General features: G+C 31.5%; 7 protein-coding genes, 2 long non-coding RNA genes and 2 other non-coding genes across 14 annotated transcripts; 6 read left to right on the forward strand and 5 right to left on the reverse strand.

Annotated features, from left to right (window-relative positions):
- Window positions 1–28,112: 28,112 nt before the first annotated feature.
- On the forward strand, window positions 28,113–32,089 carry LOC110644664 (receptor-like protein kinase). Of its 2 annotated transcripts, XM_058147895.1 has the most exons (3): window positions 28,114–28,617; window positions 28,890–31,487; window positions 31,576–32,089. In XM_058147895.1, exons 1-3 carry the CDS (start codon window positions 28,605–28,607, stop codon window positions 31,929–31,931), a joined length of 2,967 nt encoding a protein of 988 aa, XP_058003878.1. In that variant the 5' UTR covers window positions 28,114–28,604; the 3' UTR covers window positions 31,932–32,089. The 2 variants fall into 2 exon arrangements, with proteins under 2 accessions (XP_021653247.2, XP_058003878.1); XM_021797555.2 differs by having other exon boundaries at window positions 28,113–31,487.
- A 17,331-nt stretch (window positions 32,090–49,420) lies between these two features.
- LOC110649105 (wall-associated receptor kinase-like 8) lies at window positions 49,421–53,423 on the forward strand. Its single transcript, XM_021803521.2, has 3 exons — window positions 49,421–50,172; window positions 50,708–50,818; window positions 52,231–53,423. Exons 1-3 carry the CDS (start codon window positions 49,425–49,427, stop codon window positions 53,421–53,423), a joined length of 2,052 nt encoding a protein of 683 aa, XP_021659213.2. The 5' UTR covers window positions 49,421–49,424.
- Window positions 53,424–58,807: 5,384 nt separating this feature from the next.
- Window positions 58,808–61,468, forward strand: LOC110649106 (wall-associated receptor kinase-like 1). The gene is made up of 4 exons (XM_058154189.1): window positions 58,808–59,480; window positions 59,572–59,616; window positions 59,711–59,821; window positions 60,264–61,468. Exons 1-4 carry the CDS (start codon window positions 58,808–58,810, stop codon window positions 61,466–61,468), a joined length of 2,034 nt encoding a protein of 677 aa, XP_058010172.1.
- A 3,349-nt stretch (window positions 61,469–64,817) lies between these two features.
- LOC110649103 (uncharacterized) lies at window positions 64,818–67,798 on the forward strand. The gene is made up of 3 exons (XM_021803519.2): window positions 64,818–65,202; window positions 66,511–66,534; window positions 67,055–67,798. Exons 1-3 carry the CDS (start codon window positions 65,010–65,012, stop codon window positions 67,399–67,401), a joined length of 564 nt encoding a protein of 187 aa, XP_021659211.2. The 5' UTR covers window positions 64,818–65,009; the 3' UTR covers window positions 67,402–67,798.
- Window positions 67,799–68,750: 952 nt separating this feature from the next.
- LOC110649102 (condensin complex subunit 2) lies at window positions 68,751–75,068 on the reverse strand. Of its 2 annotated transcripts, none has more exons than XM_021803516.2 (13): window positions 74,754–75,068; window positions 74,477–74,578; window positions 73,402–73,519; window positions 72,940–73,010; window positions 72,808–72,868; window positions 72,511–72,711; window positions 72,103–72,398; window positions 71,874–72,018; window positions 71,541–71,791; window positions 71,421–71,451; window positions 70,165–70,304; window positions 69,649–69,759; window positions 68,751–69,108 (listed from the first exon to the last, which is right to left on the reverse strand). In XM_021803516.2, exons 1-13 carry the CDS (start codon window positions 75,012–75,014, stop codon window positions 68,890–68,892), a joined length of 2,007 nt encoding a protein of 668 aa, XP_021659208.2. In that variant the 5' UTR covers window positions 75,015–75,068; the 3' UTR covers window positions 68,751–68,889. The 2 variants fall into 2 exon arrangements, with proteins under 2 accessions (XP_021659208.2, XP_021659207.2); XM_021803515.2 differs by having other exon boundaries at window positions 71,541–71,797.
- Window positions 75,069–76,116: 1,048 nt separating this feature from the next.
- Window positions 76,117–81,478, reverse strand: LOC110649107 (uncharacterized). 2 transcript variants are annotated; one of them, XM_021803524.2, is made up of 6 exons: window positions 81,189–81,478; window positions 79,874–80,030; window positions 77,375–77,531; window positions 76,828–76,878; window positions 76,594–76,686; window positions 76,117–76,414 (listed from the first exon to the last, which is right to left on the reverse strand). In XM_021803524.2, exons 2-6 carry the CDS (start codon window positions 80,026–80,028, stop codon window positions 76,355–76,357), a joined length of 516 nt encoding a protein of 171 aa, XP_021659216.2. In that variant the 5' UTR covers window positions 80,029–80,030; window positions 81,189–81,478; the 3' UTR covers window positions 76,117–76,354. The 2 variants fall into 2 exon arrangements, with proteins under 2 accessions (XP_021659216.2, XP_021659217.1); XM_021803525.2 differs by lacking the exon at window positions 81,189–81,478 and having other exon boundaries at window positions 77,375–77,539; window positions 79,874–80,014.
- Window positions 81,479–85,705: 4,227 nt separating this feature from the next.
- On the reverse strand, window positions 85,706–85,788 carry LOC131170057 (small nucleolar RNA R16). Its single transcript, XR_009141005.1, has one exon. It is a non-coding gene; the product is annotated as a small nucleolar RNA R16 (small nucleolar RNA).
- Window positions 85,789–85,960: 172 nt separating this feature from the next.
- On the reverse strand, window positions 85,961–86,043 carry LOC131170046 (small nucleolar RNA R16). Its single transcript, XR_009140994.1, has one exon. It is a non-coding gene; the product is annotated as a small nucleolar RNA R16 (small nucleolar RNA).
- Window positions 86,044–94,373: 8,330 nt separating this feature from the next.
- On the forward strand, window positions 94,374–96,402 carry LOC131180227 (uncharacterized). Its single transcript, XR_009149046.1, has 3 exons — window positions 94,374–94,862; window positions 95,595–95,651; window positions 96,226–96,402. It is a non-coding gene; the product is annotated as an uncharacterized LOC131180227 (long non-coding RNA).
- A 2,779-nt stretch (window positions 96,403–99,181) lies between these two features.
- LOC110652431 (wall-associated receptor kinase-like 22) lies at window positions 99,182–103,781 on the reverse strand. Its single transcript, XM_058147896.1, has 3 exons — window positions 102,721–103,781; window positions 101,002–101,111; window positions 99,182–100,579 (listed from the first exon to the last, which is right to left on the reverse strand). Exons 1-3 carry the CDS (start codon window positions 103,619–103,621, stop codon window positions 99,362–99,364), a joined length of 2,229 nt encoding a protein of 742 aa, XP_058003879.1. The 5' UTR covers window positions 103,622–103,781; the 3' UTR covers window positions 99,182–99,361.
- Window positions 103,782–127,767: 23,986 nt separating this feature from the next.
- Window positions 127,768–131,582, forward strand: LOC131180259 (uncharacterized). The gene is made up of 2 exons (XR_009149061.1): window positions 127,768–128,683; window positions 131,350–131,582. It is a non-coding gene; the product is annotated as an uncharacterized LOC131180259 (long non-coding RNA).
- The last annotated feature ends 12,597 nt before the right edge of the window (window positions 131,583–144,179 follow it).

A 144,179-nucleotide genomic window follows, 5' to 3' on the forward strand; every position in this document is an offset into this window, starting at 1 on the left:
TCAATATATACTCAATTTCTCTATATTATTAGTCTCTAATATTTTCAAACTTAATGTATCTCAATACGATATCCAGTTTCTCGAGAAATCTCATTAGATTTTCAATATCTCAATATTCACAAGTATAATCTCATTATAACTCAAATTCAATTCACATACTAAAATACTTACTTTGAATAGCTTCCATAATTCATAGGTTAATTACATGAGTTTATTTTGTACAAGATATACAAATAATTTACAATGTGCTAGGAATGAACAATATACATAACATGTATAAAATGAGCCCTATCTACATGCATTCTTGAGGAGGTGACAATCTTGAACTCTTCGACACTTCGCAGATCCGGACTCCAAAAATCTCGGTTGTGATCTCTGGTTTTACCTTGATTACTGAGGAAGCAATTCCATCGCGCTAAGCATTCTGCTTAGTGGTGCAATAATATAACCAGAAATAATATATACAAGTAAAGAAAGAAATAAATGAGAATTCAGATACTCAAGAATCAATTTAATTTGGTATGGTATTTCCAGTATCAACGATCTTATATACTAGTTTGTTCCTCTTTGGAAGTGCTTAGTTTATAACTTTTGATAATACTAGCGGTATATAATTTATTCTATCCGTATTGTATTTCAAGTGCATGCATCCTGCAATTTATATTTTTATTATGTTTCTTTTGCTAATCTCTTTTGCTTATTCATTCAATACTTAATTTAATTGTACTGGATTTTCATTATACTTAACTTAACTTAGCTGTCTGATTGAATAATACTTTAATTGATTTGCCAAGTAACCTATACTAGACCGACTGGACTGTATAACGGGTCGTTGGCACTGGACACCGCGGTGCCTCGGGCCGTCATACCATGGGACCTTGAACGTCTACCATGTATCACGATCGGTATGGCTAAAAGCCATGATATCACATAATCGGGCATAAAAGCCATGAATACGGGCATAAAAGCCATGAATACGGGCATAAAGCCATGAATACAGGCATAAAGCCTTTCGCAGTACTGCTAACACAATACCCTATTGGCATGCCAAACTATCCAAACCAATCTTGTTAGGTATACTAGGGCATTTGATACTTTAAAATATTAATATATTGTGCTTTATGACTTCATTATTTCATGATAAATTTCAATCATAATTCATACATTCATTTGATCATTTATATGATCACAATTCACATCAATTATCCTTTTATACCATTGTACTCAAAATACTTCTCCTCTTTACAATAATGAGAACTAATGTCTCATTCATACATTAATATGGTTTATTTATCCATTCATTATGTTATTCATATTGATCCCAATTCTAAACAATGGTTCACATGTACCATTGTATTCAAAACATTTTTCCTTTCTCATTTATACATTCAAGAGTCTACTTATGTAATTACAAATTTTATATTTCAAGTTGAGTTACTAATATTTTATGAATTCCATTTGTGATGGGCATATATGCCCTAACTATCTATTCACATCAATTAGGTGACTTATTTTTCATGTTTCAAGTAATCCATGAATATTTCATGGATTTCAAATTTATGGCCTAAATTTCTTTTTAACAATTTTGACTAGGATGCATAGTCCATATTTGTCATACAATTCTAAGCATTTAAGCTTAGAATTGGTTCTAGGTCTTCATCTTAATTCACTAATCATTTTGATTACTATTCACCATACTAGTCAACCAAAATGTTGACCTTTTTATACTTAATGGATATATTAATTCTAATTACACCAAGATCCCACATTTTGAGTTTTACATTTACTAGTATTAATTGCCAATTGCAATTTAAAGTCCCCTAGATGCATTTCTAATTTCAAATTTTGAATTTCAAGTTTTGGTGTCACTATTCACCTCATTGGTCAACAAAAATGTTGACTTTTGCATAGACAATAGGTACATTGGTTTTAACACTCCCGATGTACCACATTTTGCATTTAAAACTTGTTGGAATCAATTACCAAATCCATTTCCAAGCTTATTTCAAGTTTTCATGTCACTATTCACTTCATTAGTCAACTAAAATGTTGACTTTTGCATAGAAAATATGTACATTGACTTTGGCACTTCAAACATACTACATTTTTCATTTAAAACTTGTTGGTTTTGGTCACTTTCTCAAAGCTTACGTCATTTTGGCAAAATTGCCAATTTTCGGTTTTGGTGCTTTGAAGTTGCACTGTTTCATTGGTCGATTTACTGTTGGAATTTGACAAAACTTCCTTCATAGAAAATGTTCCTTATTCTGTCTAGTTGAATTTTCTTTTTTGAATCACTCCATTTGGAGTTTTGTAGCTCAAGTTATGGCCAAAATAAGTTTACTGTTCACATGCACTGTTCATGCTGAGATTTTGGGTTTTGGCAGATTTTGGTCCAACTTTGGTTAGTAATTTGATCAAGTTAAGTTCATAATTTGGCCTAACTTTCTTCATATGAAATGTTCTACTCTGTCTTGGGTTTTCATCGGTTCAAGAATCGCCTAAATCCGAGTTTTCTAGAGAGAGTTATAGCCATCCAAACATTACTGCTCAAATGAAAATCTGCAGAGTTGCAGGTTTGAACAGTAACTGTGACTGCCATTTGGGTTAGGTTCTGGTCATAATTTGGGGTATGTTTCTTCATGAAAGTTGTTTGTCTATGTCTTAACTTGTTGCTGTAAAAATTTCAGGTCAATTAACCAAATCTACAGTGAGTTATGGCCAAATGAACAGTTACTGTTCATTTGGTCATTTCTGCAGGCGCTGTTGCAGGGGATCCGGATTGGGGCCAAGTTTTGGTCCTCTTGCTTTGGTCTTTTGGGCATGGTTTCTTCAGCAAAAATGTGTCATTATAAGCCTAGTTTCATGTCCAATTGGCCAAACACCAATTGGACCAACACAGCCCAAGTTATGGCAGTGCAAGTGGACTGAATTTTCAGTCCCTCTGCTACTGTCCTAGGGCAGCCTACAACTTCACTTTGCAATCCTATTTTTCAGTCCATAATATGGTCAACTTACCTAAAATGGTCACTAATTGACCATTAAAATGTGCTCTAACAATTTCATAAGCCAAATCAATTTTCACTCCCAAAACCCTAGCTTAAATTCAAAATTTACACAATTTACCTTAATTAACCAACTACTTCATTATCCTTATGTTTATACACTTTAAACATAATCTCTAGTGCACTCCAAGTCCATCAAAACACTCAATATTGTTCCTTCCTTAGGGCAGCTGAAATTTATGGGCTACATACACTTAACTTTTATTCATTTGGTTCACAAATTCATACTTATTTTGAGTCATTAACATGGAATAATAGAGATATAAGTGGAATTAGGCACTAACCTCTTGTAGGGCAGAATTTTCCAACTTTAATCTTCACTTTCTTTCCTTTTCTAGGCTGCCAAACACTTCCCAAGAGGTAGAGACAAGTTTTTAGTGAAGGGACTTAGGGGTTTTAGGGTGAGGAAGCATGGAAATTTGAAGCTTTAGAAAGTTTGTTAATGGAGGAGTGAGGGAGGAGAGCTTCACGTTTTGAGGAAGAAGAAGAAGAAGATGACCAGAATTTTTGGTCCATTTTGTATGTTTTAAGTGATTTAAGAAAGCTTGTTAACTTGTGATTGGTTGGGAGTAAGTGAGTGACATCATGTGATGTCAAAAGTCCCATTTTTTTCATTTTTCTTTTCTTTTCTTTTCTTTTCTACTTAATTTCAATTCAATTTTTAGCAATATTTATTCACATTTTAGATCATAATAATTATTTACTCAACTGGACAAGTCGGCCAAAAATCACCTCTGAAGGCGAAATGACCAAAATGCCCTCCGTTTGGCTTAACGGGTCAAAATTGTCTGTACCGATTGAAAAATTTTTCTAGGTATTTTCTTGGCATTCTAATGCCATAGGAACCTCAATGACCCTTCTCTGGAGTCCCAAAAATTATTTTATGAATTTTTCCCCGGGTCTAGGGCTCCTCGTTGCGAGAACCGCAACTTCCCTCTGGTTACCCATCGCTTGGGCACCGGCTCGTTTAACTTGGTTGTATTTTATTTTTAAAATTTTTTCTAAATTTTTCTTATTAATATTTGAGTTAATTATGGTTCCTTGCTTTAGTTTAAATATTTTTCCGGACGTTCTAGCTGTCCGGACCGACACCGGTCACCCAGAGCGATGGTATGCGGAGTTGCTACGGTGAGGGTGTTACAATTCTTCCCCTCTAATTTAAATTTCGTCCTCGAAATTTATCCGGTGTAAATAGTCGAGGAGCTATTACCTCCTTATTCTTCATCTTTCCGTGTTATCATACTTCACTTTCTCCTAGTCTCAATCCTATCCTTAAACAGTTATGTACTCATCCTTTTTCATCTTAAATACAGTCTCTTTCTCATCTCTATTCGCTATCTCATTGTCTCTTTACTTTCTTATTCCATACCTTAACCTAAAATAAACGGGAAATACAGATCTGTAATAGTGTCACCTCGACTCTTATGAATGCAATGCATGATATGCAGTCTATCTAGGTCCAGAAACGCCTAAACCGCGCTCTGATACCACTAAATGTGACACCCCTTACCCGACTACAGTGTAGCCGAGTAAGTTATGCCACTCGATGTCTGAGCACTCTATTTTATCGATTTCATTACGCTTCTTGATTTATTTATTCAAAAACTTTATTGAAGATTTAGGCTATTTTTACTTTTATCAAAATCTAACTAAATTGGAAATTTCAAAAATTTTAACGATAATCGACAAAGTGTCACTGTAATTTGGACTAATGATTCTTGAACTGCCAAAGACAATTTCAATATATACTCAATTTCTCAAACTTAATAGTCTCAAAAATTTTCAAACATAATGTATCTCAATACGATCCAGTTTCTCGAAATCTCATTAGATTTTCAATAACTCAATATTCACAAGTATAATCTCATTATAACTCAAATTCAATTCACATACTAAAATACTTACTTTGAATAGCTTCCATAATTCATAGGTTAATTACATGAGTTTATTTTGTACAAGATATACAAATAATTTACAATGTGCTAGGAATGAACAATATACATAACATGTATAAAATGAGCCCTATCTACATGCATTCTTTGAGGAGGTGACAATCTTGAACTCTTACGACACTTCGCAGATCCGACTCCAAAAATCTCGATTGTGATCTCTGGTTTTACCTTGATACTGCATGAGGAAGCAATTCCATCGCGCTAAGCATTTCTCGCTTAGTGGTGCAATAATATAACCAGAAATAATATATACAAGTAAAGAAAGAAATAAATGATAATTCGGATACTCAAGAATCAATTTAATTTGGTATGGTATTTCTAGTATCAACGATCTTATATACTAGTTTGTTCCTCTTTGGAAGTGCTTAGTTTATAACTTTTGATAATACTAGCGGTATATAATTTATTCTATCTGTATTGTATTTCAAGTCATGCAGTCCTGCAATTTATATTTTTGTTATGTTTCTTTTGCTAATCTCTTTTGCTTATTCATTCAATACTTAATTTAATTGTATCGATTTTCATTATACTTAACTTAACTTAGCTGCTGAATTGAATAATACTTTAATTGATCGCCCAAGTAACCTATACTAGACGATCGATGGATAACGTCGTTGGCCTTTGGACACCGCGATTGCCTCGGGCCGTCATACCATGGGACGCAGCGTCTACCATGTATGCGATCGGTATGGCTAAAAAGCCATGATATCACATAATCGGGCATAAAAGCCATGAATACGGACATAAAAGCCATGAATACGGGCATAAAGCCATGAATACAGGCATAAAGCCTCTCACAGTACTGCTAACACAATACCCTATTGGCATGCCAAACTATCCAAACCAATCTTGTTAGGTATACTAGGGCATTTGATACTTTAAAATATTAATATATTGTGCTTTATGACTTCATTATTTCATGATAAATTTCAATCATAATTCATACATTCATTTGATCATTTATATGATCACAATTCACATCAATTATCCTTTTATACCATTGTACTCAAAATACTTCTCCTCTTTACAATAATGAGAACTAATGTCTCATTCATACATTAATATGGTTTATTTATCCATTCATTATGTTATTCATATTGATCCCAATTCTAAACAATGGTTCACATGTACCATTGTATTCAAAACATTTTTCCTTTCTCATTTATACATTCAAGAGTCTACTTATGTAATTACAAATTTTATATTTCAAGTTGAGTTACTAATATTTTATGAATTCCATTTGTGATGGGCATATATGCCCTAACTATCTATTCACATCAATTAGGTGACTTATTTTTCATGTTTCAAGTAATCCATGAATATTTAACAATTTTGACTAGGATGCATAGTCCATATTTGTCATACAATTCTAAGCATTTAAGCTTAGAATTGGTTCTAAGTCTTCATCTTAATTCACTAATCATTTTGATTACTATTCATCATACTAGTCAACCAAAATGTTGACCTTTTTATACTTAATGGATATATTAATTCTAATTACACCAAGATCCCACATTTTGAGTTTTACATTTACTAGTATTAATTGCCAATTGCAATTTAAAGTCCCCTAGATGCATTTCTAATTTCAAATTTTGAATTTCAAGTTTTGGTGTCACTATTCACCTCATTGGTCAACAAAAATGTTGACTTTTGCATAGACAATAGGTACATTGGTTTTAACACTCCCGATGTACCACATTTTGCATTTAAAACTTGTTGGAATCAATTACCAAATTCATTTCCAAGCTTATTTCAAGTTTTCATGTCACTATTCACTTCATTAGTCAACTAAAATGTTGACTTTTGCATAGAAAATATGTAAATAGAATTTGGAACTTAAAACATACTACATTTTTCATTTAAAACTTGTTGGTTTTGGTCACTTTCTCAAAGCTTAGGTCATTTTGGCAAAATTGCCAATTTTCGGTTTTGGTGCTCCGAAGTTGCACTGTTTCATTGGTCGATTTACTGTTGGAATTTGACAAAACTTCCTTCATAGAAAATGTTCCTTATTCTGTCTAGTTGAATTTCCTTTTTTGAATCACTCCATTTGGAGTTTTGTAGCTCAAGTTATGGCCAAAATAAGTTTACTGTTCACGTGCACTGTTCATGCTGAGATTTTGGGTTTTGGCAGATTTTGGTCCAACTTTGGTTAGTAATTTGATCAAGTTAAGTTCATAATTTGGCCTAACTTTCTTCATATGAAATGTTCTACTATGCCTTGGGTTTTCATCGGTTCAAGAATCGCCTAAATCCGAGTTTTCTAGAGAGAGTTATAGCCATCCAAACATTACTGCTCAAATGAAAATCTGCAGAGTTGCAGGTTTGAACAGTAACTGTGACTGCCATTTGGGTTAGGTTCTGGTCATAATTTGGGGTAGGTTTCTTCATGAAAGTTGTTTTTCTATGTCTTAACTTGTTCCTGTAAAAATTTCAGGTCAATTGACCAAATCTACAGTGAGTTATGGCCAAATGAACAGTTACTGTTCATTTGGTCATTTCTGCAGGTGCTGTTGCAGGGGATCCGGATTGGGGCCAAGTTTTGGTCCTCTTGCTTTGGTCTTTTGGGCATGGTTTCTTCAGCAAAAATGTGTCATTATAAGCCTAGTTTCATGTCCAATTGGCCAAACACCAATTGGACCAACACAGCCCATGTTATGGCAGTGCAAGTGGACTGAATTTTCAGTCCCTCTACTGCTGTCCTAGGGCAGCCTACAACTTCACTTTGCAATCCTATTTTTCAGTCCATAATATGGTCAACTTACCTAAAATGGTCACTAATTGACCATTAAAATGTGCTCTAACAATTTCATAAGCCAAATCAATTTTCACTCCCAAAACCCTAGCTTAAATTCAAAATTTACACAATTTACCTTAATTAACCAACTACTTCATTATCCTTATGTTTATACACTTTAAACATAATCTCTAGTGCACTCCAAGTCCATCAAAACACTCAATCTTGTTCCTTCCTTAGGGCAGCTGAAATTTATGGGCTACATACACTTAACTTTTATTCATTTGGTTCACAAATTCATACTTATTTTGAGTCATTAACATGGAATAATAGAGATATAAGTGGAATTAGGCACTAACCTCTTGTAGGGCAGAATTTTCCAACTTTAATCTTCACTTTCTTTCCTTTTCTAGGCTGCCAAACACTTCCCAAGAGGTAGAGATAAGTTTTTAGTGAAGGGACTTAGGGGTTTTAGGGTGAGGAAGCATGGAAATTTGAAGCTTTAGAAAGTTTGTTAATGGAGGAGTGAGGGAGGAGAGCTTCACGTTTTGAGGAAGAAGAAGAAGAAGATGACCAGAATTTTTGGTCCATTTTGTATGTTTTAAGTGATTTAAGAAAGCTTGTTAACTTGTGATTGGTTGGGAGTAAGTGAGTGACATCATGTGATGTCAAAAGTCCCATTTTTTTCATTTTTCTTTTCTTTTCTTTTCTACTTAATTTTAATTCAATTTTTAGCAATATTTATTCACATTTTAGATCATAATAATTATTTACTCAACTGGACAAGTCGGCCAAAAATCACCTCTGAAGGCGAAATGACCAAAATGCCCTCCGTTTGGCTTAACGGGTCAAAATTGTCTGTACCGATTGAAAACTTTTTCTAGGTATTTTCTTGGCATTCTAATGCCATAGGAACCTCAATGACCCTTCTCTGGAGTCCCAAAAATTATTTTATGAATTTTTCCCCGGGTCTAGGGCTCCTCGTTGCGAGAACCGCAACTTCCCTCTGGTTACCCATCGCTTGGGCACCGGCTCGTTTAACTTGGTTGTATTTTATTTCTAAAATTTTTTCTAAATTTTTCTTATTAATATTTGAGTTAATTATGATTCCTTGCTTTAGTTTAAATATTTTTCCGGACGTTCTAGCTGTCCGGACCGACACCGGTCACCGGAACAGTAGACTGTACGGAGTTGCTACGGTGAGGGTGTTACAAAAATAAGCTATCGCTGAGTATAAAAATACTCAGTGGTGCACAATAAAAATTTAAAATACAATAAATAAATCATTCATTGCCAAACACAATTTAAATATTTCTTAATCACATTTCACAAATATCAAAGTTCATAATGATACCATTTTGTCAAATAATCCATTAAACACAGTTTAGTCAAACAATTTCATAAACACAGTGTTGCCAGAGTCATACACAACTTAAGTCATGACACAAAATTTCCGATCAATGCCGTGTTGTACACCACGACAAAGCAATCTACAACCCCATTAATCGAAATCAATGAGGGAGGTGGCTAGCTAGCTAATGAGTACTCATCCATCTACAACCTCAACTGGCAAGCCAGAGAGGGAGGAAAATAAACGATCTCAACCCCATAAATGGAGGAGGAAACGTGACACTGTCATGCTAAGTGTGAATCCAAAATCAATTTAAAACAATTATTTTCAATAATTTATGAGAGATCCCAAACAATTTTCAAAGTCATTTTTGTAGTCACAAAGTGGCAACACAATTCATAAATAACACAGCGACTTCATAAAGTATAGCAATTTAAATTTTCAATTGGAAAACAATTACATAAATTTATTGTGCACAAACCTGACTGGAGTCGCCTCTAGGCCTTGACTCAGTCTTTGAGGGCTTCCAAGTCTTTTTCAGCTAAAACACACAATTTCACAGTGTTTCAGTACCATAACTTAGCATAAATCCAAAAATAAATTTCACTTCATTTTAACTAGCTCTATTGCGTTAAATTCGACGTTCTCGAAGTTTTTGTGTTTCGGGTTACTATTCACTATACTATTCAAGTCAAATTGTTGACTTTTTAATGCTTAATAGGTATGGAAACTCCAACTTCACCCACATACCACATTTTGGTCATTAAACTTGTTGGTTTTAGTCATTTTCTCAAAGCTTAGGTCATTTTGGCAAAATTGCCAATTTTCGGTTTTAGTGCTCCGAAGTTGCACTGTTCCATTGGTCAATCTACTGTTGGAATTTGGCAAAACTTCCTTCATAGAAAATTTTCCTTATTGTCTTAAGTGTATTCTCATTTTTGGATCACCCCAATCAGAGTTTTGTAGCTCAAGTTATAGCCAAAATACAATTACTGTTCACGTGCACTGTTCATACTGGTATTTTGGTTCTGGCAGATTTTTTATCCAACTTTGTTCAGTAATTTGATCAAATTAAGTTCATAATTTGGTCTAACTTTCTTCATATGAAATGTTCTACTATGTCTTAGGTTTCCATCGGTTCAAGAATCACCTAAATCAGAGTTTTCTAGAGAGAGTTATAGCCATTCAAACATTACTGCTTAAATGGCAATTTTGCAGTTTTGCAGGTACAGTAACTCAACTTTGCTCAATAATTTGAATGGGTTAATGGCATAATTTCGGTTTGTGTTCTTCATGAAAGTTTTAGGTCTATATCTCATCTAATCACTGGTAAAATTTCAGGTCAATTTGACCTGTCTAGCTCGAGTTATGACTAAATGAACAAATACTGTTCATTTGGTCAGTTTATGCAGTGGCAGCCAGCTCTCATTTCACTTTGGTCAATTGATTCACTAAGTTTTGGTCAGTTTTTGGGCATGGTTCCTTAATGAAAATTGTGGCATTTTATGTCTATTTTCATCTCCAATTGATGGAATATCAATTGGACTTGTAAAATTTCTGTTTTGGTCCTTCAAAGTTGGTTTGGCAGCATGACCATTCAACCTACGAATTTGTCTTCCATTCTAATAATTCCTACACATCTCCTTTGGTCATTATTGACCATTTTTCACCTCTCAACAGGTCAAACATGCCATTTACTCATTTCTCCAAATTTTGGTTCACAAACCCTAAGTGCCATAAACCCTAATTTCTAATTTATTAAAATTCATCAAATCAAAGTGTGCCAATCACATCTACTTGCTCAATTAGGCTTGTATACACATTTACTTGAACTAAAACATATCAACACTTCACAATCCCATGGCTGGCTGAAATTTACATCTTTGTTCTCATACATAATTTTCTCAATTTTTCATGTTATTCTATCCATTTCTACTCTAATTCAAACATTTTTACTAAAAAAAAAAAAGGTTGGATCAACTTACTTCAATTGAAGTTTTTCCAAAAGCTCCAATTCTTCTAATTTCCTCTTTCTTTTTGTTCTCAATAAGCTTGTCAAGATCCAACAATAAGATTTACATAAGAAATTTGTGGGATTTATGGGGTTGATTCAAGCTTTAAAAGCTTGATTTTTCATGGCTATGGAGGAACAAAGGAGAAAAGAGAGAGAGAGTGTGGACGGGAAAGTGGGAAGATGACCATTTTTTTTTCTTTTCTTTTATTTTATAAACTTGGCTTATGGAAGACCACAAATCAATTTAATAAATAATTTAATTAATTCTTTTATGACATCATTCATGATGTCATCACCTTTGACTTTTCCATCTTCTTCTTTTCTTTTTTTTTCTATTTATTTTTTTTATTAGTTCTTTAATTTAATTCTCGATCCCAAAGTTTTCTTTTCTCTGATTTTATTTGACAGTTAGGTCAGGAGTCAGCTCTCGGGGTCAATTGACCAAATTGCCCCCCGCCGGTTCATCCCGGTTTGTAAATAACTCCATATTTCTTCCGGCTTCCTGACCTAATTATTTGACTGACTTAACAGTTCTTTTTCGTGATTTTCTCTTTTCCACTGTGTTCATAAGGGTCCTAAGGACCGCAGCGTCACTTTTTACGGTTCGAAATTTGAGTTTAAAACGACTTCAGATTGTTCCCGAGAGGTCACTCATCGTGTGACTCTCTACTGCTTAACCTCTTATGTTCTGTTTTTCTTATTTATAGTTAACTAATTAAACATTACTAATTATTTGTGTTTATGGCTTTTCAAATTGTCTTAAGTGTGGCCCTAATCCCATTAATTGTCCGGATCGACACCGGTCACCGGAACAGTGAAATATATCAGGCTATACCAATAGGGGTGTTACAGTAAAAATTGTAATGATATTATTTTTTGTTTTCTTTATTGTAAATTAAGAGTTTAGTATGTAAATTAAATTAAATGAAATATAATTGATGTTTATTTCAAATGTGTTGAATTAAGAATTGCTGGATATGGAAAATGTATTGAGTTTGTGTTTATGGAAATGAATTTGTGTTGAAATTATATTGAGTTGAGAAATGTTGGAATTGAAAATGAGAAAAATATATTGAAATTGCTTTCTTTTTAAATCTTTGAAGAACTGTTTTCTTAAATTATAGTCGGCACTCTGCCGAAATTTCTATAAAATTTGAGAAAAATAAAATTGACCAAATTTCTCACTTATAATTTAAACTCCAATTAAAGGGTTTTAAATAATGCTTTAACATTATTTTACCATTTAAAATGAATAGAAATAGTTTAAAATCCCTTGTAGTGTATTTAATGAATTATCGGTAGACGAAGTTCGATAATTCATTGGATATACTACGGGATTATGTTATGTCTTACGGAGGGGTTAGGTGTAGCATGTTTTAGTGGTATCAGAGCTATATTTTGAATGAGTTTTGAACTATGTATTTGAATTATTTTCTTCATTAGTACAACTGCTAAATGTCATTTATTGATACATATGATGCATTTACATCATGAATATGAACTAATGAAGATAATCCTCCTTGTGTTTGTTATCAGGGGATAGATAATCTCTTTGAATTGAAATGGAAGAAGGGGATCATTCGGTTGAACAGTCTGTTGAGGCTGAGGCACAGGAAGAAGCCCCAACTCTCCAGAATGTGAGTGGGTTAGCCACTCCAACTCCTCCAATGCCGTAGTTTCCTGCTCAGTTTGCTCAGCAGATGGCTGCACTGTTTCAGCAAATGACTGGAGGTATACCCACCCAAGCCCCAATTCAAACCCCAACAGTACAACCACAGCCTCCAGCTAAGCAGTACGACAAACTAATGAAGTTTGGGGCTACTGAATTCAAAGGGACTGTGGATCCAATGGAAGTCGAGCAGATTGAAAGGATGGAGAGAGTATTCAAGAAGCTGCATTGTACTGAAGAACTGAAATTTGGGTACTCTGTTTCCTTATTGCAAGGAGATGCTTATGAATGGTGGAAAACCATCCCTCACAGCTTAGTTGAGCCTCCAGTCCTCACATGGTCAGATTTTCTGAGGGAGTTTCGGCAAAAATGGGTCCCCGATGTCACGACCCAACCTATGGGCCGGACCGGCACTAGGACCTGGGCCAGCCTAAAGCCCCCGAGGCCCGTGGTAAGCCTAACTATTCCTTAACCCAACTCTAAGCCCCATTTGAGCCCAATTTCAAGAATTCAACCAGACAGAATCCGGCCATAAAATGGACCTTTCAACGGGAAGTTTTTGACTCACCCGACCTGTAAACACAATATATAATCATTTGGAGAGCTCAGCTCACCCTCCACATACTCATAACAACATAAAATAAATGGAAGCTCTACTCCCTCATCCAGTCCATCAACATGCATAAAATAATAAGTTTACAGGTCCAAAATAACAATTTATATTACAGACCCAAATCAATTAAATATTTCTAACACATGCGAAAATTCTAAGAGTTAACAGGTTTATACAAACATTAATAAACGACCTGCGAGGAAGAAAAGCAAGTTAACCTCAAAAATATCCTCCTATGGCCTGGAAAAATATTGAACAGAAATGAGCATTCAACTCAGAGAGTAAAATATCAATTTTAACCATAATCTCTATAACTATCTAAAACTAATGCACCCTGTAGAGTGAAATGTAACAACAGCAATAATTTCACATCATAACATCAAAAAGGTAATTTGAAGCACTCACACACCCAGTAATATCAATCATAATATATGGGAGTTGATCCCCTATACAGCTCTCTTAGATCCAACCTGTGCCAGCGAAAAACTCAATCTGGACTTTTGCTTAATAAACCAAATCGGGGTCCCAACGAAGAACTCAAGCCGTGTCTACCCCGAAGGACCGGGTCCCAGCGAAGATCTCAAGCCGTGTCTACCCGTCCTATCCATAGTCCACACCACATCACACGCACGCCAACGCATGCACACTGCTCCAAATTACCATAACAACATCCATGGCACTTTAACAGTTGTGAATGCAACATAAAACGTGCCTAGAGTTTAACTACATAGATATATACATATAAGTGATGCATGGGCATGCTTGAACATATAATAATATCGAAATTACAATTAAAATTAATATTTTACTCACAGACTTGACAGCAATCACTGTGGCGGCTGGGCGGAGGAAGAAGACTGTCCCGGCTCACCTGATAATTTTATTACAATCATTTAATACAATAGACTCAATATAAATCAAGAAAAGACCAAATACGTCCTAAGTCGTGCCGAAAATCCGGCAGAGTCTCCCCTATACCTAGGACCTACCCAACCTGCAAAAGGGCTCAAAACACACTTCTATATTCACAACCCATATATCCACAACTCAATCACATCACACAGCCCCTCCTGGGCCCATCAAATTAGTCATCCATCACAATATGTAAAATTTTAATTTAGTCCTTATAATTAATCATTCTTGCAAAAACTGCCCAAATAAGCTCTAAAAATTCTAAAACTTTGCCCCACGATCCTTAGCAATATTACTAGCCTATTGCAAAAAGAATCATAATTTTTTGAGCTACCACGAATATTTTATGAATTTTTTTATCCCATTTAAGCACTAAAAAATTACGAAAAAGCAAGGTTCGGGCTTACCTTTGCCGATCCCGACTCCAAGGACGCGCTCGAGATGTCTGACAATGGTGGGGTAGCCAAAACCTCGATCCAATTCGGAGACTTTTTCGGTAACTGGTCTGTCTGGCCGAAAATTCACAAACCCGGACAACTGTCGAATTTCCGCGAATTGAAGATACCTACATGAAGCCCGCAACACTGGGGTTAGTACATAAATTTTACGGAATTTTCTAAGCTCATTTAATGCTCGGAAAAACACTGCGAAGTTTCATGGGACCCACCGAAAAACGGTGTCGGAAAATTTTGAAATTTATATTCCCGCGAAGCTCTCGACGAGTGGAGCGGTCTGGTACTCTCGGTTTTCTCGTGGGGTTCACGGTTTGCGAGAAATCTAATCCAAAAGTCGATATGGGCTAAAACTTCCCGGGCAAAAATTGGACAAACCGCTAGACGGATTTCGGTGTTCTTGGTGTCTATGAAAAGCTCTCGACGAGTAGATGGATTTAGACACAAGACCCGGTCCGATTGGTGGCTAGATCGGCCGGATTTTAGCCGGAAAGACGAAGCGGCGTGCTTGCACGTCGCGTCGCTTCGGGAGGCGCGCTGGTGGGCTGGGGTGGCAGGGGAGGCGGCAGCGCGGTAAGGGGAGGAGGGAGGAGGGAGGAGAGAGAAAAAGGGAGAGAAAGAGAGAGGGGTCGGGAAACGTGCGAGGAGGAAGAAAATGGAAGAAGCCAGTCCGATTCGACCTGTCCGATCCGGTCCAGTTTGATTTGGCCGGTTCGATTCAGAATACAAAATTTTGAATTTTTACTCTGCCTTGGGATCGAAAATGAGGTCCAAAAATTCTGAAAAAATTTCAGAAAACTCAGAAAAATTAGTAGACACCGAATACATTTTTAGTTTTGCCACGTGGTCTTTAAATTAATTTTTAAAAATCATCAAAGTTTTATATTTTCGGGAAACCAAACCCAATTTCGAAAATCCAAAAAATTTCAAATAATTTCTTAAAATTTAAATAAAATTAAAACATCCATATTTGCCCAAAAATAATTAATTTAAAAATTAGGGGTGTTACACCCGACACTTATGTGGACATGAAACTGCAGGAGTTTTTGGGGTTGAAACAAGGAGATAGATCTATGGCCGAGTATGAAAGAGATTTCTCCAGACTAAGCCACTATGCCAGAAGCCTGCTTACCACTACCAGAAATCGGTGTAAATGTTTTGAGGCAGGGTTAAGGCCTAATTTGAGAATGCAAGTAGTGGGGTTCCGACACCAGAATTTCTCAGAGCTAATCTCACAAGCCCTAGAATTATAGAGGATTGAAAAGGAAGGAACAGTTAAAAAGGGTACCGAAGAGAAAGAGAAAAGTGGAAAGGCTACTGGTCAAACTCCTGATAGTGGACCAGGAAAGAGGAAGTACTTTGGGGGATCCAGTTCATGCAAGTCGGGTAGAGGCAGATCTTCTGCACAGAGACCACCCCGATCCGGTCAGCAGACTCAGCAGACATCCAGAGGTGCACTATTGGTCCGTCTATGTGAGACATGTGGCAGAACACACAGTGGAGTATGCTATAGAGCCATAGGAGCATGTTTTAACTGTGGAGGGACCGATCATTTTGCTAAGGATTGTACAAGTGCACGCCATTCTGGACCATCTGCTACATTCGAGGGATCAGCCCAAGTTTCTACCCCGAGGAGTTCACTATCAGTTAGTAGAGGCAGAGGCAAAGGTAAGGGTAGTACACCTGGAAGTTAGAGTACTGTGAATCAACCAGAATAAGGTGGTACTTCAGCCAGAGTGCACACAATGAAATAGAGAGAAGAGGCTGAGACTTCTGACATTGTTGCTAGTACTTTCTCAATCTTCAATCAAGATGTATATATCTTGTTTGACCCGGGGTCTACACATTCATATGTTAGTACCAGCATTGCTTGTCTTACTGCTGTTCCGTGCATGAAAATGGATTTTGAGGTGCTAGTAACTAGTTCGTTAGGACAAGAGGTTAGGGTTAACAGAATGTACAAGGATTGTCCTTTGGTGATCCAAGGATATACTTTTCTATCTGATTTGATAGAAATGCCCTTCAGAGATTATGATATTATCTTGGGCATGGATTGGTTAGCCAGGCATCATGCAATGATTGATCGTAGACTGAAGACAGTCACTTTTGGTCTCTCACAGTATGGTGATATAGTAATACAGGGGGAGAGACAGCTACTGCCATCAAACCTTATTTCTGCTGCACTAGCCAGAAAAATGATCCGAAAAGAGTGTGAAGCTTACTTGGCCCATGTAATAGACACTCAAGTAGGGAGTCAAGCATTGAGGGACATTCCTACAGTATGTGACTTTCCGGATGTGTTTCCTGAAGAATTACCAGGATTACCTCTAGAAAGAAAGGTACAGTTTGAAATAGAAGTTATGCCTGGTGTGGACCCAATCTCCATTACTCCATACAGAATGGCACTTACTGAACTAAAGGAGTTGAAAGTACAGTTGCAAGAGTTGCTTGATAAGGGCTGCATGAGATTTGCATAAATTGAAATATGAAAGATTAGGGTTCATGGGAAATTGGAGCTTTGGTGCTATAGAGTGAAATTGGTGTGTGTAGTATTAGATTATGGTCATTTGAGGTTCCTTTAGTTTGAATTGACATTGGGTTTATGAATGGAAGTAATGGAATGGCATGGATTAGGGAAAATTGCAAACTTGGGTGTTGAAAAGTGGGGGGATTTTGTGCTATGAGTGCTATGGATGTGTCAGTGCTAAATTATAGTCATAAGGAGTGAATTAAATGTAAATTGAGGTTGGTTAGTGGAAGTAATTGAAGAAATGAAAATTTGAACCTAGGGCAGAGTTTTGCACACTGAGTTCAGTGTGTTTGACATCCCATAAATTGAGCTACACAACTCCAATTGGTGTGAAACTAACTGGAAATGAAACTTAAGACATAGGGCTAGAATTTTCATGAAGAGACCCAACCCAGAAATTGCCTAAAACTTGGCTTGAACTTGGAGATAAAATTCTGAAACCTGCAAAATTAGGCACATAAATAGTAAACTTTGTATGACCATAACTCTCTCTAGAAAACTCTTATTTAGGTGATTCTTAAACCAATGGAAATCTAAAACATAGTAAAACATTTCATATGAAGAACTTAAGGCCAAATTATGGACTTAACCCAATCATTGATAAGCAAAGTTGAGTCACCAAATCTGCAGAAAATCTAGAAATCTGTAAATTGACCATATAAATAGTAAACTTTGCAAGGCTATAACTCTCTCTAGAAAACTCTGATTTAGGTGATTCTTAAACCGATAGAAACTTAAAACATAGTAGAACATTTCTTATGAAGAACTTGAAGCCTAATTATGAACTTAATCCAACTCAATTGCTGAGTAAAGTTGAGTTGATAAATCTGCCAGAGTAGTAAATAGTAACATAAACCGTAAATTTTAAACAGCCAAAACTCTTTATAGAAAGCTCTGATTTAGGTGATACTTGAACCAATGGAAACTTAAAACATAGTAGAACATTTCATATGAAGAACTCAGAGCCAAATTATGAACTTAACCCAATCAAATTGTTAGCCAAAGTTAAGTCACCAAAGTTGCCACAATCAGCCCCACGTAAATAGTAAAATTCATTTGACTATAACTTTGGCTACACAACTCCAAATGAGGTGATTCAAAAAGGGAAATAAATATGAGACCTAGAGGGACAATTTTCGTGAAGAATACCTCATCAAATTATGATTGAAACTAGGTAAAAAATTGGGTTCAAAGTCCAATGTACCAAGCTATCCAAAGTCAAAACTCTTTAAAAATTTACAAAGCTAACTTGGGATGCATTAGACATCCATGTAATGAGTACTTGGCAGCAATTGGGATGAGTATTGAGGTATTCTATTTATGTATTTTTAGTAGAGAAAGAGGTTGGGATCTACAGGGAGAAGTAAGTAAAGATAAAGGAGTTCTTTGAATGTTTGTGCACAATTAACCTTTTTCTTTGTTTTTAAACTTACAAATTATTTGGAATGTGTCTATTTGAATGAGTTTACTTTGAACAAGTTTACTTTGACTGAAATATGATTTTTCTCTTGCATTTGAGAAATTTGGGTGTTGCCACCTCTATATGGATATTATGTTGATTTGAATGTGTTTATTGGTTTATAAACGTGATTGTTGAGTGGAAAACTTTTGAAAACTATTTTGAAATCATAGTTAGCATGACAGTCCCTTTCGGAACTCCCCAGTAGTAACGGCTACTTGGGGTTGATAATTGATATTGATTATGACTCTCATTAATAACGGTTAGTGGGGTAAGACTACATGAGTACTAATTAGCTGGCTAGCCTTTCCCTCATTATAACGGTTAGTGAGGTTGAGATTGCTTTATCGTAGTGTACAACACAGCACTGATCATGAAATTTTGTGTCATATCCTGAACTGTGTGTTGATGTTGGCAACACTAATGCTTTGTGAATTGTGATTTATGAAGTGTGATTTCTCATTTGAAATGTTATTCCAATAAATGGCCCTTATGGACTTAGAACTATTGTGAAGTTTTCATGCTTAAGAAAAATGTGATTTATTATGCTTTGACAAGTTGTGTTTTACCTTAAGTTTTAAAGTTATTAGTTGTGCACCACTGAGTGATATACTCAGCGATAGCTTCTTTATGCTGTCACAGGTAAGGGAAAGGAGAAGGCTGCCGAGTGAAAGACTTGGCAGCAGCATTTTGGTATTGATTGTGGGTATTTACATTAGGTATACCCTTGTGATTCCTTTGGATGTATTTTGTACCTATATGTATGGATGTACGGATATTGAGCAATTTGTATTAAAAAGCACTGCATTACTAAAGTATTTCGAGTTTGTAACTATTTGTATTTTATTTTGAAGCTTATGGAAATGTAACTTTTGTAATATTTAGTCTATTATTATTTCCAATGAATGTTTACATTGAATTTTAACTATTCCCATGCAGTTTTCTGCAAAAAAATTGATAAGATCAAAAGTTATAATTTGTTTAAAATCCCTTGTAGCATAATTAATGGATTATCGGTAGGTGTAGTTCGATAATTCATTAGGTATGCTACGGGAACATGTCATGCCTTACAAGGGATTAGGTGTGACATTTTGACCAATTGGTCAAATGAATAGTAACTATCAACATACCACATACATAGAGCTCAAAACTTAGGGGAAAATTATAAGAGAAATTTAGTATGCATATAATTAGTATTGAATTAATTGTGGGAAATGGTTTAGATGAGTATTGAGACATTTTTAAATTTGTGTTTCAGTAGAAGAAAAGACCAGAAAGGATAAGAAAAAAGTGAGTCAAGGCCTAGAGGCGACTCATACAAGGTTTGTGCATTATAAATTTTGATTTATTATTTTTTACTTGAAAACTTGTTTGGATGTGCATTGTGAACTATTTGTATTAATTATGGTTTCGAGAAATGTTGTGCTGCCTAATTGTGAATTGAAATTCGAAATGAAAATTTGCTTAGTGTTTGGATGAAATGTTTAAATAACTTGATTTTGAATTCACACTTAGCATGACAATATTACTGTATTCCTCCATTTATGGGGTTGAGATAGACTATTTTCCTCTCTCTCTGGCTTGCCAGTTGAGGTTAAGATCGGATGAGTACTCATATAGCTAGCTAGCCACCTCCCTCATTGATTTCGATTAGTGGGGTTAAGATTGCTTTGTCGTAGTGTACAACACGGCATTGATCGGAAATCTTATATCATGACCTAAGCTGTGTACGGATTGGCAACACTGTAATTTATAAATTAATTTGACAAAATAGTATTATAAAAGTTGACTTCAATCTCATGAATTATGATTGTGAAATGGTTTAAATATGTGCTTATTGATGTATGTTTTGATATTCAATATCTTTAAATTTTTATTGTGCACCACTGAGTAAAAGTTACTCAGCGATGACTTTTATTTGCTATCGCAGATAGAGAAAAGGATAAAGCAGTAGAGTGAACTGCTAAGGTGACAGGGGAGCTTAGTTGAGGATTTTGTATGGGCATATTATTTATACCCTTATAATTTAGTTTGATGTAAATATTTTGGTTCATATGTATCTATTACACTGGTTGAGCAGTTGTACAGTAAAAATTGTAATGATATTATTTTTTATTTTTCTTACTGTAAATTAAGACTTTAGTATGTAAATTAAATTAAATGAAATATAATTGATGTTTATTTCAAATGTGTTGAATTAAGAATTGATGGATATGGAAAATGTATTGAGTTCGTGTTGATGGAAATGAACTTGTGTTGAAATTATATTGAGTTGAGAAATGTTGGAGTTGAAAATGAGAAAAATTTATTGAAATTGCTTTCTTTTCAGGTCTTTGAAGAATTGTTTTCTTAAAATACAGCCAGTACTATGTTGAAATTTTTATAAAATTTACGGAAAATAAAATTGACCAAATTTCTCACTTATAATTTAAACTCCAATTAAAGGCTTTTAAATAATGTTTTAACATTATTTTACCATTTAAAATGAATTGAAATGGTTTAAAATCTCTTGTAGTGTACTTAATGAATTATCGGTAGACGAAGTTCTGTAATTCATTGGGTAAACTACGGGATCATGTTCTGCCTTACGGAGGAATAAGATGTGACATATTAAGTTACTTTAATAGGTGATTTTCATAGCTCTTTGGACAAGGCACCCCTAAAATTGCATTATATTTTAAAAATTTGCTTGAGGACAAGCAAATATTTGAGTTTAGGGGTATTTGATACATGCATTTTGCATAGTCATTTATGTTAAATTTCATGGCTATTTCATTTATTTGTTAGTTACTTTTAGCTAATTTTATTAGTTATTTAAATAGTTTTCCATAATTGTCAATTTTTGGGTTAATTTATAATTTTACTTTATTTTGTAGGTAAAATGGTGTTTTTGAGGGACTAAAAAGAAATTATGCCAATGAGGATTGATTCCTATAGCCAAATATATCAAAAACAAAGCTTGAAAGTTGAAGAATGCAAAATGGCCGAAATGTGCATAACCTGCTGTACAAGTTGTGCAGTTCTGCATAGGAAGAAGAAGCAAATTCCCAAACCTGTCAAAATCTGCTTGACTTATGCAAGTTCACGCCCTGCTTATGCAAGTTCACGCCCTGCTTATGCAACTTAACAGAAAACTGCATAACTTATACAGTCTCACACTCTGCTTATGCAACTTCATGGAGGAGACAATCACCTACCGAAACTTGCATAAGCTACTGCATAACTTATGCAGATCCATTCCTTGCTTATGCAGTTTCACGGAGAGAGCCCCTAAACCTGCCAAAAACTGCATAAGCTACTGCATAACTTATACAGTCCACTTATGCAGTTTCATATAAGACTCCAAAACTTGAAAAAAAACTGCACAACCAACCTGCATAGCTTATACAACATCACGGGAAGCACCTAGAGCCACCAATTTTGCATGGAAACTGCATAAGAAAATTGCACAACTTGTGCAACTCTTCATAATGAGCTGGCAGAAAGATTCTCTCATGTGAACTTCACCTCAAACACACTATTTTAGGGCTACTTGTCAGAAAGATATAAATATGTTCTTATCTCATTTCAAAAAGGCAAAAAAAGAAAGAAAGGGCAGCAGTAGAGGAGGAGTCAGAAAAACAGAGCATAGGCGTCACTTCTCCATTTTTGAACCAGATTTGGAGCTTTCTTCTTTTCTTCCCTATTTTCTACCTTTCTTGAATTGGGATTCTTAGTTCTTAGCATAGATTTAAGTTTTATTTCCATATTTACTCAGAATTTCTTGTAAATATTATGGATAGTGAGTAGTTTTCATAGATTCTGGAGTTGGGATGTAATATTTGAGATATTTTGTGGATTTTGATTGGGTAATCCATATTTTGTGGTTTTAATAAGGTTTTATCCATTTCTTGTGTGCTTAATGACATGCTTAGTGTAGGATCCCATTAAGTATTATTCTTAATCCATGGTTGAAACACCGAAAGGAGAAAACCCTGCGATAGACAATCAAGAAATTGGATTTAATTAACTTAGATCTAGAAATAGACTAAGGATTAAGAGGATTTATAGATTAATTAAGGAACCTAATGGGTCTCGATTAATTTTAACTCCACAAAAGTATAATTAGGTTAAGTAAGATACTCTTTGTCTCACTCAAAAGAGTATTCAAAGGATTTGAGAATTAATCTCCTTAAAACCTATAATTTCCATAAGATTGGATAACCAATTTAAAAATCCCAAAATAGCTTGAATATGAATTCTCAAACTCCGGAATCACCCTTTTATCATTGTTAATTTCTAATCAAATTTAATTGCTTGCCATTTTAAATATTGCCATATTTCAATTTGTTATTTTTAATTTATTGCAAACTTAGTTGAATCTTCACATTGGTAATTAGATTATTAATTTGCATATATAGATTTTACACTTCAATTTCTATCAATCTATTGCTTGAATTTCAAAATTAGTTCAAATTAGTCAATTTTTATATCAAAAATTCAATCATTAACACAACTCTTCGTGGGAACGATATCTTTTCTATATTACTTGTACAACCCGTGCACTTGCTATTGGGTCACATCATGCCTGCAAAAAATTAGTAAAGGGGAAGTATTTTCATTTAAAGACTTGAGATAAAAGGGAATTAGGATTGTTCATTAGCCTTCATCCTTGTTTTGCCAAGAGATAAAAGGGAATTAGGATATTAAAACCTTCAAGGTCCTTAAAATCCAATCCGCCTTTTGGCTTTGGCTCACACATTTTAGACCAAGCTACCCAATGCAACTTCCTTTTATTCCTCTATTGCCCCCACTAGAAATTAGAAAGCATGGAATTCATAGCTTTACAAAAATAGGATGGTAGTCAAAATGCAGACATGGCACACACTGGTATTGCCGTTGCCACAGCTTTAATAAGAACCTCTTTCCCTCCCTTAAATAATAAATTTCTTTTCTAGCCAGCAGTCTTACTTGCTACACAATCTAGAATTTCTGAAAAGGATAGCTTCTTGGATCGTGGGATCTCAGAAGGGAGTCCAAGAAACTTTGAAGGAGCATCAAAATTCTGAATAAGAAGGACTTCGGTAATTCTTCTACGAATATCAGTAGGGGTGTTGGACTAAAAATCAAAATGGATTTGCTACAATTAATTGATTGTCCACTAACAGAAGCATATTCTTGAAGGATTTTTTAAATTATCTCCTCATCCCTCATAGAAGCCCTCGAGTAGATGATAGAATCATCTGCAAAGAAAAGATGGGTGAGGGCAAGGCCATGTCTTACTATTTTCAGACTCTGCAGAGCAGAGGATTTCAACTTGTGGGAGAGACCTTCAACACATATTAGAAAGAGATACAGGGACAATGGATCCCCTTGTCTCAAACCCCATGTTGGGGTGATAAAACTCTTTCGATGTCCATTTACTTGGATTGAATAGGTCACTGTAGTCAAACAAGCCATAATCCATTGAACCCATTTTGGATGAAAACCAAACCATAGCATCATGTGTTCTAGGTAAGCCCACTCCACACAATCGTAGGCTTTACTAATGCCTAATTTAAGAGCCATCCCATAACCTTTCCCTTTATGCCACATCTTTAGAGAGTGCATAACTTCATGATTAATAAGGATGTTATCCGCAATGAGCCTATGCTTGATAAAAGCATTTTGTTCACACCCAATGATGTTGTCCATAATCGGTTGCAATCTATAAGTCAATAACTTGGAAACCACTTTATATATAACATTACATAGCCCAATGGGTCTCACATCCCTCATAGACAGCACTTGTTTAACCTTTGGTATAAGGGTAAGCAATGTGTGATTCTAGCTCCTAGGCATTCTACCTGTATTAAAGAAAATTTGCACTGCTTTACAAATATCCTCCTTTATAATATGCCAATACTGTTGAAAATAATGCAGTGAAACCATCTTCTCCCCTTGCTTTTATAGGATTTATGGCAAAAACAGCATGACGAATTTCCCCTCTAGTAATAGGCTAAAGTAACTGATTGTTCATTTCCTCTGAAATTCTAGATTGAAAACCATTTGTGAAGGATTCTAGATTTGCTGGGTTGCTTGATGAATAAATTTGACAAAAATAATCACAAACTATCCTTTGTAGCTCATGGAGGGAGGTTTTCCAGATTCCATGTTGATCCATTAACCCCTAGATAAAATTTCTTTTTCCCCTCTGGATCACTTTTGTAATGATCGAGCTCCAACCACTAGAGGAATTGTCCGCTTTGGCCATAAGCCTCACGGTTTTGTCCCATAGGTGGAATGGAGAACTTCCCAGGAGGTCACCCATCCTAAGATTTCTCTCAAGCGAGCACGCTTAACCCTGGAGTTCTTCCCGACAGAGTACCAGCTAAAAATAGAGAAAACAGTTCTTCGGAACCTCAAATAAATTTATAATTTTAATAAATGACTTAAATGAATTAAATTTCACAAATTGCAATTCATAACCATAAAGAAATAAATTAAGAAAGGATAAAAACATTTGAGATAAAATATAGTGTTCCGGTACACTGTGTGGCATATCTTACTCGGCTACATTGTAGCCGAGTAAGGGGTGTCACAACTTTGGCATGAAAGTAGCTTGTATTTCTATCCCCCAACTTTAGCCAACTTACACGAGTTTTTTGAGCCCAATAAGACTCCTCATGCTTTATTTCAGTCAACAATTCTTTTTCAAGCTCTTGGATTCTTGTGGCATTCCAGTTACTCTGATAGTTTTGTTCCGTTGCCAATTGACCTTTTAAAGTAGTAATGCGTTGGTTTGAATTGTGAGAATTGGCTCTGCCCCAATAGAATAAAGCATGACGGCAAGCTTTCAATTTGCAAGCAGTTTGAGACATACCAACACCATTAGAGACAGAGTTCCATGCAGAAGAGATAATTGATTCCACCATTTGATTTGAGACCCATCTACTATCAAAGTGAAATAACTTCTTCGCTTTTGGGGCTGCCGAATTAATACATAGCATAATAGGTCGATGATCAGATCCCAAATCCTGTAAGTGATGGACTTGTGCCGAGGAATATAACAGTAACCACTTGTGGGAGGAAGACACCTATCAATCCTTTCCTGAATGTTATGAGGATTATCCCTACGATTATTCATGTCATAGGTGGTCCACAGTAAAGTAAATCAACCAACCTCATTTGATTCACAAAAGAGCGAAAGATGGTCATTTTTGCTTTTGCTCTAAAATTACCACCCCATTTCTCATGGAGCTTTAGAATGGCATTGAAATCACCTATGAACAAACTTTCATCTCGGAAGTTAGAAGAGTAAGACAGAAAAAAATTGAATTGCTCCTTCATAATTTCTTCTTCACTGTTAATGTGCACAAACATTACATCCCATTGAGCTCTATTCTTGGCATCCATAGCAAAAGCATGAATAAAGAAATTTGCAAATTTCATTACATTCACAGTACAATCAGAGTTCCATGCTAAACAAAAGTCACCCGTTGTGCCAATCGGGTCTACAATCAGCATATCAAAAAAGCCACAACTATTCAGCCTCCTACGCATCATTCTTTACTTATTCTTTGTCTCCATTATGAAGGCAATATTCGGGGAATGGAAGCGACAGATCCCTTTGAGATTGTCAAACGTCGAGGGATTTCCCACACCCTAACAGTTTCAGTTGAGAAGTTTCACTGGAGATTTTGGGGCCATTTGAGGCTGGCCTCACCAACCTTAACAGAAGTTTCTGACTCAGCAGTTCCCTGGGCGGTCCAATTATTTTCGTCAATCTTGGACACTGCAGCACATGTTGTCCGAGGCCAACTATATTTAAGGAATCAAAATAATAATAATTTTTTATATTTACAAATGTATACTATCTTTTTCAGGAATGTTTCTGCCATTAATTTATATAATTTTATATTTAATATACATCAACCCATCACAAGTGTTAATATTTCTATTCTTTTGTATTTATATTATAATAATTATCAGAAATACGGACATCATGTTTATTCCCCCAAGTTGTTAAAATTGAAAAAAAAAATGTTGTCAAATGTTCTAATCCACAAATACATTGTTAGATTTGCATGAATACATGTCGATATGCTATTTTGAAGAGGGAGTTTCAATTATTCACTTGCTATGAGAGACAAAATACATTGATTGCTATTGTTTAAAATTTTAATGTTCAACTTTTTTTTGTCAAGATTATTGTACAGCGAGTAAATTTTGACTATCGATTATAATGAAAGAATCGCTAAAATTAAAGTTTTACATAATTTAATAATTATTTAAAATTTTTTTTATACGTAAGATTTTTATTAATTAAAAAAAATTGAACATAAAAAAAAATTAGTAGGTGTAGAACTCAAAATCGACAGATCCAACCTAGTACACTCATTTACACAACTAGTACAACCTATCGATGGAAAATCCCCACCAAAAAACAAGGAAGAACAAAAGCAAAATAGTCTTAATATGGATCATTTAGGAAGAAGCAAACATGCTATTATTATATTATTAACTTAATAAACATTATCTTTGATTTTTATTTTTGGTCTATCGTATAGATTTAATAGTTTGAATCTTCAACTTTATTTGGAAAAACATATTAATTTTTTTTTATTTGGATTTATTAAAACATGAAAAACAAAACATATTTTCTCAATCTTTTAAAGTGGAATAGGTAGAAATTATTTTTAAAATAATAAATTAAAAGATTTTTTTTAACACATAAAAACAAATGGAGAAAACTTCTTTTGAATGTAATATAGGATAAGAGTAATTAAGTTTTTCTTTTTATTTGTGTTGCATGTTTAATGTGTAATTAGTTTTTTCATTATTTTAATTAAACATGTAAAAATTTTGATTTTTCTTATTTTAAAAGAAGGTAAAATTTTATTAAAAAAAAGGCGTAAAATTTTTATATAAACACTAACAATATAATGATTAAATAAATTTAAATAAAAATATGAGAGTCTAATAAAATTTTCAAGTAAAATTCAAATTTCCTATAATTATAATAAAAGAAATCTCTAATATTTTAAAATTTTCAAAACATAAAAATGTGGTAGATTTTGTTTTCAATTTTTTTTTATTTCAAATATATATATTGATGTTAATGGTCCAATACTTCTAGATTTATCCATTAACAAATCCATTTTTGCAGTCCACCGAAAAAAAAAATCGATTTTTGCACGTTGTGAAAAGTTATTGACTAATAATAATTTTTTTTATTCTTTTTCTTAGTTCCAATAAAAGGAATTATTTTATTTTTGCAATGGACATGGCCACATGGGTTAATTCAAAATTACTCGTGGATGAGAACTTGGGAAAAAGCCGAAAGTGGAGGTCCAAGAACAACTGCTAACGTGCTAGAAGTCGTATGCGGTCCAACACCACCAGCTCCAGCCTCTTAAAGGAATCAGCAACACCAACTTTAGTAACCTTGTCTCTTCTTCTTTATTTACTTTCTTTATAAATAGATCACATCAGATGGTAGGATTCATCCCTCTATCCCTCCTCTAAGCTTCCTCGCCCATTTTTCTCTCTCGTGGATGAGAACTTGGGAAAAAGCCGAAAGTGGAGGTCCAAGAACAACTGCTAACGTGCTAGAAGTCATATGCGGTCCAACACCACCAGCTCCAGCCTCTTAAAGGAATCAGCAACACCAACTTTAGTAACCTTGTCTCTTCTTCTTTATTTACTTTCTTTATAAATAGATCACATCAGATGGTAGGATTCATCCCTCTATCCCTCCTCTAAGCTTCTTCGCCCATTTCTCTCTCTCGTTCACTGATATCCAATCCTGTTTTCCTTTCATTCTCCAAGACAGTTGCCAGATACTTCAACACAGAAAACGTGACTCCCTAAAACTACTAAGTTTACTCGCATGCTTGCAGCAGGTAAGTGGCAACTCCTCTTCCTCCTTGATCCCTTTCTAGTATACATAGCATGAAGCTTGTTTTGGTTCTCTTTTTGCTGCTGCATGTGTGGATACTTGTTGTTTCTGCTTTGAACTCAGATGGGTTAACTTTATTGTCACTCAGGAGGCGCTGGACATCTGTGCCTCCTTCCATAGCCTTGGGATGGAATGATTCTGATTCTAACCCTTGTTCATGGAAAGGCATACAATGTAACAATAGAACCCATAATGTCATATCTTTAAATCTTTCAGGTTATGCTATTTCTGGTCAACTGGGACCAGAGATCGCCCATTTGGCCCACTTGCAGACCCTTAATTTGTCCAAGAACAATTTCTCAGGTGTGATTCCATTAGAACTGAGCAATTGTACTCTACTGGAAAGCTTAGATCTTTCTGATAATGATTTTACTAGAGAAATTCCACGTAGCTTAAAAAATCTGCAAAATTTGAAGGTGTTGAGATTTGACAGCAATTCGCTGAGTGGAGAAATACCTGATGGGTTGTTTGAAATTCCACATTTGGAGACAATATACCTGAACCATAACAATTTCAATGGTTCAATTCCTAGTAACATTGGGAACTTGACTAATGTTTCTAAGTTATGGCTAAACAACAATCTATTATCAGGAACAATTCCTCATTCTATAACAAATTGCCAGAAGTTAGGAAGTCTAGATTTGTCATACAACGCCTTTAGTGGGGGTCTTCCACCGGGTGTGGGCAACTGTAGTAGCTTATACGAGTTGGCCATTGTGCATAGCAACTTAACAGGCAATATCCCTTCTTCCTTTGGCTTGTTAGATAAGCTTTCACATCTTGACCTTTCTGAAAATCGTTTGTCTGGGAGAATTCCACCTGAACTTGGGAATTGCAAGTCGCTGACTGAATTAATGTTGTACACAAACCAACTTGAGGGGGAAATTCCAATTGAATTGGGAATGCTGAGTGAACTGCAGAACCTACAATTGTTTGAGAACCGCTTGACTGGTGAGATTCCAATTAGCATCTGGAAAATTCAAAGTCTTCGATACGTTCATTTGTATAATAACAGTCTTTCAGGCAAATTGCCTCTGGAGTTGACGCATCTCAAGCATCTGAAAATGATCTCACTGTTTACCAACAAATTCTTTGGAGTCATACCTCAAAGTTTAGGAGTTAACAGCAGCTTAGAGCTTCTGGACTTGATGTATAATCAGTTCACTAGTCAAATTCCGCCAAATCTATGCTTTAGGAAGCGTTTAAGAGTTCTGAATTTAGGTAATAACCACTTTCACGGTAGAATACCATCTGACGTAGGGAAATGTCCAACACTCCAGAGAATGAGACTTGAACATAATAATCTCTTAGGGGTTTTGCCGGAATTTCTGGACAATCCAAACCTTGCATATATAAACATGACTGGAAACAACATTAGTGGAAAAATTCCTTCAAGCTTGGGGAACTGCACCAATCTCACTTCCATTGACTTGTCCATGAATAAGCTTGGCGGTTCCATTCCTCCGGAGCTTGGTAACCTTGTAAATCTTACACGATTGTCCCTAGCACATAATCATTTGCAAGGTTGTTTGCCTCCTCATCTATCAACCTGGAAGAAATTAGACACATTTGATGTTGGGTTCAATTCGTTGAACTGTTCAATTCCATCGAGCTTGGGGAACTTGACAAGTTTATCCACTTTAGTTTTAGAAGAAAATCGTTTTACTGGGGGCATTCCACCATTTTTGTCAAAACTTGACAGGCTTAGTCTTCTAAGAATGGGTGGAAACTTGCTAGCAGGGGAGATTCCCTCTTCTATAGGAACACTGAAGAATCTTCGATACGGTTTGGATCTTAGAAGTAATGGATTAATTGGTCATATTCCTCGGGAGCTGGGATATTTGAGCAGCCTACAAAGTCTGGATATCTCTAGCAACAGTCTTACAGGAAGTTTGGATGTTCTTAATGGCATGCAGGCACTGCTGGAAGTTAACATTTCATACAACGGCTTCACTGGCTCAATACCAGAAAAACTGATGGTATTGGCGAAGCGTTATCCATCATCATTCTTGGGCAATCCTGGCCTCTGTGTCAATTGTCCTCTGTCAGATGGCTTGAATTGTGTTGGAAACAGCAATTTCAGACCCTGTGCCGGTAGTTCCAGCGGTGGAAAAAAGCTCAACAAAAGTGAAATTGCAATGATGGCCCTTGGATTGTCATTAGGTGTCTTTCTGCTTCTGGGATTTGCTTGTGTGTTTCTGCTTTGCAGAAGAAAGCAGCATGAAGTGTTGGGAAGGGAGCCCATGGACGATGACGAACCCCTACTCAACCAAATAATGGAGGCTACTGAAAATCTGAATGACAGGTATATTGTTGGGAAGGGGGCCCATGGAGCTGTTTTTAAAGCTGAATTAGGTCCCACAAATGTTTTTGCAGTGAAGAAGCTTCAATTTTCGGATCACGAAGATGGAAGTCGAAGCATGATCAGAGAAATTCAAATCATTGAGAATGCAAGGCATCGGAATCTGGTGAAAGTGGAAGATTATTGGTTTAGAAAGGATTACGGATTGATCTTATACAGGTACATGGAAAATGGGAATCTTCATGATGTTTTATATGCAACTAATCAACAACGAAAGCTGGAATGGAGTGTTCGCTATAAAATATCAGTTGGAACTGCTCATGGATTGGCATATCTCCACCATGATTGTGATCCCCCCATATTGCACAGAGACATCAAACCACAGAATATACTCCTGGACTCTGAAATGGAGCCTCGCATCTCTGACTTCGGCATTGCCAAGCTTCTTGATCAATCATCTGCTTCAGGAACATCCATCTCGGTTTCTGGTACACTTGGATACATTGCACCAGGTGATTAATCTTTCCTCATTTCTTGCTAGTTCGTTCTTTCTTTAATATGTTTGCAGCTTGGTGAGATGGTTTATTTTGGCTTTGACAGAAAATGCATATATGACAGTAAGGGGTAAGGAATCTGATGTATATAGTTATGGGGTCGTTTTGCTTGAATTAATGACGAAAAGGAAGCCATCAGATTCATCATTTATGGAGGAAGTAGATATTGTTGGATGGGTTAGGTCCATCTGGAGTGAGACACAAGATATCAGTGCAATTGTTGATTCAAGCCTGATGGAGGAAACTGTGGATTCAAATATTGCAGAACAGATAATTGGTGTGCTTTTAATTGCATTGAGATGTACTGAGAAGGAACCAAGCAGCAGACCCACGATGAGAGATGTTGTCAAGCAATTGCAAGATGTGAATCCTCCACAGAATAGCAGATATAGCAAGGTTTAACTTTTAATTGCACTGGTGGATCAAATTGTCAATCCTCTTCTTTTTGTTCTGTCTGTTCAGCATCTTTGAGATAATATCTTATTCGGAAAATTATTATTATATCCGGTCTATCATATATATAAAATACAAATTACAACGAATTAAATTGATTTGATTAATTGAGTAAACGTTCTGTCTCTAATGACTATTGCTATTAAAAAAAAACAAAAATAAAAAATAAAGCACTATTTAAAATCACCATAAATATTCTTAAAAAATAATCAAGAAAAGAAATTTTACAAGTTTATCTTACAGAAGACAACAATGTATTATCAGTAAAATTAATTTTTGGACAAACTGTCTAGCTTAAAATGTTATCAATAATAATTAGAGCAGCTTAGTTGATTTGAATATTAAAAAGTGTATCATATTCATTAAAGTGGTGGAGAAAAAAGGATTTATAGCATGAAATTAATTAACTAGAGGGACAGAAGAACAGAGGATCAAAAATCATGATTTCAAAAGTGTCATCAATATTAATGTAACGGTGCAGCTATTGCCACAGTTATTTTGACTGACATAGTTATTAAATCTTTCCCTGAGTTTCATCCTAGTTGAAGAATCGGATTAATGAGTCATTCATTTAACCAGTGAGTCAACGATTCAAATAACAAATTATTAAAAAATTAATAAATTAATATATATATATATATATATATATATATATATATATATATATATATATATTAATAATACTATTAAATTTTATATGAAAATATTAAATATATTTAAATTTTAAATTTCTTTTATTCTCAAAATTTATAATTAACATAAAATAAAAATAATTTTATAATTAAATAACAATCTTCTAATATTTATGAAATATTAACTATATATTAAAAATAAAAAATAAATATATCATTTTATAAATTTTTATTATTATAAATAAAAGATAATAATTAAATAACATTTTATCCACAAATTAAATATAAATATAAATTTTAAAATATTAATAATTTTTTAAAATTTTCAATTTAGGCCCGTTATTAGGTTAACGAGCCATAGATTCAATCCCCGGGTCATTCAGTTTTTTCTATATCAACTCTATGTTTTGGTTTAATGAGAGAATTGGCTCAACTTTATATTCGAGTTACTGAGTTTTTGTGTTAATTTGTTGAATTAATTCGAATTTATAATTATGAAGTAGGGCATCATGTAAATCACTTTATCTAAATTTAAATTTAATTATTATTTTTAATATCTAAATTTGATTATAATTTATTCTAAATTATTTAAATCCATTCTAAACTTGATACTATTACTCAAATTATAATATCCGAACTATTGAAATTTAAATACATAAAAAAAAAATTATTAATAATTTATGTTTTAAACATTTAACAATTCTATAAAATATTTAAATTATATTTTTTTAAAATATAATATATAAAAAATTATAAATATTATTATAAAAAATATATTTTATATTATTTATATAAATAAATATCCAAATATATAAAATTTAAATTTAACATAAGTAGTATTCTTTAAATTTGAATTCCCCCCAATTTTAATTATAACTACTTAAATCCATGTCAATAAGATTCACCCTGAAAATACTCTGCATTGCTATCCCTAGTACAATCCTCAGAGCAAGCGTGGAAGACTACACCTTAGGAGTAATGACAAGTCAATAATAGTACAATCTCAGCTTGACAGAGGTTTCAGTTGACGACAATTCTCTCTGAAAACATTCCTTTATCCAAGGTTACATTGTATATTGACACGTACTATCCACTTCTGTAGTTTCGATGTTACCTTTGGGTTGCTACATGATTCTGCCCTTATGCTTGCTGATTGGGTGATTGAAGCATCTTTTTCGCTCTCCTTCAGTTGCTCCTTGGGTTTTTTGGGTTTCTTGGTTGCTTGCTGCTAGTGTGTTGTTCTTCTGCCTTTTTGGTCCAGTTCTCCTTGTTGCTGGGTTCGTTTGAGTAGTCTTGTGGACGCTAGCATCTCTTTTGTGTTGTGGTTTAGCATCTCTTTTTTGGCCTGCTTTGTTTTGGCCTCTGCTGGCCTGAATATGAAAAAACTGCGCACTTCAAAAAAAATAAAATAAAAAGCTCACAGAACGGAGCTTTGCAATAAAAAAACTTAATTGACCAAAATAAGATAAAAATTTTCTTATTTATTAAAAGTAAATAAATAAATAGCATGATTCGTTAACATGACTTTAATAAAACTCAAATGACTGTTACTACAAATTTTTTCTTGAAAAAGTATGAATTTTTAATTTTTTTAATGCATATTAAATAATAAAAATATATATATATAAAATAATACAACAATCATCTTAAATAAAAGCGACATTTAAATTGAGAGAGAAAAAAATAAAATAATCTTTAGACATCCATGTAATGTTATAATTAAAAATTAAATACATCTATTTACAACAATTTTAAATTTAATAAAATGTATTTTAATTATTAAAAATATAGCGCATCGCATTTGCTATTGGTAAATAGGGCCAAGGCGGGAACGTGCCCTGAGATTTTAAATTTTTTTTTTTAAATGTTGTGATAATTTTTTAAAATATTAGTATTTTTTTTTATTGTCTATCATATTTTGATGGACAATGGGTTCCTGTAAATTTTAAATTTTTTTCAAGATATTATAGTAATTTTTTAAAAAAATTAATATTTTTTTATTATTATCTACTACATTTTGATGAGACACCGGAACTAGTTTTTTAAAAAATTTTAATAGAATTTATTAATAATCTTATAAAAAAAAAAACAAAAGACTTTCAAATTTTGTATGGTCCTATTAAAAGAATAATATCAATAGAGAAACACAAATCTTTTGGAAAAAAAAAATCTTAAATAATCACTTGATCTTTTCTTCTCAATTACTATATTTTGCTATTTTACTCTTCCAATAAATCTACAAATATTAATTTCTATTGTTTAAAATTTAAATTATTGGACAAAATTATCAAAGAAAAATTTAGCACAATTCTCTCATTATTTTTTCGTCAATTTGAAATTCTTATTTTTTTTTCTCATAACTTTATTGCTATTGTTGAAATCTAATTATACTCATATTATAAAAAAAAAAGTTTTTTTCTTTTATAAATTAGATTCATGTCATTTATTTTATTTAATCTATAATTTTAATTTAAATTTGTTTTTCATAATTATTATAAAAAAATTAGATATGAGATAAATTAGATAATTTTTAAAAAAAAAAAAAATTAAGGCCATCTATATATTTTAAATTAAGAAATTCATAATATTAAACCTTCTCTACAAGTTTTAAGTAGTAACAATTCCATTTAATTTTTAACAAGTTAATTTTATTTTTTTTTTAAATCTCTTTTCGACTTTTATTTATTTCATGTATTTTATTTATATAAATCACATATTTTAATTGGTCTGATTACATATGCCCTACACCACATAGATCAGAAACTAACCAAGGAAAACCTGCAGGAGAATCATCTAAACTGTGACTTCCAAGGGACAATAAAGATCAAAAATAGACAAATTAAATTGAATTCTTATAAAATTTTAGAAATATAAAATTTACCCTGATACCATATTAGAAAATAAATCAAACCTTAATCTCTAACATATTATTATACGTAGGATTTTAATCTCTGACAGTTACTTTATCCAAGATGTCTTCAGATGTTTCTTCATTAGTATATTGTTGAACATTCATGATGATCAGATCCCTTCCAACGCCATAACAACTTCTTTCATCGGCCGTTTCCTTCCATTAAAATTCAAAAATCTTTTTGCAAGATTAACAACTGTCAGTAATTTCTTCAACACAGCAATGATCTTATATAGGAGCATCGACAATGTCAGTGTTATCTTTCATCAAAAGAATAAATTCTGTGGCTAAGCTCTTGCATTCTTCTAAGCTTTCCCAGTATAATGGTTATCGCCTGCTTAAGAGCTTGTCAAGAACTACTCCAAAGCTATAAACACTACTCTCTTCTGTAAATTGATTGGATCAAATTGTCAGTCTTTTTTTTCTACTTGCCATTTTTGAGATGATATCCTCTAATTTTTCTTTGCATAAATAGCCATGTAATTGTGTGATGCAGTTTTGTGATGCATTGCGGGTTGCGGCTATATTATTTTCTTTGCAGTGTATAGTAGGGTGGGCCTAGCTGGAGTTGAGTGAGATTATTGCCCAAGGTCTCAGGTTCAGCCTGGAGTTGGGATGAAGGTAATGAGTTCCCAAGCCCATCCCATAAATTTATTACTCTCTTACACATTCAAATACTCAAAGGACTTGTTTCGTTCAAGAAAAGAAATAGCTATTCATAGTAATAAAATAACTAATCTTCACTTATATTTTAAATTTATATCACATTAATTTTAAAAATATTGAGTCCATAAGTTGGTTTCATATTTAATCATCTTGAGTTTGTGGATTGATTCAGATTATTCATCTATGCAAAAAGGATTTTCAATTACTTTGCAAGTTGAGAATCAATTCAAGCAAAAATATTTATTATTATTATTTTCTTAAATATAATTTTATTTATTTATTTTTTTAATTCAGAATTTAAATTGATCAAGTCAATCTAAATAAATCAGCATCCGGCATATATGGTGACACATGTCCAACCCACCTCTATCATTCACAAGTTAATTTAATTTCTTCAACATTCAAAAATAATCTGGCCCTAAAATTATATATTATGATATGAAATCAGAATTCTTCAGATTGCAAATTAAAGGCAAGAAAGTTAATTAATTAAATATAAATTGACACAGACTGCATTTTTGCGGCTGCCGACGGAATTATAAGTCACCTTCACACATGCAAGCTCAGAAGCTCTTCTGTAAACACTGTAGAACATAAATTTGATTGTTCTACTGTGGAAAATTTTTTAAGACTCAATGACTTTTAATAAAAAAAAAAAAAAAAAGTTAGTGTGAGCTCTTAAAATGCATTCAAATATTTTGTTGCTATGTTTTCAATAAAAAAAAACCCACGAGTTTTCAGTTTTGATGATTTTCTTAGTTTGAACTGTATCTGTTCAGACCACTGAACAGGAGGAACGCTGTACTATAATCTTCGGACGTATTAGGGTTCGGATTGTGCTCCCAAATGTTCCTATTTTCTATTACCAGCTCATTCAATGTTTCCTAGTATTCAATTAGGAATAAAGTCTGATCCTATGTTTAATTAATTATTGCATGTCAACGTGATAAAATTAATTATTTGACTTTTTTAACTTTTCCAGTAAAAAAATTAAAAACATAGGGATTTAAATTTAGCATTTGTTAGTAAATTATATGTTTTTAATTACGTTAAGTTATGTAAAAATAGAATGTAAATTAAATTTAATATATTTTATTTATAATTATTTTAAAATAATAATTAATTTTTAAAACTTTTTTATACTATTTAGAGCAATTATTTTCCCAGAATAGGATTTGACGCATGGTTTCAAACATAAGTCTATGGTCGGAAAGCTTTTGTGCCAAATAAGCTCTACAAGATAAAATAAAAATTATAGTTTAATTAGAAAGTGTGCAGCATTCTTTCATAAATTGCGGCTACAGATATGAACAGTCAGGCTGCGCGCGGTCGTTAAAACAGTAATCGGTTGACGAATGTTTGTCGTTAAGATTTTAATACTAGAATTAAGAAAAGTATTTAATAGTTTAAATTTATAAAAATATTTAATTAAAATATTTTTTAAAAAAGATAATATTTATTTATTAATTTATTAACTTTTTTTCTCATATAATATTAAACTCTCTTTGAGAATTATAAAAGTAATTTGTTGAAATAAGGGTAGAGTTGACATAAAAGTTAAATTATTATCTTATTTTCCTAAAACGTTACTTATTTGTGAATGGAAGGTGTATTAAATTATATATATATATATATATATATATATATATATATATATATATATATATATATAATAGGTTTTGAGATGTGATAAATCACTATTTTTAAGGTATTAATTGCCCCCACTAGATTGTTATAAAGTTATGGTAATATACCTCCATGATACAACAAAGTCTGAAATCTGCAAACAACAACTCCTGAAGATTTCCCTTAAGAACCATTTATACGAACTGAATTTAGAGAGACTAGAAGAAAAGAAGAAGAAGTAGAAGTAGTATTTTTCTGGATTGAAAAACTCATCCATATTTATAAAAAATGAAAAGTCATGGCACATTTTCTAGATAGACACATCTATTTATCTCTAATAGATACAACTGTTTGTGTAATAGATATATCTGTTTCTTAACAGACACCTATATAAATAGTTATGACTTTTTGTATGGAATAGACATGTCTGTTTATTAACAAACACCTATACAAACAATTGTGACTGTTTGTATAAAATTGATATGTCTGTTTATTAACAGATACATCTACTTGTTAATAAACACATCTGTTCGTAATTTATTTACAAAAATTACAATATGATAATTATTTTATTTCACACATATACGTGCCAAGTGCTATAATAGAATAATATATATTGAATTATATATATATATATAATTCTATACATATTTTACTCTTGTTATTCCTTCATTTTCTTATATTTTAATAATATATGAATTCTTTCTCTTTATACTGTCTAACATACAAGCTATTTATAACAATATATATATATATATATATATATATATATATATAAAACTCCGCTTAAGTAGTTTGTGCTTAGCCAATCCCAAGTCAGGATAAAGGATGAGGGTTGCGGTAGGTGACAACCAGCGTAAAAATTTCATCACACCTCATGATATGGATTCTTACGATATAAACGTTAGGGCGTCCTCTACTTATGACGAGCTACATCGGAGTCCGGGTGTAGTGAGAAATATGCAAGGATGTAGGGCATTCACTGAAAGCTACATGCCATGCCGGCACCCTGGTGTGATGTTAAATGAGCAAGGGTTCCCACATCATGGACAGGTATGGGTAAAAAAGTTAGTCCATAAAACATATAGTGAAACAGAATACAAGATAGACATAGAGAATAATAGAATATATCATAGAAGGAGATCAATGAGGAAGAAACAGGATAGGAGGAGAATCATGATTGGTACTTGAAATGTTGGATCACTTATAGGAAAATTAATGGTGCCTGTGGATACTTTGGAAAGGAGAAGGGTGAATATTGTTTGCATTTATGAGACTAAAGGGATAGGAGAGAAAAGTAAGGAAGTGGGTAATTAATGATACAAACTGTAGTTTACCAGAAAGAAGAGGAACAAGAATGGAGTAGGCATGATCATAAACAAGATATTAAAAGATGCCGTAATAACTGTGAAAAGAGTAGGAGATAAAATTATACTAGTAAAGCTAGTACTAGAATGAGAAATAATAAATATAGTTAGTGCTTATGCCCCACAAATAGGACTAGATAGTGAGAGTAAATAAAGATTTTGGAAAGATATGAATGATCTAATGCAAAGCATACCGAATGAAGAGAGTGTTCTCGTCGGTGGAGATTTGAATGGAAAAGTAGGGAATGATAGGCAAGGTTATGAGAATGTTAATTGAGGTTTTGATTTTGGTAGCCAAAATGAGGAAGGAAAAAGTATCATGGATTTTGCCAAGGCGTACGATCTAATACTAGCAACTACCTACTTTATAAAAAGGAAGTCGCATTTAGTGACTTTCAAAAGTGGACAATATAGAAGCCAAATTGACTTCCTCTTAACCAGGAAGACAAATAGAGCTCTATGCAAGGATTGCAAGGTTATTCCGAGAGAGGTTTTAACAAGTCAACATCGGTTAGTGGTCTTGGATGTCAAGTTTAGGAACAATTCAAGTAAGGCTAGAAGAAACTTTATAGCTCGAACAAAGTGGTGGGAGTTCAAAGGAGTAAAGCAAGTGAAGTTAAAAAATAAGCTTCTTGAGTTCGAAGCATGGAAGCTGGATGTGGAGGCCAATGGTGTATGGATACAGATGGTATCAAAGATTAGAGAAGTAGCTAGAAAAGTACTTGGAGAGTCTAAAGGACATGGACCACCCTCAAAAGAGAGATAGTGGTGAAATGAGGAAGTACAAAAGGCAGTGAAGAGAAAGAGAAAATGGTATAAGAAATTACCTAAGTGTGATAATAATGAGGCTTATGAACAATACAAGATAGCAAAGAAAGAGGCAAAAAAAGTAGTTAGTCAAGTAAGAGCGCATGCCTTTGAAAAGTTATATGAGAAACTTGAAATTAAAGAAAGGGAAAAAGATATTTATAAATTAGCAAGGAGGAGAGAAAAAAAATTTCAAGATCTCAATTAAGTTAGGTGCATTAAGGATAAGAAGGAAAAGTGTTGGCGAAAGATAAGAACATTAAAGAAAGATAAATTATTTTGATGATTTCTTTAATAATAGTCAAAGTGGTAATAGCGTGAATATAGACTATAGAGCAATACAAAAGAATATGAATTACACTAGAAGGATTAGATCTTCAGAAGTAAAGAAAGCACTTAAGAGAATAAAAGTGGGTAAAGCCTATGAATCCGATAGAATACCAATTGAAGTGTAGAAGTATTTCAGAGATATGGGAGTGGCATGGTTAACTAAATTATTTAATAAGATTCTAAACTCAAAGAAAATGCCTAATAAATGGAGGAGGAGTATTTTAATACCTATTTTAAAAAAAGGAAGACATACAGAGTTGCTCAAACTATAGGAGAATTAAACTCATGAGCCATACTATAACTTTGTGGGAGAGAGTTGTGGAACATCGACTACATCATGACTCTTCTATCTCTTCCAGTCAATTTGGCTTCATGCCCGATCGTTCAATTATGGAAGCTATTTTTCTCATTAGAAGCTTGATAGAGAAATATAGAAATGTGAAGAAAAATCTACATATGGTTTTTATCGATTTGGAGAAGGTTTATGATAGTGTTTTAAGAAATCTCTTATGGAGATCGTTAGAACAAAAGAGGGTATCTATTAGGTATATACAAGTATTGAAAAATATGTATGAATGAGCAACTACTATTGTGCACACAGTAAGAGGGGACACAAGAGATTTTTCTATCTCAGTTGGATTATACCAAGGTTCAGCTGTGATTTCTTACCTTTTTACATTAGTTCTAGATGAATTAACGAAACATTTACAAGAGAGTATCCCGTGATGCATGATGTTTGCAAATGATATAGTTTTGATAGATGAGACGCGAGAATGAGTTAATAGAAAGCTAAATTTTGAAGAAGTACTCTAGAGTCAAAGGACTTTAAGTTTAGTAGAACAAAGATATAATACATGCATTGCAAGTTCAGTGAAGGCTGAACTGGAGATAGGGAATGAGTTAGTTTGGATAGAGTAGTATTGCACCAAAGTAATCACTTTAAATATCTCGGCTCATTCCTTCAAGTAGATGGAAGATGTGAGTAGGATGTTAATCATAGGATTAAAGCCAGATGGCTGAAGTGGAGACATGCCAAGAAAGTTTTATGTGATCGCAAGATTCCCAACAAGTTGAAATAAAAATTATACCATACAGCTATACGATCGGCCATGTTATATGATAGTGAGTGTTGGGCAATGAAGGAGTCGTATGTGTCTAAGATGAGAATTGCAGATATGAGAATGTTAATGTGGATGAGTGGCCATATTAGACTAGATAAAGTCGACAACAAAAGTATTAGAGAAAAAATAGAAGTGGTGCTAATTAAGGATAAGTTGAGAAAAGGAAGATTGAGATGGTTTGGTCATGTGAAGTGTAGACATACGGATGCTCTAGTTAGATAGGCAGAGCACATTGGGTTAGAGGATAGAAAGAAAAGAAAGAGTAAACCTGAACTAACTTGGAGAAGAGTAGTACAATATGACCTAAAAGCATTACACATTTTCGATGATTTAATCCAAAATCGTTTAGAGTGAAGAAAGACAATCTATATAAATGATCCAAATAAATTTTTGAGATAAAAACTTAATTGAGTTGAATTGAATGTGTGTGTATATATATATACACACACGCGCGCGATATGCTCTTTTACTTTTATTAATAATTTTAGATATATATTAAATTATCTTATAAATTTTAATTATAAATATATTTATATATTATATATGATATATTTAATTTTTAATTTACATTATCTTATAGTTAAAAATTATATAATTAAAAATGTATTATATAATATATTATATACTAACAACTAACTTTAACTTTAAAAGTTAAATAATATTTTATATATGACTTTCCATTCGTTAATCACATAAAATTATTTGAGAAATTAAAATTAAAATTGAAACTGAAACCCAGGAACTGAACTAACATTAAAATATCAAAGAACTAAACCAAAATTATATCAAAAGTTTAGTTTCATTCTGATTTTTGAATAAACTCCAAATCAATATTCGAGCCGCGCACCCCTAATAAGCAGGGCAGAGCTTCATTGCCACTAACCCTTAAGATCATAATAATAATAATAATAATAATAATAATAATAATAATAATAATAATAATAATAATAATAATTAATTTTGTATATATTGCAAAATTTTTGTTAAAAAAATATGTGAAATATTTTACAAAAAGTATTTTCAAATAAAAGTAATATTTATAAAGGATATGTAATTATTTAGATTAGATAAATTAAATAAATTTATCTTTTACTTATTTTTGAGTTAAAATTAGATTTATCTTTATAATTATTACTTTAGTTTTAACAGTTAATTTGGTGATGTCTATATATAATATAAATAGGTTGTATATACACTAATACTTATTTAGAACACATAACATAAAATATATACAAAATATTATATTCTTTTTAGATATATCATGAATATATCTAAAAAAAGAACTTATATTGGGTTTTTTTTTTTTCCTCATTTCTTTTACCCATCACACTGTTGTTGTTAAACTCAATACTCCAAATTATTTGACTTGGAAACTTCAAAGTTTTTTTGCTCTTATCTTATTGATTTCATAGACGAATTTAGTTTTTTCTAAAAAAGAAAAAAGAAACCTTAACGGCTTTTTAATCTATTAGAAATTATTCTTAATATAAAATAGAGATGACAATGAGTTAGATGTTTATCGATGCGTGACTCGACTGAACTCTAGTAAAATGGATTTAGTTAGTGTATAATCGAGTTTAAATTTGTGAATTAATACTCATATTGAGTTCGAATTTTATATATTAACTATCTATTATTCAAATTCATTTATATAAATAATTAATTAAATATGTAATTTTTTATAATAAGATTTATAAATTTTTATATATTATATTTTAAACGGTGGAGTTTTAATATTTTATAAAATTAAAATATAAAATATTAATAAAAATATTTTTTATGTAAATTTGTAATTAAAATTATAATATTTTTGAATAATAATAATTAAATTTGAGATGAATAATAATGCTTGTGTTTCAGCAACCCACGAGTTTCCAGTTTTGATGATTTTCTTTGTTAGAATTATACCTGCTCAGATCACTGATCAGAAGGAACCCTGTACTATAGCCTTCGGACATATTAGGGTTCGGATTGTTCTCCCAAATGTTGCTATTTTCTATTACCGGCTTATTCAATGTTTCCTAGTATTCAATTAGGAATGAAGTCTGGTCCGATGTTTAATTAATTATTGCATGGTCAACGTAATAAAATTAATTATTTGACTTGTTTAGCTTTTTCCTAGTAAAAAATTAAAAACATAGGGATTCAAATTTAGCACTTATTATTAAATTATATGCTTTTAATTACGTTAAGTTATGTAAAAATAATAATTAATTTTTTAAATTTTTTTTATACTATATAAAGTAATTATTTTCCAAGAATAGGATTTGACCCAACAAAAGTCTATGGTCGGAAAGCTTTTTGGGCAAACAAGCTCTACATGATAAAATAAAAATTATAGTTTAATTAAACCTTTCTTATACGGGAAAGTGTGCAGCATGCTTTCATAAATTGCGGCTTGAAATATAAGCAGTCGGGCTGTGCGCGGTCATTAAAACAGTAATCGATTGACAAATAAGCGTCGTTAAGGTTTTAACACTAAAATTAAGAAAAGTATTTAATAATTTAAATTTATAAAAATATTTTTTCAAAAAAGATAATATTTATTTATTTATTAATCCATTAATTTTTTGTCACATAATAAAAATTAAATTATTATCTTATTTTTCTAAAATGTCATTTTATTTATGAATGGAGGGTGTATCAAATTAAATTTATTTTATTATATATATATATACCTCTTTACTTTTTTTAATAATTTTAGTGATATATTAAATTATTTTATAATTTTTAATTCTAAATATATTTATATATTATATATAATATATTTAATCTTTAATTTACATTATCTTATAATTAAAAATTATATAATTAAAAAATAATTAAAAATATATTATATAATATATTAGATATTAACAACTAACTTTAACTTTAAAATTTAAATGATATTTTATATATGACTTTCCATGCGTTAATCACATAAAATTATTTGAGAAATTAAAATTTAAATTGAAACTGAAATATCAGAATCGAACTAACATTAAAATATGAAAGGACTAAACCAAAATCATTGCAAAAGCTTAGTTCCATTCTGATTTTTGAATAAATTCCAAATTGAAATTAAAGCATCACGCCCCTAAGAAGCAAGGCTGAGCTTCATTGCCACTAACCCCTAAGATCATATAATAATAATAATAATAATAATAATAATAATAATAATAATAATAATAATAATAATAATAATAATAATAATAATAATAATGTGTGAAATGTATAGATTAAAATTACAAAAATTTTGTTAAAAAAAATATGTGAAATATAATATTTTACAAAAAGTGTTTCAAATAAAATAATATTTATTAAGGATATGTAATTATTTAGATTAGATAAATTAAATAAATTTCTCTATTACTTATTTTTTGAGTTAAAATTAGATTTATCCTTATATTTATTACTTTAGTTTTAACAGTTAATTTGCCGATGAATATATATAATGTAAATAGGTTGTATATACACTAATACTTGTTTAGAACACATATATAACATAAAATATATAGAAAATATTATATTATTTTTAGATATATTCAACTCAACTCGACTAAATTTTTATCTAAAAAATTTAGGATTTATTATATGAATTCTCTTTCTCCACTCTAAATGAATATTTTTTTTATAAATATATCTAAAAACCAAAAATTATTGTGGTCTTCTTTTTTCCTCATTTCTTTTACCCATCACACTGTTGTTAAACTCAATACTCCAAATTATTTTGACTTGGAAACTTCAAATTTTTTTGCTCTTATCTAATTGATTTCATAGACGGATTTAGTTTTTTCTAAATAAGAAAAGAAAAACCTTACCGGGTTCTAATCTACTGGAAATTATTCCTAATATTATTCCTAATATATAGTAGGGATGGAATGGGATAGATGTTTGCTAATATTGACTTAATCGAATTCTAATAAAATAAATTTGAGTAGTATGTAATCGGGTTTGAGTTTGTATAATGATATTTGTGTTAGGTTCGAATTTTACCTATTATGTATTTATTATTCAAATCCATTTATATAAATAATTAATTAAATATATAATTTTTTTATAATAATATTTATAAATTTTTTACATGTTATATTTTAAACAATAAAATTTTAATATTTTACAGAATTAAAATATAAATTATTAATAAAAATATTTTTAATCAAAATTTTAATATTTTTAAATAATTATAATTAAATTTGAGATGAATTCGAGTAATAGAAAAATACAGATTCAGATATTAAGATTATTGATAAGATTTGTATTTGGCTCGATAGGATAATTTCCACAGATATCTTAGCGATCGTGATTTTTGTATATAGCGCATCAAATTTGATTTCAACTAAATTAGATGCTTCTTTTGTGATTGATGTATGATGGATTCATCTCTGTGATCGTTCTTCTAATCTGAATCGTTTGTTGATGTATACAACATAAATATGTTGTATATCAAGGCCTCGTTCCTCTAATATGGGATAAAAGCTATCTTAGGTCTTAATTTCGTTAAAATATCATAATATGTCATAAGACTGTATTACACAACTTGATAAGAATACTTAAAAATTAACATGTGATATATCCTAATATTTTTTAAAAATTTTGAAATCCTTAAGTTTAAAATTATCATATTGTATATCTATAAAAATGATATTTTTTTTTAATTAAAATTTTGGTTAGATTAAAAATGGTAAATTATTTTTTAATATATATACATTTATATTTTTAATAAAAATTATTCATAAAATTTAAAAAATAATTTTAAATCAATTTTTATTTAAAATCAAAAAATTTTAATAATAATATTTCCAAAATTATCACAACATGAATTTTTTTTATTTTTTTTATCGTTTTATTAATTAAATAATTATGTCAATTAATTTTAAAAATAATAATTTATTTATTTATTTATTAATATTTAAAAAAAATATAATTAATTAAAAATTTTAATAAAATAATAAATAATTTGTGCTATTAAAATGACTAGTTGGTAATTATTCCCGGTGAAGGAAAAGAAAATTGAAAAGAGACTCCACAGCCGAAATGTTTCTGCCCCGTACGACACTCTAGCCAACCATGCCGGACATATTGTATATTCTCCACTCTTCATGCCCGACGCACCCCAGAAAACCCTAACAAAAACTGACTTTTTCTTTCAAATTTTATTTAAATGCTGTCTAGATTAGTTATTTTACACTCCTTGATTAATTTATTTTGAAAAATAAATTTAAGAGTGTAATTTTCAGACTCAACTACCTTTTATTTTTTTTTAATTTCTAACTTTTAAATGTTGATTATATTAATAAAATACAGAATAATTTTTTTAGTAGGAAATTAAAAAAATAAAGATTCAAATTTAACTTTATTAAATGAATAATATATTTTTAATAATTAGATAAGTTAAGTTAAGCCCTACAATAATATATTAGAAAGCTGATATTATTTTAAATTTTGAATAAAAGAAATTAAAAATTTTAAATTATAATTTTGCATATTATATTATCCAATATTTAAAATTTTACTTTTAAATTTATAATTTCACCAAACACCATGTATAACTAGCCCTCTTAATTAGTATATATGAAATTGGCTTCGTTCTACTTAATTATGCAATAAGAAATTGACGTTAGTATGAAATAAAAATTGGTCAATTGAAAGGATGGGAATTAAAGGAAAAAAATAAATAAATGCAAGATGGCGACAATGGTTTTATATAAGAGCATTTTGCGGCTAAATGACTCTTACGCGTTGCAGTTGCGGCTGCCAAAAGCCGACCGACTTCTGATGACCTGTATAATTAATTCTATTTTCGTCACCTTCACACACGTAAGCTGTCTAGGAACATTGGATTGCATTACTTGCAAATTTTCTCATTAAGCTTAAAGATATAAGCATTAAAAAATAGGTGAGTGAATCGCTCCGATTCCTGGTATGAGGATTCTATACTGGAGCGCGAAGTTTAATACGTTTTTGTTTTGCAGATAATAATGTATATATAAAAAAATATTTTTTATAAAAATTATTTTTTAAAAAAATATTTTTTATTGTTTAATGATAATATTAAATTAATAATATAATATTTTAAAAATAATAATAAAATAAAATATTTATAAAAGTCACTCTTTTTAAATCTAAACTCTATTAATATTTTTAATACCTAAACTTGATTATTATTATTTAAAAAATATTCATATTCATTTAATTTTATAAATTTTAATTAATAATTTACATTAAAGATATTTTTTAATAATAATTTATATTTAAAATTTAATAAATTTATAAAATATTTAAATTTTATTTATTTAAAATATATTATAAAAAATTTATAAATATTTTTAAAAAATATATTTTTTATTTAATTAATTATTAATATAAACGAATTCAATAAACAAATATCTAACATATAAAACCTCACCCTGTTAGGGTATTATTTTTCAAATTCTAACGTTCCAAATTCGATTATATACTATCCAAATCTAGCCTATTAGACTCGATCATATCAGATACCCGCACATATCTAATTTATTATCATCCCCAATGGCATATGTTTATATAATATATGTATAAATAATTTTATATTTTAATAAAATTATCAAAATTTAAAAAATAACTCTTTCAAAAATTATAATATTTAATTTTTCTTTGATTAAAAAAAAATTTCTATTAATATATTTTTTGAAGATTTCAAACATTAAAAAATATGAAAAAATTTTCACAAAATAATCAGAACTTAATTTTAGTCTGATTTTAATTCGATTTGAGTTAATTTAATAAAGAAAAAAAAATTGATTTAAATTGATCAAGATTATTATTATTTTTTTTTTTTTAAAATTATTATAAATTTTTTAAACGCCTCGCATTATTAAATTTATAAGTCTGGTCCTGCGTTTAATTAATTAATCACTTAACTGCATGCGCCAAAAGCTAAAGCCATTCATATATGGAGTTGTAACTAATTAAATTTGACTCTTTTAAAATAACATGAACTCCATTAAAATATTAGAATTTCTTTGGCTGTATATCTCTTGTCTTATGTAAAATAGAATAAAATAAAGACTCAAATGGAAGTTAAATAATTTCTTTTTCACATGTTTCATAGTATTATTAGTTCTTTTAAACATGTGGACTTCCTTCATCTCATAAATATAAATTTATTTAATTTTTTATAAATTAAAAAAATATAATTAATATAATTATGTTAATAATAAAAAGTAAATATCTTAAATTTGACCCTCTCAACGAATCACTTAATTAAAATGTTGGCTCAAATTTTTCTATCGACTTCTTTTAGAATAAATGATTTTTTCAAGTTAAAATCTTACACAATCGTATTTTATTTATTTATTTATTTATTTAAAATAATTTATTTAAATTATAAAAAATTAAATTTTTTATTTTAAATATAAAAATGATAAAAAAAAAAAAGAAATTAATTGAATAAAATTCTTATAAAGTTCCGGTTTCCAAATAAATAGATTAAGGTTAATGTACATAACGGGTAATATGACTTTATTTTAAATAATAATAATAATAATAATAATAATAATAATAAGTCTTGATTGATTAATAATTTGTTTTAAATTTTGAATTTTATGTATTTTTTTATACATAATTTTATGTACCTTTAGTTGCAAATATGTTTTGAAATACTTATTGAAAATTATTTGTTAAATGAAAACTATAGAGAAAAATAGCATTGTTCAAAGGTTTCATGACGTCATGTTATATACTCTAATATTATTTAGAGGATTAATTAATGTGGAATTCTATGTCTATTGACATTAATAGAATAGAATATATTTTTCATAAATTTGTGTGTGATTTTATATATTTATTAATTTTATGACGAAATGTGTATGTATATATATGGAAGCTACGAAGAAACATCCCTTCCCTCCTTTCCAAAAAAAAAAAAAAAAAAACCTCTTCCCTCCTTTTCCTCCCTATAAAAAGAACAACATTGGAGCTTAACTGATTCCAATCTCTCTACCCAAACTCAGGATCCTTCCATGGTTTCTGCGCCTATTAGCTTTTTGGATCTAATGGTTTCCTCGTCTCAACTCATTTTCCTAGCATTGCTAATAGTTGAAATAGCAGCAGCAACGCCAACTATAGCAAAGCCCGGCTGTCGATCCCGATGCGGGAATGTGGATATTTCATACCCTTTTGGTATGGGAGCCAAATCTTGTTATTTAGATGAATGGTTCAAGATTGACTGCAACACTACTAGAGCTTTCCTCAGCAAAATCAGCATGGAAGTGCTGAATCTTTACTATGAAAACTCCACTTTACGTGTTAACAGTCCCATCATTTCCTCCAATTGCCCTGGTCGGAAAACCGGCCGAGCTGTGAATTTGACCCGAAGTCCTTTCAGCTTCGCTGATGAGAAGAATTCATTCTTCGCGTTAGCCTGCAACAGCCTTGGCAAGGACTGCTGCCAGGTCACAATAAGAGGGCCACTTCAGGAATTTAATGTAATTTTTGCAGATGATAATCACCCTGATGAAAAAGGCAGGGAGAGATGCAAGCGATCTTTTGTGGTTGAAGACGAATGGATTTGGTCCAAGGTAGAAGATCCCTATGAAAAGGTACAAGACAGGGATCATGTTCCTGTTATTCTGAAGTGGAGTGTAAAAATGAACTTGTTAGGCACAGACGAAAGGACCAAGTTGATAATTGATGATAGTGGGACTTCGTTTCACCGTGTGTGCAAGGAAGGCTACTCGGGAAATCCTTATCTCCAGGATGGATGCCAAGGTAAAGTATCAAGAGAAATTATTAGATGCAAAATAAATCTCATCATTAATTATAATGAATTTTATGTTAATCAATTATTGTAATACAACCATTTTACGGCAACTGTATTCTGAAATTTCTCATCAAAGTCTCCATTTTATTAGAGACGCAACTCTTTTATTATTATTTTTTTGTTAGAGACGGCAACTTTACTATGCTCTGATGGGAAATTCACGGCCCACCCTCAATTTGGATAAATTATTTCATATGTGTGTGGGGTTTCAGTTATCTTTACACATCATTCATATTATATTACGTGATAATTATTTATTAATTGAATATAAAATATTTAAAATATAATACTCTTAATGCAGGGATGATGTGGTTCCTCATATATATATATATATATATATATATATATATATATCCACGTTAATTTGTTATTGAAGCTATATATGTTTGGTCAATATTACATATATATATATACACTATATTTTTATTGAATTAAAGGTTGATGTAATGATTATTTATGCATTCATTTTGATTTATTATTTAGATATTGATGAATGCCAAGACCCACAAGTAAAGAAACGTTGCCGTGGTACATGCCTGAATACGCCGGGCTCCCACAAATGTCGTGACCCTAAGCGTTGGATTATCATTTTAGGTAAGCAGAAGCTCACATATATGAACTGAGAGCCTGATTTTAAGATAATTCGTTTTTAATTAACTGTATTTCACTTTTTAGACAATATTTTTTCTTTTTATAAAAAAGGATAGATATTACATTTTAATAATATACTTAATATTTAATTAACATTTATTAGAGTTAGAAGTGTGCATTATTTAGTTATATTCAAATAATCACACAGATAAAATTTAATTATTTTAGTAAAAGTAAGTTCAGTTTAATTTATTTTTAGTTAATAATAATAAAAATTTTAATTTTTATTATCGATTCGATTATCTTTAGTGTCTTAGCTAAAATAACTGAATTTTTATTAATTAATATATTAATTATAATTTTAATAATATTATATTATTTACAATAATTATTTTTATAATTATATAATAATATTTAACTTATAATTATTCTATTATTAATATTAAATTATATTTATTATTTTTTATAAATAAAAAATATTATGAATATATTTTTATTAATAATTAATTAATATAAAATATATTTTTTATTTTTTGGTTAATTCAGTTTTATGGAATTAATTAATATATATTAATACACACATAAATAAATGATAATATATAATTAAAATTTATATTTAAACGCTTATTTAATAATAATAATAATAATAATAATAATAATAATAATAATAATAATAATAAATTTGTAATTGATAATAACATATTGTAAATTTATATTATTAAATAATATGTTGACAAATTTATAATAATAATAATAATAATAATAATAATAATAATAATAATAATAATAATAATAATAATAAATTTGTAATTGATAATAACATATTGTAAATTTATATTATTAAATAATATGTTGACAAATTTATAATAATAATAATAATAATAATAATAATAATAATAATAATAATAATAATAATAATAATAGTAATAATAATATGTAAACTAAAATTTCAATATATATATATATAAAAGAATTGCACAAAGCTTATCCTAAGTTAATTTACAATTCCATGAAATTGGACTTGTAATTACAATTTCAATTTCATTATGTGCTCCAATTTCTATTGTATGGATTAGGGTTCAAATTTCAAAATAATATCATAAGAGAAGTTTTTTTTTTTTTATTGGATTTTGATTTGAACCATTTTTTTTTATTGGATTTTGATTTGGGGTTCAAATATCAATTTCCAATCTTAGAAACCACTACAATATTATTAAATCAAAATTTATTAGTACAAAGGTTGTTTTTTGAATGTTGCTTGAGTCAAAAATTAAGAATATCTTTGACTGCAAAATCTCCTCCACGCAATAGTAAAATTCCCATGGCTTGTAACAAAAAAAAAAAAAAATGGCGCTTTCATTGCTTTATTTGCTAGGATCCCACCATTGATATAAATGTTTTATTGAGGTGTGCAGTTATCAGCGTCGTCTTTGGAATATTGCTTCTGGTTACTGGGATATGGTGGTTAAATAAATGTATGAAAAGAAGAAACAACATTAAGCTTAAAGAGAAGTTCTTCGAAAGGAATGGAGGGTTACTGTTACATCAAGAACTTTGTTCAAGTCAAGGCAATATTAAGAAGGCAGAAATATTCAGTTTGAAGGAGTTGGAGAAGGCAACAAATCAGTTTAATGTAAACAGAATTTTAGGTCAAGGTGGTCAAGGTACTGTTTATAAAGGAATGCTTGTGGATGGAAGAATAGTTGCAGTTAAAAAATCCAAGATGATAGATGAATCACAACTTGAAGGATTCATTAATGAAGTTGCAATTCTTTCTCAGATTAATCACAGGAATGTGGTAAAACTTCTTGGATGTTGTTTGGAGACTGAGATTCCTTTGCTTGTCTATGAATTCATCCCTCATGGAACTCTACATCACTACCTCCATGAACAAAATGTAGAGTTTCAATTGTCATGGAAGATGCGTCTACGCATTGCCATAGAAGTTTCAGGGGCCCTTTCTTACTTGCACTCAGCAGCATCTATACCCATTTATCATCGAGATATCAAGTCAACAAACATTCTCTTGGATCAAAAGTACAGAGCCAAAGTATCAGATTTCGGAACATCAAGGTCTATTGCTAATGATCAAACTCATGTCACCACTAATGTACATGGAACTTTTGGGTACTTAGATCCAGAATACTTCCAATCAAGCCAATTTACAGAAAAGAGTGATGTTTATAGTTTTGGAGTAGTTCTAGTTGAGCTATTGACAGGTCAAAAACCAATTTTTGAGACCAAGTCACGAGAAGGAATTGGTTTAGCCGCACATTTCATTGTTTCCATGGAGAAAGACCAATTATTTTCCATAATTGATCCTCGAATTATGAGAGTTGATGATTTTGTTAAAGAAGAAATTCTGATAGTTGCTAAACTTGCAAAAAGATGCTTGAACTTAAATGGAAAGAATCGGCCTACAATGAAAGAAGTGACAATAGAGTTGGAGGGGATTCAAATTTCTCAAAACAATTTGAATGTTCAACAAAATAGTGAATCCATTATCTATGATGCTTCTTCTGCTTCAAGTAGCTCGAGTTTTAGTGAGGTTGAGGCTTTTTCCATAGACATGGAAACTGAGTCGTTGATTTATAACCAAACTTGGTGATTAGGAATGGATCGCAGCATGTGCATATTTGATTTTGCAACTTGGTGAGGGAATGTTATTTTGGACTATGTAAAGGAAGGCTGCTTTGTATTGGTTTTGCCATCAAGAAGACAGAGAAATTCTATAGTTAATTGATTTCATACAAAATATAGTTATTTTGGTATGGAAAATAAGATAGTTTCACATAAATCTATGGTTATTCTGGTATGGAAAATAAGATAGTTTCACATAAATTTACCACTCATTTTATTAAATTTTTGTAAAATAATTTTTTTTCATAAATTATTTAATTACAAAAATTGTATTCACTTAACAAAAAAAAAATCCTTAGATAAAAAACCACACATAATATTTTTTAAAAAAATAAAAGAGTTGAATTATGTATGGTAAATTTTGTTAAAAAATTATAGGAACAAGTTTAGGTTTATTAAATATTATTTCTTAGATTTTTAAAAAATATTATATGTATTTTTTACATGAAAAAGCTTCTTTTTTTTTTCCGTTAAGTTAATAAAATTTTCATAATGAACTATTTTACGGAAAGATAATCATTTTACAAAAATCTCATAATATAAGTTGTAAATTTGTGTGAAATTATCTTATTTTTCATAATAAAGTAATTATATTTTATATGGAACCAAATAACCATAGAAGGCACCATTTGCATGATGGGACTTTCATGTAAATTATAAGACCCATATATTTTAAGTCTTGGATCCATGATTGCTTTTTCTTGTTTTAAATTCACTTTTTCTTGTTTCATATTCACTTAGGCTATATTTAGTACAACGTAATATAATGATATGTAATTAACCATATAAAGAATCAAAATTGTAATCTAATGCAATATATTAAGCATTACATGACTTTTTTTGTAAGAATAAAAATCTAGTATATTTACTATTATAATCTCATATTTATTTACATGGATGTTGATGAAATGTAGTCAAGTTAGCAATGGAAATTTAACATATACTATTATTTTACTAAATATCATTTTAATTTGAAACTATCATATTTTCACTACTACCATCACCACCACCACTAAGTAGATGTAGTGGTAGCTTAGTGGTGGTGGCGATGTGGACCAAGTGGTAGTTGTGGCGGCGGTGGTAGCGCCATGCAACAGCAGCGACCTAGTGGTAGCTAGATAGTGATGATAGTGATGGTGGTGGTGGCAATGGTGAAGTGGTAGTGGTGGCAATGGTAGTGACAAATTGGTGGTGGTGATAATGGCGGTGGCTAAGTGGTAGTGATAGTGGCAACTAGTAGTTAGTAGGCGATGATAGCTCGATGGGAGGTGGGAGTGGTGGTGGTGGTGATTAATAATACCAGATTGATGTGTGTGTGTGTGTGTATATATATATATATATATATATATATATATATATATAATGACTTGATTGATTAATAATTTGTATTAAGTTTTATGCATCTTTAGTTGCAAATATGTTATATATATTGAACATTATTTACTAAAAGAAAACTATATAAGAAAAATAATAATACATTTTAGAATAGTGTTTTATTTCTTTTAATAAATTTGTAAGTGATTTTATATATTTGTTAAATTTGTGAGGAAATACTTTCAAACTCAAATTATCAAATTTCAGTTTCACACACTTAAAGGTAGCAGTTTTTAAATTCATCGGATTCAAAATCCTTCCAATCAGAAATACTTTATAAATTATTTTAAATTAATTTATAAAATTAAATATTAATCTAACAATCCATATAATCTCATTCAAAATTAATCTGGTTGAATTTACTAGATTAATTTAAATTTAATTTTGGTCTAAAAATTAAAATTTTTAAAAAATTAAATCTAGTCTGAAAGGATTTTGATAAAAAAAATTTTAAAATTTTAATTAAAATTTGTAATCTAAAATATTATGATTTAGTGAATAATTTAAATTAATCTACAATTTAAAATCACTCAACTTCATAGAGAGTCCACGTAATAATATTATTATTAAACCTGCTACTAAAAAAAATATTTCCTCAAAATTAATTATTAAAAATGTTTTAATTTAATATTTTTATCATAAAAATTTTAAAATAATAAAAAAAATTTAAAATTATTTTGTAATAATATTTAAAAATAAATTTAAAAAATAATCAATTTTTTAACCTCATAATCCACGATACCAATGGAGCGTTAAGATATTTGTAATATCAGAAGACTGCTACCAAACGCGTGTCGTTGAGGTTCTTGGAGCGCGTTTTGGATCTTTGGGTTTGTGGTCGGAGTGCCCAACGACAAAAATGTCAACAAAATACATGAAAGAAGTCAACGCAGTAAAGAAGGAAAGTTGAATGTTATGTGACTGGAGGCATGTTATTATTTTAATAATTGGACTCTCTTTTCTAAAAAACGCTCCCCACGCCGCCTTAAATTAAGACCCCGTTTGTGGTTAATGGTGAAAAAATGGTCGAGTAGGCTCAAATTTGCCTCTTCTCCTTTTTTATAAGATTAATAATAAAATTATTATGTAATATTATTAAAGAAAGAAAACTTGTAAAGGATAATTATATTTTTTTTTAATTTTCATAAATACAAAAACTATTAGAAATATTTAATATTAATTAATTACTTTATTAAAAATTTTTTACATTATAAGTACTTTTATTTTTATGATAAAGTAATAAAAGTTTCCCCAGAATTAAAATCCTGCCATAATAGAATTGTTGTCCCAAAGAAAGTGATCAAGAGATGGGTGAATTAGACACTTTAGGTAATTTTTCAATTCTTGCTCAAGACTTAATAAAAAATTATGGTTTTGCACTTCTATGTATGTATATAACTCTGTTTTTAGGATGTAATATAAGTGATCAAACAAGTTATACACAAATAACAGCTCATACACAAAGTAATCACTTAATATCAAGTGTATCTTTTCACATATAAATCAGAAATTGCAAATTTAATCATTCAAACTCAATATTAACTCAATAGAACAAATTCTAAACACATTTAATATATAATCAGAGAAATAAAGTACTGAAAATTAAAGAGTTAAGGGAAGAAGAGAATCAAACACAATGTTTATAGTGGTTCGACTCTCTTAGCCTATATCCACTCTTCCCAAAGTCCCACTTTGAGAGTCACTCCACTATTTGATTTTTTCAATAAGCAAGATTCAAAGCCTTTACAATCTCAGTAAGCTTCCCAGGTGCTTGAAAACCTTTATAACGTTTTTGTTTCTCACAAAATACCACAAGCTTCACAAGGTGTTTGAAAACCTCTCACAAGCTTCACAATGTGCTTGAAAACCTCCCACAAGTGAACCTTAAATAGGTTTTGGTGTAGAAGAAATTACTCTCAATAACTCTCAAATACAGAATTTAATGCTAAAAGATTGAGAGAGAAGATTTATCACTCAAGCTTAAGAGTATTTAAATGAAAGTTTTAAAAATATTACAATAAATTCACAATGAATAAGAGCATTTTCATTAGTTAGAAATGTAGTAAATGATGCCTTTTATAGGTGCTTTTCATTGCCAAAAACGTCTGCTGGAGAGTGTGTCTAACGGCTCTTTAATTTTCAAAAAACTAGCCGTTATTACTTTGAAAGTGGTGCAGCAGAGTTGTGTCAGGTCAGATCATGAAAATAATTAACTAAAATTTTCACTGGTTAACTAGTTTTGTAAGACAGAGAATTTTAGACATCAAAACTAGTTAACTAATTTTTGTAATGGGTTAACTAATTTCGCTATTGTCTGACTTAAATTTTGAAATTTTGAGTTTTTAAAGGAATATTGTAAAAATTATTTTAACCATTCAAAAACTTTAGAAATGATATAAAAACACTTTCTAAATTCTTGAATCTAAAAACAAAATTGATTTTAGGTCTTAAATGGCATAAACTCTTCAATCTTGTACAATGGACCTAAAACCTCAATTTTTATCCTATTTCTTCATGGACTTTGATTCGTCTTGTGTTATACAAGATAATAATCTCTTTTTATATCAGCCATTTCAATAAAATAATCCTTCCATCAATATCTTTGCATATCATGACGTATAGAATCACTTCAAATACTTATATACAAAGGGTTAATGTATATTTTATTAAGTTTTGTTATCATCAAAATCAAGCATAGCTTACAGGACCTACAAGAATCGTGAATAACTCAATACACTCACTCCAGTACATCCGTAGCTTAATATGGAGCTACTGCTAGTTGCAGAGATCAAATTAACGTATTGTTTAAACATTCTCACTTCCAAGGCCATTTGTCAACTAGTACAACTGGAGCTTAACATACCCCAACAGACTAAAAACTCCTCTAACAGCTTTTTCTTCGTTGTCACCTTTCCAGATTTTTTTTTTTATTTATATTGTTTTTCTCCTTTAGCTGTTAATGGCTTTATCACTTGTTCGGATAGATCCTGAGAATTACCATCTACTAGATTTTCACTTGGAACGGAAGACTTTCTTCATCAGGGAAGTTGCTGGGCAAATGTCTACCTGTCTTGTTTCTAAAGATGCATGGAAATATTGAGGATTGTGTCAATAATATTGGCAGGCCTGCCGCCATGAAATTTCTGTATATTGTGTTATTATTATTTTATATGTTTGTGGGTTCGAATACTTCAATGGGTATGATTTACGCATAGTCCTTACCTAAATCTATTGTATTTTAATCATTCTTTCAACTCCTTTTTTGGGTGCATTAAGGTGGTATTCATCGTTCCCTCTTTTACTATTAACAAGACTAATCCTGTCATATGCTGCTGGACGTGCAAAATGGGCGCTCTCTTTAATTATACTTTTATTAACTCTTTTGACTTAAATAATTATAAATAAAGAGATTTAAATTGAAAATCAACTCTTACACTTGAATCTTCATTCTTCAACGAAAATTACCAAAGAAGAGCATTACTCCAAACTAATGTGCAAGTAGCATGTACCATAAATGCTTTACACAAGGTCAGTAAGTAATAGTCATGTGCTATGAATGTTATACACTCATATATTAATTTAATGTAATATTTTCGATATAAGTCATAGTTTTCCCTTAAGAATTAAGTAAGTAAAAACGTAAGAATATAGACTATTTAAGCCCGTAATATAAGTTGGGAGAAGATTTGTTGATTTATTGAATTGTTAGATTGCTTTTCCAAACTTCTTTTTGACATAGAACGCCATGGAATTTCGTTATATTGGTTTTCCAATTCTATCTGAAGATGCGTGGTAAAAGTGAGGATTATATCAATAACGTTGGCTGTCCGCCGTGGAATTTCTTTATATTGAATCAATAACATTTAAAATAACCTACTTATAAAAAGGACAACTTTGGAGGTTAACTGATTGCAATACCTATCTACCCAAACCCAGGATTCTTCGATGGTTTCTGCGCTTATAAGCCTTTTTGAGCTAATGGTTTCCTCGTTGCACTGGTCTCAATTCATTTTCCTAGCATTGCTAATGGGAGAAATAGCAGCAGCAACAACACCTGCGGCAAAGCCTGGCTGTCCATCCCGATGTGGGAATGTGGACATTCCATACCCTTTTGGTATGGGAGCCAATAAATCTTGTTATTTTGATGAATGGTTTAAGATTGACTGCAACACAACTAGCAACTCTACTAGAGCTTTCCTCGGCAAAATCAACCTGGAGGTACTGAATTTTTACTATGAAAACTTCACTGTACGTGTTAACAGTCCCATAATTTCCTCCAAATATTGCACTGGTGGGAAAACAGGCCGAGCCGTGAATTTGATTGGAAGTCCTTTCAGCTACGCTGATGAGAAGAATTCATTCTTCGCATTAGGCTGCACCAACCCTTTTTTACTGACCTTTACTAAGACAGACCTTGTAGGCCTCTACAAGAATCCTTGCCTTGGCAGGGACTGCTATCAGGTCACAATACGATCGCCACTTCAGGAATTTAATTTAAGTTTTGTAGATGATAATGAAAAAGGCAGAGAGAGATGCAGGAGAGCTTTTATGGTTGAAAATGAATGGATTTTGTCCAAGGTCGAAGATCCTTATGAAAAAGTACGAGACAGATATTATGTTCCTGTTATTCTGGAGTGGAGTATGAGCCCTGGTAAAATACCTATCTATCCATCATCCAAGTCCCCATATATATATATATTAATCAAATATAAAATATTTAAAATATAATACTCTTAATGCAGGGATGTGGTTCCATATATCCCCCATTGTTCTTGATGCCATGTTTGGTTAATATTTACCTAGTATATATGCACTATATTTTTATTGAATTAAAGGTAGATTTTATGAATATTACGTATTCATTTCCATTTTTTTTTTCAGACATTGATGAATGCCAATACCCAGAAGTAAAGAAACGTTGCCGTGGGACATGTTGGAATACGCGGGGATCACACAAATGTCATCACCATAAACACTGGATTACGATTTTAGGTAAGCAGTAGCACATGTATATGTTATGAGAGCGTATTTAATATTAAGATAATTAGTTTCTAATTATTAGACAGCATTTCAAAATTGAACTTTAGTATTAGAATTGTCATTTTATTTTCCATTATTATTATTATTATTATTATTATTATGTACAGTATAATATAATTACATTTTAGTAATAACATGATAAGAGAATTTCTTTTTTTTTTTAATTAGATTTTTATTGAGGTTGAAATCATTTTCCAATCTTAGAAACCACCACAATACTATTAAATCAAAATTTATCAGCACAAGGATTGTATTTTTGAATGTTGCTTGGTTCGAATATATTTAAATGCACAATCTCTTCTCCACGCAATAGTAAAATTCCCATGGCTCATACTTCCATTGCTTTATTACAAGGATCCCACTATATATATAAATTTTTTATTGAGGTGTGCAGTTATCAGTGTCGTCTTTGGAGTATTGCTTCTGGTTACTGGGATATGGTGGTTTAAAAAATGTATGAAAAGAAGAAACAACATTAAGCGCAAAGAGAAATTCTTCAAAAGGAATGGAGGGTTACTGTTACATCACCAACTTTGTTCAAGTCATGGCAATGTTGAGAAGGCAGAAATATTCAGTTTAAAAGAGTTGGAGAAGGCAACAGATCAGTTTAATGTAAACAGAATTTTAGGTCAAGGCGGTCAAGGAACTGTTTATAAAGGAATGCTTGTGGACGGAAGAATTGTTGCAGTTAAAAAATCAAAGATGATAGATGAAGCACAACTTGAAGAATTCATTAATGAAGTTATAATTCTTTCTCAGATTAATCACAAGAATGTGGTAAAGCTCCTTGGTTGTTGCTTGGAGACGGAGGTTCCTCTGCTTGTCTATGAATTCATCCCCCATGGAACTTTACATCACTACCTCCATGAACAAAATATGGAGTTTCAATTGTCATGGAAGATGCGTCTACGCATTGCCATAGAAGTTTCAGGGGCCCTTTCCTACTTACACTCAGCAGCATCTATACCCATTTATCATCGAGATATCAAGTCAACAAACATTCTCTTGGATCAAAAGTACAGAGCTAAAGTATCAGATTTCGGAACATCAAGATGTATTGCTAATGATCAAACTCATGTCACCACTGATGTACATGGAACCTTTGGATACTTAGATCCTGAATACTTCCAATCAAGCCAATTTACAGAAAAGAGTGATGTTTATAGTTTTGGGGTAGTTCTAGTCGAGTTGTTGACTGGACAAAAACCTGTTTCTGAGACCAAGTCACGAGAAGGAATTGGTTTAGCTGCACATTTCATTGTTTCCATGGAGAAAGACCAAGTGTTTTCTATAATTGATCCTCGAATTATGATAGTTGATGATTGTGTTAAAGAGGAAATTCTGATAGTTGCTAACCTTGCAAAAAGATGCTTGAAATTAAATGGAAAGAAACGACCTACAATGAAAGAAGTAACATTAGAGTTGGAGGGGATTCGAATTTCTCAAAAGAATTTGAATGTTCAACAAAATAATAAAGAAGGAATTGAATCCATTATCTATGATGCTTCTTCTGTTTCAAGTAGCTCGAGTTTTGGTGGGGTTAAAGCTTTTTCCATAGACATTGAAACAGAGTCGTTGGCTTGTAACCAAACTTGGTGATTAAGAATGAATCACAACATGTGCAGTATTTCATGTTGCAACTTGGTGAGGGAATGTTATTTCGACTATGTAAAGGAAGGCTGCTTTTGCATCTTCATCCATGGATATTTTGTATTAGTTTTCTCATCGTCCATGTATGATGAAACTTATATGCATACTTGTATTTTGAATCTAGATTAGGTTTAAATAGACTTCTCCTGTGTCATGAAGAAATAACATATCAAGTTGAAGTGATAGCTTAAAATGCTTTTTTTAACGTTGCAATAACATAAACTCTCTCTTTCTCTATCTCTATATTATATAATCTCTCGACAACATGGTAAATTTTAATTGTTTTATGTTTTTATTTTAGTTTATGTTATGGACCAATTGTTGGCTTAAGTTTTCAATTGAAAGACAATAGCACTTATTTTGCTTATCTGCTACCATAAACATTACAACATAATATTAATTTACCGACCGAGCCTTCTTTGGTCTCAATCATGATTTCAAATAATGGTTGTTACATTATTCATAGAATTTGAAAGGATCCGTTGCGTGATATATCATTATTTATAGGTAAATATAGAGTTGCAGTAACAACGGCTGTTACGACCGTTACGTAACAGTAATGGCCGTTACTTTAATTATTTCTTTGATACAATCACATGGAAATAATGTTACTTTGCTTCTCTTTTCTTTGTCTGCATATTCTCTCTTTCATATTTGCTATATCTCTCATATTCTCTCAAATTTTCATTCAAATTTCTCCTTTCTTCTACAAAATCTCTCTCTTATTGTTTGCTAAATTAAGATCATCATTAAATATCTTTATTTTAGCTAAAATTGTTTAATGATAATGATGTATGAGGAGGATATATTTAATGTTTTTATTTGATATATTTGTGGTTATTATATAGTTGTATATCTTAGTTTTACTTGTATCTATCGATATATAATCGTTTTATGAATTTTGTAAATTTTTTAAAAAAATTTAAGCAGTGTTAGGCCGTTATTAGGGGTGAGCATTATTCGGTTCAAACCGAATAAACCGAACAGAACCTCCTTAATTCGGTAATTCGGTTTGATTTTTAAAATAATTTGGTTCCGTTTTATATTATAAAATTTTCAATTATTTATGTTCGGTTCAGTTTTGAAGAGAAAAAAAATCGATTAAATCGAACAAAATAGTAATTTTATATATTCAAATCGAACCAAATTAATTTTTGAATTGATTTATTTTTATGGAAAATTTATGAATTATATGTAATTTTTTATATATAAATTGTTTAATTTCATTGATTAATGGATATTAGGTTCAAACCAAAGTCAAAATTAGACCAAATAACTTGAAAATCAAGTCTAAATTAAAAAATAATCAAAAATCAAACCAATCAGTTTGATCCAAATAGAAACGAAATAGAGCAGTTCGGCTCGATTCTATTTTTCATCCATTTTGATTCTGTTCGATTTCTAAAATATGTAATTTGATTTTCATTATTTAATTCGGTTAAGTTTAGTTCAGTTTGATTTGAACTGAATACTCATCCCTAACCGTTATTGTTATATTACGGCCATTACAGGTTTGTTTTCATTGAAACCATGGTCCCAATTCACATGTGAAATCGCAACTCAAAAGAGAAGTAAAATACCCAGCTACAATTTCTTCTTCCTAGACATTGATACAATAAGCAATTGCTGCTACGTTTGTGCTTGCGGTTGTGGTGACATAGAATATTAACTATTGCGTTGCAATAGTTCCTCTTTTTTCTACTTCCCCACCTCCATTATATTTTACGACCGCATCATTTACAAATTTGTATTTGGACCACTATCTTTGAAAATATTTCTGTACTCTTTACCATTGTTATCTTTGGATTCTCTATTTTATTTCTTTTATTGGTCTTCTATTTTTTATTCTTATTATCTTTTTTTTATATATATAATAAGCTCTTACTAAAATTTAAACTCTAATGTTTCAAAATAAATAAATAAAATCAAGATCTCACTATTGTGATGACAACTCCAATATTACTAAATGGTTTTAGGGTAAATTATTATCAAGTTCTTGTAGTTTGTTAGAATTATGGTTAATTGTAAAAAACCATGAAGTTTGTTAATTTTTGCAAGTAGACCATAAAATTTACATAATTATCAATTAAACATTAACATATTATTGATATCTCAAATTAACTTTGTCGTAAATAAACTGTTATATGTAATGCTTGAGAGGTAATTATAATGACTTTTATTTTGACTATTTTGATTAGAAGCTACACTTTATAAGTTTGTTAATGTCTGATATTAATGCACAATTGATTTAGGAAATAACTATTCATCCTTCTGGTGGTTTGATTTACCTTGTAATGATAGGGGGAATGAGCTATAGACACATTTGCTTTAGCAAAGAAATGCTCATAAGGAAAAAGTTACAGAGTTGAAGGTTATTAACAACAAAATCACCGAGAAATGGATATAATTCAGTGAAAAATATGATCAAAATGAAACATTGATTAATGATTTGCAGAGCAGAATTGAAATATTAAAAAGTTGTAAAAATATTTAAAAGATAAAATAGTTTATTTGAAAAAAGAGTTAGCTGTGCAAATGAGAAAGAATTTGATTTTATTTATTTGCTATGTTTCTAGGGTTGTATTACATTTTTTATTTTGAATTTAAACAAGTTTTGTTAATGTTGCTTGAATGTGTATGTTGATTAGAATTGGATAGAACAATTGTATCTATAGAATAAAAGAATTTGATTTCTAATTTCTAGTTTATTGAAATATACTTATGGTTTGTTGACGGTTTAATTAATTTGAAATATGAGTTTAATCGAAAATTATACCAATTTTAGAGTTTAATTATAAAAATTATCAAACTTTATAATTTTTTTTTGACAATTTTTGCAATTAACCCTTAAAATTAACTACTCAATCTCTTTTTTTTTTTAAACCAATTTAAAACGTCATTTTATTTTGAAAAAACAAACTTTTAATTCTCTTATTAGATCTATGTAATAAAAAAATATTAGTCAACTTGTTTCAACCTTCATCAAAGATATTAAACAGTATAAATAGTTAAATTTTCTTTTTTTAAAGGCTATAAATAATTAAAATTAAAATTACAAAAATTAAATAATATAGATATTAAGACTACAATAAATTAACTTTAACTAATAGTATTAATTTTTCAGGGAAAAAAAAGGAAAAAAGAATTGCCTAACAGAAGGGTATTAAATTATATATATATATATATATATATTTTTTTTTTTTCAGCTATTTGAACGTCAATTGGTATTTAGCTACGGAAGCTGAATCAAACAGCCGCTAAGCAAGCCGAGTAACTTTGCCGACTAGCACAGCCCATTTTGTTTAGTTTATTTTTATTTTTAAAATGGCTGTCGTACTGATAATCGCACGGCTGTGATCCATCTCTCCCGTTGTCATCACTCAGCAGCACCGTCATCTTCTGCCTTTGTTCTCCTGTGTAGGCCAAAACCCCATTACACTCCTCATTACAGATTTCATAAGGAAAAAAGAAAACTAAACCATCATCATTTATGGCCATGAATCAAGCGGCGGTGGTGAAGGTGGTTCTGGGGTTCATGGGTCTCTGCTTGGCTGGTTACATACTGGGACCCCCTCTTTACTGGCACTTCAAGGAGGGTTTAGCTGCCGTCAGCCACTCTTCCTCCACTTGCTCTCCTTGTGTTTGTGATTGTTCTTCTCAGCCTCTTCTCTCCATCCCTCAAGGTCGTTCCTTTTTAAACATGTTTTTTAATCGTTTTGTTTCTTTCCATTTAGATCTACCTCGATCCCATCTTTTTTTCTTCTTTGATTTTTATTACCATATAAAATTTCGCAATTCCTTGTATGGTTGTCCTGATTTCCCCTTAGAAATGTTGGGGTCGTTCTTTACTTATCATTCCAAAAAGGCAAAAGGAAATTCTGGATTTAGAGAAATCTATGATAGATATGGTTCTGTGGAGAATTGTTGATAATTTTTGGTACATTGGCACCAATTCTTGGTTAAATTCAAGATCCTTCCTACATATGTTAAATACATGCTCTATTGGTGTTGTATGATGGCTTTATTGGTAGATCAAAGTATTAGAAGCTCAACAATATAGGATGTGGTTTGGCAATTGTTATCAGTCGAGATCAGAGTTAGATTTCTTGCAGGACATTGTATTAGATGATACAAGTTCTTGTGGCACTAGTGAAGTGTGGCTCTTAGATAATTGTCTATTGAGAAACACTAGTAACCTTCTTCATTCAATTATTTTTGCATAACATAAATTATTTCCATAGTTTCTCTTGGTGCAAGTTTCCTTGTTGTGTGGGTACGTGAAGTTCCTATGAACGGTTTGAGACCACTCGCTGTTACAATTGTTTATTTGTGTAAAAGTGGATCAAATGGTTGATTTGTCCATGGTAGATGCCTTTTTTGATTCCTTCCTTGACAGTTATCAGTATGATATATGCCCTTTAACCTTAGTGTTCTGCAAACTTTAATAAAAGTCCTTTTTTGCTCTTGTTATAAAGAGGGTTGCCAGTGTAGCAATTTCTTGAAGCAATTGAGGCATTCATGCCTCAGGCATTGATACGATAATTCAGATCTATATGTGTTTTACTGTCTTTTTAAATATTTTGTCTGCATAAAGCTGTAATTTCCTGGTAAAGCAGATGAATACCATGATGCTTCATTATTTGGTGATAATATGTGAAATCATCCATGTTGAAGTGCTTGGTTTTTGGTCATAACAAGTCGAAATGTCTTTGAGATTGATGCTGATCTTGTTATGCTGCTCATAAAGGTTCCTGTTTGTGTATATATATGTGCATGTGTGCTTGTTTTGACTAAGGCTCTCAATGTAAAATCATAATATGGGACTACATCTCTGTGAGCTGTCCGCTAAATGTCCTAGACACTTAATTGTTTAACTGTGCTTGTTAGTTTTTTTTACGAGTTTATTTGCTTTTTAAGCTTGCCTTACGTGTTCAATTTGTTTGATAGTCAATCATGCCTATGCTTAAAGTTCTTGCTTTGTTTTGATGCAGGACTGAGCAATGCTTCCTTTGCAGGTTAGTTTTCTTGTCATGAATTAACTTCAAATAGAATGAAAGTTCATTTGCTTGGCAAAAACTGAATAAACTAAGCATTATTTTATTTGAGGAAAATTACATTTAGTCTCCTTCAAACTGAGGCACAAATTTGTAGAGCATCTTCATATATTTTGAAATTACAGCTAGAACCCCTTATTATAGCTGTTGGCTACATGGTGCCATGGTGGTAGCAAAGGATAAATTCTGCGTATTCCCCTCACTAATCGGGGATGTGGACATGTGAACACTGCAGATTAAACTTAGATGTGTTGAACTAAGATTTAGGCCTACCTAATGATTTTTTTTTTGTAATTAAACAATTCATTTTTAATATATTTAATATTTCAAATAGTAATGCAAATTGACATGATGCTTTCCAAATTACTCTTTCAAAACTTCATAATCTGCTTATCTCAAGATTTGATATTAAGGATAAACAGAGTTGCAGTCTGGAATCAAGATTCGAGATTTCTTATTTCTGTTGGCATACATTGTGCAGATTGTGCAAAGCGTGATCCAGAGGTGAGTGAAGATACAGAAAAGAACTTTGCAGAGCTACTGACTGAAGAACTGAAGCTGCGGGAGGCTGAAGCTTTAGAGAATCAGCAGCGTGCTGACATGGCTCTGCTTGAGGCTAAGAAGATGACATCCCAGTATCAAAAGGAAGCAGACAAATGCAATTCAGGGATGGAAACCTGTGAAGAAGCTAGGGAGAAAGCTGAAGCTGCATTAGCAGAGCAAAAGAAATTGACAGCAATGTGGGAGTCAAGAGCTCGTCAGAGAGGATGGAAAGAAGGGATTACCAGGTCGCGTACCCAGTCTCAGGGAAATGTCGAGTCCATGTAGTATACTCATGGCTTCAGACAAAAAGTTATTATGGATACCTATGGTTCTCTGCAACGCAAAGTTATAATGCAAATTCACAGTTCTCATAGCGAAGTTGGCATCTTATAAATCAGATTTGCCTCTCAATTTAGCATTCAAGCATAGACAACTTTGCTGTTAGGGTGCCTTTTGAAGCAAATGTGTTAAAAGGCCAAATTTTCTGTGTTTTGCTACAAATTTTAAGTGATGTTCGTCATGTAAAACTCTGAGAGTAGAAAGTGATTTATTTTAGTCAGAGAACAGACGAGATATGTTGGCGAGCCAAGAATACCCTTCAGAACAGACGAGTATTGCAAAGAACAAGAAAAAAACATATATATTTATATTAAAAATAAAAATGAATTGCTTGTTATAATTATTTCTTTTACTATCTCATATAAAGTGAAATTCATGTTTCTTAATTTCTTAATTATGTCCTCGCTGCTTGGTTGAAGGCCCCATCCATGAGGGATTTGGATTCCTCCTTTAGGTGTGAGGCTGAATGTTTTCAAACAGAGAAAAAACAATGAGTGGGTGGTTTAATATGCTGCTGTTGCTGTTCAAAGCATCTGACGTTGAGCTTTTTGAATCATGATTCTGTGTAGAGAATGTTATTCATGACTTGCCTCGGTTTTTTAGCTGCTTCTGTAGGCAAAGGGAATTGAGCAAAGAATGGGAGGTGGATTTTGCTAATTCCATCAATGGCTGTGGTTTTGCATAAAATAAAATCTCAAAGATTTAATTATTTTAAATTAAAAATTAAAGATAATTTAGTTATTTGACATATAATTAACATTAAGTTGAATTAAATATGTACGGAAGAAATAATTTATTCATAAAATAAAAATTAAAAAAGTAAATTATTTTAACTTGAAAATAGAGCGATCTGAAAAAGTAAATTGTTTTAAATTAAAATAAAGCCGATATTAATTTTGACAGACATCAGTGTAGGTCATATAGCTGGAGCAACTTTCCCTTTTCAACTTCCTAGCTATTGTTTTATAAGGCTCATAAAAAAATGCTTTATTTTTAAAGTTCTTTTTAATATTGCATTATAATCAATATTATTAGTTTTGATGAGAATCATGGTTTTTAGTTTAAATATTTAATTATAATGAAAGAAAAAAATTTTGAAAAATTGGATGTTAAAATTATGTTTTGAATTGTGGTGATGATGTGATATTATAAATTTAATTTTGTATACAATATTAAACTAATATCTCAAATTGATCAAAGACAAATTATTCAATTTTTTTTTTAAATAATAATAATAATAATAGTAACACGTGTGAGACATTATTGTCTCTTTTTTTTTTTTGGGTATTCATGTATTTACCAACACATAAAAGATCGAACTAGAAAATCAATGTTTTACACTATCATTTAAATCGAAAAGATTTAAAATGAAATTAGGACTTCTTACATATTGTAAACCGAGTTACTGGGTTATGATTGTGCAGTGTCCTTGAATTAGACCACTTCATCAACATATGAATCATTGCTCGGTAGATGTATCTTGAGATCATCCAAGCTGCCACACCCACGGATGCTCAACCCATGCTCATTAGCCAAATGTAATAGGCATATGAAGCAAAGATGAGGAGATATTTCATTGATACTTGCTGCTGCTCTGCAGTCACTTGGAAACCCAGACAAGAGTTTCCTGAAAGATACTGCCTCTTCTTGATGCTTCTCATAAAAGGAAAACATCGAGTCCAGTTATTTTCTCCACAATGGCAAATATGAAAAAATATTAAATTACCAGGTACATGCACCGACATGGCAATAAATCTGATCATCTAAGTTTATGGCATTTTTCCCTCATACAATATATATATATATATATATTTTAAGTGAGGGGAGTGAGGGATTGGGAATTAAACCTGAGTATGCTATGCCAGTGAAATGCCTTCAGCCATTGTATCACCATATCAACCCAATGTGATAAAAATAATCAATCATTGAGTTCATATCATTATCATATAGGTCAATAGGTGTTGAGTTCATAGCGTTTGGTTAAATGCATTATCATGTGAACCCGAACCGTGCGTTCATGTATTAGAATCATTGAATATTTTGTTTTCAGGTTTTTGCAGTATTAGTTTCATTTTACTGTATTCCTATAACAGATTAAACCCGTGTCGCTAACCTTAATTGTCATCCCTACAAAAGATGAGCTTTAAGCAAATAGTAAAAGACATAAGCAAAAAACAAACATGATTAACATACCTGATTAGACTTTTGACGAGATTCTTGCATATGGTGCCAAAGAGTTTCCTTCAGTGTCTGGACATCGACTTGCTTAGAAGTCTTGTCATACTGGACTTCAATTTTGTTTACCTGAATTTTTTAATTGAGGAAAGCATAGCATAAATGCAAGATGTCATATATATATATATATATATATATATATATATATATATATATATATATATATTTGTGGTTTGGTTATAACACTGAAGATCAATTACAAATTGGTTTAATTTTCCCTTTGAATAGGAAATTGCTACTATAGATTAATATTCCTGTGCATTCCAAAAATTAGAAAATACAGAAATGGTTCTCCAGGTATATATTTTCGGCAAAACAAATGGTACCTATACATATCCCTGTTTTTTCAATTTGAAGTCACAGAATCCAAGGTAACATTTATGAATTCTGATTACTACGCATCTAAAATCTCTTCGAAATCAGTGGATGCAAATACAGAATTGGAGACATAACAGAATTAAATAATAAACCAACCTGGCGAGGCTGAGAAACAAGTGTGTTGGGATCTTCCACATCACTATAAGCATTTCCATCATCAAATTCACCACCAAAAACATTTCCGTCATCCCAGGATGGCACTTCTCCATAGTCATCTGACTGCTGCCTAAATTCATCTGAAAATTAAGTAGGCTGATTATGCACACTGCTAATGTGGTGCAATAAAAACAAATTGCTAAATAATTTTTTAGATTGTTACATGAACATTTTAATAGTTAATTGGAAGTGAAAAACTTGGGAATAGAGAAGAAGAAGAAGAAGAAGAAGAAGAAGAAGAAGAAGAAGAAGAAGGGATTTTGGTGAAATATTCGCATGATTATTCCCTCAAGCACTTGGGGATTAAATAGATTTTACAAAAGCTAAAGTAGGACATTACACATAATTACAGAACTAAAAAACTCCTAATTAGTATTTGTAATTGCTTGCTAATCTATTGCATAATTACAGAGATTCCTAATCTATTTACCGATTCTTAACACTCCCCCTCAAGCTAGAGTGTACATATTGTATGCTCCAAGCTTGTTACAGATGTAAATAATCCTAGGCCCTCAAAGAGATTTTGTAAGGATACAATTTAAAGTTTTTCCTTTGCACGACAGTCAAAACTCTAGCATCTATAATGAGACAGTATTTGGTTACATTTGGTATGAAAGTTTTCCAAAATCCAATAATCTAATTAAAACTAGAGAAAGAAAAAAACCAAAAGTAAAATCCATGGAAGTGAAAAAATCTATTATTTGGTATGTAATCCAAATTTAGAAACAGTTTTCAAATAAAAAAAATGTAAAATTCCCCAAGTTATTGAATCATAGATAAAATCCCATCCATCAAGTCACTCATTTTTACAATATTTCAGTAAATGATGTCTCTGTCAAAATTCATGAATGCTCTCTTCACTTGGAATTTGGAATTAACCAAATGTCTATGCACGTGAATATGACTCAATTCAAAAAGATAAAATCGTATGAATGTTCCAAATTATGATTCAAAAATAATATAAGTTGAATTAAGGTAGAAACTTTGGCATTCATGACATCTGATTATAGCAATAAGTTACTGAGAAACTCAAACGGTGAAAAATAGCTGTAAGCCAACACCAGCTATGCACATGATTGTTAAGCTTGTTCTAGCGACATGGGAGTAAATAGAAATGAAGTTCTAGTACTTCTGGGGTATTCAAGAAAAAACCTGTCTTTCAGGTAAACAATAAAATGAATAAATAAACAACTTACCTGAGCACCTATTCCCTCTCTTCCCAATGCACTACAACCAGAACAATTCTTTTGTCAATGATAAAGAAAATAAATACATGTCAATGGAAAACATGCCCATAATTATGTAGCTAGAATTACCATTATATTAGGTAGAAGAAATAATTTAACAAGTTCCTCTGGTTGATAGTGGCAATCTTCAGGCAGTGTTGTGTTGCAAGGTGCTCTAGTTGCAGGCAAAAGTAATGACTTGGGATTTTTTGGAGGGGCAAACAAATCGGGCATCTTTTCATCCAGGGCTTTTGTGAAATCAATATCAAGTTCCACTTGCCTCTTAGTCTTGGTTCTCTTAGTACTCACTGGTGATTCTTTTTCAGTAGTTGAATGATCCTCTGAACCTATAGAACAGCTTCAAAATACCTTGCAAATGGTCTACTGATTAAAAAAAAATGAGCATATTATCCTAAACCTTACCTTTAGATTTTCGATACTTCCAATGATCAGGACCTGCCCAAGCATTTTGTTTAGAGGTGAATCCCAAACTAAAAAACAAGTACCCATCAACATTCTCAATTCTGTCATCTGTATCAGAGTTGTGGAAAGAAAATAGTTCATTTTCCTGCAAGATTTAACCAAAACTTGTCAACAGCAACTTCATTAAGTTATGCATGAAAAATATAGAAGTATAGGCTATGGCATAAACCTCATGAAAACTTGGTAAAGATGTATCTGCACCAATAGGATCATCATCGACAACACTTGCTTGCTCATCATGTTCAAAAGTCCATTTATCACAACACCCAAATGCATTACCATCAAAATCAACTTCTTCATTATGAGTTTCATCATCTTTATCAACTTGCTGACAAGATTTATGGAGAGAAGGAAAAGTGTCTAATGGCCTTTTATTATCTTCATCAAATTGGCTGACTATGCTTTGCAGAGTTGGAGAAATTTCATCCTTTCTTTGCATGTTCAGTACCATCTGTTCAATGAAATCTGGAAATAAAACAAGAAGCTTAGTTAATGAAGACTTAACAATTTAATTTTGAACACAGGACAATGAAACAGCAGCAGAAATTCTATCTATTACAAAGCAAATATCCCACACCTCTAGCAAAGGAAAGATCAATTGTTTCTTGTCTTTCATGTTGATTTTCACGTGGTGTGAACTTCCCTGGTACCTCCTGTGAGTCAAAGAGCACTTGACACCCACCATAGACTCCAAGATTGTTCAATAAAAGACCCTTAGCTCCACCTTCATCAAATTGTGCAGATGTTTGATGATACAATGGATCCACAGCAAATGCAACTGAACAGCAAATCAAACTTCATAAATCAAAATTCATTATTAACTGCATTTTAAATTTCATGCTAGAATCAGATATGGCTTATGATGTGCAATCACCATCAAACTTCTTCACATTAAGAGCCTCAAAAGATGATTCCAGTGTTGACAAAGGTGAAATCTGCGTGCATGACTTCTGTTAGTTTGTATTTTTAATAGAAACCATAGTTGATAATTCAGAAAACAGTTGACCTTTCTTTCTATCTCTTTTTTGGAATGGCCTTCTTGTGCATTGTCAAAGTTGCTACCCTCCGGAATAGCATCTGACATAGCAACACAACATTGAGAAATAAAATATAGAAGGAGCATGAAAAAATAATATAATTTGATGCCATAATTTTGCAGCTTAGAATATAGCTTACAACCTTCTGTAAGTACACTTACAAACCCACAAACTGATGTTTGGCATTAATAATTTCAACAAATCCTCCTATTTCATGCAACCCCCTAATATGAATATCTAAAATGCCATTTTCCTAAAGCCGTCAATTCTGTAAAGCTAATGAGTTCCTCTCAAAAGTTAACTTCCAGTGAAAAAGGGAGAAACTGCTACATCCACCCAAAAAGGGGAAAAAACAGATAGAAAGAGAGAGAGAGAGAGAGAGAGAGAGAGAGAGAACAAAAGCAAGTTTTTTACAGGCTAATAAACATAACCTTGTTCATTTTCTTGACCAGCTCTATTAATCCCACCAAGGACCTTGTATGCTTCTGAATGCACTGAATCCACCCTTAACGAGTAAATTTTAACTCCAGCTTCTAGAGTGCAACTGGCCTGTAGAAATTCAAAGGCAATGAATATTCATACATATATGTGGTAAAACAAAAAACAGGTTGAAAATCAAATTACAAGTTTGACAAGCCCAACTTTTCATCATGGCTCTTGGTTCATGTCTTTAGTGTTTATTGATTGACAAAATATATTAACATGCAACTTGCACTTGGAATGAATTTAAAGCATGCTCCACCATTAACTTCCAGATATGCCAATAACGAGACCTCATTTCTCTGACTAAAGGGTGTAGCCACTTAAGCATCCAGAAGGTTTATCCATGAGAAAGTTATAATGAAAATTTGTGCTTGGCAGGGGGGAAATGGACTGTTCACGAGAGGGAAAGAAAGGGATAACATTGTTTTTGAGGTTGTCTACGCCATTAAATTTGTCAGGTTAAAAACCATTCCTAGCCATCACCAAACCTTTGAAGCTTTCAGACTTTTTCTTTTTAGACAAATGAAAAATAATTGCAATTACTCATGGATGAACTCATCAGCATCAACAAAAGGCATCAGCCAATTGGAGACAAGAATTATTGAAGCCATACAACATCAGCTGAAACTTTTAGTCTGAGGGATTCTTCATTATGGTGTAGAGTTTCAAGCTTCTTTAATAATAGGCAGTGTTTTCAACACTTCAGGAGATTAATAATTTAACATCGTATTATATTCAATCACTTGACAACTTACAGAATGTCAAAAGCCCATATATAGTTATTTACCTGACCAAATCAAAACAATTATCAGAAATCCACTCTCCAAACTCCTAATCTAAATGTCATTCAACTTTCCTAAATATACATGCATATCATAGACACAAAAGACAAAACGATTTCATTCAAAATTTGTAACAATTAAAGTTCAAGTTCAATCCAAATCTGTAATTCTCATCCCAAATAAATTAGTACACATAGCTATGCAAAATAAAACAAAATGAATAATGAAAAAAAAAAAATACCTTTTGAAAATTGGTCTCTACATCCTCCTCTTCTTCGACCTTGATAATCTCGCAAAGATGGTCTATCAAACTCAGTTCCCATGTGTTCTTCTGATTTATTTTCTGCACAGTTAACAAAATAACACAAATTCAAAAACAAATTACAAATAAAAAAACCTATGAGACTATAGGGACTCAAATTAACTTGTTAATCACTAAGAAGGCATGTATAAGATATTATTAGAAACAGAAGATAGAAGAAGAGGTGAAGGGGGACAAAGACAGAAGCAAAACGGACATTTTCGCTGGCAAGCTTTATACAATTCTGGAAGAGGTCGAGGATCTGCTGCTTGTCGAGGCAGGGATCGGAATTTTGGCCAGGAGGCGGCGAAGCAAGGGTGGAGATGGGCTTGCGGCGGATAGCGGCAGCGCGGGCGGCCCTGGCCTGAGCCCGTTCGAGCTTATCGTCGTTGGAACCCAAGATGAAGGGACTAGTTGGGGATTGAATCCTGGGAAGCCTCTGCTTGAGAGATGGGTTAGGGCTTAGGATTTGCGCCATTTTCCAGTGGAATAGATAGATGGAGAGAGAGAGAGAGAGAAGGTTTTCTTTTGGGAATTAAGAGGACGGAAGGCGTCCTTCCAGTTTTCTTTTGGCTTTTTTCCCTCCACTCAGTGTTTTGAATTTTGGCGACATAACATTATCAAACATAGCGAGTCTTTTGGCCCAGAAACTGATTTAAATTGAAAAAATCGATTTATTTCGATTTTTTTTTAATTTGGTTTAGTTTAATTTTTGTTTTTGTGATTTTTATTTACACAATTTGATTTAATTTTCAAAGTAAAAAAAAGTAAAAAAATAAAACTCAAATGAAATCCTAAAAAAAGATGGTTCGGTTCAAATGAATTTGTTAAAATTTTATTAAAATTAATTGATTTTCGTATATGTAAATTCTTTTTACAATGAAAATTTTAAAAATTAAATTTCATTAAATTGATTACAATTAAAAAAAGGCTTTAAAAGAAGACTAAAATTAAAAAAAATAATAGTTGAAGATACAATCTTCTATTAATAATATTATTTATTCTATTAATTATTACTTATTTTTTTTGTTGGTGATGAATAATTTATATAATAATTTAAAATAAAAATATTTTATAAAAATAATAATATAATTTTATTGACTTTAATCAAAATACTTTTATAATTTTTTATAAATTAATTTTTAAATTTTTAAATATTAATATAAATATTATGCTACTAAATAATATAAATAAAAATTATAATATTTTATCTAAAGTTAAAACAATAAACACTTGGATATTTTAGTGTTTGTAAGTAAACGAACACAGGGTGACATAAGGCAAATCTCAAATTATTCCTACACTTTAAAGCGACACTACTAATTCTACTTTTGTATTTACCAACTATTCATTAAAAGTTCAATATTAGCAAATCCAAATAACTAATTGTAACTCACCCAAATATGAAATTAAAAAAAAAAATTAAGCCAATTAGCAACTTGTTATAAGGGTAAGAATTTAACCCTATGGCCTTCATTATCCAAGTCATGAGCATTTCCAAAGGGTAAAAACCATGCCAAAATTCATTAATCGCAAGTAAACAATCAATACAACAAAAGAAAATCACGAGTAGGAAGACATGTTGGAAATATCTTTAATTCATCTGCATAATCATCATCAAACAATTAGGAGAAGTGTCCATGCTGGACATCTAGTTTGATTCATTTGTTCTACTAAATTCGATCAGGAAGAATTGTTCATTCAGTGGAAATTAAGTATTCTGGAAACCCATGATGTAGTCCACCAAGTCCATGAAGTCCAGGCAGGCATAGCTTCCAGTCACCTACTAGTGATCAAATAATATCATGACACAAAACACTAGTCTGTGTTTCTCATCAGGTAAGCTACAATGAATCCCAACAAAGCTCCAACAACCACCTGTGCCAAACAGAAAATTTTATTTATATTTTATGCCCACTGGTCAAAAACTTTAAAAATTTGTCTTTAGGAATACTGATGCTAGCTGATACCCTTTCCCTTTTGTGAACCTCCAATGAAACATGAAAAATGCAGCAGAGTGATCTATACTTTAAGCAAAATTTTCAATTGCAACGAACCTGAAGCGGAGTGTGGCCAAGTAATTCACGCAAAGGTCTAACACTGGATAATGGATGTTCTGGAGGAAACTCGCACACAATTTGATTTAGCAACTGCATTAGGAAGGGGGGGAAAATGAAATAAACATGAAGGGCAGCATAGAGGATATCCATGATTGTGCCAGAGCATTCTTTCAATATACAAACAACAATAAAATTGAAACCATTTTGCAAGAATATGCCAAGATAACTTACTTCAGCTTGCCGACCAGCATGAAGTCTGACCCCTGAGGCATCATACATCACCTACAAATTATAAAATCGATCATGAAACCTTGGACAGAACTTACATTTTACACAGGTACTGTCACAAGTAAATTCTTTTGCAAAATACACAATGAAAATTATCCATAACCAAAGCTCAAAAATACTTCCAATGAAGAAATAGTTGTTTTTCATCACTCTTATGTATTTCAAACACCAGGAGTAAAATTATATTTATAATTGCCCAAAAAGTAATAATTTCATAAGCCCACCTAAATCAATGCTGATATTTTATCAAAGTTCCAATTTTAAACATCTCAACTAGAGAAATTTCTAATTCAAATTAGATAGATAGATAGATAGATAGATAGATAGAGGAGAATCATTAGGAATCAGAGATTAGTTAGAAGACAAAATCAGTTAAAATAGAAAACTCTAATTATTATAAAACTTGCAAAAAAAGTCGAGTCACAGCACATATGAATGAATAATATATGCATTCTAACACTTAAAAAAGGGAAATTATGAAAGCACATACAACACAGGCCAATACAACTGCAATTGCAAATGCTGGTGATCCTGTTCCTTCTTGTAGACCTATAGCCATTGCTAGAGCTGTCACAGTGGCAGAATGTGAAGATGGCATTCCACCAGAATCAAGCATCCTTTTAGAATCCCATCTCTTTTCTTTAAACCTGAGCATCTAGGAGAAATATATTGCAACACTAAGGCACATGATAGCATAACCTTAAGCATCTGAAAAATAAAGCAATGAATTGAGTAATATTTGCCCAAAAACTATAGGACCAAATGATTTGATGAAGTCACAGAATCAAATAAAGCACAGCGATACAAACTCTCACCCTGCACAAAGGGACTTCTAATCAATCCACTTTATAGGTAGAGAAGGAAGCTACCATTTTGGAGCAGGTAAAATGTACATCAATAGTAGAAACATAATTGTCAAATCGAGAATCAAAATCTACATTTTGTGAATCAAGAATCGAATCAAATCATAAAATTCAATAAAAATTCTCAAAATCAATAAAAAATGATATATGTTCTAATATATATATATATATATATATATATCACAATGACATATTTTCATAAATATAGAATTATCATTTTCACTAATGAAAATGATGCTTTATAACAGGACAAAACAATCTTATTATGTTATGTGGTTTTATGTTATAAATTATGAACTCTAGAATTGTAGACAATGATTATTATTGTGCATGTGCTAAAACTCCCATTTAAATTTGAGCAAATAATTATATAATAAAAAAGGATAGTCGGTGGTCAAAATATATTAATATAAAATGTCATAATTTACCAACTACAGTTAGAGAACTATATATATATATATATATATATATTAGAGGGAGAGGGAAATTAATGGTTAGTGGAAGAAAAATAGCTAAGGAAAGGTTTTATGTGCACTTTTTATAGTAAAAAAAAATGAAGTAAAATATTAAAATTTGAAACTATAGGATCTAACAGCCCTTTAGAAAAAGAATCAACCAAATCAATAAATTCATATCAATTCACAGATTCATTATGGAATCATAAGATTCAGTCAAGATTTAGGTACATTTGAGATTCACCCTATAGATTCGATTTTGAGATTCACCCTATAGATTCGATTTTGAGATTCACCCTATAGATTCGAATCGCTAGGATGGGAAATCGAATCGAATCGTAAGATTCTAAAAATAGTGAGTAGAAACTAAAGACTTTGTGTGTTCATTTTTCTTCATCAATACAAGTTTCAATAATATGCTGACAAATGAGAAGGAACTTACATAGAAAGAGAACCTTTTATTTCACTATTTAATAACGATGCTACATCTCTTCCTTGCATATCAAAATCATTAACACTCCACTCAAACTGAAACAATCACCTGATAAGGCCTCCGTCCCTTAAAATGCTACTAATGCTTCCCTATGAATCATTTCAATCTACCTACAACCCCAAATAGAAGTACCTCACATCCTCCAGGATGAAAATAAAATAATAATGAAATGAGGACAAAATCACATCTGTCTGCTTTTAATTTGCCAATTCCTTTGTCTAAATAGTGAGGGTGTATTTGGATAGGAATGATTTGAAATGAAAATATTTGGATTTAATATTTTAGCATAAATCATAATACATGTTTTCTTTGGTAAATTGCATTTCTCAATGGATAACATATTCATACAAATGAATACAATTTGTTTGATGATAATTTGAAATAATTACGACAAATAATTTCTTTTACTCATTTACTATTTGAACAAAAGCTCATATTCAAACCCTTGAATTTCAAATTTGATATCCAAAAGCAACTAGCTGTACTTCTCCAACAAGGAGAGGGACCCTGTTAGGCACAAAAAAGTGCTTTTCAGAAAAAAAAAAAAAAAAAAAAAAAAACCAATTTTAGATGTTAAAAAAAAACAGTTTTGAAAAAGCTATCTTATTATTTTAGTTTACCTATAGCTAAAACATATCAAATTTAATTATTAATTAATTTTTAATGCTTGCTAACTAATATATTTAGAAAGCGCATTTCTCAATAGCAGTTTTAATAGCAATGCTAAACAGACTCTAAAAATCCTTGACACTAGCTTCCTCAAGCATTCCAAACCAATACACTTCAATATCCCTCAATATTATAAGCAATAGAGTTATAAACTCATCAAATAATCCAGTTATAGTAAAATAGAGTCATGTTCCAGCCTTTCCAACTGTAGTGACAAAAATTCACCCTATTGCTGCCAAGGACATAAAATTCCATTCCTTTTTATGATAACAAACAAACTCTTATATATTTCACCTAAAGTGCAGCAAATTCAGATAAAGGTTTCAAGATCTTAACTCTGCTCAATGAACAGAAAACTCAACACAAACTTATAAAAAGATAGCAATATATATATATATACATATATATATATATATATATATATATATATATGAACTGGAATTGAATTAGAATATTTAGAGAATCTGATTAATGAAATTAAAAATATAACTTGATTGAATTTAACATACCAGTTTGTGAAGAGCTTAAGGAACTGAGCAAGAGCACAGGCAAGGAAGGCAGAGAAAAGAGGGAGGTTGGTTGGTAACAATGATGATGATGAAGATGAAGGGGAAGAAGATGAAAACGATGACGTTGTTTGAACCATGCTTCTTGATGACACCATATCTGTTACAGTCATCACCTCATCAATATTGATCCGTTAAAAAATTAAAAAAATAATTAAAAAGAAAACACTAAACTCCCCATAAGACAATATCTCTTAGCATCATCTATCTGACTCACACTTTTTCTCTCTCCTCAACTTCCTCATTGCAAGAAAGAAAGCAAAAGTTTAAATGAAAAGGAAAGAAGCAGTCATGTTGAAAATAAGAAAGTCTATTTATCCATAGGAGAGGTGTTCGGCAACTCATAACATACATTTTAAAATTGATTACCCAAAAGTCTTTTAGTTTGGCAAAAATAAAAATGTTAATAAAGTTGATGCATATAATTTATTTTCCTTTCAATAAAAATTTAAATGCCATTTTTATTAGAAATTTATTTTTGAAAAAAAAAATTCATTTTTTTTAAATTATATAAATGTCCCATTTTAACTTAAGAACTTGAATATTGGTATGGATATGCACGCATGAATTACAAAGCTATTAAGCTATTGCTTTAAAGCTTATATAAAGGAGGAGAAGCACATGTTTAAATAAGTCTTAATGTCAAATCTTTTATTTTTATTTCCTCATCAGAATGATCTTATGAAATATACCATGATATTAAATAACCATAACAGAAGAAGTGGAAACATAGCAAAATGACTTCTGTAAACATGGGATTACATTACAGAAATAAACAGGAAAAGACAATTCTGACCAATTTTCTACAATTTGCACAATTATCTAAAATCAGACATACAGATCTATTAAAAAAAAAAAAAAAACTGTAGTAATACCCAAATGTGCTCAAAACACAAACATAACCATCCAGTAAAGCAATCAAGCTTAGAAATTATTTTGCACCCTATTGATCATATCAACAACTTAACATATAGCTAAAATTTAAGCTTATAAGTTCTTTCTACATACAGTATGGCTGTATACATAACCAAATTGAAAAAACAAAACTAGGATATGTCTTTCAGGGTACTCAACTTAAGCATTTACTTTAATCTAATGAACAATATAATTCTAAAGCAGCAGACCAGCCATTGGGCTAGTCGCCCAACCAAATCAACATAATTTTTAAATTAGATTTTTCATGGAAAGTGTGTGCAGAGAAGAAATCACAATCGAAAATAAAAACGCGAATAGAAGGTTCAAAACGAAGGGGACTCACCTACTGAAAACGTAATTCTCAGATACCTAGCCGGAAGGGAAGAAAACCGGGGAGCAGGATATCAATGCAATTGTCGGGAACGCAACGCCGCTGGTGCCGCTGACAATGAGAACTGAGAATTGCTGGAAATTCTAGAGGCTGAGGGAAGTGCTCCGTGGCAGATCACGGCTCTTGAAGCCCCGTCATTTGAGCATTAAATTAAGGGAAGGTGCTCTGGAGATGAAGCTACGTCAACCAAAAGACTTCGGGTTCTGTCTGTGATCTAACAATTGGATAAAAGAACAACAATTAACATGAACGGTCAAGACGGAAACTAGCAGTAATTAACAGGATAACTACAATTTAGTCGCTGCCATTTAAAATTTTAATTAAATTATTATTAATTTGAATAAAAATATTAAAATATATTTAACTCTATTTTAAAAACTGCTTTAGGCTTTAAAATTTAATTAAAATTATAAATTTTTTTTATAATTTTAAAATTAAATAATTTAATTTTTAATATTTTAATAAATTTATAAATTTATAAATTTATTCGTATCATTAGAATTTTAATTAATTTTTTATTAAATTTAATAAAAATATCAAAATATTTTTAATTTTATTTTTAATCTTAAAATAATTTAATCCTTGATATTTTATTTTAATTACAATTTATTTCATATTCATATTTTTTTTTATATATAATAATATAATATAATTTATGAAAATATTATAAATTAATATGTATATATAGCATAAATAAAATTTTATTAAATTATAAGGATTTATTTATAAATAGTTATAATATTTAATAATCAATTTATAAAATATATGAATGATTTTATAATTAGAAAATATTTTAAAGATTTTAAAATAATTAATTTATATTTTAATATTTAAAATTTTTAATTTAACGAGATCCGTTTTAAAAATATAAAAATTAAATTATTAATAAAATAAAAATTTAAAAATAAAATTATTAAGAAAATAAAATTTTAGTGACTAAATTATTTTTATATTAAAAATAAAAATAAAAATATTATGATATATTTACTGAAATTAATAATAACTTAATAGAATTTTATCAATAGAAACTAAACTGTAAGTTTTATCAAATCTCAAAAATTAAATTATTTGATTTTAAAAATATAAAAATTAAGTTGTAAGTTTTGTCAAATTTCAAAAATTAAATTATAATTTAGTGTAATTAATAAAAGATGTAACGGCTTGTTTTGGATAATTTTTATATTTTATCTTGAACTTTATTTTATATTTTACTTTTATTTTTTAATTTTAATTTATTATTAAAAAATTTTAAACTCTAATTTTAATTTTTAAAAAAATCTATTTGACCCGCAAGGTTTCTAAATAAAAAATTTTTTTAAATTATTATATGATATTTATAAATACATTTTTAACACTTTTTAAATGGTCAAAGCAATTAATGTTTTTTATGTGTAGAAAAAGAGATAAAAGATTTTTTTTTTTTTTAATTTGAAAATCAGTTATAACAGATTAATAAAATTTTTATGAAATAAAATTTAAATTAAAATTTTTTTCTAATAATAAATTAAATTTAAAAATACATAGCAAAATTTGAGTTGTAAAAGTTACCTATTGATTTGGTAATAAAATTTTTAATTACAACAAAACTAAAACTTAATACGAAGGGCAACCCTATAGATATGCGGACGGGATTTTGGATCGTTAGATGATAGTATCCTAAAGATTTAGCCATTAATAATTATTCAACAGTTTTAATTATCCATTAAAAATTATAAAAAATATTTTATTTTAAAAATTTTGATGAGTTTTTATATTTATTTTCTGTTAATTGTTATGACAATATTAATATTTCAATTTTTTTATAAATTTACTATTATTTTTTATCTCTAAAATTAATTATAATGTGCTCTTTTTATTCTAAATTTTTTTTAAATGCATGTTAAAAAATATTTTACACTCAATAATTTTTTTATATTTAATCAATTTATAAACAATTTTTACACATAGTTATTATTTTATTTTAAACTTTTTCATATTTATTTTTATTAATTTCATAAAAGAAAATAAATATAAAAGCTCATTCCATTAAATAACTTGAAGAAGAATAAGAAAACTATTTTTGTTAAAATAAAGTTTTTTTTATCTGATAATTAAAACGGTTGAATAATTGGTAATGGTTCAAATCTTTGGGATACCATCATCCAAGGATCAAGAATGTAAAGATGGACACACATTTAAGTAATCATATAATTAATGAAATTTTATAAATTATAATTTTTATTAAATAATAATTAATATTTATTTTTTAATAAATTATTTATTTTATTAATTTTAAGTAAATAGAAAAAAAAAATCGTACTACGCTCAATTAACAGACTCATTCTACACACCCAACATGGTACATAAAATTTTAAGCAAACAAACATGATGTAAAGATATCAATATACAAAAACAAGACATAAAAAAAAGTTTTTATTGTTCTTATTAATGTGTGAATTTCCTTTGTATTTAAATTTTAACTAAGAATATAAATAATTTTATCATATGATTTTTTAAACTTATTGTTTAATTCTTGCGATTAAGAGTCAACAACAACATAAAAAATGTCAATTTGTGTCATATAAAAACTAAATAGTCTAAATTTAGTTTTCAAAGTGTTTAAATATGTGTAACGATATTTCTAAATTAAATAATATTTTAAAATAATAATTTATTATTACTCTAAGAAATGATAATTAAAAATTTTGATTTTATAGGGATAAAATGAATAAAAAAATAAATTATACCCAAAAAATAAAAATTGACTTCAATATTTAATATTTTTTTCATAATCAGTGGTAAAACTAATTATAAATGTTAAATTTAATAAAATTATTATCGATCACAAAAAATTTTAGATTTCTAATTCAAATAACTATGTTTTTATAAAACTCTTCGTTCTTTTAGATAATTAACTTAACACTTTAGTTGGTTAGTAAACAGCTGTGGATTAAAAAACTAAAATATTCAATTTTTAAAAAGTTAATTAATTAATAATAAACCAACTCTAGCTATTTCAACTTCTAGTACAAAACCCTGCAAGAGTATTCGCACCGCCAAGCCCACACCATGAAATGCTCAAAACAGAGACCTGAAGTGGATGTTTTGGTCGTTTGCTACACAAGCCTTTGAAAGGAAGATGTTTCCAAGCGCTTCTGATTATGCCTCCAAACCACCTCTAAGCCAGAAAACAGATGGAAGATTGCAGTACAAGAAAGATTGCAAAAAAAGCCGAGATTGGGAGCAACATAGAGAAAAAAAATCACCTAAAACAAGCATAATTTGATATTTTATTTCCATTACTGGGTAACAGAAACTCTAACACAGGGATGTTACTGCACAAAATGGCTTGAGCAGATGATTAGTACTTGTGTGGTTGCTATAAAGGAAAACAACAAAAATGCCAAGACAATATTTAGAAAGTTAGACCAAATTGTATGTAAAATTGCCTTTAAGAAACTCTCCTAATCTCCCACAGTCTAAGTCCCAAAACAGCACAGACCTTCTTGTTTTTTTTCCCTTTCCACCCTCAAATCTTTGAGGACGAGGACCCATCAATTCCCTCTGCTACATCAAGGCGAGTCTGTAACACCTGCATTGTTAGAATTCATGTCCCTAGTGCCATCTGCTTGTTCCGACTCTGAAAGGCAATCAAGTATGTCTACTTGCAACAACTCTTCATCGATTTAGAGGAATCTGCCAATGAACTCATGATTGGGATCAATCAAATGATCAAAGATTCTCTATCAGAAGCACTTCAACAACTAATCTGGACTGCTTCAAGCAGAACTCCTAGAAACTCCCATCAAGTATGGAAAAAAAATATATCACAATTGCACAACATAAATATACCTCTAGAGTTTAAACGCCAGCAATTTTCACACAAACCACATTTGTATTTTTAATCAGTAGTGCTCTCAACAGTAATTTTATTTCCCTGATTCACATGGAATTCATATCTTATGCTTAGAAACACCATACTTATGTAGTCTTTCCTGTTTTTGTGTAGGTTAGAAGGAAAAATTAATAAGAACTTATCAATAATACCAATTTTAGTTAGGGTAGGGGAATGCCTACAAATAGGCATATGCAAATGCCAATCCAGAAAATTTACTAGCCACATCATCCTTAGGCCAAAATAAAAAAAATGATAATCATGCACATATAGTTCTGCTCAGAAGATGCATAAAAATCATTAAGTTTCATATGTCCAGACATATTTCAGCAACTTCATCATTGCAGGCGCATGGGGAAAACCAAAGGCATGTCCATGAAATCAATTAAGTAATGGATGTAAAATAATGGTATTAAGAAAAAGAAAGCAAATTGCAAATGAAATCTCAGAGATATTCCATGAGTGGATAATGCAGACAATCAACACGGCATCAGTTTCTGACCGCCCGTCTGCTTTTTCTCATCATTGTGAACATATCAAGTTAAAATTTCTCTAAACAACAAAAGAAAAGCACAAAAATTTTATTGGAGATAGAGAAGGCATCAGATAATAAGCGGAGATTTAAGGTCCACAGTTAATTCAGTGTGTAGGATAAGAACTTATTCATCATCTACCTTCAACTTTAGGATCATCCAACCATTTTCTCACAAATCCATTATTAAAGAACAAAAAAGCAAGAAATTCTAAAGGGTATCAAAAATCCCAACTTTCTTCTGTGTTCTTTCAATAAACAGAAACAAGAAGGATAACTAACAAACAAACAAACAATCAAAACAAAAACACAAGACTAAAGGGCATCAGATAATAAGCGGAGTTTTTTATCAACACAGCAATTCAGTGTGTAGGATAAGAACTTATTCATCACTTGCCATTTCAAAATCTATGCAAACGTGTATGTTTGGAGGGAAAAAAAAAATATAAATAAATGAAGAGAATTTCGGTAAGTCCATTTGACACCAAGGCCATATCAAAGATGCAGCAATGGGCTGGTAAGCTCACCTTTTCGCTCTCTGCATCCGTTATACCTCCTCTAGCATTGAAATTTGCCAAATCAGGAGTGGGTAAACAGATGCAAGTTTCAATTCACTGATTTCTCCCTCGAAAAAACATAGTAAATTTCAAGCGATGAATCCCAGATTCTAAGAAACGAATAGAACATTTGGAAAACTATTGCAATTGTCATGGAAATAAGAAATCAATATATTGATCTCTATTCAAAGTGAAATCGATTGCCAATGGTCGCTACATAATCTATGAGGTAACAACGGCAAGATGAAGAACAGAGCAGTCAGGGGTAGCATTATATAGGGTTTTACATAAATTAGGGTTAACGGGCACTAGGGCAATATTTTCTCCATAAAGTTCATTTTGGTCCCTAAATTTAGTAGTCTGTGTGCAATTTGGTCCAATTTTAACTATATATATATATTAAATTATTTACTTTTATTAAACTTTGTATGTAGTTGTATACTTAAAATTTCTAGTTATTTTATTGATGTGTTCATATTTTATACGGTTTTAGGATATCATTTGAACGTGTTTTATTTATATTTTATTTTATTATTGTCTGTTAATTAATAATGATTATCACAATTTCTCAACTGAAAAATAATTCATTATCTAGATTTTGATAAAAAATAAATAAATATAATTAATTTTTTAAAATAGTATTTTTATTTTGAAATAAACCACAAGCGATAATTAACTTGAAATTCTTACTACATGGTGATCTAATAAATAATCTAAATTAATATGTAATCTATTCTTACTTATATTCTTCTAAAAAAAAAAAGATGAGACCTAGTTTTGTTCACCACCTCTAAGTGCATACTAGCGTTTCTTCAATTTTTTTTTTAAAGGTGTTTGATTTTATAATTTTATTTAAATTTTATCTTGTATTTTATTTTTATCCTTTAATTTTAATTTATTATTCAAATATTTTTAAATTTTAATTTTATTTTAAAGTAATACTTCTAACTCACAATAATAAGTTTTTAAAAAAAAAAAATCTCTCTAAATAATAATATAATATTTATAAATACAATTTTAGTACTTTTTAAGTAACGAGTAATTTCTCATTTTATAGAAAATATCGTTGTATTGATATTTTTGTGATAGGTCTAAATATTTTTTTTTTAACATAAAAATCTACAGTAAGATGTTGGAAATATTTTTATGAAGTAAAATTAAAATTAAAAATTTTTTTAATAATAAATTAAAGTTAAAAGGTGAAATTAAAATATATAATAAAATTCAAAAATGCTATAAAAATTACCTATTTGTGGAAGTAGGTGGTAATATGATTTTTGGAAGGAGGGAATATGTCACCCCTCATCTTTTTCTGGCCATCCTAATTGCTAACATCAATTAGGCGAACAATTGTGATTTGTAGCAATCCACCAAAACCTTTTTTTATTTTTGGGCTTCACATCAAAACTGTTAACCCCCAATAAACTCAAGTTTGTTCAGGCTCGCTTGAAAATTAAGAGAGGAATGAGAAAGATGATCGGCCAAGGCTCACCAACTTATACACTCACTGCTTTCTGGTTATTTATCTTATCGCTTTGGTTTAATTTGCTTAAATCAGAAAATGATTAATGTTGCCGTAATTTATATCTCTCAATTTTGTGGCCTGTAAAGTTTTAAATTTTAAATTCTGTTCTAATAGGCTAAAATTTGTTGAAAAGATTATGTATTCAATGAATATATTTATTTTTCATAATTACTGCTCAACAATGCCACTATCAAAATCTACTGTAACTTCAAACTTCATTATCCACAGTACCCTACACAAGCTAAAAATTCAAACAGCCATAGTTTTTTAAAAGGATAACATGTTTATTAATCCCTAACATGTTTTAGCATAACAAGTTACTACTTAAAGTTTAATTTTTGTCAATAAATTAATACCTACAATCTAAATTAAATGTTAACTCAATCAAATACTTTTCAATTTAAAATAATTTAGTATTTAAAATTTTATTTTATTAGGAAATTCAAAGTGGAGAATGACAAATTGAGGCTTGAGGGTCAAAGTAGTCAAAACACTATCTTCCTTTTCCCGTGATAAAAGTTCCTTCAATCGTTTGCATTTTGTAGCTTAGGACATAGTGAGTTCCCTAATGAGGAGGTACTCTAGGTGACAAGCTAAACAATCAAAATAATGAGAGAAATCTTTATTTATTTATTTTTCGTGTTTGCTGATGAGCTTGATCCCAAGGTTTAAAGGGTTTTATATGCGAAAAAGTTGTTCAATGGAATGATGGTCAAATTATAGCGTCATAAGATGGAGAAAGTTCACGGTTACAACGAGTGAACTAACTCTTAAATTAATTTAAATTTATAATTAAATTAAATGAAGGAGTGATTTGGTATAACTCGATCGATTCAGTGATTAAATTAGTGTAACGTAATTGACTCAGTTAATTTAATTATTAATTTTTTTATTATTTATATAGAGAATTAAACTTAAAGCCTCATAAAAAAAAGTTATTAGAATTAAAATTAATTGAACTAAATTGATAATTATGTGTTTTTTAATTTATTTCAATAAATTTATTTTTTCATAAATATTAAAAAAAGATTAATATATTTATAGAAATTTTTTTTATGCATTATATTATTAGAATACTTTTATATAAAATTTAAAAATACTATTAAAATTTATATAACTTAATAAATATGAAAATTTTATTTTAATTAATTAATTTTATTTATTTATTTAACAAATGTTATATTTAATTTTTCTAAAAAAACAAGTGTTATACTTAATTAATTTTAAATTAATTTATATATATTTAATTAATTTTTTTAATGACTTACTGATTTAATCATTGGTCTACTTATTGAACTATTTACTATTTTACTTGGTTTTTTGCCGTGTAACAACCAGAAAAAAAAAAAAAAAAAAAAAGGGTCAAAAAATCGAGAGGACCCCCCCCCCGGCCCAATTTCTCTTCTCTCCTCTCCTCCCCTCTCTTCTTCTTCTTTCCTTCTCCGGTGACCGGCCGGCGACCTCCCAAGCGGCTCCCCACCCCGCCGGCGACCCTCCAGTGACGGCCAGAACCACCAGAAACGGCGGCAAGAGAGGGAGAAGAGAGAGAAAACGCGTGCACAGTGGGCAGCGGCTTTCCGGCGCGATTCCGGCTTCATCCGACGTCCGATCGAGGTGATTCAGTTGGCGTTGGAAAGTTTGTTCCGAGAGCTTTCTTTTGATACCAATTTTGCAGCAAATGGAGGTCGGATGAGTGAGATATGGAGGAGAGAAGTTTTTGTATTAATAAATGAAAAATTTTTATGAGTTTTAAATAGTTTGTAAATGATGTAACAGGGTTGAGCTGGACTCCCCTAATTTCAGTTTCTGATAATTACTGGATTAAGTTGGCCCGAAATGAAATTATAACAGTTTGATTTAAATTATTTTATACGCATATTGGGCCTAAATTGTGGGTTTGGTTATGGATTTGAGAACAGTAAGGCTTACTACGGGCCTCGGGGGCTTTATGCCGGCCCAGGTCCTAGTGCCGATCCGGCCCATAGGTTGGGTCATGACAAAGTTAGTATCAGAGCTTAGGCTCTAGATTCATGGGAAATAATATAATTGGGAGTGTAAAAGGAGTCTTGTTAGGATGTTACATGCGGAGTATAGGATTCTGTTTTGTCTTTTTCTGTACTTCTTTGTTTTTAGATTCTACGTTATACCTCGGGAAATATAAAAGTGCCTCAGTTAGTGTCTTGATTTTCGTGGAGTACATAGAAATGTGAAATAGAGTTAGCAGACATGTTGAGGTCTATCATGAGGATACGTGCTCCAAGAAATACTATGTTTCTGTCTGTATGGGTTTAAATGGTATGCCCATTTCGTGCAAGGCACGAGTACATAAAGGTGAGTCTTGAAAGTACATTTGCCCTAGACAAGGATGAGGATACCACTGCTGGCAGTCATCAGTGGATGACCCAGTCATAATAAGTTTATGATAATAGAAGATTCAAGAGAGATAAGAGATTAAGAGGCCTAGTCGGTCAGGACGTATCGTAGTAACTATACAATGTTCTCGATGTCTGCTCTGTAAGCTGCAGATTACAGTACCGACATGGGATTATTGTGTAGAGCTGCGTGCATCCCCGTGGTGCTGCATAATGAGGGTGTTTGCGGATGGCTTCTGTTTTGGTACAGTTATGCCAGAACAGAGTTCTATATCTACAGAGGAGTTGGGAACTCCTGGTTAGGGGTCTAGAGTTAGAGTATTGAAAGGTCATAGTTGGGTGATAACTAGAGTCAGTGACTCAGTTACCCTAGCATGAGCTAGAGTTACATCAAGAGTTGCCATCAGACCAGAGGTTTCGGATTAGTTGTAAAGTAAAGGTGACACTTATAGAGTGAGATCATCTAGTCTTCAGTATGGAATTTTGGATCGTTTTTGTAGTACGACAGACGTTTTGCTTAGAGTTTAGTGAGAATAGTATACCTTGTGTGTATCAGTATAGAATAAAGTACAACCCTACTACCTAGAGAAGGTCGAACCTATGAATTGATGATTTATAGAGCTATGATATGATAAAAGAGTCATTAACTTGACATGGTTTTGGGCAAGGTGGTAAATGTAGTACCTTTGTTGCAGCAAGTTAGGATATAGTCCTATCTTTTCAGAAGGGATCGAAAGTTATTACTAATAATGGTGACCAACAAAATAGTGCCCCAGATGGGATTGTAGAGTGTGGTAGAGAGTAGTTGGCTCGGGTATCCTGTAGAGGATACAAGTTTCATTATAGGAATCATATATAATCAGATCACGATGGATGTAAATCCTTTGAATTGGATGACGGGTTTGGGTGCCCGGAATCTTAAGTTTTGGCTAATTGAGTAAACATGGAAAATAATAATAATAATAATAATAATAATAATAATAATAATAATAATAATAATAATAATAATAATAATAATAACAAATAAATAAAATTACTGCAGAATCAGTTCTCGAGGTAGTAAGGGTATTATGTAAACTAAAGGATAATAATAGAAATCATACGATAAAGGTATGACTGCAATTTCCTGAGTTCCTTTCTAACTTCATATTGTTCAAAACAATAGTATAATCTAATTATAATAGTGTTAAGAGAAATAAATTATCGAAGATAAGTTATAGAAGGCCAATGGATAGAGAAAGTGCAGAATGAAGGTTTGGACAATTGATTGCAAATGCAATATAATCTAAATGACAGTGGAAGTACTAGCTAGAGTGGTCAAAGGACCAAATCTGAATAGCACAGATGTGTGATAACGTGGTAGAGACTCTGAAAGATATAGTTAGCAGGTACAGCTGTCATGTTAGGAAGAAGAATGGAACCAGGGATAGAATAGTCAAGTTCTATTTGGGGTAAGACAAAGGAAATAAACGGAAGGGCAACCTGAAGAGCGCATAATAAAAGGAACAAAATTAAGATATAGGGTAGGCTAAGTGTTATTCTTGGCAAGGAGAATGACAAGGATGGAAAACCCAAAATGGGACCACATTAGTGAGAATAGTGATGGAGGTATGGAATACAATAATAAAGAGTAAATGCTAGAAGGTGTGCGATGGTATTGCGGACTACCTAATTAGGTAGAGAAAGAGAAGTTAGTAAGCAGTAAGTTGAATAAAAGTCAGTCTAAGGGATCAAATAGGTATGATGAGTGGAAAGAATTATAGATAATGACACATAGGCTTTAGGTTAGACTTTTGAGATAGTGAGAAGGTAGTTAGAAGTTCGTTATAAATGTCAGGCAAACATTTTTAGTGTGATCAACAGAATCACTTTGTAGTGAAGTAATAACGACAGGACAATAGTAGGGGTAGAACGAAAAGTGACAAGTCTGGGTGGTTATAAATCACTAGAAAGTTCGAGGATCAAATTAATGACTATAGATAAGGGTGGAATTAGTGTTGGAAGAATTTATTAGTGAGAGAAATCTTTCAGGATTCAACAAAAGTTAAGGGCACAATATAAACGATGATAGATATGAATCACAGGTCGAGTATAAGTAAAGTTAATAAATTATAAAATATTATGTCAGGAAGGACAATGGTACGGTAAAGGGTTCATGCAGATGATACCTTATAGGTAGAGCACAATTGTGCTAGGAGATGATGAAATTTGAAGAGAAAGACTAAGAAACATAGGTTAAACGTTATTATATGGACAATCGGGCGTAGTTGAAAATAAGAGGATATTTTTCTTTCTTTTCAAGTTTAGCTTGTGCTTTTGGTTCTAGAAGGTTATATAAGGAACAGAGACTGAGTCAAGAAGACCTAGTTATTTGAGAGTTAGGTAGGCACCAATTCATACACAATTTCCTGATATGAGAATGACAGTAAGTACGTACCTAGTGTTAAATATGAAAGGACGATCAGATAGTGACAGGAGTCAAATTGAGTTAGCTACCAAGGCTTGCAACTGTTTTAAACTATGAGCTAGAGGAAGTACTATTTATGAATGAGTTTTAATAAATGAAATTGTTACTAATGGGAAAAGTTGAGGCTGGAGTTTGGAAAGCTATAGGAAGTATATGTGATTATATTAAGGAGAATGAACACATGAAGTATTTTCTTTAGAATTAAGGCATGGCACACATTTCCCACAGCCGTGTTAGTTCAGATGGAACTTATAGTTTCTAGGGCTCCTATCCATCTAGGATGTGTAATTTCCTACTAAGAGAGGTAGGGAATGATAATGTTCTGATAGTTAAGTTGGGAAAGGGGATACAAAAAGAATTTTCTATGGTTAATTATAAGTGTTACAAAAGGTGAAGAATGTGCAGGTAGGAGAAAATCGTAAGGTTAGAATTCCCGAAGTAATAGAACTAGTAATCAAGATAAGACTAAGAAATAAAATGAAAGTTAAAGTTGATGATGGGATGGACATTCTTGAAAGAAAAGGTGTAAGGGTGAAATAGGAATAAGATTTAGGAATAAGTGCAGCAGGTTGAAAAGATATCAACAATAGTAGAAATAGGAAAAGGAAGTGGATAAGATCCAAAGAATAGGAAGAAAGCTCGGTAAAGCTAGTTATAATGATGAGGATAAGGAGGAATAGGTATACTAGGAACACACTAAGAGATGTTTAAAATAAGTTATTATGAGATGATAGATTAAAGGAGTAGTAGAGCCTCGATCTGAGTGCCAATGTGTCAGAAGTAGGCCACATACTAAGAAGCTATAGGAAGAAGTCTAGATATTTCCATTCCAGAGAAGGAGTGAGAATTGATAAAGTCGCATTGGATTGAGTTGTCAGGGAATATAAACACTTTTTTTACCTAGAAGGAGAGACCCAGTTTACTTTCCAATGTTGATAAATGATACACTTGGCCCTTAGAGGAGACTCTACCTGACTAATTACATAAGATGGATAGAGGTTGGTCTAAGTGCCTTAGTAATGACACAAAAGAGATTAAAAATTTGAAATATCATGGGAGTGAGAAGATTTATAGGTGTTGACCACTGAGGTCATAAGAAGAGTGAAGATCTCAAACAAGATGCCTAAATTAGCTGCTACAGGAAAGCTACTCATAGGATACCATGGAATAAGGAACATAAGTTATGTCATTGGGGAAACAGAGATTATTAAAACAAAGAAATGATGACTGAAGTCACCAAGAGACATGTTGAGGCGTAATAAAAGTGAGGTAAGCACCAAAGTTGATTGAAGTTATGAGACATCAAGTCAAGAACAGTGAGGTATAGCGAATACTTGAAATGTCAGAAAAATGGTCAATGAATAGTTACAAGATAAAAGCCCTCTAGAAAGAGATAATGACAAATAGGACACTATAGTAGAATCAGAGAGCGGTAAAATGTCATATATAATATACGAAGAGTTTGAAGAATAAATGTTTTACCAATCTCTACATAGCTGAAGGAGTAATGATTGCACTTGTTCTAATAATCTTCTTTTCCTTATTTCTTTGTTTATTCGAAAATTCGAGGACGAATTTTTCTTAAGGGGGAAGAATGTAACAACCAGAAAAAAAAAAAAAAAAAGATGGGACTTTGGCGTGTGACAGTGGGTTTCCACTGTCACTGCCAACTTAAAAAAAAAAAAAAAAAGGGTCAAAAATCGGGAGGACCCTCCCCCCCCCAATTTCTCTTCTCTCCTCTCCTCCCCTCTCTTCTTCTTCTTTCCTTCTACGGTGACCAGCCGGCGACCTCCCAAGTGGCTCCCCACCCGGCCGGCAACCCTTCAGCGACGGCCAGAACCACCAGAAACGGCGGCAAGAGAGGGAGAAGAGAGAGAAAACGCGCGCACAGTGGGCAGCGGCTTTCCGGCGCGATTCCGGCTTCATCCGACGTCCGATCGAGGTGATTCAGGTGGCGTTGGAAAGCTTGTTCCGAGAGCTTTCTTTTGCTACCAATTTTGCAGCAAATGGAGGTCGGATGAGTGAGATATGGAGGAGAAAAATTTCGGGTTTTTCAAGTTTTTTCGTCAGATCTAGGACGATCCGACCGTTGGATCGACGATCCGAGACCACCTATGGACTGAGGAAGAGGAGAGGAACATGATGGTATGATCAGATCCGGCAAATGTCGCCGGCGACCAGCGGCCGGCCACCGTGCGCAGTGGTTCCGGCGGTGGCTCCGGTGGGCTATGGAGATTATTCAACTTCCAGAGGCTTCCTCATAAATTTTTGGAATTTTTGAGACACAGATAAACTTTGGGTAAGACTATTTTCATTATTTCTCTGTCTGTGGAGCATAAATACAGTGTTTCTTAAACAGGAAAAATTGGAGAAAAATTCTAAGAAAAATATATGATGAAAGTAAAATTATTTGGAGATATTCTATGGTGTTTGTTGAATTTTTGAGTGATTGTAGAATATTTTTGAAAAATATAGATAGATTTTAGTTAGATTTTTAGCATATGGGCATATAAGATTATTTGAAATTAAGATATTTAAATTTTATATAATTAGTTGAAGCTTGAGGATGGAGGTTTAAATATGTAAATGTTGAATTGGGTTGAATTAAGAATATATTAGCTATTGGAAACTTATGGAATCGAGTAAAATTCTTGAATAAAATATTCATGGGTGATTAGAAAATTACAATTTATTTTGCAATAGCCTTATAATATTATTAAGTACCACGGGACAAAATTTTAGAATTTTTAGAACATGTTTGAGTGGATTTTTACAAAATGTTAACTATAGGGACTAAAACGTAATTTTTAAGGTTTTGAGTATTGCTTGGTTTGGAGGGCCCAGGAGGGGCCATATATGATGATGAGATATGAGTTGAATTTAGAAGTGTTATTTGAACCTTTTTGCAAGTTGGGTAGGTCCCAGGTATAGGGGAAACTCTGCCGGATTTCCGGCATAAATTAGGCTGTTTATTGCCTCTTTAGAGTTTTATTTTAACTTAGTACTAATAAATTTATAATTTAATTATTAGGTGATCGAGGTCAGCTATTTTTCTGCATCCAGCAGCCACAATAGTCATCGGTGTACTGTGAGTAAAATATTAATTTTAATTGTAATTTCGATATTATTATATGTTTAAGCATGCCCATACATCACTTATATGTATATATCTATGTAGTTAAACTCTAGGCACGCTTTATGTTGCGTTCACAACTGTTAAAGTGCCATGGATGTTGTTGTGGTAATTTGGAGCAGTGTGCGTGCGTTGGCGTGCGTGTGATGTGGTGTGGACTATGGATAGGACGGGTAGACACGGCTTGAGATCTTCGCTGGGACCCGGTCCTTCGGGGGTAGTCACGGCTTGAGTTCTTCGCTGGGACCCCGATTTGGTATATTAAGCGAAAGTCCGGCTTGAGTTCTTCGCTGGCACAGGTTGGATTTAAGAGAGCTGTATAGGGGATCAGCTCCCATATATTATGATTGATATTATTGGGTGTGTGAGTGCTCCAAATTACCTTTTTGCTGTTATGATGTGAAAATATTGTTGATGTTGCATTTCACTCTACATGTTGCATTAGTTTTAGATAGTTATAGAGATTATGGTTAAAATTGATATTTTACTCTCTGAGTCGAACGCTCACTCCTGTTTAATATTTTTTCAGGCTACAGGAGGAGACATTTTTCAGAATAACCTGTCCCTTTCCTCTCAGGTTATGAAAAGATTACTTAATTGTATTATTATTCTCCAAATTTGTAATTTAGGATTCCGCATGTACTAGTAGTAGTATTAATCCTGTCAGGGACTGCGTGAATTTAAGTTTTTGTATTAATAAATGAAAAATTTTTATGAGTTTTAAATAGCTTGTAAATAATGTAACAGGGTTGAGCTGAACTCCCATAATTTCAGTTTATAATAATTACTGGATTAAGTTGGCCCGAAATGAAATTATAACAGTTTGATTTAAATTATTTTATACGCATATTGGGCCTAAATTGTGGGCTTGGTTATGGATTTGAGAACAGTAAAGCTTACTACCGGCCTCGGAGGCTTTATGCCGGCCCAGGTCCTAATGCCGGTCCGGCCCATATAAAATGTTATTTTTATATTTTTATAATTAATTAAATTAAATAATAAAAATAATATTATTTAACATTATTAATTAAAATGAAAGTATAAAAAAATATTATTTTTATATTTTCATTAATTAAATAAAAATAAATTAATTAAATTGAAAAATAATAAAAAAATATTTTATTTTCATATAATTTATTAAAATTAAAAATTATGATTATAATTAATTTTAATTATTTAAAATAAAAAAATATTATTTTAAAATTTCATTTTCTTAGTTAAAATTAAAAAATTATGATCAAATAAAATTAAAATATAAAATATTATTTTTTTCCATATTATTAATTAATATCAAAAAGTTAAATATAAAAATTAACTCATTATAATTATTTAATTAACATTAAAAATATTTAAAAAAAAAGGTAGCAGCAAGTGGTGAGCAAGTTACATATTGAGTTAATTTAAAATTAAATAAAAATAATAAAAAAAATTAAAGTAAATAAAAATTAAAAGTAAATTAAATTATACATTCTTAAAATGTACAAGGCCAAATTTGGCTTATTTCCGAATTTAATAAAACACAGGGCGACGGTGGATCAATCCCCGTGAGGAGGATGACACATGGGACACGTCATTCTTGCATTGGCCTTGGGATGCCACGCATGTGAGTGATGTGCTGCGTTTCACCGGTGGACGTTGTCGTTTGCTCCTTGATTGCGTTGTGTGCTATGGGCCTAGCGTTGCTGGATCTAGTGGGTATTTGGCCCAGCTTGATGCTAAAGAGGAACATTCCCAGAAGGGAGGTATGTTTTATTGAAAAAGAAAAAAAAAAAAAAAGATTTTTGTAGAAAAGTCACATCCTCGCACTCCATAATTTTGGACAGAGAATAATAGAGAATTAGATTTCTTCTTTTCCATTCATGATATGTTATAGCTAGTCAATCAATCAATCAATGAAACGAGAAGTTCCTCAAAATTAATTTTTGTGCTGGTTCATTGATGAATTGAGAAATCATATCCTTAAGGACCTCCTATAGGATATTAATGTACATAATATTTTATATTTATTATAATTTCATTTATTGTGAATTAATATTTTATTATCATAAAAGTAATGCTTAATCTTATTAAATTGAAATTTCTAATAATATTAAAATCAGTAGTAAAAGTCTCCATACCTCCGATAGGAAAACAAAAACAAATGTAAACTTGGAAACGGAAGAAATTGCAAGAGGTCATTATCTCTTCGTTAGGTTCATGCACTCAAGTTTTGTTGAAATTTCAATTCTTGGAATCTTTTGCTTAACTTGGCTTGTTCCAACGATTAAAAGTATATTATTCATTTCGTAGATAGTAAGTTTGAGTCTCCAATCTCCTACTAAAAAAAAAATCTCTTGAAATCTTTTCTATTCAAAACAATATTATCATTATATCGTAAATAAAGGAAAATAACAACTTATTCATTATGTATTAAATATACAAATGTGTGCTTAGTCTGGTTTAATTCCGTGACTAAAAGTGTATATTATTTACTTGGTAAATCTAAATTTGAGTCTCTACATTTCCAATCCCCCACTAAAAAAAGAAATACACAAATATGCGAGTTTCATTTTTTTTACATATAGATCCTACCATATATATATATATATATATATTATATTTGGAATATACGATGACAAGGGCAGAGAGGCTAAAATTTACAGTCATATAATTATTATAATTAATAAAAATTAATTGTAAATTATACTTTATAAATCAAGGGGTAGTCTGATTGATCTTCCTTCACTTTTAAGTTATAAGAAGTAGAGATGTCTCGAGTTCAAGTCTCCCCATCTACCTATTCTAAAATTATTCACCTTTATAGTAAGAAATAGAAAGGAGTACCTCCCACTATGTAGCTCATCAATTACATTTGGCCTATTGTGCCTCCAATGAATCCAAAAAATAATTTAAACTTTTATTAAACAAAAATCAATTTTAATTTTTTTTTTGTAAATCATATATTTTATTAATTTTAAATAATTAGGAAAATTTTAATAAAAAAAATCCATACTACACGTTAGCACATATCCATCTAACATACCTAACCAAAGACCTAAAATGTTAAGTGAAAAAATCTGATAAAAAGTTATCAGAATACAATGACCAAAATAAATTTCATTTTTGAGATTACAAAAAATAAATATTAAAATGAAACTAAATAAAATTTAATTAAATGTAGAGATAAGATTAAATAATACAAAAAAAAATAAAATATATATAAAGTACATAGATAGAATAAAAATGAAAATATTGGAGGAGTAAATTTTTTTGTTAGGTAAATTCAAGTGGAGGGCAGGACAACAGCACAATGGACCAAGTATACATAAGAATTTCCCACGAAGCAATGTATATTATTTAGATTCTTTAGTTAGTTTCTTCAACAACTTTAATGTAAAAGAGGAAATAAAAGGCAATAATAAAAAGAGGAAATAAAAGGCAATAATAAAGGACCAGTGTAAGAAAAAAATGAAACATATATGCTTTGATTGAAATACGCACATAGCTTTCTTGATCATCAGGTTCTGTAAGTAATTAATATTATTAAATGTTCTACAAAGCAAGAATTAATATTATTACATGTTATGAAAGATGAGAAAAAAAAGCAGTAGTAAAAGCTTAAACCGGTCTAAAAAAAAAAAAAAACTAAAACTTACCTTCCAATAGAAGTTTAATCTTCTTGATCATCAAGCTCCGTTAGAAATCAATGGTTTGAGATCTAGTGCTATAGCTTCAACACTACTAAAATCACAAGTAATTGAAGTAGGAACATCATCCATCTCCAACATAATTACTTCAGCAGCCTCTTCAGTATTTTCAGTCTCTTCAGTGTTTTGTTGAACATTCAACTTGTTACTTGGGGATGCTCGAATCCTTTCTAACTCTATTGCAACTTCTTTCATTGTAGGTCGTTTCTTTCCATTCAAATTTAGGCATCTTAGTGCCACATTAGCTACTGCAACAATTTCTTCTTCATGGCAATCCTTCGTAATGCGAGAATCAACAATTTCAAAAAGTCTATTCTCTTCCATCAAAAGAATAAAATTTGTGGCTAAACTCATAGTTTCTTGTGAGCTACTTGAATAAATTGGCTTTTGTCGACTTAAAAGCTCCACCAGAACCACTCCAAAGCTATAGACATCACTCTTATCTGTAAATTGGCTAGATTGGAAGTACTCTGGGTCCAAATAACCAAAAGTGCCATGCACGTGAGTTGTCAAATGAGTTTGATCAATGGCAATTGATCTTGAAGTTCCAAAATCTGATATTTTTGCTCTGTGTTTCTCATCTAAGAGTATATTTGTGGACTTAATGTCACGATGATAAACTGGAATAGAAGCTGCTGAGTGTAAATATGCAAGTGCCCCAGCAATTTCACTAGCAATTCTTACTCTCATTTCCCATGGTAGTGAAGCCTCCTCACTTTGGTCATGGAGATATTGGAAAAGAGATCCATTAGGTATGAATTCATAGACTAGCAAAGGAACTTCGGTCTCCAAGCAACATCCCAACAACCTAACAACATTCCTGTGATTTATCTGAGAAAGAATCACAAGTTCATTAATAAATTCTTGTAAGTTTTCCTCATCAACTAATTTGGACATTTTGACGGCAACAATTCTTCCATCTGCTAGCATTCCCTTGTACACTGTGCCCTGACCTCCCTGACCAAGTATTCTGTTATCATTGAAACGATCAGTGGCTTTTTCCAACTCCTTTGATGTAAATATTTGTGTTTTCTTAACACTACCATCACTTGAAGTTAATTGTTGTCGTAACAGCAAGCCACCATTCCTTTCAAAGAACTTTTTTTTGAGTTGGATGTTCCTTCTTTTCTTCATAAGCTTGCACAACATCTGAATACCAAAGACTATTACCAATACTCCAATAATCCCGCCTGTGCACTAAATAACTCGCACCATAAAAAAAATTGAATACATATTAAAATGATTACTTACTAACTTAACAAAGTCAATATAAGTAAGAAAAAAAAAAAAAAAAACATACTTAGTCATTAGTCAAAGTACCCATGAAACTTAGAGAAATCATTAAGCAAACTCATTTGATTTATAGATTAATCAATAGAAATTAAGAAATAATGGATTTCATAATTATATTATCTCATATTATTTATAATTCAAAACTTTTTAAAATAATTAAATCATATATTTATTTATAATTGTATTAATAAAAAATAATTCCATTAAGGATAACATGATATAGACTAATTAAATTTGCTTAAAATTTTTTTAGATCATAAAAATGGTAGAAAATATTATAGCTCTTTACATGATTTAATAATATTATCGGGCAAAAAAAGACTTACCAACAATATAATCCATTTTGCGTCAGGTACACATTTAAATGATCCGGAAGTATTCATACATCTTGTTATTCCCTTGCAATGATGCTTTTGCTCTTTGCATTCATCAATATCTAATATAACAAAGTCAAAATGGAAAAGAATAAGTGAATGAAAAAGAATAGTACCATTGGTAGATGGATAATAACATATTAATACCTTCTAATTAAATTATGTGTGCATTTAATTAAGCAGTTGAATTCTCAAATAAGTCAACTTTTAGTATATGAATTTCAAACTCTAAAATAATACATGCACATTTTTTGTAATAATAAATTTTTATTTATCATCGTAATTTTATTTATGTTTATAAATTTACTATAATAATTACTATAATTTACTATTAAGAAGAATCAAATAAAATTTTTCAAAATATAGGTAACAATTAATTAGTTTCATTAAAATAGAGAAAGTGAATTGTAATTTACGAAGATACTAAATATTTTTTTTTTTAATTTAAATACGTGATATTTTTACATTATAAGTAAAACTCTCCAAATAAGAAGATATGAAGTGGACTAAAAATAGAAGGAATAAATAGTTTTTTTTTTTAAAGTAAAAAGACTAACTAATAAATTTTTTCTTTAATATATTATGTAAAAAAATTAAAAATCAATATATATATATATATATATATATATATATATATAACACTAAAATGAAATCCTGATTTAGCTGTGAGTGATTGTTTACTTTTTTTTTTTTTTTTTTTTTGATAAAATTTATGTATTTATTTCAAGCTATCTATCAATATATGAATTTGGATAAAATTTGAACTTACCATAAACATAATAACAATTTTTAAGATATGTATGAATATAATCTCTACGCAACGTTTTAGTTTATTGAAAAAATTGACATAATTTCTTTTTATCTTTAAACAATAATAATTAACAGCATTAATTATTTAATTATATTTTCATTAAAACAAAATTAATGACATTAATGATATAAAAAACATATTTTAATTTAATTAAATACAATATATTCAACATATAAAATGTACTCTTCTTTACAAGAATATCAGCCCCTCTTAAATATCTCTTAAATATCTTACTTTTATATATATATATATATATATATATATATATATATATATATATATATAAACTCAATTTTGAGTTTGTATTCAATAAAAATCTTATTATTTTTTTCCTTTTTATTTTGATTGAAATCTCTCAATTTTTAACTTTAGTTTTTTTTTAATATCTAATTTTAAAATATTTTATGTCATTTTAATATTTTTAAATTATTAAATGATTACATTTATCCTAATTATTATATATTATTTTTAAAAGAAAAAAAAATAAAAATACACCATGAATATATTGAATATGGGAATTGAGACGAATTTTTTTTTGCTTATAAAAAATTATCTCTAACTGGTCACTTTAACATATTAATTTATAAAATCATAGTATTATGATTTTTTTTACAAAACTATATATGAATTTATTTATATGTGTGAGAAATGAAAAATAATTAATTAACTTTTATAATAAAAAAAATAATTTAGTTTATAATATATACATAAAAGAGAATTTTATTTGTTGATAATATTGTTAAAACTTTGATAATAAAATATTTTAACCGAATTATCTCGCGGGTTTTAAAGCATGTATTATGTAAATAGTATAACAGAAGCCCAAAAAAAAAGGTAAAACAACACCTTGTTAAATTTACCTGTGCATCGAATGTAAGGATTGCCCTCATACCCACGGTTGCAATAACAACGGAATACTGCTGCCCCATTAATAGAAGAAGAACCGTAGAAGCAATACAGAGATTCCGACTCCGAGATATTGCCACTCCATAGGCCGGAACTGATCATCCAATTATAACTTTCAGTTCGGTTCGAATAGAGCATCCAATCTAGCACCATCGGAAACTGGACATTTGGATCCTTTTTCCTCCAGGAGTTCCATCCATATGTTCCTGCTAGAAATGCCAGCTTGCAACCATCTGTGCTTTGATCATTTATGGCTTGAAAACTTGCATTGAAAACCTGAAGGGATGAAGGTATTGTAACCTGACAGCAATCGGTGCCGTTACAATAATCGTCCGCTATCAAATAATTACTACTGGAATCCTCTTCTATGAAATTAGGAAGCATTTGTCTCCAATCAACATCCTTCTTATGGCTAAGGCATTTTGAATCACACCCAAGGCGTTGGAGAGATTGATCGATCATTAAAGCACGGGTGTTGCAACCTACTGCAGTGAATACGTTGTAGTCGGAAATGAAGAAAGGACTTCCCGTCAAATTGAAAGGCAAATCGGACACCCTGTCGGAACAATTGGAGGATATTATTGGACTTTTGACGTTAGCCCGGCCTACGGTAGAAATATTGAGGAGCTCCATTTTGATTTTACTTATAAAAGCTCTACTTTCTTTGCACTCAATCTCAAACCATTCATTGAAATAACAATCCTTCTCACCCATTCCGAATGGGTATGGAATATCTATATTTCCGCAATGGTCTGTACAGCTAGGCTTTGCAATAAGTCCCTTTGCTATTGCCAACTGAATAGTTAACAATAGTGCCAAACTTAAACTGACTTGAGACACTAATTTCACACTCATTTTTGCTTCCCTTTTTTTGGTCTTTGTCTTGAGAGCCTTTTTGAGTTCAAGAAGCTAAACAATATCTGCCTTTATAGAAATTGGAGATTGGAGAATAGAGATGTTTCTTCGCACCTTCTCAATTAAGTCGGAAATAAAGGAGTTCTATAGCTTAGCTTTTGGGGCCATGTGTTTGTTGTTTTGCCTGTGTGGGGTTAGCCTCCTATTTTTCTCTGTTAGTGCATGTCTGTTTCAATTCTCCTCTTATCTCTTTTCTTTTCCTTAATAAAATCAGTTTACAAAAATAAGTGAAAGGACTCGGTCGTCTCTAAATACAAAATACAAGCCTTCCAAGCATCCATGCGGAGAATATTTTTAGACACTTGAATAGTTTAAATTTTGCCTTTTGCACACCTGAATAAATTTTGTGATATATTAAACACCTAAACTCCTTAAATCCATCACTCTTAATCTCAAATTTGTATAACCTAATTAAAGAATGAGTTACACGCACCATTCTATGCCAAAATGTCAAAAATATAGGTTGATGTGTCACAATAACAAGTTGAACAACTAGGATTAAGAAAAAAAAAAGATAATATTCAAAACAAAATTTCTCTACACTTCCTTAGCATGAAAATTAAGATCAATCATTGCCAGCCTTCCTCAGCCTCGGCATTCACTACTATCATCAACCTCAACCTGGTAGAACTAAAGGAAGAAAAGCTAATTTGATAAATTTTTTAATAAAATACTTTAAAAAATAAATTTTCATTTCTCAAAAGTAAAAAGTTACGAATATAAGCACTATAAATTTAAAGATTAAAAACTCATAACTTTTTATCCAAACTCGGATTTTCAATCCGCTTAAACTTTTGGAAAGCTAATTTGATAAATTTTTCAATGAAAACACTTTAAAAGAATTAAATTTACATTTTGAAAAAAATTATTTAATTCTCCCTTGGTAAAGAATTAGATGAAAATTAAGTTAAACAATACTTTCTTAGTACTACCTAGATTTGAGCCAATATAATTAATTAAATGAGATTCACAAGATATAAAAATAAATAAATTCACACTCGTTATTGCTCTCTTTTGGTCTTTCTCTCGTGAATATTCGAGATCTTGTTTTAAAGAAATCTCTATTAAAGGTTTTTCTTTGTACCTTCTGCTCTAAATTATGTTGAAAGGATAGGATTTGGTCGTCCAAACATAAATTTCCTGGAAATGTCTTGAATTGATTATACATTCGCTGCGGAACCCACTCATGTTGACAGATTTGGGTCAACAAATTAAGTCAATGTACTATCATTATTGAACATTAAGTATCAGTATTTAATCATTGAATTTAATTTAATAGTTAATTGTCAAATTCATTTGTAAGACTATAAATAATATGAATCCGTCTGCATAGTTCTTCAATTAAATTTAATAAAATAGTGATATTTATGTTAATTTTTTATATTTATAAAAAAAATAAATAATATGAATCCGTCTGCATAGTTCTTCAATTAAATTTAGTTTTCATATGTTTCGAATGAAAAAATAATTATATTTGACAAATTTTTATATTTAAACCATTTTTATAGAACTTATATTATTAGCAAAAAAATGAATTACTAAAAGTCTATTATAATTTTTTTAAATGGTTATGCTTAAATATTGAATAATATAGAAGATTTTTTTTTCCCTAGAATTTCTTAATCGTGATTAATATGAGCAGTTTACCATTAATCAAAATGAACTTTATATATTAATGAATAAAAAGTATTTATTAATAAACAGTATGTACAGTGGTGGATTTAGAATTTTTTTTGGGGTCAATATATAATATTTAAATAATAAAATATTATTGAAAAATTTAATTAAAAGTCACTCATTAACTTATTACACACGTAATCATATCATGTTTGTGTTGATAAAATTCATTAATGAAAAATTTACAATAGAATTAAAAAAAAAAACTTTTGAATTCATAATATGCTTATTTATCTTAAGTAATTTTAAATTTTATTTAAAAGAGGCTTTTAAAAGATTTTAAATTTTATTTAAAAGAGGCTTTTAAATTTTATTTAAATTTTATTTAAATACTAATTTTAAAATATAAAAATTTAATTATTAATTTCTATAAGTACTCAAATGATAGGAAAAAAAAAATATAATTCACTAGAAGATAAGTGTAGAAGGTTTTTTTTTTTTTTTTTTTTACCTCAGACAAGTGTAGAAGTTAGAAAATAAGAAAATTTTCTTTATAATAAAAAGAAAATCATTATTTTATAATTAATAAGATTCATGCACTCATTATTTTATAATTATTTTATAATTAATAAAGCATTTAATTTCTTCTTTTACATGCATGATATGTGTTATAGCTAATCAATCAGTTAACGAAACTAGAAGTTCCTCAAAACTAATTTCTCTGCCAATTAGTTGATCAATGGGAAATCTTATACTTAAGGACATATGGAATCTACATAATATATTTTATTTTTATAATTTAATTTATTGTTTAGCTTGGAGTTTTTATCCTCATGAAAAAAAATATTGATTATTTTTTTTAATTTAGATCAATTGATATTATGAATTAATTTGTTAATATCATAAGAAATAATATTCAATCTGATTGAAATAGAGATATTACATTGAAATTTCTAATAATACTAAAGTTCAATAGTAAAAGTGTACCTTCATGAGAAAACAGAAGAAAAAAACACAAATGTAGTTGTTAGAAACAGAAGATATTGCAAGAGAAGTCATTATTTCTTAGTAAGGTTCATGCACTCAAGTTTTGTTAGAAATTTCAACTCTCTCGGAATCTTTTCATTTCAAAAACATGTGATCACTATCATTATTTTAGCAGTCACGACCCTTTCAGTCTCTTTAGTCTGCCATGTAATTTTCTTCCATAATTTTCCAGGTCTATTGTTGATTTTTGAAACCCAAGACAATACAAATTTTAGATCACTTTGGACAATCGATTTCCTTCTACCATTCAAATAAGAATTTGGAAAAATCTCTTGTGCTTTTTCAATTGAAAGGAGATTCAATAAAAGGTGAATTACATTTTAATCCCTACTATATTCCATATTTAATAATGACAATGACAATAATAAATAGATATCCACATTCTTTAAGAGAAGAATAAAGAGTTAATTATAATTTTTTAATATAATTTGATATAATTAATGAGTTGTTCCATAATTTTTTTTTTCGAGCGAAGTTCCATGTATCTTGAGAAGTCTTTATAATTTGAATTCATGAATGAGTTGGTCTTTTCATCCAAAAAGAAAAAAAAAATCATTTCCGTTAAATATATATGAAATGATATTCTTACACTTAATTAAATAAAATATTTTTTAATCCTTGAAATTTTATAGAATTAATGATATTCTTACACTTTATATTATTTTTCATTTTATATTTTTTCATTATATATATATATATATAATCTAATGACTTTTCATTAAACTCAAAATTATTATAATTCAAATTTAATATATGAGCAATTTAATTTATGGGAATAAGTGAATAATATAATGTAAGAAAATAATTATTAAAGCACATATTTAAATTTAAAGGTAAATATATACCTTCAAAAGTGGGGCAAACTCAAATTATTATATACAATTTTTTAAATATATATTTAAATCAATTTTTAATATTCTTTAATTAAAATATTTAAGGAATGTATTCTAACAATTCTTCTTGCCCTATTATTTAAGACAAGTGCTCTTTGTTTCTTATCATATGTCCGTTTAGTAGCTTCAATGAACTTCAGTGAATTTTATCTTTGATTTTTAAATAAATAAATAAATAAACTCCAACATTAATGACAAGCAAAGCCTCATTAAATTTTATTGAAAATTTTAAATCGGATATGAACTATTTCAATTTTTATTTGGTTTTTTCACTTTAGTTTCTTAACCAATTGGAATAATTAGTTAGCGACTTTAGGAAGCATTTCTGGGCAATTAACATCCTTTTTGGGGCAGGCATGTTAAGTCACACCAATGCGTTGGAGATGGAGACTGAAGCTTTTTCTTTGCAACTTCTCCCTCTAAATTATGTTGAAAGGATCTGATTTGGTCGTCCAAACATAAATTTCGTGGAAATGTCTTTCATTAATTTTACATTCAATGTGCGGAACCCACTTTCGTTGACAGATTTTGGCCAACAAATTAAGTCAATACACTATCATTTATTGAAAATTTAAGTAAATATCATTGTTTTCGTCAAAGAATTTTAATTTAATAACTAATTGTTAAAGTTATTTTTTTATATTTATAAGAAAATAAATAATATGATTCGGTTTACTTAGTTCTTCAATTAATTATCACAGGTTTTGAATGAAAAATATATATTATATTTGATAAATTTTTTTATATTTTTTAAATCTATGGAATTTATATTTGTCAATATAAAAACCTATTTTTATATATTCGAACCATTCATTTAAAACTTATATCACCATGTAAACGTTGGTTCAACCGTTCGAACCACAAGCTAGACTGTGATTGAATCGAGTCAGTGTTGCGGTTCATGAGCTGGCCCAGAGCCGAGTTACAGGGGTCAGTTTCAGTCCCCTTCCTTGAACCTAAAATTGGCCCGATTACACAATTTTTTTGTTCAAATATTGAATTTCTTTAATTTTTCACATTAAAATCAGGACAAACAATGAAACTGAATCAAAAATCATATCGAACCATTTCAAACTAGGATAATATTGAACTGAAACTGTTTCTGATTAGAGCCATTATGAACAAAAATCAATTCGAACTGTGAAGCTGACTGAACCATCGATTTTGATCCAAATCGAATAGAAACTGATCCATGGCCAGGTCTAATATACATAAACTAAGATCATGTTGTTTTTATAAAATATATATATATATATATATATATATATTATACTTTCTTGTTTTAGATGGTTAAATATTGTATAATAGAAGATTTTTTTTCTTTTTTTTATAAGAATTTCTTAATCCTAATTAATATGAACAGTTTACTTTTAATCAAAATGAACATAATATATATTAATCAATAAAAATATTTATTAATAAACATTACTTATAAAATTATAACGTTTTAAATCTTTAATTATTTTGACTAATGAAAAAGAACAAAAGGTAAATAGAGGGGCTAAACTATTGAACAATAAAAATATTTAAATATTTATTTTATTTGGCAAGTGTTTCTCTCTTGATTAGAGCATGATGGTTTTGAACTTAAATTGAATGTTTTGTGTAATTGAGCTCAAAATTAAAAAAAAAAAGATTAAATTGGACATTGCTCAATAAATATAAGGGTAAATTGAGTATTATTGTATTAAATAATTAAATATTAAAAGTTCTCTAATTCAATTTTATATTTAAAATATAGGGAGAAAAATGTGAACTTTTTCCATTTAAAAAGTAGTATTATGTCAGGATTAGTGAAATATGTAACTCAAAATGGATCAGAGGCCCTATTAATTATAAGAAAGTACTCAATTAAGTTTCATAGAAATTTCTAAGTAGGATATGAACATTTTTCATTGTAGTTTCTTAACCCATCGAAATGACTAAGCTTCGTTTGGTTAGGTAAGTAGACTAAGAAAATATAAAACTCTTTGACAAGTATAGAAAATATATATATATATATATATATATATATATATATATATATATATATATATATATATATATTTTTTTTTTTTTTATAATAAGAAATTTTATTAATAATAAAATCAAGAAAAATTGGTCTGCCATGTAATTTTCTTGCATAATTTTCCAAGTCTATTGTTGATTTTTGAAGCCCAAAATAATATATACAAATTTTGGATCACTTTCCACGATCGATTTCCTTTTGCCATTCAAATAAGAATCTGATACAAATTTTGGATCACTTTCCACGATCGATTTCCTTCGCCATTCAAATGAGAATCTGGAAAAATCTCTTGTGCTTTTTCAATTGCAAGGAGATTCAACATAAGGTGAATTACATTTTAATCCCTACTGTTAGCATAATTACAACAATTAGCATAATTATAGGAGATTTGTGTAGCATAATTACAGCAATTATTATTCTTGTCTAATTTAGCTCATATTCTCATGTATAAATAGATGTAATATCTCTGTAAATAAGACATGCATAAATACACAAATTTTTCCTTTATTACTTGTATTCTTTCTTCTAACACCTACAATCTTCAATATTTAATAATGACAATGACAATAAATCTTAGAAGGTGCAGTAAAATTTGAGTCTTCAAAACTTGTAGAACCCAATGTCCAATTAAGACAGATCACCCAAAGATAAAGATGGAAGAGTCGGTCTTAGCTTTGATAGAGGCCATAGACATTCTAATGATTCTTCAACAACTAGAACAATAAATATAGGTAGAGTTTCAAACTTATCCTCTGTCATAAATTTATCTTTTACAAAACCCATTGAAGAAGGACCAAGTATTAGTTTTCCTCTAGTAGTTCAACTTAGGTTTTCTACTTCAGACTTATTTAGCTCTACTTTATAAAATGTGAATTATTCTACAAATGTTTCACATCCAATCTATACAAACCCCTAGATAGAATATGTGGAAAGACAGACTTCACCTGCAACTTCTCCAACTTTTTCTACAGTCACTAAAAACATTGCAAATGAGTTAAAAGAATTTGAAGTTGACAAAGAGTTCTTGCATGATGAGTTTTATGCTCCTCATAATGCAGAGAAGAAAATGTGGTTTTTCAAAAATTTCCTGAATCAGAGGAAAGAAATACAAAATCATTTTTATGAGTTTGTGTCTCAAAGATAAAGTCAACATTCCATTTTTTGATTAGTTTGAGATGTACACCTCTGAGAATTGCATTTCATATCCATTTTCAAATACCTTGAACCTCATTACAGCCAGTAAATAAAACTTCAGAATGGGAAATTGCAAATGGTAGAAAGGTAGAGTTAGAGCACCCTCCTCTTAGTCAAATTCAGAAAACCCATTCAGCCAGATCAGAAGTAACTCCTTACAAAATCCCAAATGAAAGTGATTCTATGAATATTAGAAATATTATTCAACAGAAAAATTTTATAAATGCACATCTCCACACAATAGGGAACCAACTTCTTAGGATAGAATAGGCCTAGAAGACTGTGGTTTCCTTGTTGAAACTACAAAAGTCAGAGATATAAAATTGAAAATTCCAATTTTCAAACCCTTCCAGGTTTCCCAAACCAGTCAGCAACAGTTACAAAATAACTAAACCGAGTTCTTAAGAGCTGTTAGGACCTAGCTTAGTAGGTTAGAAGCCTCCACTTCTACACTCGTAGTTCCCGATACTCCTCAAGCTAGTGTTAACACATTAAAGCAGGATTCAGACCTACAAAACTCTCAAGAAAGTCTAAAATTAAACAAACTTTATTGGCAGGGGACAGGACCTCTTCCAACAACAATACCACACCTCAGTATAGAAAATAAACCCAGATTTTGACACGCCTAGGTTCAATGCCTCTACAGTCTATGAATGAAATATAGATAGTATGTCTGAATACAATATATTGAATTTGCTCCAAAGAAATGACAATGGCTGTAAATGCCGACAAAATCCAAATAGGAACCCCAGAGAGAGCTATTGTTGAGCTCCCGATTGCAGGATTTTCCTGACAACTAAAATGATGGTGGGATTACCATCTCAATTCCCAACAAAGAAGTGAGAAATTCTAGGGTCAATCCCCTTTCTTTTTACATTTATATTTTATCTATAATAAAGATTATAGATAATAATTATAGATATATAGATTATAGATTATTGTAGATATAGATCATGGTAGTGTTAATGAATTCCACAAAATTTTGTGAAATTCATTTATTAATATAAAATTTTAGTGTTTGGTTTAAATAAAAATTTATTTAAAATTCTTAATAATTAATTCCATGAAATTTATTATAACTAAGCCAAATTCCATCAAAATTGATAAAATTTGCAAATGAATTCCCAACTTAAAATTATACATATTTCAAGTGACAAAATTATCATCTTATTATATATCATTTTATTTTATTTATTTCAAACATAATTTATTTCATTTAAAATGAATTTCACATTGAATATAAAATATACCAAATAAAGAAATTCATTTGTAAATGAATTTTATCGTGAAATTCATTTGCAAATAAAATGAATTTTACCATAAATATATATTACTTATATTTTTTATTTTTTACTACTTATTAATTAATTATTTTATTTAATTACTTCTTATAAAATTTTATATTTAATTGAATTTAAATATAGTAGGATTAAGAATTTAAAATTTATATAAACTGTAAAATTAAAAATTTTAAATTTATACAAATATTAAATTAGTTTAAATAAAAAAATATAATTCTAATTAATTTGTAGAGTGAAGGGCATTTTTAGTAAAGCTAATATTCTTCCTTTCCACATTTATATATAGTATAGAAGTATAGATAAATTAAGTTGATATTCGATTTGATCAGTTGATTCGGTCTGATTTAATCGAAGTATTGACCATTTAAAAACTTGGGAGAGGACTGAGGTATTGCAACCTGCTGCAGTGAAATAGTTCCTGACGGAAATGTATGTGAAATTCACACTCATTCTTGCTCTCTTTTGGTCTTTCTCTTGAAAGCCTTCTAGATCTGGTTTTAAAGAAATCTCCACTGAAACTTTTTCCCTTTAACTTCTACTTCTAAATTATGTTGACAGGATTGGATTTGGTCGTCCAAACTTACATTGCCTGGAAATGTCTTGAATTGATTTTGTGTTCAATGTCCAGAATCCACTTTTGTTGACAGATTTTGGCCAACAAATTAAGTCAATATTGACCATTAAGTATCAGAAATTTAATAAATGAATTTTAATATAATACTTAATTATTAAAATCATTTATAAGACTTTAAAATTTTAAATTTAAACTTCAATTAATATTTAATAAATTTAAAAATATGTTGTAATATTTATAATGATTTTATATTAATAAAAATAAATAATATAATAGGCTTACATGGTTCTTCAATTAAATTCGTTATCACATATATGTCGAATGAAGAATGTTTATTATATTTGATAAGTTTTTTTGTTTAAACCATTCATCTAAAACTTATATTGCCACATTAACCAAAAACATGAATTACTAAAAATCTATTGGGATTACTATTTGTCTAATATTGTAATTATTATTTAAATCATGTTATTTTTATACAAAAAATATTATACTTACTTTTTTGGATGATTATGCTTAAATATATTGTATAATAGAAGATATATTTTTTTTCTTTAGAATTTCTTAATCGTAATTGATATGAACGGTTCTTTTTGTCGGAGATAAATTAAATATATATACACATGAATTAGTGACGAGAATAGATCACATGATATCAACAGTTTACGAACTTAATATATTAATGAATAAAAAGTGTTTATTAATTATTTATAAAATTTTATAATATTTTAAATGTTTAATTATTTAAACTAATGAAAAAAAAAAGTAAATGGAGGAACTAAACTATTAAACAATAAAACATATTTAAATATTTATTTTATTTGGCACGTGTTTCTCACTTGATTAGAGCATGACCATTTTGAGCTCTTTGTTTGAGAAGGAGTTTTTTTGAAGTAATTGAAGGTCTTTAAGGTTTAAAACTATATAGAGAAGTCATTGTAATAAAAAGGAACTCATAGATTTTTATGTATTAGATACGTCACTGAGTTTGTATAAAATTTTATGATGTTTTGAATTTTTAATTATTTTGACTAATGAAAAAGGAAGAAAAATAAATTTTCTTTGTAATAAAAGGGAACAAAAAGTATTTTTAATTCACTAGAAGACAAGTGTAGAAGATAGAAGTGGGGAAATTTTCTTTGTAATAAAAGGGAAGTCATTGTTTTTTTATATATTAGATACGCCACTGAGTATGCATAAAATTTTGTAATGTTTTAAATTTTTAATTATTTTGACTAATGAAAAAGGTACTAAACTGTTAAACAATCAAATATTAAAAACTAATAATTCAATTTCAAGAACATAAAGATAAAAATGTGAGCTTTTGCCTTTTATTTTCTGCATTTAAGGATATTAAAAAAATGTTAAAAAATATCATAATATTTAAATGTAGTATTATGTCGTAAATAGTGAAATTACTATAAAAATATACTAATTTTTAAAATATAAGAATTTAATTATTAATTGCAACAAGTACACAAATGATAGAAAAAAAAAATTTTAATTCACTAGAAGACAAGTGTAGAAGATAGAAAGTGGGGAAATTTTCTTTGTAATAAAAGGGAAGTCGTTGTTTTATGATTAGTAATAAAAGGATATTTGTTGTTTTTTATATATTAGATATGCCATTGAGTATGTATAAAATTTTATAATATTTTAAAATTTTAATTATTTTGACTAATGAAAAAGGAACAAAAAGTAAATTTTCTTTGTAATAAAAGGGAACAAATTTTTTTTTTTTTTACTTCACTAGAAGGCAAGTATAGAAGATAGAAAGTGGGGAAATTTTATTTATAATAAAAGAGAAGTCGTTGTTTTATAGTTAATAAGATTCATGCGTTCAATTAAATTAATCGCTCTATAGGAAAGTCGTTGTAATAAAGGGAAGTTGTTTTTTTTATATGTTAGATACGTCTCTGAGTGTGCATAAAATTTTATAATATTTTAAATTTTTAATTATTTTGACTAATTAATAAGGAACAAAAAGTAAATAGAGCACTAAACTATTAAACAATTAAATATTAAAAACTAATAATTCAATTTCAAGAATATAAAGACAAAAATGTGAGCTTTTGCCTTTTATTTTTTACATTCAAGGATAATCTTAAAAAATATCATAATATAAAAATGTAGTATTATGTCGTAAATAGTGAAATTACTATAAAAAAATATACTAATTTTTAAAATATAAGAATTTAATTATTAGTTGTAACAAGTACACAAATGATAGAAATTTATTTTTTTTAATTCACTAGAAGACAAGTGTAGAAGATAGAAAGTGGGAAAATTTTCTTTGTAATAAAAGGGAGTCGTTGTTTTATGATTTGTAAGATTCATGCACTCAATTAAATTAATCTCTCTATAGGGAAGTCGTTGTAATAAAAGGAAATTTATTGTTTTTTATACATTAGATATGCCACTGAGTATGTATAAAATTTTATAATGTTTTAAATTTTTAATTATTTTGACTAATGAAAAAAGAACAAAAAGTAAATTTTTTCTTTGTAATAAAAGGGAACAATTTTTTTTTAACTTCACTGGAAGGCAAGTGTAGAAGATAGAAAGTGGGAAAATTTTCTTTATAATAAAAGAGAAGTCGTTGTTTTATAGTTAATAATATTCATGCGCTAAATAAATTAATCCTCTATAGGGAAGTCGTTATAATAAAAGGAAAGTCGTCATTTTTTTTTTATGTTAGATGCGCCTTTGAGTATGCATAAAATTTTATAATGTTTTAAATTTTTAATTATTTTGACTAATGAATAAGGAACAAAAAATAAATAGAGCGACTAAACTATTAAACAATTAAATATTAAAAACTAATAATTCAATTTCAAGAATATAAAGAAAAAAATTTGAGCTTTTGCCTTTTATTTTTTATATTCAAGGATAATCTTAAAAAATATCATAATATTTAAATGTAGTATTATGTCGTAAATAGTGAAATGACTATAAAAAATATACTAATTTTTAAAATATAAAAATTTAATTATTAATTACTATAAGTACTCAAACGATAGAAAAATATTTTTTTTAATTTACTATAAGACAAGTGTAGAAGTTAGACAGTGGGGAAATTTTCAAGTGTAGAAGTTAGAAAGTGGGGAAATTTTCTTTATAATAATAGAGAAGTCGTTATTTTATAATTAGTAAGATTCATGCACTCAATTAAATTAATCCCTCTATCGGGAAGTCGTTGTAATGAAAGGGAAGTCGTTGTTTTTTATATATTAGATACATCACCAAGCAAGTGTAAAATTTTATAATGTTTTAAATTTTTAATTATTTTGACCAATGAAAAGGGAACGAAAAGTAAATTTTCTTTGTAATAAAAGGGAACAAAAAATTTTTTTAATTCACTAGAAGATAAGCGTAGAAGATAGAAAGTGGGAAAATTTTATTTATAATAAAAGAGAAGTCGTTGTTTTATAGTTAATAAGATTCATGCGTTCAATTAAATTAATCGCTTTATAGGAAAGTCGTTGTAATAAAAGGGAAGTTGTTTTTTTTATATGTTAGATACGTCTCTGAGTATGCATAAAATTTTATAATATTTTAGAATTTTAATTATTTTGACTAATTAATAAGGAACAAAAAGTAAATAGAGCACTAAACTATTAAACAATTAAATATTAAAAACTAATAATTCAATTTCAAGAATATAAAGACAAAAATGTGAGCTTTTGCCTTTCATTTTTTACATTCAAGGATAATCTTAAAAAATATCGTAATATTTAAATGTAGTATTATGTCGTAAATAGTGAAATTACTATAAAAAATATACTAATTTTTAAAATATAAGAATTTAATTATTAGTTGTAACAAGTACGCAAATGATAGAAATTTTTTTTTTTAATTCACTAGAAGACAAGTGTAGAAGATAGAAAGTAGGGAAATTTTCTTTGTAATAAAAGGGAAGTCGTTGTTTTATGATTTGTAAGATTCATGCACTCAATTAAATTAATCTCTCTATAGGGAAGTTGTAACACCCGGAAATTTTAAATTTTATGAGCATTTTTGGTATTTTAATTTTATTTAAATTTTATGAATTTTTTTTTGAGATTTTTCGGATTTTAAAAATCGGGTTCGATTTTCCGAAAATATAAACTTTGATGAATTTTAAAAATTTATTTAAAGACCACGTGGCAAAACTAAAAATATATTGGGAGTCTACGATTTTTCTCGAGTTTTCGAATTTTTCTCAATTTTTGGATCTCGCTTTTCCGAGGCGCAGTAAAAATTCAAAATTTTGTATTCAATCGAACCGCCGAATAGAACCGGATCGATCGGACCGGCCGAATCGGACCGGTCTTCTTCTTTTTCTTCTCCCTCCGCGCCGACCTTCTCCTCTTCTCTCTCTTTTCTCTCCTCCTCCTCCCGCGCCGCCGCCTCCTCGCGCCCCCACCTCGCTGGCCGCCCCACCTCGCTTCTTCCCACGGCCGGCCACCGAACGCCTGAAATCCAAGATTAGAACGGACGCGCAGCGCGCGCGCGACTTTTGGACTTCTCCGGCCAAAATCCGGCCGATCCGACCACCAATTGGACCGAGTCTTGTGTCTAAAATCATCTACTCGGCGAGAGCTTTCCATAGACACCAAGAACGCCGAAATCCATCGAGCGGTTTGTCCGATTTTTGCTCGGGAAGATTTTAGCCCATTTTGACTTTTGGGCTAGATTTCTCGAAAACCGTGAATCCCACGAGAAAACCGAGCTTCGCGGCGACATAAATTTCAAATTTTTTCGACACCGTTTTTCGGTGGGTCCCACGAAACTTCGCAGTGTTTTTCCGAGCATTTAATGAGCTTAGAAAATTCTGAAAAATTTATGTACTAACCCCCGTGTTATGGGCTTCGTGTAGGTATTCTCAATTCGTGGAAATTCGACAGTTGACCGGGTCTGTGAATTTCCGCCGCATGCACTGCACGGAAAAAGTCTCCGAATTGACCGAGGTTTTGGCTACCCCCTATTGTCGACGCCCCGAGCTGCTCAAGTCGGAATCGCAAAGGTAAACCCAACCTTGCTTTTTCGTAATTTTCTAGTGCTTGAATAGGATTAAAAATCCATAAAATATTCGTGGTAGCTTAGAAAATTATGATTCTTTTGCAATAGCTTAGTAATATTGCTAAGGACAATGGGCAAAGTTTTAGAATTTTTAGATCTTATTTGGGCAGTTTTTGCAAAAATGATGAATAATAAGGACTAAATTGAAATTTTGCGTATTGTGATGGATGTCTGATTTGATGGTACCAGTATGGGCTGTGTGATATGATTGAACTGTGGATATATGGATTGTGAGTATAGAAGTGTGTTTTGAGCCCTTTGCAAAGTTGGGTAAGTCCTAGGTATAGGGAGACTCACGGATTTTCGCACGACTTAGGACGATTTGGTCTTTTTCCTTGTTTGTATAGAGTCAAATTTATTAAATGATTGTAATCAGAATTGTCGTGTGAGCCGATGCCTTTCTTCCTCTCGCTCACCGCCACAAAGTGACCATTGTTAAGTCCGTGAGTAAAATATGAATTTAAATTGTAATTTCGATATTATTATATGTTCAGCATGCCCATGCATCACTTATATGCATATATTTATGTAGTTAAACTCTAGGCACGATTTATGTTGCATTTATAACTGTTAACGTGCCATGAGTGTTGTTGTGGTAATTTGGAGCAGTGTGCATGCGTTGGCGTGCGATGATGTGGTGTGGACTATGGATAGGACGGTAGTCACGCTTGAGTTCTTCTGGGACCCGATCCTTCTGGGGTAGTCACGCTTGAGTTCTTCACCGGGACCCCGATTTGGTTATCAAGTGGAAGTCCGAAATGAGTTCTTCACGGCACCAGTTGGATTTAAGAGAGTCAGATAGGGATCACCCCATATATTATGATTGATGTTACAGGGTGCGTGAGTGCTCCAAATTACCTTTTTGATGTTATGATGTGAAAATGTTGTGTATGTTGCATTTCACTCCACAGGGTGCATTAGTTTCAGATAGTTATAGAGATTATGGTTAAAATTGATATTTTACTCTCTGAGTCGAACGCTCACTCCTGGTCAAAAATTTTTCCATGCCCTGTGAGGATATTTTTGAGGTTAACTCGCTTTCTCCTCGCAGTCGACATTACTGTTTGTATAAACTTGTTAAATCTTAGAATTTCCGCATGTGTTAGAAATATTTATTTGATTTGGGTCTGTAAACTAAATTATTATTTTGGGACCTGTAAACTTAATATGCTATGCATGTTTGATGGATTGGATGAGGGAGCTGAGCTCCCATTTATTTTTATGTTGATGAGTATGTGGAGGGTGAGCTGAGCTCCCCAATTGACTATATATTGTGTTTACAGGTCGGGTGAGTCAAAAACTCCCCGTTGGAAAGTCCATTTTATGGCCGGACTTTGTCCATTTGTTTTCTTGAAATTGGGCCCAAATGGGCCTTAGAATTGGGTAAATGAACAGTTAGGCTTACTACGCCTCTGGGGCTTTAGGTCGCCTGTGTCCTAGTGCCGGTCCTACCCATAGGTTGGGTCGTGACAAATGTGGTATCGTGAGCTTAGGCTTCAGATTCTTAGGGAATGTTCATCTAAAATGTTGGGAAGAGTCTACTAGAGTCACATGCGGAAAATAGGGTTCACATTCGTCTTGCATTGTCATCTTTGCTTCTAGTTTCTGCTCCATATATTATGTATAAATATGAGTCTATAGAGCTGTGTAATGAGCAGTTTTGAATTTTTGTGGGCTAATACTGCTGAATTTCAGGAAAATGCGTAGAAGCAAGAGAGCTGCCATCGCACTGTAACTGCATGTGCTCGACGAGGTGTCGACACAGATGAGGCGCCGCCCCGAGGAGGCGGGTAGGAGGCCTAGAGTCGCCAAGCAGAGGAGCAGCAACCCCAAGACAGATCGGGCCCTTTATGGCACAGGGTCCCATGGACCCCATGGCAGCTACTCTAGCTGGTCTGCAGAGAACCATCGACATGATGGCGCAGTATATGGTCCACCCTCCACAGCAGCAGCAGTCCACCGCACCAAGAGGGGAACCTTACAAACAGATCATCAATTTCAAGAAGTTAGTGCCTGGTACTTATGATGTATCAGACGATGCATATCGGTTTTTGGATTCTTGCAGACAGGCAGAAACAGAATTACAGTTGACTGATAGAAGACTAATAGAGTGTATGCAGCATTGCATGGGGCCTAAGCCTAGACAATGGATGAATGACTACGTGTTACCTCGGATGGAGGGTTTCTCGTGGACTCAGTTTGTGGAACTGTTCATCAATCGGTTTGTGCCAGAAAGCTTCAGAGACCAGAAACAGTGGGCCTTTGAGACCTTAAGACAGAATGGCAGGTCTGTAGATGAATATGCTACAGAATTTCTGGAATTGAGCAGATATGCCCCTGCAGCAGAGAGCTGCGTAAACTATGAAGGTGAAGAGATTCCTAAAGGGGCTTGACAGAGGTATGCGAACCTGCCATGATGTCTAATCGCCTTTTGATGTGGTGGTTGATCGAGCTGCATGCATTGAGATTAGCTATGTCATGGATGACAAATGGAAGAGCAAAGAAAAATAGAGCAGAGGGTTCCTCAGGTGTCCCTTCCATGGGTACTCCGGAAAGTGGTGGCCAGAGTAATTACAGAGGAAAAAGTAGGAACAAGAAAAGTGGTTTTAGACACAAACCTCGAGGATCTGCATCAGGTACTGATCCAAAGAAGGGTCACAGCTCAGGTACATGAGGCTGGTCCTGTTCAGATCCTCCTTGGCACCTTGTGCGCCAGACCTTGTTTGATGGGTTCAGAGTATGCTTCTGTGTGGCCAACCAGGTCACTTTGCTAGAGAATGCCCTGCTTTCAGTGAGCCACGATGGGGTCACAGTGGTTCATGCAAATGTTCCTCGCCATTGTATCCGGTGCTTCAAAGATGGCAGCAGGGTGGCCAACAGGGCCGAGGACAAGGGGGACGTGGATTTGGAGGCAGATCAGGAGGTAGAAGTCAAGATCGTGGCTCGCCACTCGTGGTAGGGTCAAGCTCGTTTTTTCACCCTGACCCACCAGGATGCTCAGGCTTCCAATGCAGTTGTGGCAGGTATTCTTCTTGTCTGTTCTTATGAGGCTCGTGTTTTGATAGATCCGGGTGCTACGCACTCATTTGTCTTCCCTGTGTTTGCCATGAAGTTGGGTAGAAACCCTACAACCTTAGGATGTCCTTTATCGGTAGCTACCCCACTTAGTGACAACATAGAGGTAGATATGGTTTTTCCGGGTAGCCCAGTGGTAATGGATGGAAAGATCCTCCCAGCAGACTTGGTTCCTTTACCAGTAATGGATTTCGATGTAATCTTGGGGATGGATTGGTTGGCAACTCATTATGCCACTTTAGACTGCAGGAACAAAAAGGTGTATTTCCACATACCTGGTGTGGAAGAGTTTAGCTTTGATGGTGACAGGAGCGTGGCTCCATATAATTTGGTGTCAACAATTAATGCTAGAAAAATGTTGAGGCGTGGATGCCAAGGGTATTTGGCATTGGTGAGAGATACATTTGTAGAAGGTGTCAGCATGGAAAATGTTCCTGTTGTCAGAGAATTTATAGATGTCTTCCCAGAGGAGCTTCCAGGGTTGCCACCAGGAAGGGAAATAGAGTTTTGCATTGATGTTGTGCCGGGTACAAACCCCATATCCATGCCACCTTACAGGATGGCACCAGCAGAATTGAAAGAGCTGAAGGAGCAACTACAGGAGCTTTTGGACAAGGGTTTCATACGTCCGAGTACTTCACCTTGGGGCGCTCCTGTTCTATTTGTGAGAAAGAAGGATGGGTCATTGAGGTTGTGTATCGACTACGCATACCGAACAAGGTGATCGTGAAGAACAAGTATCCACTTCCTGATCGATGATTTGTTTGATCACCAAAGGAGCTAGATTCTTTTCCAAGATAGACCGCGATCAGCTACCATCGCTTGAGAATCAGTGAATGAGGACGTCCAAAACGGCTTTCGTGACAAGATATGGTCATTATGAGTTCTTGGTGATGTCTTTTGGACTCACTAATGCACCAAAGAAATTTTCATGGACTTGATGAACAGTGGTGTTCAAGCCATTTTTGGACCGCTTTGTCATCGTATTCATAGATGACATTTTGGTATACTCGCATCGAGGAAGAACACGTGTGGCACTTGAGGATGGTGTTGCAGACGTTGAGGGAGCACCAGCTATATGCCAAATTTTCAAAATGTGAATTTTGGCTAGAAAGCATCTCATTCTTGGGACACGTGGTTTCTAGTGACGGCATTCAAGTGGATCCCAAGAAAATTGAAGTCAGAATCGATTGGCTTAGGCCTACAAATACCACCGAGGTGCGAAGTTTTCTGGGTTTAGCTGGCTACTATAGGCGTTTTGTACAAGATTTCTCCAGGATAGCGGCTCCCCTAACTAAGTTGACCAGGAAGAATGTTCCATTCATTTGGACAGATGACTGTGAGGTGAGTTTCCAGAAGCTTATGGAGTGTCTAACCACTGCCCCTGTATTGACACTACCTATGAATGGTGAAGGATACACCGTGTACTGTGCGCCTCCCGAGTTGGCCTAGGGTGTGTTTTGATGCAGAATGGAAAAGTAGTGGCTTATACTTCAAGACAGCTGAAGAGGCATGAGCAGAACTACCCCACTCATGATTTGGAAATGGCGGCTGTAGTCTTTGCACTAAAAATTTGGAGACACTACCTGTATGGTGAAGTGTGCGAGATATACACCGACCACAAGAGTTTGAAGTACATCTTCCAACAGAGGGACTTGAACTTGAGACAGAGGAGATGGATGGAGCTTCTGAAAGACTATGATTGCACCATCCAGTACCACCCTGGGAAGGCCAATGTTGTGGCAGATGCTTTGAGCAGGAAATCTTCCGCGCTTTGGCACATTTCAGCAGAGAAGAGACCGTTGATTCAGGAAGTACATGAGTTGATGGATCAAGGTTTAATCCTAGATCTTTCAGATGAGGGGGTATTGTTGGCTCATTTTTCAGTGAGGCCAGACTTGAGGGACAGAGTTAGAGTTTCCCAACACAGAGACCAACAATTGATGAAGATTATAGAAAGAGTACAGCAAGGTGAAGGTGGTGAGTTTGGATTTACCAATGATGGCACCCTAGTGCAAGGTTCTAGGATATGTGTGCCCGATGTGGACAACCTCAGGAATGAAATCATGCGAGAGGCACACTACACACTTTACAGTGTCCACCCAGGTTCCACCAAAATGTACCATGATGTGAAAGATAGCTACTGGTGGAATGGCATGAAGAGAGACATAGCAGACTTTGTGTCCAAGTGCTTGACTTGTCAGAAGGTGAAGTTTGAACACTGTGAGACCGTCGTGAAGCTGCAAGAGCTCCCTATCCCAGAATGGAAGTGGGAAATGATCACTATGGATTTTGTGACTGGGTTGCCTCGTACCACGCGAGGATATGATTCGATATGGGTAATTGTAGACCGCTTGACCAAATCAGCTCACTTCTTACCTGTGAAGACTACATATTCTGTGGCACAGTATGCCCGGCTCTACATTCGAGAAATAGTCAGATTGCACGGAGTTCCGGCTTCCATAATATCTGATAGAGGGCCCCAGTTCACTTCTCGATTTTGGAGAAAGTTGCAGGAGGCACTTGGCACACAGTTGAACTTCAGTACGGCTTTCCACCCTCAGACAGACGGACAGTCCGAAAGGACAATCCAAACACTGGAAGACATGCTTCGCATGAGTGTCTTGGATTTTGGAGGTCAATGGGATGAACAGCTAGCTTTGGTGGAGTTTGCCTACAACAACAGTTATCACTCCAGCATAGGGATGGCACCCTATGAGGCACTATATGGAAGAAAGTGTAGGTCTCCTCTGTGTTGGACAAAAATGGGGGAAGCGAAGGTGCATGATGTAGACCTAGTGCAGTACACTTCAGAGGTAGTTCCTTTAATCAGGGAATGATCAAAACAAATTTCAAGAGGCGTAAGAGTTATGCACTCTGCACGGAGGGATGTGGAGTTTGCAAAGGCTTACTATGTATTCCTCAAGGTTTGTCCAATGAAGGGATTCATGATATTTGTAAAGAAGGGCAAGTTGGCACCTCGGTATATTGGACCTTTGAGGTTACCGATAGAGTTGGAGCAGCTTGCTCACCGGCTGGAGCTACCACCCAACCTTTCTCACGCTCATCCCGTGTTTCACATCTTCATGCTCAGAAATACATTCCCGACCCTTCTCATGTATCGCAAACTGATGTGATAGAGCTAAAAGAGAACTTGACATTTGAGGAGCAAACAGAGCCATAGTGGACTACCAAGTGAGACACCGAGATCAAAACAGATCCCTATGGTTAAGGTTTTGTGGAGGAGTCACTGCTGGAAGAGTGCACTGGAGTCGAACGGGACATGCGTAGCAAGTACCCTTATCTGCTCAATGTATAATCATGTGCTTTATTCTGACTTTGTGTAAAATTCGAGGACTAATTTTCTGTAAGGGGGGAAGAATGTAACACCCCAAAATTTTAAATTTTATGAGTATTTTTGGTATTTTAATTTTATTTAAATTTTAGGAATTTTTTTGAGATTTTTCGAATTTTAAAAATCAGTTCGATTTTCCAAAATATAAACTTTGATGAATTGTAAAAATTTATTTAAAGACCACGTGGCAAAACTAAAAATATATTTGGAGTCTACGATTTTTCTCGAAGTTTTCCGAATTTTTTCAAAATTTTTGGACCTCGCTGTCCCGAGGCGCAGTAAAAATTCAAAATTTTGTATTCGAATCGAACCTACCGAATCGAATCGGACGATCGGACCGGCCGAATCGGACCGGTCTTCTTCTCTTTTTCTTCTCCTCCCGCGGCCGACCTTCTCCTCTTCTCTCTCTTCTCTCCTCCTCCTCCCTTGCCGCGCGCCGCCTCCCTTGCATCCCCACTCGCCGGCGCCCACCTCGCTTCTTCCCACGGCCGGCCAATACCGAACTGGAAACGGCCTTTAGAACTGACGCAGCTGCAGGCGCGACTGTTGGACTTCTCCGGCCAAAATCCGGCCGATCCGGCCACCAATTGGACTGGGTCTTGTGTCTAAAATCATCTACTCGGCGAGAGCTTTCCATAGACACCAAGAACGCCGAAATCCATCGAGCGGTTTGTCCAATTTTTGCTCGGGAAGTTTTTAGCCCATTTCGACTTTTGGGCTAGATTTCTCGAAAACCGTGAATCCCATGAGAAAACCGAGGCTACCAGCGTGCTCCACTCGTCGAGAGCTTCGTGGCGACATAAATTTCAAATTTTTTCGATACCGTTTTTCGGTGGGTCCCACGGAACTTTGCAGTGTTTTTCCGAGCATTTAATGAGCTTAGAAAATTCTGAAAAATTTATGTACTAACCCCCGTGTTATGGGCTTCGTGTAGGTATTCTCAATTCGCGGAAATTCGACAGTTGACCGGGTTTGTGAATTTCCTACGCATGCACTGCTACGGAAAAGTCTCCGAATTGACCGAGGTTTTGGCTACCCCTATTGTCGACGCCCCGAGCGCTGCTCAAGTCGGAATCGGCAAAGGTAAACCCGAACCTTGCTTTTTCATAATTTTCTAGTGCTTGAATAGGATTAAAAATCCATAAAATATTCGTGGTAGCTTAGAAAATTATGATTCTTTTTGCAATAGCTTATAATATTGCTAAGGACTGCGGGGCAAAGTTTTAGAATTTTTAGAGCTTATTTGGGCAGTTTTTGCAAAAATGATCAATAATAAGGACTAAATTGAAATTTTGCGTATTGTGATGGATGACTGATTTGATGGGCCCAGAAGGGGCTGTGTGATATGATTGAACTGTGGATATATGGATTGTGAGTATAGAAGTGTGTTTTGAGCCCTTTTGCAGGTTGGGTAGGTCCTAGGTATAGGGGAGACTCTGCCGGATTTTCGGCACGACTTAGGACATATTTGGTCTTTTTCCTTGTTTGTATAGAGTCAAATTTATTAAATGATTGTACTGTAATTGTTAGGTGAGCCAGGACAGCCTTCTTCCTCCGCCCAGCCGCCACAGTGACCATTGTTAAGTCTGTGAGTAAAATATTAATTTTAATTGTAATTTCGATATTATTATATGTTCAGCATGCCCATGCATCACTTATATGCATATATTTATGTAGTTAAACTCTAGGCACGATTTATGTTGCATTTATAACTGTTAACGTGCCATGAGTGTTGTTGTGGTAATTTGGAGCAGTGTGCGTGCATTGGCGAGCGTGTGATGTGGTGTAGACTATGGATTGGACGGGTAGTCACGGCTTGAGTTCTTCGCTGGGACCCGATCCTTCGGGGGGTAGTCAAGGCTTGAGTTCTTCGCTGGGACCCCCGATTTGGTTATCAAGTGGAAGTCCGAGCTGAGTTCTTCGCTGGCACCAGGTTGGATCTAAGAGAGCTGTATAGGGGATCAGCTCCCATATATTATGATTGATGTTACAGGGTGCGTGAGTGCTCCAAATTACCTTTTTGATGTTATGATGTGAAAATGTTGTGTATGTTGCATTTCACTCCACAGGGTGCATTAGTTTCAGATAGTTATAGAGATTATGGTTAAATTTGATATTTTACTCTCTGAGTCGAACGCTCACTCCTGTTCAAAAATTTTTCCAGGCCCCAGGAGGATATTTTTGAGGTTAACCTGCTTTCTCCCTCGCAGGTCGATTACTACTGTTTGTATAAACTTGTTAAATCTTAGAATTTTCGCATGTGTTAGAAATGTTTATTTGATTTGGGTCTGTAAACTAAATTATTATTTTGGGACCTGTAAACTTAATATGCTATGCATGTTTGATGGATTGTAACACCCTAGGCAAATCCCACATCGACAAAACACGGGAGAAATGCTGGGTTCATAAGTTGGTGATTCGTAACCCCTAATGACGCATTTTAAAACCGTGCGGGCTTCGGCCTAGAGCGGACAATATCACTAGTGGGCCGGGCCATTACATTTGTGGTATCAGAGCCGCTCCGCGTGCAACCTTGAACGATGGTGGGGCAAACCTCAGCGAGGACGCTGAGTCCCATAAGGGGGGTGGATTGTAACACCCTAGGCAAATCCCACATCGACAAAACACGGGAGAGATGCTGGGTTCATAAGTTGACAGTTCGTAACCCCTATTAACGCGTTTTAAAACCGTGAGGGCTTCGGCCCAGAGCGGACAATATCACTAGTGGACTGGGCCATTACATTTGCGGTATCAGAGCCGCTCCGCGTGCAACCTTGAACGATGGTGGGGCAAACCTCAGCGAGGACGCTGAGTCCCATAAGGGGGGTGGATTGTATCACCCTAGGCAAATCCCACATCGACAAAACACGGGAGAGATGCTGGGTTCATAAGTTGATAGTTCGAAACCCCCATAGTAACGCGTTTTAAAACCGTGAGGGCTTCGGCCCAGAGCGGACAATATCACTAGTGGACCGGGCCATTACATTTGTGGTTCCGTTCCAATTCAATTGCTTTGTCAGGTCACCAGAGCTATGCCACCACCTCCCCAGCTAGTATATAGGACCCCAGTAGAGAGAGTTAGAAATGATAAGCAGTTTAGGAGAGACAAAAGGTAAGAGAGGGTCCGACTGCCGCCTAGCAAATAGCTTGCTATAGAGAGCAAGAGACCCAGGGGGTCTGATGGTCAGATTCAGAGCAGAGAACAGAGGCAGAGGTTCCAATTTACCCCGAGGAGAGAAGGTCAAATGGGTGTATCAATTGGCAATTCTGCGGGTCCTATAGCACGGAGATCAACCTCGATGCCAGTTTGTACAAATTGTGGGAAGAACCACAGAGGAAAGTGTAGATTGCTAATGGGTGGATGTTTTAGATGTGGGTCCACAGAGCATTTTTTGAGAGATTGCCCATGGAGGAGTGCTCCCACAACTCCACCATAGACTTAGAAGTCTACCCCGACAGTACAGAGGGGTAGAAGACCGATGAGACCAGAGATAGCTGGTACATCACAGAGAGCTTCTGAGACTATAGAACAACCCGAGGTTGAAGTAGCACCCTGTGTGTACACTATGGCTCGAGAGGAGCCAGACCTGGTAGACGTTGTCAGAGGTATATTTCCTAATTATAATACCTTTAAGTACGTATTGATAGACCCTAACTATGTTCACCCCTATATATGCATTGTACCTCCTGTTGAAAGAGGATACCGATAGATGGGTCAGAAGATGACATACTTGTCACCAACCCTTTAGGTCACCAGATGATTGTAGATTATCAACCGAAAAGGATCGTGTTAAAGATAATAGATGGAAATGAGAAGGGGGCTGTATGTGAGATGAAAGAAGATGAGCACAGAACTGGTTGAAAAAAAAAAAAAAAGAGTTAGTCTATTGGGATTATACCATGGTAACAATGCAATGCTCTTGATGTTTGTGCTGTAAGCTGCAGATTATAGTACCGACTTGGGACTATTGTGTAGAGCTACGTATTTCCAATAGTAAATCGAGATAAGGATAAGATTGTAGAACTAGGATTAATAAGACAGACAAAAAAAAAAAAAAAGTAAAGTATTATAACACAAAAAGGTGAAAAGACAAGGAGATAGCGGTCCCTCGATTAATTACACTGTGTAAATTTCGAGGACGAAATTTTATTTAGAGGGGAAGAATTGTAACGTCCTCATCAAAGGTAGTCCGTACATTTTACTGTTCTGATGACTAATGTCTATACGGACAATAAAAATGTCTGGAACTACACTTAAACTATAGTGAGGAGGCATAAATTAATGAAATAAATATTAAAAAAATATAGGAAAAATTTTGAGAAATAAAATAAAATTTAGAGAATTTATTTATTTGGTACAAAAATAATAAAAATAACCCGATATGCACCATGAAAGGCATTTTGGTCATTTCACCCCTAGATGTGAATTTTGACTTAAATGTCAAATTAAAATTTGGAAATAGAATAATTAACATAAATTAATTTTATGAATTTGAAATTGAAAAATGAGAAGAGAAAGAAGAAGAAAAGAAAAGAAAAGAAAAGGAAAGAAAAGAAAAGAAAGGAAAGAAAAGAAAAGAAAGGAAATAGATTTATGAAATTTAAAAACAATAAAGTACACATAAATATATATATATAAATACCCACAAGAGACAAAACCCACCAACCCTCTTCTTCTTCCTCTTCTCTCTCCCTCCTTGCCGTCTCCCTTAGTGTCTCCCTCCCTCCATTTTTGTTCTTCTTAAAGCTTGATTTTCCAAGCTTTCTCCTCCCCAAAACCCATAGACCCCTTCACAAAAAATTTAGCCCACACCATAAGGAAGCTTTAGATACCCATTAGAAGAAGAAAGATTAAAGTTTGAAGTGGGTCACAAAAGGTTTGTGCACTAATCCCTCTTCTTCTCTTTATTAAACATGAAAAGCATGTTTAGCTAAGCATAAATACCATTAAAACAAAAAGAAAATCTAGAGGAAAGAACCCTTGAATTTTTGGCAGCCATGGAACTTGAAATTTATTGCTTTTAAGTGATGAAAAATGGTTCTATGAGAATGTGTAATTAGTTGAAATGTTTGGGTGTTTGATTGTGTAGTGTTTGTGTAAATTTAAAACTTTGAAAACTAGGGTTTGTATAAATGTTGAGGACTTTGTGTAAAATGTTGAAATTGATCTATTGGGATGAGATTGTTGCCTATAGAAGTGTATTACATGCAAATTGAAGTAAGGAAGTTGGAGGAGATTGAGTTTTGGAAGTGTCAATTTTCTGCAGGTTGTGTTTGTTGAGGGCAGTGTACATTTTAGGCCATAAATAAAATTGTGTGACCCCAATTGGTATGAGGCCAATTGGAGGTGAAACTAGACCCAAAATAGCCCATTTTCCATGAAGAAACCATGCCCAAATTCTGTCCAAAACTTGACCTAAATACTGCCCAAATTCGGATTTCCCTGCAACCCAACCCAGAAAATGACCAAATGAACAGTACGTGTTCATTTGGTCATAACTCTCTCTATACTGGTCCAAAAATCCTAAAATTTTAACCATGGAAAGTTTAGACATAAGGCTACACTTTTCATGAAGACCACTTAACCCATTTTTGCCTTTAACCAATTCAAATTGTTAGCACAAGTTGGGTCACTGAAACTGCCAACCCAGAAAATGACCAAATGAACAGTACGTGTTCATTTGGTCATAACTCTCTATACTAGTCCAAATGACCTAAAATTTTAACCATGGAAAGTTTAGACATAGGGCTACACTTTTCATGAAGACCACTTAACCCAGTTTTGCCTTTAACAAAATCAAATTGTTAGCAAAAGTTGGGTCACTGAAACTGCCAACCCAGAAAATGACCAAATGAACAGTACGTGTTCATTTGGTCATAACTCTCTCTATACTGGTCCAAATGACCTAAAATTTTAACCATGGAAAGCTTAGACATAAGGCTACACTTTTCATGAAGACCACTTAACCCAGTTTTGCCTTTAACCAATTCAAATTATTAGCACAAGTTGGGTCACTGAAACTGCCAACCCAGAAAATGACCAAAATACTGTTCCTTTGGTATGCTTGACCAGTTTTGGCAAAAATGCCATAACTTGGTCTCCAAAGCTGCAAATTGAGTGAAACTAGTGCCAAAAGTTTTATAAGACATAGCACAACAATTTTTATGTTTTGACCAAGCTCTAGAAACCATTGCATCCTAGGGAAAATATTAGCCAAAGTTAGGAATTGAAATCTAGAAAATGTTAAGTTGAACCCAGAATGCCATTTGATACCTGTGTGTTCATTTGGCCATAACTCCCACTAGGAAATTCCATTTGAGATTTGCCAATATGATGTAGAAACATGATACTTAGGGATACAATATTGATTTAGACACCTTTGCCAAATTCTAAGTGTAAAGACCCTAAAAAGAGGGTCAAACATACTGCCCTGAAGTTGATTTTTGCCCTTATAGGACTGAGAGTCCAGGTTAATACATTGACCATAACTCACTATACCAAGCTTGAAAAATTATGAAATTTTACCTGGGAGTCCCTAAGACATAGAGGAACATATCTTGTGAAGGAACCTAAGTCTAAAAATGACAATAAGATGATCAAATGACTGGTCAAAGTTTATTGACTAGAAATTGTAAATTCTGGACAGCTTAGAGGCAAAGGGACCAGTTATGGTATTTTGACCATAACTTGAGTTCTATAAGTCCAAATTCAGTGATTCAAAAACTGAAATTCAAGTTTAAACTTAGAGGAACAATTGTTATGAAGGAAGTGTGACTAAATAGACATCCTAACCTAGTCAAATTCCTAGATAAAGATAACACATCAACATGAACCTAAGGAAAGGTTCATGGGAAAAATGCTATATATGATAATTAAAATACTCATAAGGATAATTAAATATTAAAAATGATATGAATATGTAAATTGGGACTAATGTCCCATTAATATGAAATTAATGGTACCAATGAACAGTACTAGAAAATAGTAACAGTGAATAGTGCTAAAATAATTAAAAATGTTTAATTGCCCATAGTATACCTAGACTTATTTATTTAGTTTGGATAAATTGGTATACCAATTAGGGACCACAGATAGCAGTACTGCTTATAGAGCAAATCATGAACTGACAATATATGTCTGATATGATTGTTCTACAGGCTATATGCCTACCATCGCCATTGTGCCTACTTTATTTCTCGCTTTACAAGCCCGATGTCTGGTCTCAGATCTGACACCGGCCTCGTGCTCGATGATGTATACAGGGTAGACATATGGCTGTCTAACCCGTATACTCCCTTGTATCCAGCTTTTATAATTTGTTATAGGTTTCTTGGGCATTGATAATAATTAATTAATACTGAATATACAATAAGTAAACAGGAAAGACCCCAATAATTTTAATTGAATCCAAAGTGTAATAAAAAAATGTAAAAGACCCAGAATTTATGATTTGTAAATATTATTTCAATTGTTTAATTATTATTATTATAAATTATGCACCACTAAGCGTTATGCTTAGCGCGTTGGTTTTCCATCGCGTAGGTACTGAAGATCAGCAGCCGCCACAGTAGTATTCGGACAGAGTTCCGACCAGATCTGCCACCGATTAGAGTCACCTCATCAGTCTTTTGTATTTTGGTAGGGCCCATGTGTAGACTAGTATTTTGGTTCATTATGTCTAGTCATGATGTAATTACTAGTTTATGATGTATTTTATTTTGGACTTGAAATGAAAACTTATAATTTATTATCTATAAATTTCCATATGAATGCAATAGATGACACTTCATTTTGAGATCTCATAAATAGTTGTGAATGATATGATAAAAGAAAATATGATATGGAAATATGTGAGATGACTATGAATATGTTAACACGTGATAGTGAAACCCGCTAGATGCTAATAAAACAGAGGAGGATCTGTCCGGGTCTCCACAAAAATAAGATATATATATATAAAAAAAAAAAAAAAATTTCTACACATAAATTACCTGATTTAAATGACATTAAAATTTACAATAGACATGACAAGACAAGATAGGGTGCTCCGGCACCGAATGTGGCACTTCTTGCTCGGCTATACAATAGACGGGCAAGGGGCGTCACATTTAGTGGTATCAGAGCCGCTCTGAACGATGGTGGCAACTCGCCAGGACGCCGAGTCCCATAAGGGGGTGGATTGTAACACTTAGTAAATTACATCGACAAAACACGGGAGAGATGCTAGGTTTATAAGTTGGTGGTTCGTAACCCCTAGTAACGCGTTTTAAAACCGTGAGGGCTTCGGCCCAGAGCGGACAATATCACTAGTGGGCCGGGCCATTACATTTGAACGCGTCAATAGGGGTTTCGAACTATCAACTTATGAACCCAGCATCTCTCCCGTGTTTTGTCGATGTGGGATTTGCCTAGGGTGATACAATCCACCCCCCTTATGGGACTCAGCGTCCTCGCTGAGGTTTGCCCCACCATCGTTCAAGGTTGCACGCGGAGCAGCTCTGATACCACAAATGTAATGGCCCGGTCCACTAGTGATATTGTCCGCTCTGGGCCGAAGCCCTCACGGTAGGGGTTACGAACTGTCAACTTATGAACCCAGCATCTCTCTCGTGTTTTGTCGATGTGGGATTTGCCTAGGGTGTTACATGGATTGGATGAGGGAGCTGAGCTCCCATTTATTTTTATGTTGATGAGTATGTGGAGGGTGAGCTGAGCTCCCCAATTGACTATATATTGTGTTTACAGGTCGGGTGAGTCAAAAACTCCCCGTTGGAAAGTCCATTTTATGGCCGGACTCTGTCCGTTTGTTTTCTTGAAATTGGGCCCAAATGGGCCTTAGAATTGGGTAAATGAACAGTTAGGCTTACTACGGGCCTCGGGGGCTTTAGTCTGGCCCAGGTCCTAGTGCCGGTCCGGCCCATAGGTTGGGTCGTGACAGAAGTCATTGTAATAAAAGGAAATTCATTGTTTTTTATACATTAGATATGCCACTGAGTATGTATAAAATTTTATAATGTTTTAAATTTTTAATTTTTTTGACTAATGAAAAAAGAACAAAAAGTAAATTTTCTTTGTAATAAAAGGGAACAATTTTTTTTTTTTTACTTCACTGGAAGGCAAGTGTAGAAGATAGAAAGTGGGAAAATTTTTTTTATAATAAAAGAGAAGTCGTTGTTTTATAGTTAATAATATTCATGCGCTCAATTAAATTAATCCCTCTATAGGGAAGTCGTTATAATAAAAGGAAAGTCGTCTTTTTTTTTTTTTATGTTAGATACACCTTTGAGTTTGCATAAAATTTTATAATGTTTTAAATTTTTAATTATTTTGACTAATGAATAAGGAACAAAAAATAAATAGAGCGACTAAACTATTAAACAATTAAATATTAAAAACTAATAATTCAATTTCAAGACTATACAGAAAAAAATTTGAGCTTTTGCCTTTTATTTTTTATATTCAAGGATAATCTTAAAAAATATCATAATATTTAAATGTAGTATTATGTCGTAAATAGTGAAATTACTATAAAAAAATATACTAATTTTTAAAATATAAGAATTTAATTATTAGTTGTAACAAGTACACAAACGATAGAATTTATTTATTTTTTTAATTCACTAGAAGACAAGTGTAGAAGATAGAAAGTGGGGAAATTTTCTTTGTAATAAAAGGGAAGTCGTTGTTTTATGATTTGTAAGATTCATGCACTCAATTAAATTAATCTCTCTATAGGGAAGTCGTTGTAATAAAAGGAAATTCGTTGTTTTTTATACATTAGATATGCCACTGAGTATGTATAAAATTTTATAATGTTTTAAATTTTTAATTATTTTGACTAATGAAAAAAGAACAAAAAGTAAATTTTCTTTGTAATAAAAGGGAACAATTTTTTTTTTTACTTCACTGGAAGGCAAGTGTAGAAGATAGAAAGTGGGAAAATTTTTTTTATAATAAAAGAGAAGTCGTTGTTTTATAGTTAATAATATTCATGCGCTCAATTAAATTAATCCCTCTATAGGGAAGTCGTTATAATAAAAGGAAAGTCGTCGTTTTTTTTTTTTTTATGTTAGATACGCCTTTGAGTATGCATAAAATTTTATAATGTTTTAAATTTTTAATTATTTTGACTAATGAATAAGGAACAAAAAATAAATAGAGCAACTAAACTATTAAACAATTAAATATTAAAAACTAATAATTCAATTTCAAGAATATACAGAAAAAAATTTGAGCTTTTGCCTTTTATTTTTTATATTCAAGGATAATCTTAAAAAATATCATAATATTTAAATGTAGTATTATGTCGTAAATAGTGAAATTACTATAAAAAATATACTAATTTTTAAAATATAAGAATTTAATTATTAGTTGTAACAAGTACACAAACGATAGAATTTTTTTTTTTTTAATTCACTAGAAGACAAGTGTAGAAGATAGAAAGTGGGGAAATTTTCTTTGTAATAAAAGGGAAGTCGTTTTTTTATGATTTGTAAGATTCATGCACTCAATTAAATTAATCTCTCTATAGGGAAGTCGTTGTAATAAAAGGAAATTCGTTGTTTTTTATACATTAGATATGCCACTGAGTATTTATAAAATTTTATAATGTTTTAAATTTTTAATTTTTTTGACTAATGAAAAAAGAACAAAAAGTAAATTTTCTTTGTAATGAAAGGGAACAATTTTTTTTTTTATTTCACTGGAAGGCAAGTGTAGAAGATAGAAAGTGGGAAAATTTTTTTTATAATAAAAGAGAAGTCGTTGTTTTATAGTTAATAATATTCATGCGCTCAATTAAATTAATCCCTCTATAGGGAAGTCGTTATAATAAAAGGAAAGTCGTCGTTTTTTTTTTTTTTTATGTTAGATACGCCTTTGAGTATGCATAAAATTTTATAATGTTTTAAATTTTTAATTATTTTGACTAATGAATAAGGAACAAAAAATAAATAGAGCAACTAAACTATTAAACAATTAAATATTAAAAACTAATAATTCAATTTCAAGAATATACAGAAAAAAATTTGAGCTTTTGCCTTTTATTTTTTATATTCAAGGATAATCTTAAAAAATATCATAATATTTAAATGTAGTATTATGTCGTAAATAGTGAAATTACTATAAAAAATATACTAATTTTTAAAATATAAGAATTTAATTATTAGTTGTAACAAGTACACAAACGATAGAATTTTTTTTTTTAATTCACTAGAAGACAAGTGTAGAAGATAGAAAGTGGGGAAATTTTCTTTGTAATAAAAGGGAAGTCGTTGTTTTATGATTTGTAAGATTCATGCACTCAATTAAATTAATCTCTCCATAAGGAAATCGTTGTAATAAAAGGAAATTCATTATTTTTTATACATTAGATATGCCACTGAGTATGTATAAAATTTTATAATGTTTTAAATTTTTAATTATTTTGACTAATGAAAAAAGAACAAAATGTAAATTTTCTTTGTAATAAAAGGGAACAATTTTTTTTTTTTACTTCACTGGAAGGCAAGTGTAGAAGATAGAAAGTGGGAAAATTTTCTTTATAATAAAAGAGAAGTTGTTGTTTTATAGTTAATAATATTCATGCACTCAATTAAATTAATCCCTCTATAGGGAAGTCGTTATAATAAAAGGAAAGTCATTGTTTTTTTTTTTTTTTATGTTAGATACGCTTTTGAGTATGCATAAAATTTTATAATGTTTTAAATTTTTAATTATTTTGACTAATGAATAAGGAACAAAAAATAAATAGAGCGACTAAACTATTAAACAATTAAATATTAAAAACTAATAATTCAATTTCAAGAATATAAAGAAAAAAATTTGAGCTTTTGCCTTTTATTTTTTATATTCAAGGATAATCTTAAAAAATATCGTAATATTTAAATGTAGTATTATGTCATAAATAGTGAAATTACTATAAAAAAATACTAATTTTTAAAATATAAAAATTTAATTATTAGTTACTATAGGTACTCAAACGATAGAAAAATATATTTTTTAATTTACTATAAGACAAGTGTAGAAGTTAGAAAGTGGGGAAATTTTCTTTATAATAATAGGGAAGTCATTGTTTTATAATTAGTAAGATTCATGCACTCAATTAAATTAATCCCTCTATCGGGAAGTCGTTGTAATAAAAGGGAAGTCGTTGTTTTTTATATATTAGATACACCACCGAGCATGTGTAAAATTTTATAATGTTTTAAATTTTTAATTATTTTGACCAATGAAAAGGGAACGAAAAGTAAATTTTCTTTGTAATAAAAGGGAACAAAAAATTTTTTTAATTCACTAGAAGATAAGCGTAGAAGATAGAAAGTGGAGAAATTTTCTTTGTAATAAAAGGAAAGTCGTTATTTTATAATTAATAAGATTTATGCGCCCAATTAAATTAATCACTCCATAGGAAAGTCGTTGTAATAAAAGGGAAGTTGTTTTTTTTATATGTTAGATACATCTTTGAGTATACATAAAATTTTATAATATTTTAAATTTTTAATTATTTTGACTAATTAATAAGGAACAAAAAGTAAATAGAGCACTAAACTATTAAACAATTAAATATTAAAAACTAATAATTCAATTTCAAGAATATAAAGACAAAAGTGTGAGCTTTTGCCTTTTATTTTTTATATTCAAGGATAATCTTAAAAAATGTCATAATATTTAAATGTAGTATTATGTCGTAAATAGTGAAATTACTATAAAGAAATATACTAATTTTTAAAATATAAAAATTTAATTATTAGTTACTATAAGTACTCAAACAATAGAAAAATATTTTTTAAAATTTACTATAAGATAAGTGTAGAAGTTAGAAAGTGGGGAAATTTTCTTTATAATAATAGGGAAGTCGTTGTTTTATAATTAGTAAGATTCATGCACTCAATTAAATTAATCCCTCTATCGGAAGTCGTTGTAATAAAAGGGAAGTCGTTGTTTTTTATATATTAGATACACCACTAAGCATGTATAAAATTTTATAATATTTTAAATTTTTATTTATTTTGACCAATGAAAGGGGAACGAAAAAGTAAATTTTCTTTGTAATAAAAGGGAACAAAAAATTTTTTTAATTCACAAGAAGATAAGCGTAGAAGATAGATAGCGGGAAAATTTTCTTTATAATAAAAGAGAAGTCGTTGTTTTATAGTTAATAAGATTCATGCGCTCAATTAAATTAATCGCTCTATAGGAAAGTCGTTATAATAAAAGGGAAGTTGTTTTTTTTATATGTTAGATACGTCTCTGAGTATGCATAAAATTTTATAATATTTTAAATTTTTAATTATTTTGACTAATTATTAAGGAACAAAAAGTAAATAGAGCACTAAACTATTAAACAATTAAATATTAAAAACTAATAATTCAATTTCAACAATATAAAGACAAAAATGTGAGCTTTTGCCTTTTATTTTTTACATTCAAGGATAATCTTAAAAAATATCATAATATTTAAATGTAGTATTATGTCATAAATAGTGAAATTACTATAAAAAATATTTCTCTGCACCTTCCAATTTGAAAGTACTCTGTTGTCCCTAAACAAAAAATTTATTAATAAAAGTTACTTCTGTTGAAAAGCAAAGTTGAGAGAGAATATTCAAACTGTTGTAGGAGGTTTTGACAGAGTGAACTTTTTGTGCATTTGCCGAAAGATACAAATAGCATGCCGTGCAGAATATTGATTGCTATAATTTTGGGAAGAAAATCACAAACTTGTGTTCTAAATTTTGGAGGGAAAAAAATTTAATCACTAATTGTAACGGTACCTTAGCTCCGATTGATTCAAATAATTTGTAGATCTAAGCCATTAGTTAAAATCAATAACACAAATTATTTTGTATTGGATTTGGCACCAATGTGGGACAAGGGTCATACAGTCTCTGCCAATTGGTTGATCAAGTGGGAAATCTTATACTTAAGGACATAGTGGAATCTACATAATATAATGTACGAAGTATTTTATTTTTATAATTTAATTTATTGTTTGCTTGGAGTTTTTATCCTCATGGAAAAAAAAATAATATTGATTATTATCATAAGAAATAATATTCAATTTGATTAAAATAGAGAAACGACATTGAAATTTCTAATAATACTAAAGTCCAATGGTAAAAGTGTACCTTCGATGAGAAAAAAGAAGAAAAAAACAAAAATTTAGTTGTTAGAAACATGAGAAATTGCAAGAGAAGTCATTCAACTCTCGGAATCTTTTTTTTTCAAAAGCATGCCATCACTAACATATATAAAAGAAAACTTAATTTATCATAGATTTAAAATACAAATATGAGAATTACACTTATTTTATAGTAGGATTCTATTATATACATTATGTCTTCAATTCATTGTAGATCGAATTTAGGTAAAAATTTTTTTATAAAGCAAGATATTATTTAGGTTCTTTAATTGGATTTTTTCTTTAATTAGTTTCTTCAACAACTTTCATATAAAAGAGGAAATAGAAGACAATAGTAATGGACCAGTCTAAGCTTCTTGATCTTCAGGTTCTACTAGTCAATATTATTACATGTTCTATATAAAAAGAACTAATATTATTATTGCACGTTCTAGAGTTTCTCTAACAACTTTCTTATAAAACAATCGATAGTTTCAAGATCTATTGTTACAGCTTCAACACTGTTAAAATCACAAGTAACTGATGTAGGAACATCATCCATCTCCAACATAATTACTTCAGCAGCCACGACCTTTTCGGTCTCTTCAATATTTTGTTGAACATTCAACTTATTACTTGGTGATGTTCAAATCCTTTCCAACTATAATGCAACTTATTTCATTGAACGTCGTTTCTTTCCATTCAAATTTAAGCATCTTAGAGCTAGATTAGCTACTGCAACAATTTCTTCTTCATGACAATCCTCCATAATAAGTGTAACGATCGGGAACCAGCCACTAGAGGAATTGTCCGCTTTGGCATAAGCCTCACGGTTTTGTCCCATAGATGGAATGGAGAACTTCCCAGGAGGTCACCCATCCTAGGATTTCTCTAAAGCGAGCACGCTTAACCCTGGAGTTCTTCCAATTCTCCAGGCCATTCCACCAAGAGGAATTGTCGCTTTGGCCATAAGCCTCACGGCTTTGTCCCATAGATGGAATGGAGAACTTCTCAGAGGTCACCATCCTAGTATTTCTCTCAAGCGAGCACGCTTAACCCTGGAGTTCTTCCAACTCTCCAGGCCAGTCCACCCACGGGCGCCGCGTGGTGTAATGGCCTAGAGAATTGGAAGAACTCCAGGGTTAAGCGTGCTCGCTTGAGAGAAATCCTAGGATGGGTGACCTCCTGGGAAGTTCTCCATTCCATCTATGGGACAAAACCGTGAGGCTTATGGCCAAAGCGGACAATTCCTCTAGTGGCTGGTTCCCGATCGTTACAATTGGTAAGCATGGTGGGCCCATAACCCACAGGTCCCAAGATCGAAACCTGGCTCTGATACCAATTGTAACGATCGGGAACCAGCCACTAGAGGAATTGTCCGCTTTGGCCATAAGCCTCACGGTTTTGTCCCATAGGTGGAATGGAGAACTTCCCAGGAGGTCACCCATCCTAGGATTTCTCTCAAACGAGCACGTTTAACCCTGGAGTTCTTCCAACTCTCCAGGCCATTCCACCAAGAGGCACCTTTTGGTGGAATGGCCTGGAGAGTTGGAAGAACTCCAGGGTTAAACGTGCTCGTTTGAGAGAAATCCTAGGATGGGTGACCTCCTGGGAAGTTCTCCATTCCACCTATGGGACAAAACCGTGAGGCTTAAGGCTAAAGCGGACAATTCCTCTAGTGGCTGGTTCCCGATCGTTACAATTGGTATCAGAGCCGCTCGCGTGTCCTCTTGGGCGATGGTGGGGCAAACCTCAGCGAGGACGCTGAGTCCCGAAAGGGGGGGAGAAAGGTCCCTTAGGCAAATCTCACATCGGCAAAGCACGGAGTTGGTCTTGGACTCAAAAGTAATGATATATCAAATAGGGGAACTAATCACTAGAGGCGCCTTTTGGTGGAATGGCCTGGAGAGTTGGAAGAACTCCAGGGTTAAACGTGCTCGTTTGAGAGAAATCCTAGGATGAGTGACCTCCTGGGAAGTTCTCCATTCCACCTATGGGACAAAACTGTGAGGCTTATGGCCAAAGCGGACATTCCTCTAGTGGCTGGTTCCCAATCGTTACAATAAGCGCATCAACAATGTCAAAAAGTCTGTTCTCGTCTATCAAAACAATGAAATGTGGGGCAAGACTCATGATTTCTTGTGTGCTATTTGAACAAATTGGCTTTTGTCCACTTAAAAGCTCCACTAGAACTACTCCAAAGCTATAAACATCACTCCTATCTGTAAATTGGCTAGATTGGAAATACTTTAGATCCAAATAACCAGAAGTACCATGCAAGTGAGTTGTCAAATGAGTGCCAAAGACTATTACCACAACTCCAATAATCCCACCAACACACTAAATAACACACAAAAGAAAAAAAAAATGAATACAAATAAAAATGATTACTTGCTAGCTTAACAAAGTCAATGTAAGTAAAAAAATATGATTACTTAGTCAAATGTAACTTAGAGAAATCGTTAGCCAAACTCATTTATAGATTAATCAATAGAAATTAAGAAATAATAAATCTCATATTTATTTATGATTATATTATCTCATATAATTTATATATCAAAATTTTTGAAAATAATTAAATAATAAATATATTTATAATTATACAAAAATAACATAATTCCAATAATTTATTTAAGGATAACATGATATAGACTAATTAAATTTACTTAACATTTTTTTAGATCGTAAAAATGGTAAAAAATATTATAGCTCTTTACATGATTAATGTACTGTTGAGCAAAAGAGGACTTACCAACAATATAATTCATTTTGCGTTAGGTCCACATTTAAATGATCCAGAAGTATTCGCACATTTTGATATTCCCTGGCAATGACCACAAAACTTTGGATCTTAGCATTCATCAATAACTAATATAATAATGTCAAAATGAAAAATAATAAGTGAATTTTAATTAAATTTAAGGATTGCCCTCGTACCCAAGGTTGCAAGAACAACGCATTATTAGCTCAATAAAAGAAGAAGAACTGTACTAGCAATCCAAGTTTTCCGGGAAAACACTTTTCCATTGATCGGAATTGATCATCCTAATATAATCTTTCCTTAGGGTCGAATTGATCTTCCAATCTCGCACCATTGGAAACTGGAGATTGCGATCCTTTTCTCTCCAGGAGTTGGTTTCATATGTTCCGGCTGGAAATGCCAGCTTGCAACCATATGTGCTTTGATTATCATCTATGGCCTGTAATCTTGGATCAAAAGCATGAAGGGATGAAGGTATTGTAATATGACAGCAATCGGTACAATTATTTTAAAATTATGACTCAAAATCCTAGTGGGATTTGGAGAGAGACTTTTTTTAATTTGAGTTGGAGAAATATTCATGAAAATGATAGAGGAATATTTTCTATATTGAGTAGAACTCTTATTTTAGTGTTATTTCTAAATTGAGTGTGTCACGACTCGATTTCTGGGCCGGACTAGTACTCGGACTTAGTTAGCATAAGTCCTCCAAAATCCGTAGTAAGTCCAAGTATATCTAAACCATACATAAAGCCCATAATAATAGCCTAATTCCAAGAAAATAAATGCACAAAGTCAGGACTATCTAACGGGGAGTAATAACTCACCCGACCTATAACAAATAAAAATAATAGTATGGAGAGTTCAGCTTACCTTCACAATTCTCAATATAAATAAATTAAAAATTGGGGGCTCAACTCCCTCCATCAACAATAGTAAATATACACACATCTTTGCAATCTCACATAATTAGTTTTACAACTCTAGATCTAGTTTTAAAGAAATCTCCACTGAAACTTTTTCCCTACAACTTCTACTTCTAAGTTATTTTGAAAGTATTGGATTTGGTCGTCCAAACATATATTTCCTGGAAATGTCTTGAATTGATTTTATATTCAACTAGCATAATACCCATGTTATGCATGGGTAATTTATAATTTTTATTTTTTAATTTAATTTTTAATTATTTTAAATAAAATAAATTATTACTATTAAATTAATTTTAAATTAAAATTTCTTTTTTATTTAATTTAATTTAATTTAAATAAAATTTTACCTATCATAATAATAAATTTTTAATTAATTTATCTTATAATTAATTAAAATACCTATTTAATTCTTTTTATACATTTATTAAGAGTAATTTTCATAATTATTTTGTTTAAAATGTAATTAAAGTACTTTATTTAAAAAATAATTTAAACTTCATAAAATTTTTATATTTTATCTCATAATTTACGTAAATTGATATTTATTTTTTATAAATTATAGAAAATACATTAAATTAATGAGAAAATAATATTATTTTAAAAATATATAAATATAATATTTTTTGTTATTAATATAATAAAAAATTATCAAATTGCTACTTATGAATTGAATTATTTAATTTTAGTAATAATGAAAATATATAATATTATTATTAATTAAAAATAATATTCTATTATATTATTTTTAAAATTACTACATCTAAATGTAAATTTTTTTTTATTAATCTAAATTTTTTTTATAAAATAATTATTTGACAAAAATAGTTATCACTTTACATAAATTTGTAAAATAAATACATATCATAAAAGTTATAATTATAAAATGTCATAATTTTCTATTATTAAAATAAATACTATAAATACATACTATTTTTCAAAAGGCAGATTTTATGATTATAATATTATAACTTTAATTGTTCTTAATCATCTTTATTTATAGCTAAATTTTTAATGTTATTATTGAAGGAGCGGAAGCATGGTTGATTAGTTCATTGGAGCATTGAATTTAAAATTTTTCTTCTAGGGTTTCATGCATCATGCCACATCTCTTATGTTCCTAATTAATTTCAATGCTCAATTGCATATTAAAACACTTTTAATATGTATTAGGATCTATGTTTGCCATTCACGATTGTGAATTAATAAATTAATTCAATTAAACCCTAGTTTAAAAGAGGAGTTTGAGCACTAACCTCTTTGATGCATTATGGATGCAATTGGCATCTTTAGGAAGCACCTAGGACCCCAAGTGTTGTCCCTCTAGCTTGTCCACACCAAGATCACTAATGGGTAGCCCCCAAATCAGCTTCTCAAGCCTTAACAACCAATTATAATTTGAGTTTTTGCTTTTAGAGAGGTTGTATATGTCTATAGGACACTAGAAATAATTTCTAGCAATTTTAATTTAAAGGAATTTGTGTTATTCTCTTTGAATTGATGAGAAAGCAAGAAGAGGAGAGGGAGAGAAAAGGTGCCGCCACACTTGAAACAAGAGAGTGTTATTTGTTTCTTCTTTTCTTTTTCCTTTTATAATTAGGTCAAGTATTCACTTAAACCCTTTGTCACATGTCACCACCACATTGCACATTATTTTTAATTGACTTAATCACATTAAGCCAAGTGTCAAAGCTAGACTTAATCTTGACTTTGATCACCTTGCATGATAGGAAGACAAATGACAAACTTATATGATGCCATGTGTCACTATCTCATGGTGCCACATATCACCATGTGAAATGACCAAATTACCCTTATGTTGTAATTTTGAGTTCTCAACCCAAAATCATTATTTCTCCTCTTCTAATCAATTTATATCAAATATAAATTAATTAATTAATCTTCATTAAATAATTTCTGACAATTAAATTCATATTTAAACACTTTTAATATAAATTTAACTTGTACTATACATCCAATAACTTAGATTTGGTTTCAAGCCATGCTAGGAACTTTGCAATCTTATTGCAAACTAAACCTATTTAATTAATCAATTAAACTCTTTAATTAATCAATTAAATCACATTTAACTTGGTAATTAACTTGTGTATGTGTATGACTCACTAGGCTCATCACTAATTGGCAATGAGATATGATATCAACTCTTAATATCACCAGAACTCTTTCTTATCATGAATGATTTCTCTAAATCATTTTAGGCATCTCATAGACCATCGTTGACACCTAGCATAGCGTGTCATGGCCACCCAATCAGTAATAAGGAATACCTTAAATGAACCTATAATCATATGTTACCATGCACTAGAATCTCTCTGTTACAAAATTTCAATTCAAGCTGGAGTCATGGTTTATGTCAAACCCCATTTACTATGAATATTATATTCTCTTTTAATTTCAGTTCTTGATGAATTAGATTTTCTTGTCAGAAACTCTTTTCTGACTAAATCTGTCTGTCCTGGCCAGGAACTTGAAACATCAAAAACAATTAAATGAACATAGAATTTTATCCCTATTTACTTAGGGTAACGGATTTCATCTTGAT

Source organism: Hevea brasiliensis, chromosome 1, assembly GCF_030052815.1.
Source record: "Hevea brasiliensis isolate MT/VB/25A 57/8 chromosome 1, ASM3005281v1, whole genome shotgun sequence".
Taxonomy (NCBI): Eukaryota; Viridiplantae; Streptophyta; class Magnoliopsida; order Malpighiales; family Euphorbiaceae; genus Hevea; species Hevea brasiliensis.

Bases quoted from the DNA above. Each gene is read 5' to 3' on its own strand.
- LOC110644664 (XM_021797555.2), top strand. From the start codon at position 28,667: ATGAAGCTTGTTTTGGTTCTCTTTTTGCTGCTGCATGTGTGGATACTT. The intron at 31,488-31,575 runs GTGATTAATCTT...TGGCTTTGACAG, and splicing joins ACTTGGATACATTGCACCAG to AAAATGCATATATGACAGTA.
- LOC110649105 (XM_021803521.2), top strand. From the start codon at position 49,425: ATGGTTTCTGCGCCTATTAGCTTTTTGGATCTAATGGTTTCCTCGTCT. The intron at 50,173-50,707 runs GTAAAGTATCAA...TTTATTATTTAG, and splicing joins TCTCCAGGATGGATGCCAAG to ATATTGATGAATGCCAAGAC. The intron at 50,819-52,230 runs GTAAGCAGAAGC...TGAGGTGTGCAG, and splicing joins GCGTTGGATTATCATTTTAG to TTATCAGCGTCGTCTTTGGA.
- LOC110649106 (XM_058154189.1), top strand. From the start codon at position 58,808: ATGGTTTCCTCGTTGCACTGGTCTCAATTCATTTTCCTAGCATTGCTA. The intron at 59,481-59,571 runs GTAAAATACCTA...CTCTTAATGCAG, and splicing joins GGAGTGGAGTATGAGCCCTG to GGATGTGGTTCCATATATCC. The intron at 59,822-60,263 runs GTAAGCAGTAGC...TGAGGTGTGCAG, and splicing joins ACACTGGATTACGATTTTAG to TTATCAGTGTCGTCTTTGGA.
- LOC110649103 (XM_021803519.2), top strand. From the start codon at position 65,010: ATGGCCATGAATCAAGCGGCGGTGGTGAAGGTGGTTCTGGGGTTCATG. The intron at 65,203-66,510 runs GTCGTTCCTTTT...GTTTTGATGCAG, and splicing joins TCTTCTCTCCATCCCTCAAG to GACTGAGCAATGCTTCCTTT. The intron at 66,535-67,054 runs GTTAGTTTTCTT...TACATTGTGCAG, and splicing joins GAGCAATGCTTCCTTTGCAG to ATTGTGCAAAGCGTGATCCA.
- LOC110649102 (XM_021803515.2), bottom strand. From the start codon at position 75,014: ATGGCGCAAATCCTAAGCCCTAACCCATCTCTCAAGCAGAGGCTTCCC. The intron at 72,712-72,807 runs GTGATTGCACAT...TTTGCTGTTCAG, and splicing joins TAATGTGAAGAAGTTTGATG to TTGCATTTGCTGTGGATCCA. The intron at 69,760-70,164 runs GTTGGTTTATTA...TAAAAAATTCAG, and splicing joins TTGTTTCTCAGCCTCGCCAG to GTAAACAAAATTGAAGTCCA.
- LOC110649107 (XM_021803524.2), bottom strand. From the start codon at position 80,028: ATGGTGTCATCAAGAAGCATGGTTCAAACAACGTCATCGTTTTCATCT. The intron at 77,532-79,873 runs GTATGTTAAATT...CTAGATGCTCAG, and splicing joins CTTAAGCTCTTCACAAACTG to GTTTAAAGAAAAGAGATGGG. The intron at 76,687-76,827 runs GTAAGTTATCTT...TTCCTAATGCAG, and splicing joins ATGCTGGTCGGCAAGCTGAA to TTGCTAAATCAAATTGTGTG.
- LOC110652431 (XM_058147896.1), bottom strand. From the start codon at position 103,621: ATGAGTGTGAAATTAGTGTCTCAAGTCAGTTTAAGTTTGGCACTATTG. The intron at 101,112-102,720 runs GTAAATTTAACA...TTGTTATATTAG, and splicing joins TCCTTACATTCGATGCACAG to ATATTGATGAATGCAAAGAG. The intron at 100,580-101,001 runs GTAAGTCTTTTT...CGAGTTATTTAG, and splicing joins CAAAATGGATTATATTGTTG to TGCACAGGCGGGATTATTGG.